This window comes from Callithrix jacchus, chromosome 16 (assembly GCF_049354715.1).
Source record: "Callithrix jacchus isolate 240 chromosome 16, calJac240_pri, whole genome shotgun sequence".
Lineage (NCBI taxonomy): Eukaryota > Metazoa > Chordata > Mammalia > Primates > Cebidae > Callithrix > Callithrix jacchus.
This window is the reverse complement of record NC_133517.1, coordinates 41,538,347-41,682,121: the sequence shown is the minus strand read 5'-3', so window position 1 is coordinate 41,682,121 and position 143,775 is coordinate 41,538,347. Positions and strand designations below refer to the sequence as shown.

At 39.2% G+C, this 143,775-nt stretch overlaps 3 protein-coding genes across 11 annotated transcripts; 2 read left to right on the top strand and 1 right to left on the bottom strand.

Annotated features, from left to right (window-relative positions):
• The first annotated feature begins 22,581 nt into the window (after positions 1–22,581).
• Positions 22,582–65,584, top strand: E2F5 (E2F transcription factor 5). Of its 2 annotated transcripts, none has more exons than XM_054246321.2 (8): positions 22,582–23,114; positions 54,293–54,402; positions 55,242–55,405; positions 58,048–58,089; positions 59,318–59,382; positions 60,658–60,925; positions 63,549–63,596; positions 64,815–65,584. In XM_054246321.2, exons 1-8 carry the CDS (start codon positions 22,881–22,883, stop codon positions 64,922–64,924), a joined length of 1,041 nt encoding a protein of 346 aa, XP_054102296.2. In that variant the 5' UTR covers positions 22,582–22,880; the 3' UTR covers positions 64,925–65,584. The 2 variants fall into 2 exon arrangements, with proteins under 2 accessions (XP_054102296.2, XP_054102297.2); XM_054246322.2 differs by having other exon boundaries at positions 63,552–63,596; positions 64,815–65,060.
• Positions 65,568–72,110, bottom strand: RBIS (ribosomal biogenesis factor). Of its 5 annotated transcripts, XM_054246323.2 has the most exons (5): positions 72,049–72,110; positions 70,419–70,542; positions 68,701–68,817; positions 65,969–66,085; positions 65,568–65,688 (listed from the first exon to the last, which is right to left on the bottom strand). In XM_054246323.2, exons 2-5 carry the CDS (start codon positions 70,419–70,421, stop codon positions 65,617–65,619), a joined length of 309 nt encoding a protein of 102 aa, XP_054102298.1. In that variant the 5' UTR covers positions 70,422–70,542; positions 72,049–72,110; the 3' UTR covers positions 65,568–65,616. The 5 variants fall into 5 exon arrangements, with proteins under 5 accessions (XP_054102298.1, XP_008981102.1, XP_008981101.1 ...); XM_008982854.5 differs by lacking the exon at positions 70,419–70,542 and having other exon boundaries at positions 71,723–72,110; XM_008982853.5 differs by lacking the exon at positions 70,419–70,542.
• A 352-nt stretch (positions 72,111–72,462) lies between these two features.
• On the top strand, positions 72,463–136,510 carry CA13 (carbonic anhydrase 13). 4 transcript variants are annotated; one of them, XM_078352732.1, is made up of 8 exons: positions 72,463–72,595; positions 93,654–93,751; positions 106,974–107,171; positions 115,209–115,327; positions 122,229–122,324; positions 123,518–123,580; positions 124,106–124,261; positions 133,752–136,510. In XM_078352732.1, exons 2-8 carry the CDS (start codon positions 93,670–93,672, stop codon positions 133,869–133,871), a joined length of 834 nt encoding a protein of 277 aa, XP_078208858.1. In that variant the 5' UTR covers positions 72,463–72,595; positions 93,654–93,669; the 3' UTR covers positions 133,872–136,510. The 4 variants fall into 4 exon arrangements, with proteins under 4 accessions (XP_078208858.1, XP_078208859.1, XP_002759085.4 ...); XM_078352733.1 differs by lacking the exon at positions 123,518–123,580; XM_002759039.6 differs by lacking the exons at positions 72,463–72,595; positions 93,654–93,751 and adding an exon at positions 102,118–102,186.
• The last annotated feature ends 7,265 nt before the right edge of the window (positions 136,511–143,775 follow it).

Sequence of the window (143,775 nt, the reverse complement as noted above, 5' to 3'; positions counted from 1 at the left end):
TGCCCAGCTAATTTTTTGTATTTTTAGTAGAGACGGGGTTTCACCATGTTGACCAGGATGGTCTTGATCTCTTGACCTCGTGATTCACCGGCCTCGGCCTCCCAAAGTGCTGGAATTACAGGCGTGAGCCACCGCACCTGGCCGAGGGAAAATATTTTAATCGTTGTTGCCTTATCGTGATGATGAAGAACTAATTATATTTTTTTGTTGTCATTTAGTTAATGTAGCTCAATTCTTTTAAAGTGCTTATCTAGCCAAAAAGCATTTGAAATCTTTATGATAAAAGATGTGGCATTCTTAAGAAACTGTATGTAGCCATCTCCACATCACTCATTATGACCCTTTTTTTAATAATGCATATGACTTTTCGTTAAAAATTACATTTAAGCTTTTATAAATATTGTCTGTACCTGAAGAGGAACACCACTGTTCCACCTTCATTCTCCCTTCTAATCACTGTGTATGAAGAAATTCTGATACTGCAACTGGAAGCAGTAATTCATTTCATTTCATGCCAGGTCATGTGTTACTATTTCATTTTTGTCACATCATATGCTATGTATGCAGAACCAAAATCTTAAGTACTATGCCCCTCTTCTATTTCTACAAGGAAGAAAATGTACATTTTCTTGATATCAGTACTGAACTAAGTTTTTAAAAGTAAATGGAGCAAAAATAATTGCTTCATAAAGAGAAGGCCCCATTTCATTATAGATAATCTGCATGTTGAAACTTGTGAGACATCAAACATACCAACATGTATAATGGGAGTCTTAGAAGGGGGATAAATATTTGAAGAAGTAATGGCTGAAAACTCCCTCAGTTTGATTTAAAATACCCTTACATGGCTGGGTGCAGTGGCTCATGCCTATAATCTCAGCACTTTGAGAAGGTGAGGCAGGAGTATTGTTTGAGCCCAGGAGTTAAGAGAACAGCCTGGCCAACATAGTGAGCCCTGTCTCTTAAAACACACACAAAAAAACTACAAATACAAGGTTTTAGTAAAGCCTGGGATAAACATTGAACTACATCTAGACATGTTTTATAGTGAAACTTAGGGAAGATCTTGAAAGGAGCAAGAAAATTTTCTCATAGAGAGGAAATTAACAGCTGACTTATCAGAAACAATGGAGGCCAGAAGGCAATGGCAATATATTTGACATGCTGGAAGAAAATGAGCTGTCAACCTAGAATTCTACATCTAGCAAAACTGTTCTTCAAAGTAAATGCAAAATAGACATTCTCAGATTAATGAAGACCAAAAAGGTGTATTGATAGCCAGCCTGCCTTAAAAGCTGAAGAAAACCTTAAAGGCTTTAAAGAAATACCAGAAACTGACTCAAATCACTGATAGAAATGAGTATTATAAAAGTAAAATTTGTGGATAAATTTTTACATAAAAGATGAAATGTAGTTTTAGCTAGAACACAAAGCAATAATGGTAACTATTATTGAATTTATAATATATGTAACATGACAAAAAATGGCATAAAGTTGGGAGAAGGAAATAGAGCTATGTTTTAGAAAAGGTTACCAGATGAAATTACTGTTAAAAATGGCTGCATTAAACTAAAATGCACATTGTCATCACTAGAACAGCCACTAAGAAAAATAATACAGTTTAAAAATGAACACTCGCTGGGTGAAGTGGCTCATGCCTGTAATCCCAGCACTTTGGGAGGCTAAGGCAGGTGGATCATTAAGTCAGGAGTTCAAGACCAGTGTGGCCAAGATGGTGAAGCCCATCTCTACTAAAAATATTTTAAAAAAATTAGCCGGGCATGGTGGCACACACCTGTAATCCCAGCTACTCAGGAGGCTGAGGCAGGAGAATCACTTGAACCCAGGAGGCAGAGGTTGCAGTGAGCCGAGATTGTGCCACTGCACTCCAGCCTGGGCAACAGAGCAAGACGCCTTCTCAAAAAAAAAAAAACACTTCTGGAATAACTAAGGAGATTCCACTTCGGTAATAACTAAAGGACTTCTGCAGACATGTTTCCCATCAAAACAACCATAACTGGTGAAAAGTACTTGAAAACAGCTATTTAAAAGCACTGAAAATTGTCCTTAGGGTACACAGCAAAAGACGAAACATTTATACAAGAAAAATTTAAATTCAGTAATAACAGCAAAAACCTGTTTGACTGAACCAAGATCATCTCCCACCCTCAGTTCAGCCTGAGCACACTAGATGGAGCTCCTGGCCAAGAATATTAGGTTTCCTCTCCACTAACAAATAAGGTATCTCACCAGCTGGGTAGGCTGTGAACATTCCTGGTGTCTTAAGGGTTACAGCAAAGGCTAAATTCCTGGTACACGTCACTAAAATGTAGGGGACTCCCTTCCTTCACCCAGCTTCCATGCATAGGGCAGGCCAAGAGTACCTGGAGCCCAATTACCCTTTCCCCAATTCAAAAGGTAAAGATACTTTATAATGATAAAATGTTAATCCATCAAGTTATCATCAGTTATACCTAACAACAGAGCCCCAGTATATATGAAACAAAAACACTTTAATGGAGAAACTGGTTATTCAACAATAATAAAGACCAGTACTCCATTTTCAATAATGGATAGAACAACTAAGCAAAAGATCAACAAGAATATAAAAGACATCAACACTATAAACCAACTAAGCCTAGCAGACATTTATATGACATTCCACTCAACAGCGGAATACTGTTACATCTGTCTCAAATGCACATAGAACATTCTGCAGGGAAGATAATATGCTAGGCCATGAAATAAACCTCTGTATATTTTAAAGCTCTGTAATCATACAAAGCATGTTCTCTGACCACAAAGAACTCAAATTAGAGTAACAACAACAAAAACTGGGAAATTTACAAATATGTGAAAATTTAAAAACACTTCTTAATAAGCAATGGAAATTTAAAAATTGTTTGAGGCTGACACCACTTCCAACAGCGATGGGAAGGTCTGCATCCACAGCTGCTCAGCACCCCACTGCTGTGCTGCCATTGCCACTGGCATGAAGTAACAAGCATGGATCCTGCTGCCCCTACTTGACGAAGTGCTTTGACTAGAACCACCCTAAAGAGTGTTGTGCCCAGCGAGCTGGGAACACCTTGGTATTTCCAGCAGTGAGTTTACAACCTCAAAAGGCCAGAACAAAGTCAGGGCCCGATACCACCCCTCAGACTTAGAGCGTGCAGCCCAGGAATACTCAGCTGAGTCCTGACCTCCCCCTAAAAATCTACTAGAAACAAAGCTAGTTGGCTGAACCCACCTTATACTACAATGAGACGCCCAAGGAAATCAAAGAAAGAAAAAAAAGTCCCATCCAAAGGACAAGAATTTCAAAGATTGAAGGAACATCACCTCACACAGATGAGAAAGAAGCAAGAGAAGAGCTATGGCAGCTCAGAAAGCCAGAAGTCTTCCCTCCGAACAACTGCACTGGCTCCCCAACATGGCTCTTAGCTGAAATGGCTGAAACGACAGAAATAGAGTGCAGAGCAAGAATTGGAATGAAGATCATCAACATTCAAAAGATAGTTGAAATCCAGCCAAGCATTCAAATAAATACAATAAAATGATACAGGAAATAAAAGACAATATCACCATTTTGAGACAGAACTTAGCTGATAGAACCAAAAACCTCACTTCAAGAATTTCAGAATGCAACTGCATATATTAACAGCAGAATCAACCAAGCTGAGGAAAGAATTCAGAGCTCAAAGGCCTGCTCTCCAAAATGAGTCAGTCAGACAAAAAGGAAGAAAACTGATGAAGAACAGAATCTCTAGGAGATATAGGATTATGTAACACAACCAAATCTATGACTCACTGACATCTCTGAAAGCCAGGGCGAGAAACCAAGCAATTTGGAAAACATATTAAGCATACAATCCATGAAAATTTCACCAGCCTTGCTAAAGAAGCCAGTGTTCAATTCAGGAAATGCAGAGAACCCCTGCAGAATACTAAACAGGAACACCATCCCCAATACACATAAGTCATCAGATTCTCCAAAGCCAAAATGAAAAACAAAAAAAATGTTAAAGGCAGCTCAGGGGAAACCCCATCAGGCTAACAGCAGACCTTTCAGCAACAACTTTGCAAGTGAGAAGAGACGTGGGGGAGGGGGGCCTATATTCAGCATTCGTAAAGAAAACAGTTTCCAATCAAGAATTTCATTTCCAACCAAACTAAGCTTCATAAGCAAAGGAGAAATAAGATTATTTTCAGAAAAGCAAGTGCTAAATGATTGTGTTACCAGCAGCCCTGCATTACAAGCAGTCCTGAAGGGAGTACTAAACAAGGACGAGAAAGACCATTACTAGCCACCACAAAACACACTGAAGTACATAGACCAGTGACACCACAAAGCAACCACACAAACAAATATGTATAATAATCAACTAACAAGATGATGACAGGAACACATCCACACATATAAATACAAACTGAATGTAAATAGCTAAATGCCCCCAATTAAAAGGCACTAAGTGGCAACAGTCTCTGGCCAAAAGCTCCTTAATCTGATAATTTTACCAAAGCTTCAGGATACAAAATGTACAAAAATCAGTAGCATTGCTGTACACCAACAACATCCAAGCTGAGAGCCAAATTAAGAATGCAGTCCCATTCACAATAGCCACAGAAACAATGAACTGCCCAGGAATACAGCTAATCAGAGGGGCAAAAGATCTGTAAAATGAGAATTACAAAACACTCTTTAAGAAATCAGAGATGACACAAACAAATGGAAAACATTCCATGTACATGGACGGGAAAAATCAATACTGTTAAATGATTATACTGCCAAAAGCAATTTCTATATTCAATGCTATTCATATTAAAGTACCAATGTATTTTTCACAGAATTTAAAAAGGCTATTTTTAAATTCATATGAAACCAAGAAAGATCCCAAATATCCAAGGCAATCCTAAGCAAAAATAACAAAGCTGGGGGCATCATATTAACTGACTTGAAACTATACTAAAAAGCCATAGTAACCAAAACAGCATGGTACTTATATAAAAACAGACATATAGGCCAATGAAACAGAATATAAAGCCCAGAAATAATTCTATACAATTACAACCATCTGATCTTTGACAAAGTTATCAAAAACAAACAATGGGGAGAGGACTCCCTATTCACTAAATGCATATGACTGGGATAACTAGTTAGCCATATGCGAGTGAAACTGTATCCCTTCCTGACACCATATTAAAAAAATCAACTTGTCTGGGTGTGATGGCTCACACCCGTAATCCCAGCACTTTGGGAGGCCAAGGAGGGCAGATCATTTGAGGTCAGAAGTTCAAGACCAGCCTGGCAAACATGGTGAAACCGCATCTCTACTAAAAATGCAAAAATTAGCTAGGCATGGTGGTTCACACCTGTAGTCCCAGCTACTTGGGAGGCTGAGTAGCTGGGACTACAATAATTGCTTGAACCCAGGAGGCAAATGTTTCAGTGAGCTGATATTGCACTGCTGCACTCTAGCCTGAACAACAGAGTGAGACTCTGTCTCAAAAAACATTAAATAAAGCAAAATTCAAATAAATAAATAAATAAATAAAAGACAGGCAATAGTACGTGTTGACAATGATGTAGTAATCGGAATCCTCATACACTGCTAGTGGGAATGTACAACAGTGCAGCCACTTTGGAAGACATTGTGGCAGTTCTGCAGAAGGTTAAACATAGAGTTATTGTATAATCCAGTAATTCCATCCATAGGTACATGTCCAGGAGAAATAAAAGTTTTGTCCACCCAAAAACCTGTATGCAAATATTAATAACAGCATTATTCAAAAGAACCAAAAGGTAGAAACAATCCAAATATCTATCATGTGATGAATGAATAAATAAAATGTGGCATATCCATACAGTGGAATATTATTTGGCAATAAAAAGAAATGAATACTGATATAGGCTGCAATATGGAAATGTCCAGAATAGGCAAATTTATCGAAACAGAAAGTAGATTGATTAGTTGTTGCCAGTGGCTGGGAGTTTGAGGGAAAATGAACATTTAGCTTTTAGGGGAGGCATTGAATATATTAAAAATCAATAAATTATACATTTAAATGAGTGAATTGTAGTATGTAAATTATATCTCAGTAATTCAACAAGAATTTAGTATTTAATAATACACTAAAACTGTTGATTTCAGACAAAAGAAGGGAATAAAGTAGGAACACAGGAATAAAACCATTTGAGAAATATAGGAAACCAATCATGAAACACCAGCTGTGTATCCAATAATGCTAATATTTACATTAAAGGTGACAGTCTAAAAAAGGATTTGGCAAATGCAAGCTATAAGCCAAATTCTGTCTGCTGCTTGTTTTGGGAACTAAAGTTTCTTTGGAACACACCCATGCCCATCCATTTATATATTCTATTGCTGCTTTTGTGCTGTAATAGCAAAGTTAAATGATTGAAACAGGGACTTCCCCGAAGTCTAAAATATATATTATTTGGCCTCTTATGGAAAAAATTTGCTGATTCCTGATCTAAATAAGCCAGCTAATGAATGAACAGAGATTGTCAGACTAGATGTTTTTTTATTTTTTTTTTGAGACTGAGTCTCACTCTGTCACCCAAGCTGGAGCGCAATGGCACAATCCTGGCTCACTGCAACCTCCACGTCCCAGGTTCAAGCCATTCCCCTGCCTCAGCCTACTGAATAGCTGGGATTACAGGCATGTACCACCATGCCCAGCTATTTTTGCATACTTAGTATAGACAGGATTTTACCATGTTAACCAGGCTGATATCGAACTCCCAACTCTGGTGATTCGCCCTCCTGAGCCTCCCAAAATGCTGGGATTACAGGCTTGAGCCACCACACTTGTCCCAGACTAGATTTTTTTTTTTTTTTTTTTTTTTTTTGAGATGGAGTCTTGCTTTGTTGCTCAGGCTGGAGTACAGTGGCACCATCGCTGTTCACGGCAACCTCCACCTTTCAGATTCAAGTGATTCTCCTGCCTCAGCCTCCCAAGTAGCTGGGAGTACAGACATGCGCCACCACATTCAGCAATTTTTTAATTTTTAGTAGAGATGTGGTTTCATCATGTTGGCCAAGCTGGTCTTGAACTCCTGACCTCAGGTGATCCACCTGCCTTGGCCTCCCAAAGTGCTGATATTACAGACGTGAGCCACTGCACCCAGCCCAGACTAGATTTTTTTTTAAAGTCAAGATTCAGCTATATTTTATCTGTAAGAGACACATTTTAGACCCAAAGACACAAATTGGTTGATAGCCAAAAGATGAAAAAAGGTAGACTAAGCATTCAGTCATTTTAATAATTCAAAATGAATCAATATAAGAGCTAAGACCATAAAACTTTTAGAAGTTTATGGCCCACTTCTTGGTATATATCCAAAGGAAATGAAACTAGTATCTCAAAGACTTATATGCATCCCCATGTTTATTGCAGCATTGTTTACTATAGCAAAAGATGAAAACAATGTAAGTGTCCATGGATGGATGAATGGATTTTAAAAAATGGTAGATTCAAATGAAATATTATTCACCCATAAGAAACAAGGAAATACTTTCATTTGTGACAATGTGGATGAATGTGGAGGACATTATACTGAGTGAAATAAGGCCAGACACAGAAAGACAAAAACTGTATTGACCTCACGTAAATGTGGAAACTAAAAAAGTTGAACTCGTAGAAGCAGAGAACATAATGGTGGCTGCTGGGAGGTAGAGGTTGGGGTAAATTGGAAGATGTTGGTTAACATGTATACACTCTCACTCAAAAGATGAATAAGTTCTGGGGATGTGATGTACAGCATGATTATTTTAGTTGATAATATTGTATTGTTTGATAAGAGAGTAGATTTTAAGCCTCTTCGCTTTTCCTAAAACACACACTCAAAAAAGGTAGCTATGGATGATGAGGATGTGTTCATTTGACTGTGATAATCAACATAGAATGTATATCAAATCAACACATTGTACAATTTGAATAGTACAATTTTATTTGTCAATTAAATATTTGTAAATTTTAAAAGATGACAACATGAAACGAAATCCTTGTGTCCTTGGGTTAGGCAAAGATTATTTGGACATTAGAAAGCATGATCCATAATGTATGGGCTGATCATGTACCCCCAAATTCACATGTTGAAGTCCTAACCCCAAACACCCCTCATAATGTGACTATATTTAAAGACTGGGCCTCTAAAGAGGTCATTAAAGTTCAACAAGGACATATTGATAGACCCTAATCCAATAGTACTGGTATCCTTATAAGAAGGAAAGGAGACACCAAGGATGTGCATGTATGTTGGAAAGGCCACGTGAAAGACAGGGAAGGTGACCATCTGTAAGCCAACAATAGAGGCCTCAGAAAAATCAAACCCATTAATACCTTGATCTTGGACTTCTACCCTCCAGAACTGTGAAAAAAACTAATTTCTCTTGTTTAAGCCACTCAGTCTGTAGAATTATATTATGGTAGCCCTAGAAAACTAATACACATAAAATTGATAAATTAGACCTCATCAAAATTAAAAATCTTTGTGCCTCAAAGCACACCATTAAAAAAGAAAAGATAAACACAGACTTAGAGAAAATATTTATAAATTATGCATATGATAAACATTTGTATCCAAAATATACAAAGACTTGTATAATTCCAAAAAATACTGCATAATATAAAAATGGGCAAAATATCTGAATAAACATTTCACCAAAAAAAAAAAAATATATATATAGCCAATATGCACACAAAAACAGTTATCAACAAATGAAAATTAAAATAAAAGTCAGATGCCATTTCACACCCACTCAAATGGTTTTAATGAAAAACACCAACAATAACAAATGTTAGCAGGGATGTAGAGAAACTGGAATGCACAGGGTGGGAGTGTAAGACAGTATAGTCACTTTGGAAAACAGTTTGGCAGTTTCTTTGTTAAGCAGAAATAGTAATTCCACTCCTTGGACTCTACTCAAGATAAAAACACATACCCACACAAAGACTTGTATGCATGTTCATAGAAGTGTCATTCGTAATAGTCAAAACTGAAAAACAATTCAAATGTCCATCAACTGGTAAATAGCAATATAAAATGTGATATGCTCACACAGTGGAAATCTACTTGGAATTAAAAAGAAACAAAGAACAGATACTGCAACATGGATGAACCTTGTAGTAGTCTGTTTTCACACTGCTATAAAAAATTCCTGAGACTGGGTAATTTATATAGGAAAGAGGTTTAATTGACACTGTTCTGCACAGCTAGGGAGGCCTCAGGAAACTTATAACCATGATAGAAGGCTAAGAGGAAGCAAGGAACGTCTTACATTGAGAGCGAAGAAAGTCACACATTTTAAAATCATCAAATATTGTGAGAATTTACTCACTATCATGAGAACAGCACAGGGAAACCGCCCCCATGATCCAATTACCTCCCACCAGGTCCCTCCCTCGACATGTGGAGATCATAATTAGAGATGAGATTTGACTGGGGACACAAAGACAAACCATATTAAACCTTAAAACCAGTACGTACAGTGAAAGAAGCCAGATGCAACAGGTCACACATTGTATGATCCCGTTTATATAAAATATCTGCAAAAGGCAAGTGTGCAGAGACACAAAGCACATTCATGAGTGACTGTGGCCAGGAATATAAATGGGGAGTGAATGCCTCCAAATCAACTAAAGGGATCTTTTTGGAGTGATGGTAATGTTCTAAAATTGCTTTGTCATGGTGTTTGCACAAATCTGTAAATTTCAGGTCTATAAAAATAATTGAATTTTACACTTAAACTGTGGGTGAACTCTATGGTATGGAAATTATACTGCAATTTGCTGCTCAAAAAGTAGCCATAAGAGCACTGGGTTGGCTATATTAATATTAAACAAAATAAACTTAAAGGCAAGAAATATTACTAGAAATAAAGATGGATATTTCATAATGACAAAAGGTAAGTACATCATGAAGATATAACAATTATATCCATCCGACAACAAAGCTACAAAATACCTGAGCAAAAATTAAAGGGAAAATAGACCATTCAATAACTGTATTTGCCAGTGTCAATATTTCCCTCTCGATGTCTCACGGAGCAACCTGCAGAAGATCAACAAGAATAATGAAGACTTGAACAACATCATAAACTAATCTGACCTGATATTTTATAGAGCTCTCAACTCAAAGATAACAAAATATGCATTCTTTTTAAGTAGACATGTGCCATTATCCGTCATCAATCATATGGTAGACTACAAAACAAATCTCAACAGATTTGAAAAGATTTAAATCATACAAAGTATTATCTGAAACTACAATGTGGTTAAATTAGAAATCAAGCATGGAAAGAAATTTGAGACACACAAAAATACTTGCAAATTAAACAGTAAATGACTAAATAACCTATGAGTCAAGAAATAAAGAGAAAAGTAGAAAATATATTGAATTGAATGAAAATAAAAATAAAACAGCAACATGTATAAGACACAACAGAGCAATGTTTACAGGGAAATGTATAGCTTTAAATGCCCATGTTAAAAAGAATAATGGTTTCAAATCAATAAGTTAATCTTCGCTCTTAAGAAATCAAAAAAAATGAGTCACTTAAACCTAAGAATGGAAATATTGAAGATCAGCACTAAAATCAATGAAAAAGAAAATGAAAAGGCAGTAGAGAAAAGCAATGAAGCCAAAAATTTGTTCTTTGAAAATATAAACAAAACTGATGCACCTTTTGTAACTCTGGGCAATAGAAAAGAGAATAAAAACTACCAAAATCAGCTGGCTTGGCGTGGTGGCTCACGCCTGTAATCCCAGCTGGAAGGCGAAGTTTGCAGTGAGCCAAGATCACAACACTGCACTCTAGCATAGGCAACAGAGTGAGACTCCATCTCAAAAAAACAAAAAAAAAAAGCAACAAAAAATAAAACCCTACCAAAATTAGGAATAAAAAGAGAACAGCATTACCAACTCTAGACTCAACAAAACATATTAATTAGATGGCTTAGATAAAATGAACAAATTCCTAAAAAGATGCAAATTACTGAAACTTAAGAAAGAATAGAAGATCTGAATCAACCTATAACAAGTAAAGAAATTGAATTCCCACAAAGAAAAGCTCAGGTCTAGAAGGCTTTACTGGTGAATTTTATAAACAGTGGTCACCAACCATTTTTTGGCACCAGGGACTGATATTGTGGGAATTTTTCCACAGATGGCACACTGGTTGGGATGGTTTGGGGATGAAAATGTTCCATCTCAGATCATCAGGCATTAGTTGGATTCTCATAAGAAGCATGCAACCTATATCCCTCATGCACAGTTCACAGTTGGGTCCATGCTCCCGTGAGATTCTAATGCATCTGCTGATCGTGGAGCTCAGTTTTGCTGGCTGGTCCACAGCTCACCTCCTGCTGTGCGGCCCAGGTCCTAACAGGCCATGGACCAGTAGTGGTTCATGACCGGGGGCTGGGGACTTCTGCTATAAATGATTTTAAAAAGAAATCAAACTAATCCTAGCTAAACTCTTTCTTTAAAAATTTATTTATATATTTTTAGACAGTGTCTCACTCTGTCACTCAGGCTGGAGTGCAGTGGCTCAGTCATAGTTCACTGCGGTCTTAAACTCCTGGCCTCAAGCAATCCTCCGGCCTTGGCCTCCTGAAGTGCTGGGACTACAGGCATAAGCCATCACATCAGAAACTGGAGAAGGAGGGAACACCTCCAAGCTCATTCTATGTGGTTAGTAGTATGCTGATAATTTCTGGAAGCCATAACTTAAAAATAACACCTGGCATTAAGTATCTCCCCAATATGTACTACCTGAGACACCTGTATCAATGGGATGGGCTGACTTGGATGGCCGGGACCACCTGGATTTCCTCTGTGGACCACTAAGATAAATGAGATATCAAATATCATCTCTGGCCATACTGCTGGTGATAGATGGTTATGGTGCATTTTCTCCTCTTTAATAGCTTTTTGTCCACAATAGGCACTGCCAAGCTAACTGCCAATGAGAACTTGTACCTTTGTGTGCCTTTCTGGATTGAACATGTCAGCGTTGTTATCTTTTAACTCGTTATCCTTTGGTGGCTGACTATATTGGGGTCAAGCTATGTGATTTTTCATCAGCCTCTATATGGTGCTTGGGTAATCCAGGGCAATACTTAGGGTTCAACCATTCTTTGTCCACGTTGACTGCTGACAATCTACAAAGTGATGTTTTAGAGACAATACCAACTTAGAATCTTTATTTCTATATGTTCTACACACAACATTTCTGCCTTACTTAAGCCACCGCTACAGAAAATATAGGCAAATCACGGCACTCCACTTGGAATCTATTTCAAGGTTATGGTGATTTATACCTAGCTGCATTTAAACACTTGACATTTTTGTTGACTAGGAACAAGTACACTACCCAAGAACAAACCTCTGGGGCAAAAGTGGGAAGCACTTTCATGTTAGAAGACCACTGTTTTAGCCCTTCAGAATGATAGCAACACTCAACTTGGTGATTTTATTACTTCATGCTCTCTCATATGTTATTTCAATTATGCAGCACTGCTTCTTGTACTATCGAAGTCTTTAGAGCCGTCCTTGCTTCTTATTATAAATGGTACTGTTTCCTGATGGTGAATTCCTTCCCCTGTGAATATACTTTGCAAATATTTTAGTTTGATGAGTATTTTTTTTTCTTTCTTTCTTTCTCTTTCTCTCTCTCTCTCTTCTTTCTTTTTCTGAGACAGGGTCTTATTCTGTCACCAAGGCTGGAATGTAGTGGCATGATCTTAGCTCACTACGGCCTCAGCTGCCCCAGCTCAATCCTCTCATCTCAGCTTCTTGAGTAGCTGAAATGACAGGCACGTGCCACCATGCCTGACTAATTTTTATTTTTATTATTTGTAGTGATGAAGTTTCACCATGTTTCCCAGGCTGGTCTTGAACTCTGGGACTCAAGCAATCTTCCCTCCTCCCAGCGGAGGCCTCGCAAAGTGCTGGGATTATAGGTGTGAGACATTGTGCCAGGCCTGATGAAATATTGTCTTGGAGTGATTGTTCTCTTGCTACTACAACCACCCTGCAAATGCCTTCAGATGTTGCAGAGGGCAGTAGGCATTCACAAATTTCTTCTGAATTCCACTTTAAAATGGTATTTATAGAATTAGTCAATTCTATTCCACCCTATCCTCCCTGGTCCTCCACAATGTTTATTGTATTGCCAGGTTAAGAGTCCCATTTTTATACACTGTTAGCATTTCAACATTTCAGTATAGTTCCATACCCATGTAAATCCCCAGGGGAGAAAGAAAACAGTGGTATCCAGGAAGATTTTTGCCATTTGAAGGAAGGACACTACTGTCCCAATTGAAATTAAGATCTGTAAGTGTAGGCCGGGCGCGGTGGCTCAAGCCTGTAATCCCAGCACATTGGGAGGCCAAGGCGGGTGGATCACGAGGTCAAGAGATCAAGACCATCCTGGTCAACATGGTGAAACCCTGTCTATACTAAAAAAATACAAAAAATTAGCTGGGCATGGTGGAGCGTGCCTGTAATTTCAGCTACTCAGGAGGCTGAGGCAGGAGAATTGCCTGAACCCAGGAGGCAGAAGTTGCGGTGAGCCGAGAGATCGCGCCATTGCACTCCAGCCTGGGTAACAAGAGTGAAACTCTGTCTCAAAAAAAAAAAAAAATCTGTAAGTGTATTTGATTTAATTCATATTCTACTTCTTATAATATGGGTTGCAATCTTTCCAGTGTCAATTTCTTTTGCTTTTGCTTCATGTGTGTAATATACCATCCCATGATCCCCCTGACAGTAAGTACACATAGTACTGTTATTTGATCACCCATTGATATATGCCTGCTCTTTTAAAAGAGTTTATATTTAGACCAGGAGCAGTATTCTGGTAAAAACAACATAATAGTGTGTTGTAACAGCTTAGATTTTGGCTACTCAAAGTGTGGTCAGAGATTAGGGAAATGCAAATCAAAACCACAACAAGATACCATCTCATGCCAGTCAGAATGACCATTAAAAAGTCAAAAAACAACAGACGCTGGCAAGGTTGTGGAGAAAAAGGAATGCTTTTACACTGCTGGTGGGAACGTAACTTAGTTCAGCCATTGTGGAAACAGTGTGGTGATTCCTCAAAGATCTAGGCAGAAATACCATTTGACCCAGCAATCCCATTACTGGGTATACACCCAAAGGAATATAAAGCATTCTATTATAAAGACTCGTGCATGTGTTATGGTCATTTCGGCACTACTTGCAAAAGCAAAGACATGGAATCAACTTAAATGCCCATCACTGATAGACTGGATAAAGAAAATGTATACATATATACCATGGAATATATGCAGCTAGAAAAATGTCCCTGTTCTTTGCAGGAACATGAATGAAGTTGGAAGCCATTATCCTCAGCAAATTAACGCAGGTACAGAAAACCAAACACTGCATGTACTCACTTATAAGTGGAGCTGAATGATGAGAAAACATAGACACATGGTGGGGAACAACACACACCGGGGCCTGTTGAGGGATAGGACCATCTGGTAGAGGGAGAGCATCAGGAAGAATAGCTAATGGATGCTGGGCTTCATACCTGGGTGATGAGATGATCTGTGCAGCAAACTGACATGGCACATGTTTACCCATGTAACAAACCTGCACATCCTGCACATGTAGTTCTGAACTACAAATAAACGTTGAAGAAAAACAACAAAGTATGATCAGAGAACCAGAGCATTTATATAACTTGAGACCTTCTTAATTATGCAAATTCTCAGGCCCCATCCCAGACTTGCTGAATAATAATCTACACTTTTATTTTTTATTCTTGAGGCAGAGTCTCCCTCTGTCACCCAGGCTGGAGTGCAGTGGCTCCATCTTGGCTCACTGCAGCTTCTGCCTCCTGAGTTCAAGTGATTCTCCCACCTCAGCCTCCCAAGTAGCTGGGATTACAGGCCTGCACCACCACATCCAGCTATTTTTTTGTATTTTTAGTACAGAGGGGGTTTTACCATAGTGACCAGGCTGGATTTGAACTCCTGAGCTCAAGTGATCTGCCCACCTTGGCCTCCCAAAGTGTTGGGATTACAGGCATGAGCCACTGTGCCTGTCCAGAATTTACATTTCTAACAAATGCACTAGGTGATATGGATTTACATTCAAGTTTGAGTAGCAATGGCCTAGAGCTCTCTGCAGTTTGCTTCGGCTGTGACCCTTATCATTGAGTATGAAAACTAAAATTCTCATTAAATATCTACCCAAAATAAGACCTTTAGGCCTCTCTGCTGGCAAGCTCCTATATAGTTTTCTTACCAAATTTTGCCTGTTTTCATCTCTGATATACTTCTTGAGGGTGTGACTTCTTTTGCTGGTAGTTAAAGTGATTTGCCACAACAGTGTCTGTGCCACCTCATTTCACAAACATGCCATGACTAGTGCTGTTTGTATCTGAGTTTTGTTTCATTTGAGGCACATTTTATGGCACCATCATGGTTGGATCAGTCCATGCAACTAGTTCTGGCCAATACGTTTTTCACTGCAGACATGAAAAGAATCCTTTCTACAGCAGGCAGCTTCTCTCTGGTTTATATACATACCGAGAATGAATTATAGGGGCATCAGTCTGTGGTGTCTTATCTGAGGCTCACCCAATCAAAACATTCTTTTCCCATAGCAATACACTATAGCAGTTTCTTTAGACCAAGGGGTTGCTGTGCGGTTTTCCACCATGGCTCCTCCTTTACAAAACCTGGCCCAGGTTTTGTAAAGTCTAAATTTAGAAGAAAAGTTGTTACATCTGCAATTAGACTAAATTTTGCCTTGTCTTCCTTCAAGGAATGTACCAAATGCAGTCATTATACGCATAGATTAAGTAAGCATGTGATTTATAGATGCAAAGCAATTTTTTCCCCCATTTCTTTAAACTCTTGGAATATTTTTTATTTAAACCTACCTAATGAAATAGTTGTTTCTACAGCCTTGAAAAGTTGGGGGTCTAGGTCCAATATCCTAAGAATCTTTGAAATATTTCTAGGATTTCAATCACAGCCTGGCAATATTAACTCTAGTAGATAGTTCTTTCAACATGATTCATGGTTTGATTCCTTCCCTCCTGCGCAGTCCCACCCTGCCATAATCTGCTCTTATAGTGCCATGGTTTGTGTATTCATCCATTTTTGTTGCTATAAAGGAATACCTGAGGCTGGAAAATTTGTAAGGAAAAGAAGGCTTCGTGGCTCATGATCTACAGGCTGTAAAATCAAAGCTCGAGCATTTGCTTCTAATAAGAGCCTCAGGAAGTTTCTGGTCATGGCAGAAGGCAACAGGAGCCAGTGTGTCACACAGTGATTGACAGAGCAAGAGTGTGAGGAGGAAGTTCCAAGCTTTTTAAAATAACCAGCTTTTGAACTCAGAGTGAGAACTCACTCATTACCACTAAGATGGCACCAAGACATTCATGAGGGATCCGCCCCCATGACCCTAACACGTCCTACCAGGTCCCACCTCCAACACTGGAGATCACATTTCAATACGAGATTTGAACAAGACGAAACATACAAACCACATCAGCTCTCAATGGATTATTTTATTTTTGTCAAATTGTTTTTCATTTTCATCTACATACTACTGTATTTGTTGGTAATGTACCTGTCTTGCTTTTAGATTCCGTTTTCTTAGGCTATGGCTCATTGAGAATAGGACATGGTGGGAGACTTTGAGGATCTGTCTATACCACTTATTTCCATTGTCTTTAAACCTCTGGTGATGTGAGGAGGGGCTTCTTGATCGTCATATGTTTTTTTTCCTGAATAATGGTGAAGAGAAGAAAGCACTTCCTAATCTCAGTATTAACAATGCTGGCATGCATGACCTACTGAACTTAAAAAATCCGGGTGCTTGCTCTCTTTAGTGATACAATCGTCATAAAGTTTTACAAAAAGGTAAAGTACAAGTCACTAAATAATACTTAAAATCTCTCTGGTGTGTAATATATTTCTATGTATGCTTGACTGTAATCTGCATTTTCTGTTCCTACTTATAGGGTACAAACTTCTGAAGACAAAGTTTATGCATTTTCTATCATATTGTTGTACCAAGCATATCATGAGTGGGCAAATACTGATGATTTTTATCTTAACAAAAGGATTCATAATCGTTGAAACTTATCTTTTTAACTTTTTCTAACCTAGAAAGTGCAGAAGATGGATGTTTATATGTTGCAAAGTTTTGTGTTGCTGTTGTTGTTTGAGACAGAGTTTCATTCTTGTTGCCCAGTCTGCAGTGCAACATGATTAATAGTTCTGGCACATCTCAGCTCACTGCAACTTCTGCCTCCCGAGTTCAAGTGATTCTCCTGCCTCAGCCTCCCTAGTAGCTGGGATTACAGGTGCGTGCCACCACGCCCGGCTAATTTTTTGTATTTTTAGTAGAGACAAGGTTTCACCATGTTGGCCAGGCTGGTCTTGAACTCATGATCTCAGGTGATCCACCCCCTTCACGCTCCCAAAGTGCTGGGATTACAGGTGTGAGCCACTGTGCCGGGACTGTATGTTGCAAGGTTTTGAAAGGAAAAATAAAAAGCTTTATTTGATTTCTACTAACTTAGATTTCAAGAATGGAGTATTAGGGTTGATGTAGCAGCCTTTTGTTGGAAATTTGTTAGCTCAAAGGGTATCTGAGAGTTGAAAGCTCCAACGGAACGATCACCGAATGGGCCAATGGACTTAAAAAATCAGTCTGCATGTCTGGGCATGGTGACTCATGCCTGTAATCCCAGCACTTTGTGAGGCCGAGGCAGGCAGATCACCTGAGGTCAGGAGTTCGAAACCAGCCTGACCAACATGGTGAAACTCCATCTCTACCAAAAATATAAAATTAGCCAGGCGTGGTGGCACATGCCTGAAATCCCAGCTACTAGGGAGGCTGAGGCAAGAGAATCGTTTGAACCCAGGAGGCAGAGGTTGCAGTGAGCCAATATTCACACCATTGTACTCCAGCCTGGGAATCAAGAGCAAAACTCCATCTCAAAAAAAAAAAAAAAAAAAAAAATCAGTCTGCCATCATCAGTAAACAAATAAAATTATGTTGGATTTTCTTAAATATTTAACTACCAGATTATGGCAAAACTTAAATTAAATTGATCCTGAATTGCTACAAAAATGGCATTTGTGAAATTCCACAAATGTTTGGATACTGTAAGTTTTATGAGCTGTGGACTAATAAATCGCTCTGTTTCAAACTATTTAATCTCTCCCTATTAGTCCCGAACAACCTAAGAAGCTACACTTCCAAAATGCAGCTAAAAAAAGAAAATTTAATCAGGGGCATATAAACAATATTATAATAGATAATAGTATCTACCCAACTAGCCAGTGTAATTTGAATTTAATGAAGGGTTACTGTCATACAATGAAACATAGTTTCGTTCAACTGGATTTTTTTAAGCTTTCTTAAAATATAATGAAATATTTTGTGTGATCTTTTTTCTTTTTTTAATTGCATTTTAGGTTTTGGGGTACATGTGAAGAACATGCAAGACTGTTGCATAGGTACACACGTGGCAGTGTGATTTGCTGCCTTCCTCCCCATCACCTATATCTGGCATTTCTCCCCATGCTATCTCTCCCCAACTCCCCACCCCTTGCTGTCCCTCCCCTGTTTCCCCCCCGACAGACCCCAGTATGTGATGCTCCCCTCCCTGTGTCCATGTGTTCTGAATGTTCAACACCCACCTATGAGTGAGAACATGCGGTGTTTGATTTTTCTGTTCTTCTGTCAGTTTGCTGAGAATGATGGTTTCCATGTTCATCCATGTCCCTACACAGTACACGAACTCATCGTTTTTTATGGCTGCATAGTACTCCACGGTGTATATGTGCCACATTTTCCTGTCCAGTCTATCATCGATGGGCATTTGGGTTGGTTCCAGGTCTTTGCTACTGTAAACTGTGCTGCAATGAACATTCGTATGCATGTGTCCTTATAGTAGAACGATTTATACTCCTTTGGATATATACCCAGTAATGGGATTGCTGGGTCAAATGGAATTTCTATTTCTAAGGCCTTGAGGAATTGCCACACTGTCTTCGACAATGGTTAAACTAATTTACACTCCCACCAGCAGTGTAAAAGTGTTCCTATTTCTCTACATCCTCTCCAGCATCTGTTGTCTCCAGATTATTTAATGATCGCCATTCTAACTAGCGTGAGATGGTATCTCAATGTGGTTTTGATTTGCATTTCTCTAATGACCAGTGACGATGAGCATTTTTTCATATGTTTGTTGGCCTCATGTATGTCTTCTTTTGTAAAATGTCTATTCATATTGGAATTTTTTTTAAGACAGGTTCTCACTCTATCACCCAGGCTGCAGTGCAGTGGCACGATCACAGCTCACTACATCCTTGACCTCCTGGGATCAAATGATCCTCTCACCTCAGCCTCTCTAGTGTCTGGGACTACAAGTGCGCAGCACCACACCCGGCTACTTTTTGTAGTTTTTGTAGAAATGGGGTTTTGCCATGTTGTCCAGGCTGGTCCTGAACTCCTGGACTCAAGCAATCCTCCTGTCTCAGCCCTCCAAAGTGCTGGGATTATAGGCGTAAGGGCCCAGCCAGGCATGAACCCCTGGCCAGCTTTTACGTTTGTTGGAAAAATTTTTTAAGCCTTTGTCAGAAATGGCACAAACAACTGATGTAGGAATTCAGTTTTTTTAGAGATATCTCCTTTATAATCAAAAAAATACAGAAATCAAAGTTAGATTGCAAAACTGACCATTAGCAATATTAAAAAATTTTGCATTATCAATCTCTGATCTTTGTCCATTTTTAGGAAAAATATATATTGCATTATTTTTTATTGTGCTATTTGGTGTTTCGCAAAGAGTGACTATGTTGTGCATGAGAATTATCTGAACTGTGAAAAATACAGACTCAGGTAATATTCTCATATCAAATACTGATTTGATCCCTGGAGTTTGGATCCAAGCACCTGCATTTTTAACAAACATTATAGATGATTTTTCTCCTAAGTTCTGGGAACCCCTGGTATAAGCGATTTTTAGCTCTTCAGACAGAAGATTTTGAAGGCTAATTACAATGGCTGCTAATTTGTCAATAATTTTTATTTGAATACCAGGCAATTTAAAGACATGAAAAATTCACTGTGAAAAACACAAATAACAGCGCAAAATAAATATTTAATTGACCTATTAGAATCACTAATAATATAATTGCTTTGTTGAAAATCTTTTAAGGCTGAAATTTAAAAAAATATATTTTTTCAAAATTACAATATAGCTACTATAAAATATGATTACATGCCATGGGCTGAACTGTATCTCACCAAAATTTGTATGTTGAATCATGCTTCATGGTTATGATTCCTCAACGTGATGGTATTTGCAGGTGGGGCCTTTGGGAGATGATTAGGTTTAGATGAAATCGTGAAGATGTAATTAGTGCCCTTATCAGGTGCGGTGGCTCACGCCTGTAATCCCAGCACTTTGGGAGGCCAAGGCGGGTGGATCATGAGGTCAAGAGATCGAGACCATCCTGGTCAACATGGTGAAACCCCGTCTCTACTAAAAATACAAAAAATTAGCTGGGCACGGTGGCGTGTGCCTGTAATCCCAGCTACTCAGGAGGCTGAGGCAGGAGAATTGCCTGAACCCAGGAGGCGGAGGTTGCGGTGAGCCAAGATCGCGCCATTGCACTCCAGCCTGGGTAACAAGAGCGAAACTGTCTCAAAAAAAAAAAAAAAGAAATCTGAGAGTTTACGCTCTCTCTGTTTCTCTCTCTCTCTCTGCCATGTGAGGACACAGTGAGAAAGCCACAATCTGCTGGCCAAGAAGGGGGCCTCACCAAACCTGGCCATGGTAGCCTTCTGATCTTGGACTTGCAGCCTCCAGAGCTGTGAGAAAATTAATTTCTGTTGTTTAAGCCACCTGGTTGATGGTACTTTCTCAAACTAAGACACCATATAAGTGCAAGTTTTTAAAATATCAATATATTTAGTTTTATTAATTCCTGTCCCTGCTCATATAACAGAATGTTCTGTTTTCAAGTTAAAAACATGTTAGACTCTTCCTCTTTCAGCACGTTCTAAGAAATACTATTTGACAACAATCAACAAAATTAATTTGCAAAACTTGTTAACAATGTGTCCCACGTCAAATCACACAGATGTAACCTTTTTCAGATATGTTGTTTGAAAGTGGTTGTATCAGCTGAATTTTTCATGTTTTACTTCAGATTTTCAATGTTGTTTTGTTTATAGAGTTCTTTGATTAAAGTAAAGGATATAATGAATAAGTTATTAACGAAGGTTATAAATAAAGGCCTGTGCCTATGATGTGTTATAAACGGTGCATTTAGCTTTACTAGTTAATGCTGCTGTTGTATTTGACCTCACTTCAGAGACCCTTTTTTGTTAGTTTATTGTTATTTAAAATTAAACAAAATCTTTCTTGCATGAAATTTTCTTGATTAATTACTGCCATAAGGAATTTTCATTTACCTAATTTTTTTTTTTTTTTTTTGATACAGAGTCTCACTTTGTCACCCAGACTGGAGTACAGTGGCAGATCTTGGCTCACTGAAACCTCCACTCCCGGGTTCAAGTGATTCTCCTGCCTCAGTCTCCGGAGTAGCTGGGACTATGGGCGGGCACCACCAAGCCCAGTTAATTTTTGTATTTTTAGTAAAAATGGGATTTCACTATGTTGGCCAGGCTGGTCTCAAACTCCTGACCTCAAATGATCTGCCTGCCTTGGCCTCCCAAAGTGCTGGGATTACAGACGTAAGCCACTGCGCCTGGTTTCATTCACCTAATCTTTATTGTCTACTATATTCAAAGTGTTGAATGTGACACAAGTCATTTAAAATTTAATGTGAATTCTCAAGAGTTTGTAATATAATGAGGAAAAAACCCCAACAACTTTCTTTTACTCAGATCTGCACGATGTCATTTGCCATCAATGGTTTGGAATATCACTGAAGACCAAGGGCCTCTGACTGCCCAATATTCCAAATACAATACAATTTGGTTCAATAAGATATTAAGAACTTTGGTCAAGCACAGGAGATCTGGGATCTAGCGGCATGTCTTTGGCAATTCACAACCTCTCCCTCTACACTTGTTTCTCCATGTGGAAAGTAAAGGTCTTGGAAAGGATTGACGAAAACCAGCCCTGAAACTCCACGATGCCTTTTCGCGTACAAATATTTGCAAACAATGCTAGAGCTCGAAAAGAGCAAGAAAGCAGAAACCGTCCAGCAAAAGTAAGTAACCGACCGCTGATCTCCTGCAGCTCTGCAAACTGAGCAGCCAACCAACTTCACGACTCAGAAACGTTTGGCCTCCGGGCATTGTGACTTTCTGCCCAGGTAAAGTCTTTTTTCTTTTGTCTCCGTTTTTTTCTTCCTCCTTGCTTTGCCGTGTGGGATCACCATTCCTCGGGGCAGCTCGTGAACGCCCGGGAGGCGAGTGTGAAACACTCGCACCGACGCCCCTCCTCCTCCTCGTGCTCTCCTCCTTCCTACAGAAAAATGCGTTTCTAGGTAACGGCGGGCGGCGCGTCACTTCCTGCCATTTAAACTCAGGTCCCCACCCCTCTCAGCCCTTCTCGCTTCCACCCCCTCCCCTCTTGGTCTTGGGCCTCATTCACGCTTCCCTGGGCTTGGGGAGGGGGCGGAGGCCTGGAGTGACAAGCGGCCCCGGCTCCCGTGGGTGCCGTACACCTGTTGTTTGCAGCAGCCTGCGACCAGCACTGCCGCTCTCGGAGGGCCGGGAAGCAGCAGCGGCGGAGCCGACCCGGCAGGTGGCCGCGGGCGGGGCAGGCGAGCAAAAGTGCGCGGGGGCCCGACCACCGCGGGGCCGGGAAGCGATGGCGGCGGCGGAGCCCGCGAGCTCCGGCCAGCAGGCACCGCCAGGGCAGGGGCAGGACCAGCGGCCGCAGCCGCAGCCTCCGCAGGCGCAAGCTCCCCAGCCGCCGTCGCATCAGCAGCTTGGGGGCGTTGGGGGCGGCAGCAGCAGGCACGAGAAGAGCCTGGGGCTGCTCACCACCAAGTTCGTGTCGCTGTTGCAGGAGGCCAAGGACGGCGTTCTGGATCTCAAAGCGGTGAGCTCGGGAGGCGGGGACGGGGGCGGACTTCGGAACCCGTGGCCCCCGGGGAAGCCCAGCCCCTCGCGGCGTGGGTCTGGCGGCGTGGTTTGGACGCGCCCTGCGGGGATCCGGGACCGAGCGATCCGAGGACCATGTGGCCTGCGCCCGGGTCCTGGACGCCGGGATGGGGGAGGGACGAGGGACCAGGATGGCCCCGAGCGGACGCGTAACCAATGGGGCCCGGCGCCACGCTGGACTCTCGACAAAGAGCCCTGCACCTCGAGCGCGCCCGCGTGGCTTCTGTCTCCGGGCGCAGGGACCTGAGGGCAAACGAGTGTCTGTTGCTCCGCGTCCACCTGTGGCAGAGGCTCAGGGAGTAACGGGCGCTTTGCCCGGAGACACTGTGAAAATCGATTTTGCTGTTAAGAACTGATGGTTTTAATAGGCGATTCCAGTTGGATCCATGTTCCTTTAGTTTAAATAAAAAGGAGGAGAAACAGAACCCAGTCTGCCATCTCTACCGGATGAAAGGGGGAAAAATTACTTCTTTCCATGACCCTCCCCGATAAAATAATGATGCTAATAAAAAAATTTCCTTGTGTACTTCTTTTCAACACCCTGAAAGTTAGGAAGGGTGTTTGATTTGTGACTTCATTTGGCATGTGTCATGAGTTTTCCAAATGTGAGATCTGCTATCACAAGAAAAGGGGGTATTTTACAACTTTTCACTCAAAGAGGAGGAAGTGCTCAGTAAACTCTCTCCCCGCCTCATCCTTTACTGCGTTCAGATTTTTCAAACAGGAACAAGCATCAAAAGCTGTTCTGTCATACAGAATGACAACTGATCTAGGCAGAATTTGGAAGAATTCAACATCGCTCAGAATGAAGAGAATGTGATCACTCTGTGCGCCAAGTTTAAGAGCCAAAGTTTTAGAAACAAACAAAAAATTCTAACTTGCAGTAATCACTGCAAGCCCCCTTTGCTTCCTAAATGTGGTATTACTTGGAGGATTGACCTCAGCATCCGGGGAGTGCCTAGACCACCTTACCTGGCTTCAGAGTGTCACTGCATCCTCCAGGCTCTGCATAAAGCAATGGCACCTCCCTGAATGTAAGGGCCAGCTCTCCCTGTCTTCTGCTAAGGGCCCTCCTTTAGTGTAGCCCAAGGGGAAGTAGATCTTTCAGTGCCTTCTGCTTTCCCTGGATGTAGTTGGTGTTCAGTCAGTGATTGTTGAATTGAATTATCTAAATTGTTAACTTCTTGCAAGTGAGGCATGCTGTATATATTTTGTATTTTGGTAAGTAATTTCTCCTGTTTTCTTTTTGAGATGTTATTCCTGGAATTTTTTCCCACCTCTGGAAGTTCCTTGATCTCTTTTCCACCACAGGCCCTTCTTCCTTTCTCTCCCTGAAAGTGATTTATGGCATATATAGTATTTAAATTTTAGTGAATTAAAATGGACTCTGTTTAAAGAATTTCAGAAAGTCATGAAGTTGTCAGAGAAAGCCAGAGATGTTACAAAGCACAGGTTGCAAACTGCTGTTCAAAATCTAGAAATTCAACTGTACCTTTAACTTTAGTGTAAGAAAATCAGGGAAGTTTGGGGTTTTCCAGATAAAACTGAACTCTGATGGCCAGATTTTGAGGGCTTCTCCCTCAACTTGCCTCAGGGTATGGTGGAACTTTGCCCTTTCTTGACTTGAAATTCTTTAGCTTCCTCCTGTTTCATCTGTGGCCATATAATTGCCCTACAGAAGTCACAGAGGCAGTGAGTAGGATGTACAGTTTGGTATTTCATAACAATAATTGCTTAATTCATTCTGGAACTCTCCTGAAAATTCAAAGGCTTCTACAATAACACTAAGTTTCATTATATTATGACTTTATACTCCTAGAAAGGAGTTTGAATGTTATTAGTTTTCATATATATGAAAAACATATACATTTTATGTATTTTACATATATTATTTACATATATAATCTAATATATGTAAACTTTTACATTGAAATCTTTCCAATGATATTTCTTATTGTATATCATTGTAAAAGATCATTAAGACTTTTATTTTTTGAGACCAAGTCTCACTCTGTAGCCCAAGCTGGAGTGCAGTGGTGTGATCTCTGCTCACTGCAACCTCAGCCTTCCAGGTTCAAGCAGTTCTGTCTCAGCCTCCAAAGTAGCTGGGATTTTAGGTGCCCGCCACCACGCCTGGCTAATTTTTGTATTTTTAGGAGAGATGAGGTTTCACCATATTGGCCAGGCTATTCTCAAACTCCCAACATCAAATGATCTGCCTGCCTCAGGCTCCTAAAGTGCTGGGATTACAGGTGTGAGCCACTGTACCTGGCTCATTAAGACATTTTTGATAATACATATTAAAGATGGACTCACACTAACAATTATAATTTTCCTCTAATTTGAAATTATAAACACACATTTTCTTTTTCTTATATTCTTACTTTGGTGGGGGCATATTTCAGCATAATTTTTTTGAAACTTTTATAGACGACTTTTTAAAAGCAGTTGAAGAAACCATATATATATATATATATATATATATATATATATATATATATATGGTTTTTTGGTTGATTTTGTTTGTTTGTTTTTTTGAGACAGGGTCTCATTCTGTCACCCAGGCTGGAGTGCAGTGGCACAGTCTCAGCTCACTGCAACCTCCGCTTCCCAGGCGCAAACAATTCTGCCTCAGCATCCCAAGTAGCTGGGACTATAGATGTGCATCATTACACCTGACTTATTTTTATATTTTTAGTAGAGACAGGGTTTTGCCATGTTGCCCATGCTGGTCTTGAATTCCTGAGCTCAAAGCTATCTGCCTACCTTGGTCTCCCAAAGTGCTGGGATTACAGGCATGAAACACCACGCTTGGCCTTGAAGAAACAGTTTTTGAATATTCCAAATAATAAAAAATTATGTCAAACTTCAAATAGAATATCCAAATATTTTGGGTATCATAAAGTATCCTAGAACACATAGATGCGATTTGTTTTCTAACTTATACTGTCACTAAGATTAGTGACACATTTCTTCTTAATATAACTAATTGAAAACATGGCTTAACACAGAAAATCAATTTTAATAAAGCTGTTGTAGTATAACGAGATGTCAACCACCACCTGCAGAGGTCTGTCCTGCAGACTTTGACACAGAGACAGATGAATAAATGCACTCTCATACCGGGTTCAGTGATTCAAGTGAGCTAAGGATGGTCATTGACTGCTTTATTATTATTATTATTTTTTGAGATGGGGGTCTCACTCTGTCGCCCCAGCTGGAGTGCAGTAGTACACTCTCAGCACCCAGCTAATTTTTGTATTTTTAGTAGAGACGGGGTTTCACTGTTTTGGCCAGGCTGGTCTTGAACTCCCAACCTCATGATCCACTGGATTTAGCCTCCCAAAGTGCTAGGATTGTAGGTATGAGTCACAGTGCCCGGCCCGTCTTCAGCTGTTTTCACAGGGTGAACTGCAGCCAATTGACCAAGACTCCCTTTTCATCATTACATTTATTCAATCAGATTTTATAATGGAGGTTCTAAGTTAACACACCAGTGGATAATTAACATGGTTAAAAGAGTGGTTTTAGGAATGATAAAAGCTTTAGGTTCCAGGCCCAGAGTAAACACTGTTAACAGGTAATTCCCCTTTGATCTCCCCCAGATGGCCATCCAGCACAACATTTGCACGAGTAAACAGAGTAGAGACAAAGGGATGTGGAGTAAACAGACTTAAACTGGGAAAGACTCTTAATGTCCCTATCTTCTCCCTATTTTAATGGACCAGCTGCCTTCAACCTGTCCCAATAAAACCTTTTGGACTTCCAAACGGTTTGAGACCTTTTGAAATCTATAACTTTCCCTAATATTTTCCATAATATTTTGCCAGCCACCCTGAGTGAATCTCAACAGTATAACCTAATAATTAGGAGGCAATAGAAGTCCAGTAAAAGTGATTTGAGACCACGAGGAAGAGACATCGTATTCTCTCTTTTAAAAAAAAAAAAAAGGAAAGTGATTTGAGAAAAGTTTATTCATTATCTCTGCAGCTTCAGCCACACCATATAGTTTCATTTACAGTAGTGGAGGTGGGATAGTTATTTCTTTACTCCAGTGAGAGAAGAAATTATATCATGGTTATTTCAAGCTATGTGGTTTGCCAGTTTATGCTGTTAATAGGTAATATAGATCAAGAGTTTACTATGGCCAATACATTTTCTGCAGAATAACCCCATTTCACAGCTTAGAAACTGCTAGTTAAGTAGGTCAAGATAGGTTAGATAACTTGCCCAGTGTTATACAGTAGAAAGTGAGAGTTAGTATTTGAAACTAGACCATTTGTTGTTATTCTCTGTTATGCCGCTTTTCAGTAGTCTTCAAAAATAAATGTTCGTAGGTATGTTTCCGTTTGTGTAAAGGCATGGAAAAATGCATGATTATTATTATTCTTCTGCCGATGGTGGAAAAGAGGGAGGTACTGTGCTCCTGCATTGAAAATGAGGGTATTGGTGGCAAATTCTATATTATTGCACAAATTAAGCTAGGATTCCACTTACTCACAGTTAAGAATTTGGACAACTGTTAAGACAGTCATGACTACGTACCTATGTTGTTTTGAAAATTCCTATTAAATGTAAGCTAGAACTAAATTTCTACATTTTAACATTTTGGTGTCACCTTGAACTTTTTTAAGCATGACGAAGATTGCTTATCTCCTTTATTATAATTGTTTAACTTACAAATTACCTGAATGATACCTGAGTTAATGTGATAAAGTATTTATGGTGTTTCTTATCTGACAGGTTCCTGATGCATACCCATTTATGATAGCCTGATTTAGATATATCCTGCAATAAATAAATAATTTAAGACCTTAGTTTGTAATACCAGGCAAACATTTTAAGGTAGAATTAGCCTAAGAAGAGATACGTGGGTAGGACAGCCAGAACTTTAGTGCATGCTTACAAATTCTTGGGACACCTCCACTCCTGGGTGTATAACCAAAGAATTGAAAGTAGGGTCTCTAGGCTGGGCATGTTGGCCCACACTTGTAATCCCAGCACTTTGGGAGGACAAGACGGGTGGATTACTTGAGGTCAGGAGTTTAAGCCCAGCCTGACCATCATGGAGAAACCCCATCTCTACTAAAAATACAAAATTAGCCAGGCGTGGTGGTGCATGCCTGTAATCCCAGCTACTTGGGAGGCTGAGGCAGGAGAATTGCTTGAACCTGGGACATGGAGGTTGCAGTGAGCCAAGATTGTACCATTGAACTCCAGCCTGGGCAACAAGAGCAACTCAATCTCTCTCTCTCTCTCTCTCTCTCTCTCTCTCTCTCTCTCTGTCTCTCTCTCTCTCTCTCTCTCTCTCTCTCTCTCTCTCTCACACACACACACACACACACACACACACACACAGAGCAGGGTCTCAAAAAAAGGTAGGTATACACCTGTGTTCATAAGAGCAGCACTCATAATAGCCAAAATGTGCATGCAATCCCAATGTCCATCAATAGATGAGTAGCTTAATAAAATGTGGTATATATGCAATGGAATATTCTTCAGCGTTAGCAAGGAAGAAGATGCTGGCATATGCTACAAAATGATGAACTTTGAGGACATAAAGCTGGTGAAATAAGCCTGTCACAAAAAGACAAATACTGTATGATTCCACTTCTATGAAGTACCTAGAGTAGTCAGATTCATAGAGGCAGAAAGGAGAAGAGTAGGTGCCAGCTATTGAGAGAAGAGAGAATGGAATTTGTTGCTTAATGGATGTTATACATTGAAATGTGTCCCCCAAAATTCGTATGTTGAAGGTCTTACCTCCATACCTCAGAATGTGATTGTATTTGGAGATAAGGCCTTTGAAAGATAATTAAGCTAAAATTAAGCCATGACCCGATCCAATCTGACTGGGGTCCTTATGAGAAAGGGGAAATTTGTACATACAAAGAGACACTACAGATGGTCCCACCCAGAGGAAAGACCATGTGAAGACCCAGCAAGAAGGCAACCATCTGTAAGCACGGAGCGAGGCCTCTGAAGAAACCGAATGGGCCAATGCCTTGATCTTAGACTTCTGGCTTCCAGACTTGTAAGAAAATAAATTTCTGTTGTTTAAACCACCCAGCCTGTGGCACTTTGTTTGGGCAGCCCTAGCAAACTAATATAATGCATATAAAGTTTCAGATTTGCAGGATGAAGCGTTCTGATGATTGTTTGTACAACATTGAGAATGTATCTAATACTAAACTCTACACTTAAAATGATTAAGATGATAAATTTGATGTTTTATGTATTTTGCCACAAACTATCAACAATGAGATACCATTGCATATTTATTAGAATGGTGAAAATCCAAAAGACTGACAACACTAAAAGCTACCAAGGATGTGGAGCAACAGGAACTCTCATTCATTGATGAAGAAGACGCAAAATGGTATAGCCTCTTGAAAATACAGAGGCTTGACAGTTTCTTAGAAAACTAAATATACTCTTACCATACAATCCAGTAATTGGGTTTCATGGTATTAGCCAAAAGAGTTGAAAACTCATCACTACACAGAAACCTACACATGGATATTCATAGCAGCTTAATTCATAATTGCTAAAACTTGGGAAGCAACCAAGATATTCTTCAGTAGGTAAATGTATAAATGTTGTACATCCAGACAATGTAATATTATTCATGAAAAGATGTGGAGGAACTTTAAATGCATATTACTAAGTGAAAGAAGCCAGTCTGAAGAGGCTGTGAACCATATGATTCCAGCTATATGACATTCTGAAAAAGGCAAAACTAAGAAGACTGTAAAATATCAGTGGTTGCCAGAGGCTAGAGGTAAGGTAGGATGAATAGATGGAACACAGACTATTTTTAGGGTAGTGAAGCTATTCTGTGTGGTACCATAATGATGTGTTGAGATTCCCTTGGGGTGACTGGCAAAATATTAAAGAAAGATTAGGGAAAGTTATAGATTAGTCTCAAAACTTTTGGAAGTCCAAAAGGTTTTATTGGGGCAGACTGAAGGCAGCTGGCTCATTTACATTAGATAGGAAAGAGATAGAGATGATAAAAGGTTTACCAGATTAAGTCTGTTTACCTTACATCACTTTGTTTCTACTCTTTTTACTCATGTAAACTTTGCACTGCATGGTCCTCTTGCAGGGAGGGGGAAGGGATCAAAGGGGAATTACCTGTTAATAGTGTTTACTCTGGGCCCCAGGACCTAAAGCTTTTATCATTCATAAAACCACTCTTTTAACCTTGATAATTATCCACAAGTGTGTTAACTTAGAACCTCTGTTGTAAAATCTGACTGAATAAATGTCAGATTTTGGTCTTGGTCGATTGGTGGCATTTTGCCCTCTGAAAGCAGCCAACGACCTTCCCTAGCCCACTTGAATCATTGTACAGTATGAGAGTGCATTCGTTCATCCGTCATTGGGTCAGGATCTGCTGGCCAGACCTCCAGAGGTGGTCGTTGACGTCTCAATGATGAATACATGTCATTATGCATTTGTCAAAACTCACAGTGTAAAACAGCAAGAGTTAACCCTAATGTAAACTATGGATTTTGGATGATAATCACGTGTAGGTTCATCAGCTGTAACAAATGTACCACTCTGGTGCTGAACATTGATACTGGGGAAGGTTGTACATGAGTGGGGGCCAGGGGCATATGGGAGCATTCTGTACATTTTGGTCAATATCAATGTGAATTTAAAACTGCTTAAAAATACAAAACCTTTGTTACCTGTGGAAATAGAGAAAACTGAACTAAAATATGAAGCCTATCATTAAACATCTATTAATTGCAAGGCATTTGGCTAAATGGAAGAAATAATTCTCAGGAGACAAAAGCTACATGGTAGTAAAAAAATATAATTATTGGCTGGGCGCGGTGGCTCACGCCTGTAATTCCAGGACTTTGGGAGGCCGAGGAGGGCTGATTACAAGGTCAGGAGATCGAGACGATCCTGGCCAACATGGTGAAACTCCATCTCTACTAAAAAATACAAAAATTAGCTGGGCGTAGTAGCTTGTGACTGTAGTCCCAGCTACTCGGAAGGCTGAGACAGGAGAATTGCTTGAACCCAGGAGGTGGAGATTGCAGTGAGCCGAGATTGTGCCACTGCACTCCAGCCTGGCACCTGGCAACAGAGCAAGACTCTGTCTCAAAAAAAAAAAAACCATATATTTTATATATATATATAATTACTATTACTAAGTGACTGGCAATATGCCAGGTACTTTCCTTGTGTTAGGTCATTCAATACTCATAGCAAAACTATAAAGGAGATACTACATCTCCATATTGCTAATTAGGAAATCAAGGTATAATGAGGTTAAATGGCTTATCTAATATCCACAGTAAATGAAATACAAACCCCAGTAGTCTAATGCCAGAATTGATGCCATGAATCAACATGGTAAGCAAATGGTATACCTACTTCTCAAGTTTGGTGCTTTTTTTAAATAAGATGCTGTCTTGCTCTGTCACCCAGGCTGGAGGGCAATGGTGCCATCTTGGCTCACTGCAACTTCTGCCTCCCAGTTCTCACCACCTCAGTTCTCCCACCTCAGCTTCCTGAGTAGCTGGGATTACAGGTGCATGCCACCGCGCCCAGTTAATTTTTGTATTTTTTTTTAGTAGAGATGGTGTTTCACCATGTTGGCCAGGCTGGTCTCAAACCCTTGACCTCAAATGATCTGCCTGCATCGGCCTCCCAAAGTGCTGAGATTACAGGTGTGAACCACTGCTCCCAGCCCTGAAGTTTTGGCATGATTTGAAAAAACAACTCGAACAGAGAAAAAAAAGTCGGCCGTCTCAGTTTTCTAGTTCTGGACAAGATAAATTTTTGTAAACCTTAAGACACCAGTTCTGAGATTTGGTCCTGATCCTGCCACTTCCCATCAATAAGCATGGCCATGATATGTTTGGATGAGATACCTATTGATGTGGTTACATATATATTTGTCTGGGTATGTACACTGTATTATGCCATTTCTTTAGTATGATAAGTATTGGTATTTTAAAAAATACTTATAAATATATTGTTTTCTATTTGTATTTTTAAATTGATAGATAAAATTGTATATATTTATCATATACTATATGATGTGTTGAAGTATATATACACTGGTAAATAACTAAATCTAGCTAATTGACATATGGATTACCTTACATAGTTACGATTTTTGTGGTTAGAACATTTAACATCCAGCATTTTTCTTAGCATAATATAGGCTGGTGCAGAAGTAATTGTGGTTTTTACAATTTAATCACAAAAAAACACAATTATTTTTGCATAAATCTAATACAATATGTTATGAACTACAGTCACCGTGTTTTACAATAAATTGCTTCAACTTCTTCCTTCTGTCTTAATTGAAATTTTGAATCCTTTGACCAATACCTCCCCAGCTACTCCTCCCTGCCCCACCCAGGCCCAGGTAACCATCATTCTACTCTCTACTTCTGTGAGATCAACATTTTTACATTCCACATTTGAGTGAGATTATGGGATGTTTCTCTTTCTGTGCCTGATTTAGTTTGTTTAACATAATGTCCTCTAGGTTTATCCATGTTGTTGCAAATGAATTTTCAGATTTTTTTAAGAGCTTAATAGTAGTCCATTGTGTATACAGGCATACCTTGGAGATAGGGTGGGTTTATTTCCAAACCACCACATAAGACGAATATTGCAATAAAATGAGTCCCACAGATTTTTTTTGTTTCCCAGTGCATAGAAAAGTTACATTTACACTATACTTTAGTCTACTGAGTATGCAATAATAGCATGTCTTAAAAAGAAGTGTACATTAGAAAATCCTTTATTGTTTAAAAATGTTAGCGATCATCTGAGCCTGCATTAAGTCAGAATAATTTTGATGGTAGAGGTCTTGCCTTATTGTTGATGGCTGCTGACCAATCAGGGTATGGTTGCTAAAGACTGGGGTGAAGTTTGCAACATCAGTTGACTCTTCCTTTCACAAAAGATTTCTCTGTAGCACGTTATGCTGTTTTTAGCATTTTATCCACATTAGAACTTCCTTCAAAATTGGAACCTTCTTGTGCTTTATCAACTAAATTCATGAAATATTAAAAATTCTCTGTCGTCATTTCAACAGTGTTCACAGCATCTTCACTAGGAGTAAATTTCATCTCAAAAAACCACTTCCTTTGCCCATCCATAACAGGCAAGTCCTCATCTATCAAAATTTTATCATGAGATTGTAGCAGTTCAGTTACATCTTCAGGCTTCACTTCTAATTCTAGTTCTTTCGCCTTTTTTCTCTTTTAACTGCATCTTTAGTTTCCTTCCCTTCACTGAAGTCCTAAACCCCTCAAAGTCATCCATGAGGGTTGGAATCAACTTCTTCCAAACTTCTATTAATGTGGATATTTTTACCTCCTCCCGTGAATTATGAATGTTCATAATGGTATCTAGAATGGTGAATCCATTCCAGAAAGCTTTATTTTGTCCAGATCCACCAGAGGAATCAGTATCTATGGCAGCTATAGGCTTACAAAATGTGTTTCAAAAGAAGACTTGAAAGTCAGAATTACTCCTTGATTCATGGGCTGCAGAATGGAGGTTGTATTAGCGGCATGAAAACATTAATTTCTTTGTTCATCTCTGTCAAACCTCTTGGGTGACCACGTACATTGTCAAAGAGCGGTAATATTTTGAAAGCAATAGTTTTTTCTGAGTAGGTCTTAACAAGCAGGCTTAAAATATTCAGTAAACCATGCTGTAAAGAGATGTACTGTCATCTAGGATTTGTTGTTCCATTTATAAAGCACAGTCAGAGGAGATTTAATATCAATCTTAAGGGCCATATGACTTTTTGGAATGCTAAATGGACACTGGCATCAACTTAAAGTCACCAACTACATTCAACCCTAACAAGAGACTCAGCCTGTCCTTTGGAGCTTTGAAGCCATGCATTGACTTCTCTCTAGGTATGAAAGTCCTATATGCCATCTTCTTCCAATAGAAGGCTATTTTTTTCTACATTGAAATCTGTGGTTTAGTCTAACCACTTCATCAATAATCTTAGCTAGATTTTCTAGGTAACTTGCTACAGCTTCTACATCAGCACTTGTGGTTTCATTATGTGCATTTATGTTATGGAAATGGCTTCCTTAAACCTCATGAACCAATTTCTGCTAGCTTCCAACTTCTCTTCTTCAGTTTTCTCATCTTTCTCAGACTTCGTAGAATTGAACAGAGTCAGAGCCTCCCTCTGGATTAGGCTTTGGCTTACAGGAATGTTGTAGCTGGTTTTGTCTTCTATTCAGACAACTCAAACTTTCTCCATATCAGCAATAAGCCTTTTTCACATTCTTATCATTTATGTGTTCACTGGAGTAGCACTTTTAAGATTCCTCGAGAACTTTTCCTTTGCATCTACAACTTGGCTAAGTATTTACTTCAGTAGGTCTCGCTGTTGGCCTGCCTTGGCTTCTGACATGCCTTCTTCACTAAGCTTAATCACATCTAGCTTTTGACTTAAAATAGAAGACATATGACTCTCTTTCTTTTACTTGGAAACTTAGAGGCCATTATAGGTTTATTAATCGGCCTATTTCAATATTGTTTTGTCTGAGGGAATAAGGAGGCCCATAGAGACAGAGAGAGACAGGAGAATGGCTGGTCAGTGGAGCAGTCGCAAGATATACAACATTTACTGAATTAGTTCATAGTCTTATGTGGGTGCAGTTTCTGGTACCCCAAAACAGTTACAATAGTAACATCAAAGATCACTAATCAAGATCACAATAACATATATAATGAAAAGGTTTGAGATATTGTAAGAATTAGCAAAATGTGATACAGAGACATGAACACATGCTGTTGGAAAACTGGTGCCAATAAACTTGCTTGATACAGGGTTGCCACAAAGCTTCAATTGGTAAAAAACACAGTACCTATTAGCCCAAAAAAGAGAAGAGTAATAAAAGGAGATATGTCTGTATATCTTTATCTACTCATCCAGTGATGGATATTTTACTCATTTCTTTATCTACTCATCCAGTGATGGATATTTTACGTTGATTCCACATCTTGGCTACTCTGAATAACGCTGCAGTGAACACAGGAGTGCAGCTATCTCCTTGAAATACTGTTTTCATTTTCCTTGGATATATATTCAGCAGTGGGATTGCTGGGTCACATGGTAGTTCTAACTTTAGTTTTTTTAAGAGCCTCCATACTGTTTTCCATAATGGCCCTGCTTATTTCCCTTCCCCTCCAATATTCAAGGGCTCCATTTTCTTCACATCCTTGCCAATACTTGTTATATTTTGTCTTTGATAATAGCCATTCTAACAGGTATGAGGTGATACCTCATTGTGGTTTTAATTTTCATTGCCCTGATTATTAGTGATATTAAGCATTTTTTCATATACATATTGGCTTACTGTATGTCTTCTTTGGAGAAATGTGTAAAACAAGTTCATAAATTCGTAAAACAAGTTCTTTTTTGACCTACAAAAAGACAGGCACACAATAATAGTGGCAGACCTCAACACCCCACTAGCAGTGTTAGATCACTGAAGAAGAAAAATTGAGAAGGGGCTCCTCCCTAACTCATTCTATAAAGCCAGCATCATTCTGATATGAAAATCTGGCAGAGACATAATGAAAAAAGAAAATTTCAGCCCAATATCTCTGATGAACATAAATGCAAAAAATTTTAACAAAATACTAGCAAACCAAATCCAAAAGGACATCAAAAAGCTAATCCACCATCATCAAGTAGGCTCTATTCCTGGAATGCTAGGTTGGTTCGACATATGCAAATTAGTAAATGTGATTCATCACATAAACAATTAAAAGCAGAAACTATCTGATCATCTCAATAGACACAGAAAAAAGCTTTCCAGAAAACCCAACATCCCTTTATGGTAAAAACCATCGACAGATTAGGTATCAAAGAAACATGCCTCAAAATAATAAGAACCATCTATGACAGACTCACAGCCAACATCATACTGAATGGGCAAAAGCTGGAACCATTCCCTTTGAGAACTGGAACAAGACAAGGATGCCAACTGTCACTCCTCCTTTTTAACATAATAGTAGAAGTCCTAGCCAGAGAAATCAGGCAAGGGAAAGAAATACAGGGCATCCAAACAGGAAAAGAAGTCAAAGTATTTCTTTTTGCTGATGATATGATTCTATACCTAGAAAGCCCTAAAGACTCTGCCAAAAGGCTCCTGATACTGATAAATGACTTCAGCAAAGTTTCAGGATTCAAAAATCAATGCAAAATAAATTAGTAGCATTTTTGTACACCAGTAACATTCAAGCTGAGACTCAAGAACACAATCCCGTTTACAATTGCCACAAAAAATTCAAGTTCCTAGGAATACAGTTAATAACGTGAAAGATCTCCACAAGGAGAACTATCAAACACTGGTGAGAGACATCAGAGATGACACAGATGAATGGAAAAACATTTCATGCTCATGGACTGGAACAATCAATATCTTTAAAATAGCTATGCTATCTAAGACAGTTTACAGATTCAACGCTATTCTTATCAAACTACCAATGTCAGAATTACCAAAAACTACTGTAAGATTTATATGGAACCGAGAAAAGAGCCCAAATAGCAATCTTAAGCATCACATTACCTGACTTCAAACTATGCTATACTATAAGGCTACAGTAATCAAAAACAGCATGGTACTGGTACAAAAACAAACACATAAACCAATGGTACAGAATAGAGAACCCAGAAATAAATCTGCATACTACACCCATCTGATTTTCAACAAATCCAACCAAAAAAAGTGACTGGGAAAGGATTCCCTGTTCAATAAATAGTGCTGGGATAACTGGCTTTTCATATGCCAAAGAATGAAACTGGACCCCCCTACCTTTCACCCTATAAAAAATTAACTCAAGATGGATTAAAGACTTAATGTAAGAGGTCAAACTATAAAAAATCTAGAAGAAAACCTAGGAAGTACACCTTCTCAACATTGGTCTCGGCAAAGAATTTTTAGCTACATCTCCAAAAGCAATAGCAACAAAAACAAAAATTGACAAGCGGGACCTAATTAAACTAAAGAGCTTCTGCAGAGCAAAAGAAATATTAGCCTACAGAGTAAACAGACAACCTACAGAATGGGAGAAAATATTTGCAAACTATGCATCTGACGAGGTCAGATCTATAAGGAATATATAAGGAACTCAAATAGCAAGTAAGAAACAATAACCCCATTACAAAATGGGCAAAGGTGGGAGGCGGAGGTTGCAGTGACCCGAGATTGCACCCCAGCCTGGGCAACAGGGCAAGACCATGTCTCAAAAAAAGGAGGGTGGAGAGGATATTAACAGACACTTCTCAAAAGAAGATATACAAGTGGCCAACAAACATGAAAAAAATGCTTATGATCACTTATCATCAGAGAGATGGGAATTAAAACCACAGTGAGACACTGTCTCACACTGGCTAGAATGGCAGTTATTAAAAAGTCAGATAATAACAGATACTGGCAAGGCCGTGGAGAAAATGTAATACTTATACTCTGTTGGTGGGAATGTAAATTAGTTCAGTCACTTTGGAAAGCAGTTTGGGGATTTCGACCCAGCAATCCCATTACTGGGTATGTACCCAAAAGAAAACAAATCTTTTTACCAAAAAGACACATGTACTCACATCTTCATTGCAGTTTTTTCACAGTAGCAGAGACATGGAACCTAGGTGCCCATCAAGGGTGGATTGGATAAAGAAAATGTGGTACGTATATGGCATGGAATACTAGACAGACATAAAAAGAATGAAATTATGTCCTTTGTAGCAACACGAATGCAGCTAGAGGCCATAATCCTAAGTGAATTAATGCAGGAACAGAAAACCAAATATGACATGTTCTCACTTATAAGTGGGAGCTAAACACTGAGTACATATCTTCATAAAGATGGGGCCAATAGACACTATATACTACCTGAGAAGAGAAGCAGGGAAGGGAGTGTGGATTGAAAAAAACCACAAATTGGGTATCATGGTCACTGCATGGTTGACAGGATCTGTACCCCAAACCTCAGCATCACATACCAGTGTCACAAACCTGCACATATATCCCCTCTATCTAAAATAAAGCGTGAAATTCAAACCAAAACAGAAAACAACTCAGTTTTTTGATCTGTTTTTCTAGTGTCTATTTCATTTATTCCTGCCCTGATCATTATTATTTTCTTTTTTCTACTAACTTTGGGCCTAGTTTGTTCTTGTCTTTCTAGTTCCTTGAAGTACGTTAGGTTATTTGAGATCTTTTTTGATGTAGACATTTGTTGCTATAAAATTCCCTCTTAGTTTTCTCTAACAGTCCAAGCATTAAAAAAAAAAAAAATCCCTGTTAGAACTGCTTTTGCAATATTCCATAGATTTTGGTTATGTTTCCATTTTCATTTGTTAAGATATTTTTCAATTTCCCTTTATATTTTTTCATTGACTCATTAGTTGTTTAAGAGCATGTTTTTTGTTTTTAAATTTCCATGTTATTTGTGAATATTCTGTAGTTTCTCTTATTAATGATTGTGGTCAGAAAACATACTTGTAATTATCTCAGTCTTTTATAATTTGATATGATTTTTTTGTCCTCATATATAATCTGTCCTGCAGAATGTTCCTTGTGCAGTTGAGAAGAATGTGTATTCTACTGCCCTTGGATGGATGTTAAGTTCATTTGATCTAGATTATAGTTTAAGTTTGATGTTTTCTTACTGACTTTCTCTACGATCTATCCATTGCTGAAAGTGAGCTGTTCAAATCCCCTACTACCGTTGTATTACTATTTATCTCTCCCTTCAGATTTATTAATGTTTTCTTTATATATTTAGGTGCTGCAATATTGGGTTCACACATATTTACAATTGTTATATCTTCTGTTGCTGAATTGACCCTTTTATTATTATACAGTGACCTTCTTTGTATCTTTTTATAGTTTTTGACTTAAAAATCTATCTTTAATTTGATATATGTATAGCTACTCCTGCTTTCTTTGGTTTCTCTTTGCATGGAGTATCTTTCTCCATTCCTTCATTTTCAGTCTGTGTTCTTACAGATGAAGCAAGCTTCTTACAGTTAGCATAAAGTTGAGTCTTTTTAAAAAATCCATTTAACTACTTATTCTTTTTATTGGAGAACTTAATCCACTTACATTCAAGGTCATCAGTGATAGGTAAGGACTTAAAACTGTCATTTTGTTGTTTTCTAGTTGTTACCTAGATATTTTCTTCCTTTCTTTCTATCTTCTTTTGTGGCTAAATTATGTTGTCTAGTGGTATATTTTGATTCCTTGCTTTTTTATGTATCTGCTGGAGGTTTTTGCTTTGTTGTTACCATGAGGCTTACAAAAAAAATTTTTACAATGGGGTATTTTAAAGCTGATAACAACTTTGAATACAAACAAACAAACAACCAAAAAAAAAAAAAAACAAAAAACTAACAAAAAAGCCTCTACGCTTTTATTCCAGTCAGCTCTCCACATTCTGAATATTTGATGTCATGAGTTTTATCTTTTTATATTGTCTGTTGCTTAACAAATTATTGTGGCTATTGCGATTTTCAATTGTCTTTTAACTTTTACACAAACTCCAGAATACTTTAATTCTGTGTAAATCGCTTAAATCTTTGTCAGTGTACCAACTTTTAACAGTGAGTTTTAGACTTTCAGATTTTTGCGTGTTACTCCTTAGCATCCTTGTTTTTTAAGCTTGAAAACCTTCCTTTACCATTTCTCGTAAAACAATGCTGGTAGTCACGAACTCCCTCATCTTCGTTTTTCTGGAGCAGGCTTTATCTCTTCCTCATTTCTGAAGGGCAGCTTTGTTGGATTTGCTATTCTTGCTTGGCAGGGATACTTTCGGCACTTTGGGCACTGAGGCAGGCCAGAAGGTTGGTGCAGATGTGCCCAGCACAGGAGTGCTGCATATCTGAAGCCAAAGTGCACTGAGATATCCCTGGGGTTGTAGGCTATCCAGAGCCCTAGGCCGATGACATCAGCCTGGCCTTAGTGCAGCCCAGAGATTGAGTTTGCCATGAAAGCCTGAAGCCTGGGGCTATTTGATCCAGTTTGGCATCATGCTGGGTCTAGAGCTTCAGTCCATGGGTACTAGTTTGGAATATGGGGTTGTGGTGGTCTCACCAATGTTGGGTTTTACTTTGGCGGTCCTAGCACTGGAGCCAAAGGGATGGTGTCTCTCTCTTTGCTGTGCTTCCTAGGGTTGAGGGAGGGATGACATGGGTAATATAAAACTACCCTTCTTACCCTCTTCAATGTGACTTTCCTTATTATTGTGCTGCAACCAGATAGTGTAATTTCTCACATGGCTTATTTAGCACTTGTGAAGGTATGTTATAGCATAGACCCTTGTTCCAATTGATGTTTCTGCTGGGGAGAGTCACTGAAGAGTCCTACTCTGACATCTTGCTCCATCCCTTTCTAAATATATCATTGTTTCAATTTTGCCAGTAAAGACCAACTGTCCTCAATTACAAGTCTATAAGTTTCCTTTTATATCTTAGTATTTTTGTGAAAGTGAGGATATATTTTCTTATGTTCCTTTTCCAACCTTAAATATAATTACTGAAGTAACATATAAACAGTAGAAAGCTTGGGATAGGTTAATATAGTCTAGAGTAAAAGTTGCCCACTGTGCAACCACCCACAGAGAACCACTGTCAACAATTTTCAGTATTTCCCATTTCTTACATCTTTTTATACCTGAGATGAAATGCTTATTTTTCCTAATTATTATTACTGTTTGAGACAGAGTCTCTCTCTGTCACCCAAGCTGGAGTGCAGTGGTGAGATTTGGCTCAACGCAACCTTTACCACTCAGGCGCAAGCGATTCTCCTGCCTCAGCCACCCAAGTAGCTGGAATTATAGGCATGCACCTGGCTAACTTTTGTATTTTGGTAGAAACAGGGTTTCATTATGTTGGCCAGGCTGGTTTTGAAGTCATGGCCCCAAGTTATCCACCTGCCTCAGTCTCTGAAAGTGCTAGGATTGTAGGTGTGAGCCAGTGCACCCAAGCTGTTTTTCCAAATTCTCCACATGATTTATAATGTCTTTATAATTTTGATCTGTCATATTACCCAGAATTAACCATCCTTATTAGTAGCTATATGTTTTTATGGGTTTTTTTTCTATTTCATACAACAAATATGTGTTCATTAATGTGTGCCCCATTGTTCTTTATTTTAGTAGCTTCCAGGTTATAGTTATAAGAAAAAGTCAGAGAAATGGGCAATTACACACTTTTCACACAGTGACGGGTGTTTGGAAGCACCTACCTGAGCCTTGAGGTTGGTGATATGAAAGCCATAAAAGGCAACAGGGAGTAGCTGGGAGCTGACCTAGGAACTCCAGGACTCAAAAGTCGAATGTCACCGGTATATATAAAATGTAAGAATTTAAGGTTATATTACACCTCTGCTTAAAACAACATTCAGATACCTACAAGATCCTTCCTCTCCTGCCTCTTCTATGCAATCCCTCTTAGATGACTCCAGTTGCACCGACTCTCTTCAAGCACTCTTGCATGCCCTCTCCTCTCCACCTCATGGTTTCTACACATGTGTTTCCTACTGCCTGAAATGAAGTTCTGCACGTGTGTGTATACACACACACACACACCAGCACCACCACTGCACCACACATACACACAGGCACACATGCACATGCACACACACACACACAACTGGCCACTTCTCTAAACCATCTGAGCTCAGTTTTCCTTCTTTTAGATGTTTTTGTAGGCAGAACAGTGGTCCATCCCTCAAAGATGTTCATTTACATAGGAAAGGGAACTAAGGTCCGAATTGCTAATCAAGTGATTTTAAGGTGGGGAGATTTTTCCTGGGATATCTGGCTGGGCCTCTTGTAATCAAAATGTCCTTAAATGTGGAATAAGGAAGGAGAGAGTGAGAACCAGAGAGGCGGAAGCTTGAAAATGACCTTTCTGTCATTCTGTAGTAAGAAGCGGTCATGACCCAGGAAGTGTGATAGCCTCTAGAAGCTGGAAAGGCAAAGAAATGGATTCTTCCTTAGAGCATCTAGAAGGAGCATAGCCTTGTCAATATTTTGATTTTAGCTCAGTGAGACCCATTTTGGACTTCTGATCTACAGAACTAGAAGATAAGAAATTTGTGCTACTATTCAACCATAAAAAAAGAAGGAAATCCTGTCATTTTTTGACACCATGGATGAACCTGGAGGATATGATGCCAAGCAAATAAGCCAGGCACAGAAAGACACATACCACATCATCTCACTTAGAATCTAAAATAGTCAAATTCACAGAATCCAAAAATGGGATGGTGTTTAATAGGACCTTGGGGAGATGTTGGCCAAAGGGTACAAAATTTCAGTTACATAAGAATAAATTTGAGCAATCTAATGGGCATAATGGTGACTATAGTTAATAACAATGTATTGCATTCTTGAAAATTGCTAAGAGAATAGACTTTGAGTGTTCCCACCACAAAAAAAGATCAGTATGTGAGATAATGCATGTTAGCTGGCTTGATTTTGCATTCTACAATGTATACATATTTCAAACAACATTTTGTAACAATAAATATAAGATTTAATTGCGAATTTAAAAAATTTGTGTTGTCCTAAGCAACTAAATTTTCAGTCATTTGTAACAGCAATGGAAAACTAAGGGAATACAGTGCATACAGACGCTTGTCCTGACTCCTTAGTCTAAAGTGACTAAAGATGGTTCCAGCTTATTCTCCTTCTCAGCAACCTGGGTTTTTCCCTTACTATCCTTTATGACAATATGGAATTATCTGTTCCTTTGTTTGTTTACCCATGTTTCCCTATGTCTTCTGTGTTACCAATGCTGACCCAGCCAGTCCATTATAAGCTTTCAACAAATAGCTATTCATTTTGAGTTAAGTGAGAGGACATTCCTAGTCAGCAAGACAGTATATGTCAGAGCCAAGAAGCAGAGAAAGATGTGGGTACATTTGAGAAGCTATGACTCACATGACAGTTGTATGAAGAGAATATTGGATTGCAGGCAGATTTACAGGCCTAACCTAGGGTAGAGACAGGGACAATAAGAAATGGAGAGATTCTGGTGATTTTACACTGTGGAAGTGACAGAACTTGGTGCTGAGTCTATGGGAATAGGAAAAATTATCAATGACTGCCATATTGCTGGCTTGGTCAACAGAGTAGATAGCGGTGATTTTCATTTAGAAGTTATCAAAAGGGAGAAAGTATTGAGAGGAAAGGTAAATTAAATTCTGGACATGAATGAGACACCTGTGGGACATCCTAGAGTAGGTCTCTGGCAGCCTATGGGAATTATAGGTTTGGAACCAAAGATAAAGTAGAGGGCTTCCAGTTTTACTTGGATATGGTTGATTTATAAAGTTTATGTAAGGAAAATGGTTTTTAGGGGAAAGAGGAATAAGAATGGAACTCTGTGAAACACTACTAGTTCATTAGCAGAGGGCAGAAGAGAGGGAAAATAAGACGAGAAAAACCTGAGGGTATGGTAGTGCCAAGACCGGGGAATGGTGTTTTAGGTAAGAGAGAGTAGCCAACCAGTGTCAAGTGCTACAGAAGATGCAATAGAACTTTATAGTGTCCACTGGTTTTAGTAACAGAAGTCATGTTCCAGAAAACATTTCGGGCTTTTAGACAGTCTGTACTAAAGAATTATTGGAGCAGAGCATAATCATCATTTTTTTTTTCCTAACCAGTGTCATTTTTAAGTCCTTTATTTAATGTCAAATTACAAAAAGATGAAATTAGCTTTCAGTCCAATGGGAGCATATGATTTTGACCAACCATTTCACGGCATCAGAAGTCGTATGGCAGCTCTGAGTTTATGTCCTGACTTTACAATGTCTAGTGCCCTTGGGCAAGTTACTGAGCCTTAGTTTCCTCATTTGCAAAAATGGGACAATAATATTACCTACCTCATGTGGTTATGATTAAACACATTATCAAAATAAGTTTTTACTTTTAAAGCACTTAAACAGTATCTGGCACATAGTAAATGCTACTTACATTGAAGTGTTTGTTGGATAAATGACAGATACATAGGTAGATGGATATATGCACGTATATATACATACATACATAAAATGTTCAGTATTCTAATTTTTTCATATTTTGCAATTTGAAAGGTAATGAATAATACTATTTTTTTCAGTCAATTTTATGGATCTAATTTACATATATTAAAATGCTCCTGCACGGGTGCAGTGGCTCACACCTGTAATCTCAGCACTTTGGAAGGCCTAGTGGGCAAATCACTTGAGGTCAGGAGTTGTAGACCAGCATGGCCAACATGGTGAAACCCCATATCTACTAAAAATAAAAAAATTAGCTGGGCCTGGTGGTAGGTGCCTGTAATCCAGCTACTTGGGAGGCTTAGGCAGGAGAATTGCTTGGATCCAGGAGGTAGAGGTTGCAGTGAGCCCAGATCACGCCACTGCATTCCAGCCTGGGTGACAGAGTCTCAGTCAATCAATCAATAAAATGCTTCTATTTTAAGCGAACAGTTAAGTGAGTTTTGATAGATACTTGTACCTGAATGACCATCACCTCAATCAGATGTAAAACATTCCCATCACCCCAACAGTTCCCTTTTGACTCCTCCCAGTCAGCCCTCAACTTCATCCTCAGTCCCAAGCAACCGTTGCTCTGCTTTCTTTCCTGTGAATTAGAATACTTTTTTCTTGAGTTTCACGTCAGTGGAATCACAGCATATGTACTCTGTGCTTGGCTTCTTTCACTTAGCATCTTTTTGAGATTCATTCACGTTGTTGCATGTACCAGTGGTTCATTCCTTCCTATCCCGGAGTAGTATTTTGTTTTAAGGATGTACCACACTTTGCATATGAAGACATTTCCTCTCCTAACTTTTTGACTGTTATGAATACTGCTTTGAATTCATCTATAAGCCTTTGTATAGACACATTTTTATTGTTTTAGTGTGTACTCCTTTATTAACTCAATAAAAGTTTGAAAACTTTTTCAAGCATGTTAACTTTTTTTCGTTTCTGTGAGCTCTACCTTTTGTCCATGTTTTATTTTGTGATTTTTATGTTTCCTTTTATATGTTTTAATTATTGCATGGTAAAATATTTTTATTTCTTCTATATATGTAACATTTATAAGTTCCCAATGAAGGAAATTTTTGACATTTTGCTGTATATGCATGTATGTTTGTATGTGTTGCCAGTAAGTTTGGGGGGTTTTAATCAGTTTTGAGAATGGTCTGTTGGGCAGTTATGAAGGCAGCTAACATGAAAGTTGGGGTAAACTCAAATCACAGTTCATATTCACTATAATTTCTTCAAGACTCTAGATTATTTTAAAATCCATGTACATTCTAGTAGATTCCATCTAGCACATTTTTCTTGAATATGACTAGTCTAGGTTCCTGACACCATTTGTTATCCTTTAGGCAGTGAGATTTTGTGTATAACTTGAGTTTTCTGATTAGCTTAGGTTTATCTCTTTGGGGTTTTTTGTGTGCTTTTTTTGAGAGTCTTGCTCTGTCTCCCAAGCTGCAGTGCAGTGGCACGATCTCGGCTCACTGCAACCTCCTCTTCCAGTGTTCAAGCAATTATCCTGCCTCAGCATTCTGAGTCACTGGTGTGCCACCACACCCAGCTAATATTTGTATTTTTAGTAGAGATGGGGTTTTATCATGTTGGTCAGGCTGGTCTCGAACTCCTGACCTCATGATCCACCTGCCTTGGCCTCCCAAAGTGCTGGGATTACAGGTATGAGCCACTGCAGCCACCTGTTTTTTTTTTTTTTTTTTTTTTTAATTTTTTAATTTTTGAAATTTTTTGTAGAGACAGGGTCTCTCTATGTTGCCTAAGCTGGTCTCAAACTCCCAGGCTCAAGCAGTTCTCCCACCTCAGCCTCCAAAAGTGCTGAGACTACAGGCATGAGCTACCATGCACAGCCAAAGTTGTCTCTATTAATAACATTTCTAATTTTAAACATTTAGCCATTTTGGGTTGAAAAATTTTTTAAATGCATTATACAGATCCTTGTCTTCTTACACTGATATTACTGTATGTGATTTCACCTTTTTGGTAACTCAAGATAGTCATGATGAATATTGCTTTTTGTATTCTTTGGAAGTGATAGCCTCGAAACTTTTGAAGTACATTGGACTACTGCCATGCCCAGTGGCCTCAACTCTGTATGCTTTGTGAATTTTTTGGTCCTTTTATAGCTTTCCTCTTGTGCTTTGATTGCTGCCCAGGTGCCTCCTAATGGCTCAGTAATTCTTTTACAGACTTAAAATTAGGAGTAAATAAATTCCAACTGGGGCTAACTGTTTTAAGTAGAAAAATATGCCTTTTATATCTAGTTTTGCTCTTCTGAAGCCTTTTTTCCCACCTCTTTGTGCTCGACAGTATTATAAATTGTTAGTGAGTTATACCAGATAGATAAGGGATGTTTGGTTACATTTTGTGATATATCTTTTACGGATTGGTATTTCCTTATTACTTTAGGTGAGAAATTAGATAAAAAATAGTGGTAATAGATAATGCAAATTTGCTTTATCTTGTGCCAGGCACTTTTCTTTATTTTTTATTTTTTGAGATGGAGTTTCACTCTGTTGCCCAGGCTGTAGTGCAGTGGTGCAATCTCGGCTCACTGCAACCTCCACCTCCCAGGTTCAAGCAATTCTCCTGCCTCAGCCTCCCAAGCAGCTGGGATTACAGGCACCTGGCACCACGCCCAACTAACTTTTATATTTTTAGTAGAGACAGGGTTTTGCCATGTTGGCCAGGCTGGTCTGGAACTCCTGATCTCAGGTGATCCACCTGCCTCGGCCTTCCAAAGGGCTGGCATTACAGGCATGAGCCAGCACACCTGGCCATGCCAGGCATGCTTCTGTTTCAGGTATCATACTCATTTAGTCCTCACAGCAACAATATCTTCAGTTATCTTAAAGATGAGGAATTTCAGGCTACGTAGCTTGCCCAGGGCCATACAGCTAATAAGTGGGTCCTACCTCAGGGCCCATATTCCTAAGCTTTATGCTGTGTTGCTGGCAGAGTGAGGTTAAATATGGAGGTGCAAATCTCAGCAGTAAAATAGGAGATGCACACTTAATCTTGCTCCTGTTTTAGGAAGTTAATACTTAAGAGAATTTTTTTTTTCTTTTCTTTTCTTTTTTCAGACAGGGTCTCTCTGTGTCACCCAGAGTAGAGTGCAGTGGTGCAGTCATGATTCACTGTGGCCTCAACCTCCTGGGTTCCAGTGATCCTCCGACTGTAGCCTCCCAAATAGCTGGAAATGCAGGCATTCACCAACATGCCTGGCTAATTTTTTAAATTTTTTTTGTAGAGACGGGGTTGCTCTATGTTACCCAGGCTGGTCTCTAACTACTCTGCTCAAGCGATCCTCCTACCTGGGCCTCTTGTGCTAGGATTACAGGCATGAGCCACTGCATCGGCCAAGAGAATTTTCAAAGTATGCAACTGAAAACATAGGCAAGCAATCTCTGGATCTTAACAATTTATAGATTTCTGAGGTTCACCATTGTTTTTCTAGTTAAATAGGCACTTTGTCAACTATCTTTTTTCATTTAAGTCATCTTTGGTGACTTAAGACCACAGAAATGAATGTCCTTTTTAAAAGCTTATGCAAAGTTTATTAAAAATTAGAAAAAAGACTGGGCATGGTGGCTCATGCCTGTAATTCCCGCACGTTGGGAGGCCGAGGTGGGTGGATCATGAGGTCGGGAGTTCGAGACCAACCTGGCCAATGTGGTGAAACCCCATCTCTACTAAAAATACAAAAATAAGCTGGGCATGGTGGGGCGCACCTGTAGTCCCAGCTGCTGGGGAGGCTGAGGCAGGAGAATCCCTTGAACCCAGAATGTGGAGGTTACAGTGAGCCAAGATTGTGCCACTGCACGACAGCCTGAGTGACAGAGTAAGACTCCATCTCAAAAAAAAGAAAAAGTAAAGCTTATGCATTTCAAAAATATTGATACAGCGCAGTTAGTATGGATTGACGAGATCCCTGAAGATTTTTTAGGACAGATTCCCTTGTGGTAGGGTATTGACTGGGAATTGAAACACACTGCTTCCTGAGAGAGCACTTTGTGTCTTTAAAGTTATTTTTTCATATTTAATTTCCGTATTGATTTGGTAGCCCCTACAGAGCCATTGAAAACACACAGTGGCCTCCTCGAGGAACTGTTTTCTGTTTGCTCCCACCTTAAGAAATCTCTCATTTTTCTACCTCTTATAACTTTTTGTCTACTTTAGGTACTATTTCATTTTTTAAGCCTCATTCTATCAGGTGTCGGTCACAGTCCCTGAGCTTTAGACAAGTATGCAATTTTTTGTTACCATTTATTATTTTTGAATAAAAAAATAAGTGTAAATTAAGATCTTCCTGTCTTTTTTTCAGGCCATTTTATACACTTTATATGAAACTTCCTGTAGACCATTGTTATTTGAAGTGCTTATTCATTGTAGTTTTAGAACTTGGAAATTTTTGGCTGTGCACCAAATTTATTTAAAGTCATTTGAAATTATATAAGTCCATTTGAAAATGTTTTACCACAAATGTATTTTGTGAATATGCAGTTAATGCTAAATTTCACCTGGATCATTCATTAGCTCTGTGAATCTGTTTCCAATATAACAGGGAGAAAACCAAAGCTGCCATAAGCATTAAATTAGATAATGTCTCTGTAAGATTCTATTACACAATCATCCTGTTACTGCCTTAAAAAAGGTTCCTCTTAACTGTGGATTGAAACCAAACATTCTGCATTAACATCTAAAGATACACATTATTTTTAACAGTTTTGAAAATTAGGTAATAATTAGTCCAAACCTCATCATGGAATAGATCGACATAAAGTACCATGTGGCTGAGTTGAAAGCAAGTTCTTTCCATTTTTGCTTTTGTAAAAGTCTCATTAAAATACTATATAGGCAATTTTGGAGCATCATTTGGGGTCCTTCCCATCTTATTTTCAAGTGGAACTGATTGGTTTTATATAGCACTTTCGTTGTACATTTTTTATTTTGGGATTCTAGCCCGCTTCATTGTAGTGTTAGTTTCTGAATCACAGTAGCTAACATGTTGAGTGCACATGTATTGAATTTTGTGATTTTGGAAGACAGCAAATAAAGTACCTGCTTGCAAATGGGGAACCTGAAGGGGACAGCATGTTTCCTATTATTGTTTTGATATTAGCCTTTTTAATACAAAATTGTGCTCCATCAGAAGAACCACCCTGAGCCAGTGAGCCTCTGCTAATCCTGACTCAAATAAAGCTACCATATAATGTCTCTCCCTACCCAGAGTTAATACTGGGTCTTAGTGGACTCATTTCTTCAAATGAAGAGATGTGGCCCCATGATTATTAAAGCCATTTTTAGCACTTATGGACTACCTGTCTCAGCTTTCCTGGTTTATTTGTCTGGAGTACCTCTTAAAAGCGTTGCAAACTTTAATTTTGTTCCACCTGTAGACATTGCTTTGTTCACCTTTGGTCATCATATTTTCAGAAAAGGATTTAATATTTGGAGGGGAGATCTAATTCTTACAGAGGAATATTTTTGTTTGTTTTTTCTGTAAACTGAGTTGATGTGATACAATTAGACGCTTCCTCTATGGCTGTATAGGTAAAATCCTATGAGAGTAAATGTAACCCTTTCAAGTAAATGTGATTAAGACATGCATGTACTTATTCAGCAGTTAGAGTGGCAAGCATGGGATGGTAATGGTGAGTTGCTTGCTCTCCACCTACCCCTTGTCTGTACTCAGTTGTCCAGGGCTGGAGGAAAATGCAAAATAATGCTGATAGGTCTCACTTTAAATTCATGACCACCAACTACAAAGAGGCCAGTACTGCTGTCCAGCATTCCTTCCATGCTACCTATTGTCTTGCTTTTTTATATGAGTATTTCACATTTTCTCCTCTCCTCTCAACTATTCATAGCTCCCTTCCTTTCTCCCCCATCCCAATGCTGATGAGAGAATAAAAAAATAAAAATCAACCAGAAGGAAATGTCTAACCTTTCTCCCTATCTAGTCTACTAATGTACCTACAGCTGTACTCAGGTACTTTGTGGGACTTCAGCAATTAATATGCCCTGTTATTATCTAAGGCCAATCCCTCACTTATTTAATTCAGATTCCCCGCCCCCCCCCCGCCCCCGCCAACCTATGGCCATCTCTTTAGCAGTTGTCCCTTCTTTCTTCTGTATTGTTAATCATTCCTCTTTCTTCTTTACCAGGTAATTCCTATCAGCATACTCACATGTTGAAATAGCTCCCATCTTTAAAAGGAAAAAGGGGGAAAAAAAACAGTTCTTCCTGGAGACCTCTCAGTTCCCTACAAATATTGCCCCATTTCTCTGTACCTCTTTGCAGCAGAAGTCTTCAAGAGTTGTCTACTCTAGCTTCCCATTTTCCCTTGAAATTTCTCCATTAAGGCTTTCAGCCCCACCTCTCTGCCAAAAGAGCTCTGATCAAGGTCATCCATGATCTTTCCAAAGACAAATCACTGATCAGTTCTGACTTGCTCTAACAGCAGTACTTGATATAGTCACACTTTCTTATACTCTGTTCCTTTGGATTCCAAGACCCCACACTTTCTGCTTTTCCTCTGACTTCAGTGGCAGGTTGTTCCTCATTTCCTAGACTTTAAACTTCCCCAGAGTCAGTTCTTTAGCCCCTTCCCTTCTATATTCACCTCCTATGTCAAACTAGTAGATTCTATCTTGTGGTATAAAATACCTGTTCACTAAAGACTACTGAATTTATATCTCTAGCTTGGATCTCTCCCCTAACCCACACACTCTCATGTCCAGTGGTCTCCTTGGTTTCTCCCTGTGGATGTCAGCCCAAGGTCAGTTTCTTTATTTCCAGTGCCCCAAACTGGTTTCTTCTACGGTGTTCCTTATCTCTAATTGCTCTTAGCAAAAACTGAAGTCATTTCTGATTCCTCTCTAGGGACCTGCTGCTTGCCTACCATACCTTCAAAATATACCCAGAATCTTACCATTTTTCACCATCTTCATAGCTACCCACTCTATCCAAGCCACTTCCATCTCCTGCATGGATTATTCCATCGTCTTCTCGTTGGCCTCCTTTCCTGTCTTTATCTCCTTTTTCCATTTCCGATCTCATTAGTCTGGCCACACTGGCCTACCTGCTTCTCCTTGAAGGAGCTAAGCACCCTTCACACTTCAGAGCCTTTGTGCTTGCTGCTTCCTCTGCCCGGAATGTTCTGCCACCAAACATTCACTGGGGCCTCCTGCTCCATTCAAATGTTCAAATGTCACCTTGTCGGAGAGGTCTTTACCCGAAAATCCTATTGATACAGCACCTTCCTCTTGCCTGCATTTTCTCCAAACATAATTATTATTAAATTCCCTCCTTTCTCTGAGGGCAGGGACTTTGTTCTCTCATGACTATATCTTTAAGACCCAGAACCAAGCCTGGAACATTCTGGTGTTAAATGAATGGAGGAAAGTAGTGGTGATGATGGTAGTGATAGAGATTCATGATGATTCTGTTAGGTATTAAATCCCCAAATTACTTAATAAAGCTTTTACAGACTTCACACACAACTTTTTCAAACACTGTGTAAAACAAGTTAGGTCTGTATACACACAGACTTTAACCAGTCTAAAGCACAATCTTACCCACAATCCACTTCAGCCTGTATTTAATGATGAGGCTGACTAGCCAACATTTAAGTAATCACTATGCAGTAGACACTGTGCTAAGATTATCCAGTTTAATTCCCACAATACTTCTTTCATACCATTTTATGAAAAAGGACATGAGGTTTAGTGAGCTTACACTGAGGCCAGCTGAAGGTAGGAAGTGTTGGCCTTGGGATTGGATCTCAGTGTGTCCAGCTTCAGAACTTTTTTTTTTTTTAGGCTAGTCAAGTGAAGCAGTGGGAGTGGAGAAGGAACAAAGAAATCTGTAACTGGTTGTGATCAATCAGAACTTCTTAAGAATGATGGGACTGTCTGGGCATGGTGGCTCACCTGTAGTCACAGCACTTTTGGGAGTTTGAGGCAGGTGCATCAGCTGGAGTCAGGAGTTCGAGACCAGCCTGGCCAACATGGTGAAACTCTGTCTCTTCTAAAAATACAAAAATTAGCCAGGCATGGTGATGTACACCTGTAGTCACAGCTACTTGGGAGGCTGAGGCAGAAGAATCACTTGAACCTGGGTGGCAGTGAGCCAAAATCACACCACTGCACTCCAGCCTGGGCAAGAGAGGGAGATACTGACCAAAAAAAAAAGGGGGGGTGACTTCTAACATAAAAGCCTCCAGGACTTTTACATATGACCTTTACATCTTGGTCATTTACATATTTACATACTTAAATAGTAAAGTATTTGAGAAATAATGTTTAGTTTTAGAAACCAGGAGTTAAATGTTGTGATTGTTAAGCAGTAATAAACATAAATGATAAATGAGATACCTTTTTAAAACTTTGAGCTAAAAAGTTAAATCTCATGGCAGTTTGTCTAGTGACCTAGGTTAGCTTTTGTGGTCTGGTTCATACAAATATGTTCCAATACCAAAACCAGTGTTCTGTTGCTATGGCTGTGAACGCTTTTGTGTGTGAGTACATAGATACCAATAACACAGAGCTGTGGCTTGGAGTTGTCTGAGTTACTTCTCTATAGAGAGGAAAGTGGGAAATGAAACCTCAGCTTCAGATTTGTACAGTTAACTTTGCAGTTGTCTATTACTCTTCATAAAAACAGCCTTGAAGTCAAGAGTAAACATTCTATGAAAGTAGATAAAACAAGAAGAGAATTGCTAAATACAAGGGAAGAAGATATCAGTGAAACAAACCATGGCTAATCCTACTGTTAATATTCTGGTTCTCTAGAAGAGACAGTGCCAACTTAGAGTTGGAGAACAAAGAGACCCACTCGCCAATTTTTCCTTCTTCTGCCACCCCGCTTACTCTCCTGGTCCACAGAGTCATGAATCCCCTTCCTGAGGAAGGCCTGAATGATGGGACAGTAGTAACCTGGGGGTTTTGGTGGCATACACACAAAAATGGTCTGAGAGAACTGACATTTCACTTAAGATCCCAAATGCCTGTACAATGAGTATAGCTGTCAGTGGAACCTGCTCCTAGACAAAGGCAGGTCCAGACTGCAAATACTGTGCTGTGCTGGGCTTTTGTAGAAGCTAGGTTTTTACACAGTCAAGAAAGTAGTGATGCTCTCTGGGAGAGCTGTTAACCAATTATGCTAAGCTAACTCCTGTTTATTTAGGTATTTTAGATAATATGCTGAAAATTGTCAGTAGAGACATACTCATAACTACCATGAATCTTAAAATATGGCTCTACACTCAAAATAGGCTATTGTCTAGTAACTGTGAAAACTTCTTTGAGGTTCTCTTTGTTCTTTTGGGAACAAACATCAAAAATGTGAATTGGAACTATCAGAGGAATTGTACAGTGTTCTTTAATTCATTCATAACATGAGAGCATATATTGTTTTTGTCGATCTTATGTGAATGCAACAACCAAGTTTTGTATAATAGTTGCTAGTATAATCTTGAGCTATTGATTCTGATTTCTTGATTTTATGCTTTGTGTTAGGATGGCATGATTCATTATGAGTTTAAAAAATGTCGATATTCATTTCATGGTATTATGAGTATGCATATAGTTCAGAATATCCCGTTTCTTAATTACAAAAATAAATTGCTGAAATGTAATTCTTTAAAATTTTAGAAAATAAGTAAGGCTGTCTTTAGATGAGACTGTTTATGAACAGAGAAATAAGATAGGAGGTGACATGGATAGACAATTAGTAGCTCCTCCTCAGGATTAGTCCAGAAGGTGACACAAAGTATTCTTATTGTGTTCTTTTATTTTTGCAGGCTTTGTGTCATGACCTTAATTTCTTTTTCTATTCCAACATCTGCTAGCTTTTAAATGGAATAATTTCTTTGGTATTCGCAGTGTTTGGGAGATCCTTTGAACATGCTCAGCTATTGTCCCCAAGTAACTGACTGGGTCAAATTTAGGACTGGACTTGCTGTGGACTTAATAATCAACCCTTTTTGGCTTTAAAATATGACATGTCCTTCATTTCACTGTTCTCTTTGTCTTTCCTAAACAGGCTGCTGATACTCTGGCTGTGAGGCAAAAAAGGAGAATTTATGATATTACCAATGTCTTAGAGGGAATTGACTTGATTGAAAAAAAGTCAAAAAACAGTATCCAGTGGAAGTAAGTTACAAAGCACCCTCTTCTGAAATCTTTATTTTTGTTCTCAGTGTCCGCAAAATTTGACCTTTCCAACATTTATCTCTCCCAAATCCTCTATTTCACTCAGGCCCCCTCAGTTTTCCGAGCACACCTCTCTGGGCCTCTTTGTCACTCCTATGGTGGGGTGTTCCCTTGGATGTTCATCTCTTGGATGTTGGAGTTTCACTCTTAAAGTTCAAATCTTACTTTCTCCCTCAAACTATTACTCATTTGGCACACATTGCATACTGTCTTGTATTAATCTCTCTCTAACTCTTTACTCCTCCTTGAGAGCAAGGACTACTTTCATAGGAATTTGTACTTTGTAAGTAGCAATTGATTGAAATGCCTGTTTTCATTAATTGTGGTCTGGTTATATGTTTGAATTAACCAACAATTTCTGTTCTTCTAATGTGTCCCCTTTGACTATTAATTTTTGTTTTTGTTTTTTAGCCAAAATTCTACCAAAATACTAAACAAGTTGTAATTTATTTTACCAGCACCTCAGTCACATCCTGAGACTGCTGGGTGTGACTGTGGAGCACACTCTTTTGGCACCCAGTCACCAACCAGTCTGGTCTTCCAGACGACGAAAAAAATCACTCTAGAGAAGATTGAGAGTTTTTGTAATTTGGTTGTTCTTGTCAATAAATTTTCTAAGCAAGAGATATGGTGTTTAAAATTCTTAAGGATTTTAGTACTTGATTTTAAGTGTAAAAGACTTTTGTCTTGAATATATTACTGTTAGTTTTATTACAGTAAAAATTAAGTGATATTAACCCAGATCTCATACTGAGGACGTTAATTCTCATGTTTTTAAGAGGTGTAGGTGCTGGCTGTAATACTAAAGAAGTCATAGATAGATTAAGATATCTTAAAACTGAAATTGAAGATCTAGAACTGAAGGAAAGAGAACTTGATCAGCAGAAGTTGTGGCTACAGCAAAGCATCAAAAATGTAATGGATGACTCCATTAATAACAGATATCCTTTAAAATAAGTTATGAATATACATATAGCCTTGGAATATGTATGTGTATGTTATTTCAGTCTGAAGGTCACTTTAACTGTTTTTAGACAATTAAGTTTTATAAGTGAATATAACATTTTAATTTTATAATATTCTTATATACTAATATTTTTTAAATGTTACCTTAAGTTATATAGTACACATCTATCAGCATTATAACTATATAAGTTATATAGTACACATCCATTAGTGTGTTGCACTGAGGGGGAAAAAGAGATTAGTCAACTCTCGGTCTACCTATTCACTGAATGCAGTATGCTAGCCAATGTGCTTAAGGGATCTGTGAAAATTAAGTGCATAAGCATTTTTAAATAATTGTGTTCAGTGTTCAGAATTATAAAATTCAGGCTGGGCGTGGTGGCTCACACCTGTAATCCTAGCACTCTGGGAGGCTGAGGTGGGTGGATCACCTGAGGTCAGGAGTTCAAGACCAGCCTGGCCATCATGGTGAAACCCCATCTTTAAAAAAAATAATAATAATAAAAGTATAAACTTCAGCAGCTCTCAAAGTTTTGAAAAATTTTCATTTAAAGATGAGATATAAGATGCCCACAATCAATCCTTGATACTTTCTGCCTAATATGAACTCCAAAATAGTTCCTACTGGAGAAAAGGGGTCTAAGTCGTATGTGCCTATCATATTATATTGGGGGAAAAACATTATTGACATATCCATGTGTTTCTTACAAACTACTGTCTTCTCTTAGATATCTGTGATTCTCTTAGTTTATGAACTTACCTGTACTCTTAAAGAATGTAACCACATTTTACCTTGTAGCACCTCATGAAATTTTGACTGATGTATACAATATAATTTACTTTTCATGTTTTCATGGCAGACCTCCTCTCTCCCACCCATACATTCTAGGTGGAATATTCCTCTGCCTTAATCATCCCAGGGCCAGGTACCAGACAACTACGGACTACCTGCATAGCTTAGAGCCCACCAAAATTATCCAAACTAGGCCAGGCGCAGTGGCTCACGCCTGTAATCCCAGCACTTTGGGAAGCCAAGGTAGGTGGACCCAGGAGTTCAAAACTGAACTCCTTCAGTCAGGAGTTCGAGACCCACCTGGCCAACATGGTGAAACCCCATCCCTACTAAAAGTACAGACATTAGCCAGGCATGGTAATGCATGCCTGTAAACCCAATTACTAGGGAGGCTAAGACAGGAGAATTGCTTGAACCCAGGAGGCAGAGGCTGCAGTGAGCCAAGATCTCACCACTGCACTCCAGCTTGGGCAACAGAGCAAACTCCATCTCAAAACAAAACAAACCGAAGTTATCCAAACCAGCTAACTGTAAAGTGTTCACCCCACCCTGCATTTCTTCCTCCCACCCCCGCCACCCATGGAGTCTTGCTCTGTCACCCGGGCTGGAGTGCTGAGTGGTGCGATCTCCGCTCACTGCAGCCTTTGTCTCCCACCCCGCCCACCCCAGGGTTTAAGCAATTCTCCTGCCTCAGCCTCTGGAGTATCTGTGATTACATGCACTTGCCATTATGCCCAGCTAATTTTTATGTTTGAGTAAAGACGGGTTTCATCAATTCTAGACTAGACTTTCTAGACTAGACTTCTTTTTTATGTCCATGTGCGGCAATCCCTCTATGCATATGGTCAGGCTGGTCTTGAACTCCTGACCTCAAAGGATCCACCCACCTTGGCCTTCCAAAGTGCTGGGATTACAGGAGTGAGCCACCACACCCGGCCACCCTGCAATTCTTTCCCCAGGGAAACCCCAATTAAGAGCTCTAAGCTTCTGCCTTCCCCTCGCTCCTGTCTTCTGCCTCCTGACAACCTTGGCATCTTAACCACATGGCCCTGAATAGCCTACCTTGTCTCCTGTCACTAGGACCTATGAATATAATAAACTTTGTTTTTCTGAGCTTCTCCTCTTGTGGCTGGACTGGACTCACCATTTCATACAAGAACAAATAACAGTGATCCCAGAAGATTCTTGATGTGGAAGCTGATCTGATGGCTGATGGCCTTCCTTTCCCCATCCATTCCCTTCCCCAAGGAGCACTTGCCTCCATTAAGAATGTGCACTGCTTTCCATCTCTCTCCTTAGGGTCCTCAAATGTCACAAAAATCAGGATGGCTTCTTCTAAGAGCAAAGGATGGGAACTCTTTTTTATTGTCTTTGCCTTTCTAAACTAGACTTTTTTTTTTTTTTTTTAATGTTGTTTTGCTCGTTGCCAAGGCTGGAGTGCAGCGGTACAATCTCGGCTCACCTCAACCTCTGCCTCTGGGTTCAAGTGATTCTCCTGCCTCAGCCTGCTGAGGAGCTGGGACTACAGAAATGTGCCACCAAGCCCAGTTAATTTTGTTTATTTAGTAGAGACGAGGTTTCACCATGTTGGCCAGGCTGGTCTCAAACTCCTGACCTCAGGTGATCTGCCAACTTCAGCCTCCCAAAGTGCTGGGATTACAGGCGTGAGCCTACCTGGCCTAGACTTCTTTTTTAATCTGTCCATGTGTGGCAGTCCTTCTGTGTATATGTTGATTTAGTTATTTTGATCTTCAGATGTACTATCTTTAATTTAAAGGCGTAGGGCTTGATATAAATGTCATTCCTTAACTCCTCCGACAGTACATTTTCCTATGTAACTCATGAAGACATCTGTAATTGCTTTAATGGTAAGTACCATTAGACTTTTCCTTGCATTCTTCCTTTCAGCCTATTTAGTGTAGAGTGATTCAGAATTCCCTGTGTCCTCATCCTGTCATTATTTTCAGAAGTTGTGGACATTGTTCTCACTCCACTGTGCCATGTATTGATAGGCCGCTTTTTTTCTGTTTTCATGAGAATAACTGCTTTTCACAGTGTTCAGTTCATTAGCTCCACTGGTAGGCATCAACTGTGTGGGGGAGGGGAAGGGAGCAGGGGGAGAGGGGAGGCAAAATCAGAGCAGGATTAAGCAACTTTCAGTGTCACACAGTCACAGAGTTAGTGACCAGACTTGAACTAGAACATGGTTCTCATCAGCACTGTTTATGAAATTATATGCAGCAAGTATGCTGATCACAAATGAAACCCAGAGAAACCATGAGGAAAGAATGAGGTGAATCCATCTTATAATCAGGAATTATTCAATTTGCTGCCCTGTGTTTTCTCCTTAAAATAACAATATCATGTTAATAACTATAGTTATTAATGTAACTAAATGGGGGGACATGTGTCCCAAAATGATAGCACAAGTAAAATGAAATTGTACATAAAAGTATGTGTATTATCCACCTGTTAAAAAAATTTCTGCCAAATACCTCATCAAGTAGAATCTGACTTTCTGGGTAAGCTTCTGTTGGTAATATGTATGGGCCTATTGCTCTATTTTGCCACTGTATTTCCGGAGTTGTTTAAGGAAGTTTGGGGAGAGGTCTGTTAATCAGCAACTCAATAGAGATCTGTTGTAGAATTTGGCTTCAAAAATAATACATTCATTTAAGCTCAAGATTTCACTGTCTCCTACCTAATCTCCAGTATCCTTAGATATTTAAATAGTTCTAATAAACAGTGTTATTTCATTGAGGCTAAAGGGTTTTAAGAATCTGAATTTACAGGAGTCTTAGTGAAAGCAAAATCAACTTGAGCTGAATTTGTTAATGAGAATCATACAGCTAACCCTGGTATTTTACCCAGTTCTAAGAGCTACTAATACATGTATTATCTCATTTAATCCTCAGAATCAATCCATGCAGTAGGCTGTGTATCTCTCATTTTATAGAATTAAAAACCAAAGCTCAAGGTCACCTAGTTTGGGATTGAACCAAACCAAACATCCTGATTCCAGAGCCCATACTCTTGCCACTGTATTCCATGATCAACAGTATTTTATGTGACTTTTTATATTTACTTTTTAACCAGGTGATACACTTTTGGCCATTCAGGCACCTTCTGGTACACAACTGGAGGTACCCATTCCAGAAATGGTATGTAGGGTAACTTTTACCTAAGTGGGAAAAATGAATCTACTGTCTCAAGAAGGACAAATATATTTTCTTTAGCTGAAATTGAGCTAATTGTTTTGTAAACACTTGAGTTACTCCTTTCAAGTTTTATATTTGAAAGTATTGATACCTGAATTTGTATGTCTTTAATACCTTGGTAAAATTATAGAACTGACTGAATCATAAATGATTTTTAAAGATTAGTGGGAATATCCTTAGTCATTTGTTGATATTGTTTAGCTCAAATAGATTTTAAAAAGTAATTGGAATGCTTTCACAAGTGATTTTTGTTTCATACAAAAACTAAAACTATTATGTAAAATGATCTTCAGGCTATGTCAATAAGGTGTGTATGAAACAAATGAATATTGCATTTAGTCTTGGGCCCTAACCCCAAGACAATCTATCCCCAAGTAATCAAATAATTTAAAATGATTTAATATTTTGATTAAATAATTATTTAAGTTTGAATATTTTAAGTTAGGAAAAAGTAATGATATGGCCAATAATCTATAAAAGTCAGTTAAAGTGACCACATCTAGAACTGGTATAAAAATCGCCACTGAGGAAAACGTTCAATGTAAATATCAACACTGTCTGGCTTATTAAGTCAAAGACATTTTTCGACTCTATAAATGAGTATCTTGATTTTAGTTTTCAGATTCAGATTTTTAAAAACAAACTAATTTGAAAGTTATCTACTTCCTTCTCTCACCTCCCTTATTCAAAAAGTTTGCATTTAGACATTTGTATTACTGGAGTCAAGCCTCAGGATACAGATTACTTTTTTCAGCTGGAGGATGTTATATTCATTTCTCTGTAGGAGAAATTAGTTTTCTTTATGCTTGCAGATGGGAAAAAAAAAGAGTTTGATTTGTGAAGAATGTTAAAATGACCACATCTATAGTGGCCAACTCCAGGGGATAGAGTTCCTGTATATGGAAAATGCCTGGAGCAGTGCTGGGCCCTGACATATATAATTATACATGGTAACAATGGATGGTTGCCAGAATTCTACAACAGAGAGTTTTTGATGATCAGTATCTATGAAAAGCTTATTTTTTAGAAACCAGTGGTTTAGGGATGTCAAAATTACATTCTACTCTAGGTCTCTACTTTTATGTTTTGACTTAATGACTTTACTGTGTTGTATGAATTTAGTAAGTCCATAATAGCTTTGCCTGTCTTATTTTACTGTCTCAAGTTAGCTAGAAATGTTAATAATTATACATTTGTTTATACCCAATAACTTCAAAGGGTCAGAATGGACAAAAGAAATACCAGATCAATCTAAAGAGTCATTCAGGACCTATCCATGTGCTGCTTATAAATAAAGAGTCGAGTTCATCTAAGCCCGTGGTCTTTCCTGTTCCCCCACCTGATGACCTCACACAGCCTTCCTCGCAGTCCCTGACTCCAGTGACTCCACAGAAATCCAGCACGGCAACTCAAAACCTGCCTGAGCAACATGTCTCTGAAAGAAGCCAGACTCTGCAGCAGACATCTGCTACAGATATATCTTCAGGTGGGTTCAGAGCCTTTCTTTTGTAAATTAGAAAGAAATATAAATACAGGTTGGATATCTCTTATTCTGCCACCAGAAATGTCCCAAGCACTTTGGACATTTTGGAATATTTGCATATACATAACATATCTTGGGGATAGGACCCAAGTCTAAACACAATATTCATTTGTTTCATACACATAGCCTGAAGATAATTTTATACAATAGTTTTAATTTTTGCATGAAACAAAGTGGCTTGACTGCAGTCTATCGCAAAGTCAGGTGCAGAATTTTCCATTTGTGGCACATATAGGGATGTAAGCTTTTATCCGAAGTTTACTTGATAAGGTCCTTTCATCACTTGGTAAGTCTAGGATAAATTAGTGAAATATGTTCCAACTACCTTTAAGAAAAATCAAACTAATATAGACCACAGTGACTTACATCTCCTGCTTCTCCATATTCTTTGTTATACTTTCTATTTGGGAAGCTCAGTTTTATAGAAGTGATAAATGGTCCCAACTCCAATTACATTGGAAATCTTGCTTTCCTCAATTGTTTCATCTATAAAATTATAAAAAGCTAAAGCCCTTCCTTCACACTGCGTATCAGGAGTAGAGAGCACAACTCTTAATTCAGCAATACCTTACTGATTCCAAATAAAGGGAGCATGGTAGGTAATCTCTCAGTGACTACTGAATGAATGAATTGTGCCAATATAAATATCATATTGCAGATAATTTAGAACTATATTGTGTATAATCCAAATTGTTTATTTTACCACTGGGATGTATCTCATTGCTAAAATGGGAGTTCACAAGTTAAAAGAGACGCTAACAAGATCTAACTGGACATCGAATGTTTTTTAGCTTCTTTTTGCCCACATCTACTCCTTTCCTTCCCCTATAAATATATCTATACTATAGGCCATTGGGATGCACAATAGAAAATGTAGTCCTAGCCAGGTGCGGTGGCTCACACCTGTAATCCTAGCACTTACGGAAGCCAAGGCAGGTGGATTACCTGAGGTCAGGGGTTTGAGACCAGCCTGGTCAACATATAGTGAAGTCCCGTCTCTACTAAAAAATTAGCTGGGTATGGTGGTACACGCCTGTAGTTCCAGCTACTTGGGAAGCTGAGGCAGAATTACTTGAACCCAGGAGGTGGAGGTTACTGTGAGCTGAGATAGCATCACTCTACTCCAGCCTGGGCGATAAAGTAAGACTCCATCTCTCAAAAAAAAGAAAGAAAATTTAGTCCTTAAAAGCTTATAATCTAATTAGAATGTAAAGCAGGCAAACTTTACATCATTCAGCTTAGACACAATTAATACATTGGCTTCAACAAGTATTTTTAAAAAGTGAGCATTCAGGTTATATGGTTTCGTATTTGGAAATCTTATGAAGTAATTGGAGGCCACAGTAGAGCGGGCCTTGAATTTCAAGGTAGTTAAGACATTTATCCAATAAACCAGTGAAGATCTGTGACCAAGGAAATAGCACAATTAGCTATAATGGTGTGCACAGTAGTAATATGATTAGGAAAGATGCTTTTTGCCCTGGGAAACACAAAGGCGATGGATATTGTAGATGTTTGCAGTTATGTATTTGAGAGAACATTAGAGCTAAAACAAGGGCCAAGTGTGGTGGGGCTAATGCCTGTAATCGCAACACTTTGGGAAGCCGAAGAAGGTAGACTGTTAGAGCCCAGGAATTTGAGACTAACCTGGGCAACACACCTATCGTTAAAAAATTAAAAATTAGCTAGGCATTGTGACATGTGCCTGTGTTCCCAGCTACTAGGGAGGCCAAGGTGGGAGGACTGACCTGGGAGGTCAAGGCTGCATTAAGCCACAATAGCATTACCGCACTCCAGCCTGACTGACAGAGTGAGATCTTGTCTCAATAAAAAAGAGGCTAAAGCAGTGATTACAGTGGGATTGGGAAGAGAAATAATGAACAGATTAGACAAACAAACACTGTTAGGCAAAATAACATTTGATATGTAAGATCTGGAAATAAAGTTAACGAGGAATGGAAAGTGACGTTTTAAGGTTGAGTAACTGGGAGAATTATGAAACTACTGACTGTAAAACTGAGTCAGTTTTGGTAGAACGATGATGAGTCTTTTTTTTTTTTTTTTTTTGATAAATTCTCACTTTGTCTGCCAGGCTGGAGTGCAATGGTGTGATCTTGGCTCACTACAGCTTCAACCTCCTGGACTCAAGTGATCCTCCCACCTCAGTCCCCCAAGTAGCTGGGACTATAGGCATGTGCCACCATACCCAGCCAATTTTTTTGTATTTTTTGTAAGGATGGGTTTTGTCATATTGCCCAGGCTGGTCTGGAACACCTGAGTTCAAGCGATCGGTCCGCCTCACTCAGCCTCCCTCCCAAAATGCTATGATTATAAGCATGAGCCACCACATCTGGCAGATAATGAGTTTTTTGGTCTTCGTCTTCAGTTTGGAAGTTTCAAAGTAATGCCAGGCACAGAATAGGTAATCATGAAGACAATCTATCCACAAAGAACTTGCAAATGTGCATCTCACTCAAGCTGCTGCTGTGACTATGTATATTTAAATATAAGTACCTTTTACCGTTAACAGAAATGTAACGAAACTTTATCATATTACTGTTTCCAGTAGGATCTATTACTGGAGATATCATTGATGAATTAATGTCTTCTGATGGTAAGTAGGTTAAAATTTTTACTAACTCATTCATCAGTAATGTTTTCGTGGAATTTATAAGAGAAACGTGATTTAAAAGAAATGAACATATATTTGCCAACTGCTTTAGTATGAAGATTCATGAAAATTCTCCCTTAATACTTATAGTAAGTAATAGGCATCCTTTGGAATTTATTTTTCTTTGCTTGCATTTTGAGGAAAAGGAATCCATATGGGGATGCTTCTCACCTTCACTGAAAATAAACTGTTGGTACTGTAGCCCTTTCCACTCCTGAAGGATCTGGCCCAAGAAGAGTAAAATAACTTGTCTAAATCAGCAGGTGATCTGAACACCTGCTTTTGTAAATACCCCTACCCTGGCCAATTTCAAGCTGCCAATGTGAAGTAACAGAATTAGTATTAACATTAACCACGTTGTTTTCTAACCTGAAAAATTCTGAAATATCAGTTAGCTACAATATGCTAATTACTTTAATAATTTCTCTCCTTCTGTAAGTTCTTGGATCAGAGTCCTGATTCCTAACAAACATAGTAGAAACCTACCAAGTGGTAGCAGATAAGTTAGCAAATGTTATAGTAATTAAAGGTGTAGTAAACATATGTGTAGAAGCAGAGAACATCAGCACACTTTGTAAGCCCAGTTTATTCTTCTGTTTGCAAAATGGCAAACAAAACACTTTCATTAGTGTTTTTTGTTTTTTTTTTTTGAGGCGGAGTCTCCTCTGTCACCCAGGCTGCAGTGCAGTGGAATGATCTCAGCTCACTGCAACCTCCACCTCCTGGGTTTAAGTGATTCTCCTGCCTCAGCCTCCCAAGTAGCTGGGATTACAGGCGCCTGCCACCTCACCTGACTACTTTTTGTATTTTTAGTAGAGATGGAGTACCACCATGTTGGCCAGGCTGGTCTCAAACTCCTGGCCTCAAGTGATCCGCCTGACTCGGCCTCCCAAAGTGTTGGGATTACAGGTGTGAGCCTCTGCACCTGGCCTCATTAGTGCTTTTTAGTCACATTATCTTAGTGTTCAACCAATGAAAAATTTGACTTCTATTTCTCAATCTAATATCAATAATCAATGTATCAATTATTACTAAATGAGAATCTTTCAAAATACACATTACACAGTCTTTAATTTGGAATGATGTACTTGATAGTATTTTGTTAAAGATCATTAACCATATGTAGAAACCATCTTTAACACTGAATTTTTTTGTTTGCAGTGTTTCCTCTCTTAAGGCTTTCTCCTACCCCGGCAGATGACTACAACTTTAATTTAGATGATAATGAAGGAGTTTGTGATCTGTTTGATGTCCAGATACTAAATTATTAGATTCCATGGAAACCTGGGACTGTTATCTACCTCTAACTGTATAACATTTTAGACTTCTTAATAACCTAAGTATTTAAAATAATGAATGTAACACCTTTTTAGTTCACTGATTCTGAAGTGTTCTTCCCTAATACTTTCTTTACTTCACAAAACTTCAACCATAAAAACAAAGGGCTCTGATTGCCTTAGGGGATAAGTGATTTAATATCCACAAACCTCCCCACTCCCAAAAGTAACTATATTCTGGATTTCAACTTTTCTTCTAATTGTGAATCCTTCTGTTTTTTCTTCTTACAAGAGGAAAGTTAAAGGACACTATAGGTCATCACAAACAAGTTGGCCCAGGGCTCATTACTTGTTTGTCTTATATTTTTACTGCCGCCAAACTGCCTGTATTTTTGTACGTCCTTCTATCCAAACAGACATTCACTGCCACTTGTAAAGTGAAGGATGTAAACGAGGATATATAACCGTTTCAGTGAACAGATTTTGTGAAGTGCCTTCTGTTTTAGCACTTTAAGTTTATCACGTTTTGTTGACTTCTGACATTCCACTTTCCTAGGTTATAGGAAAGATCTGTTTATGTAGTTTGTTTTTAAAATGTGCCAATGCCTGTACATTAACAAGATTTTTTAAAATAAAATTGTATAAAACATTTAATTTATTGGTCTTTGTGGGGAATCACTACTGTTTTACAACTGAGCCATTAATTTTGTAGCTTCATCAACATTAACTGGTTTGCTTTCATGACGCCGCTGAGGAATCTGAAAGGAGAAAGACTGTATTTAAAAATGCAGACAACAAGCAAAATGACTTACATAATCTGTTATCCAATTTAATTTTTCTAGTCATACCTTTGGAAGCAGAACAATTAATCTGTTTATTCAGATAATATTTTAGAGACTGGATATGCTATTTACACTATAGAGCCAAGTATACTAGAGAGCCAAGTAACACTAAAAATTACACTCAACTTTACAGGCTTTGAAAATTTATTAGATTTCAATTTGCTAGCCATAAAAAAAGCAAATGATTTCTGCTTACCAGTTCTTTCTGCAGAGGGTCAAGCGAAAGGCCTTTTGAGAAATGTGCAAGTTCCTTTTGTACATCTACAAAAGCTTTATTTACTCTGTTGATTTTTTCTTCATTCATAATGTTTATCTTTTAAAAAAGAAAAATAAATTAATCTATGATCTCAAAACATTAAAGATAAGATACATTCAACCTTAACCCTGTTAAATCTAAAATCTAAAGACTCTTACCAACAAATTAGGGATAATTCACTCTAAAATCCTTATAGACTTATTGGGAAATTTTAGACAAAAGGTTTTGGTTTTTAAAAAATGGGATTTAATGTGGATATGCCTTGCACTTTCTGGTACAGAAGGCCAAAATATGTGACTGTGATATTGTGATTCATATTAAGATATATATGTGAGTGTGTGTGTGTGTGTGTCTTCATCCTCATTTTCTGTCAAACAGCTTTTTAAATCATTCTATCAAGAGGAATAAGAGTGTCTTGAATGCTAATGAGACGGATGGTAGCTGGAAGTCTGTAGAATGCTTCAGGATGATGGCTGATCAGATAAAAAACACAGGGTTAGAGGATTAGGACTTTCTGCTCCAGGGAGAGGAGTGGGGATAAAAGTTAAGCCCATCACTAATGGCCAATGATGTAATGAATTATGCCTACATAATGAAGCCTCCGTAAATCTTCACAAAAGAACTGGTACCAAAGAGCTTTTCTCCGTAAAAGAACTGGGTTCAAAGAGCTTCTGGATAGCTGAACACAATGGAGGTTCCTAGACTGGAATGCCCAGAGAGTAGGGAAGCTCCATGCTCCTTCCCATGTACCTTGCCCTCTGCCACTCTTCCATCTGGCTATGCATCTGCCTCCTTTGTAATATCCTTTATAATAAAATAAACTGGTAAAAGTATTTTCCTGGGTTCTGTGAGCTGCGCTAGCAAATTAATTGAACCCAAGGAGGGGGTCACAGGAACCCTTATTTATAGGTGGTTGGTTAGAAGCACAGCAAAACATCTGGGGCTTGTGATTGTCACTAGTAGTCGGGGAGAGGCTTAGGACTCAACTCTCAACCTGTGGAATCTGATGCTATCTCCAGATCTGCAGTGTCAGATTTGAAATAAAGACACCCAGCTGCTGCCTGCTGAAAATTCATCTGCAGAATTGTTAGGTATGGGGGAACCTCCCCACAAATCTAGTATCAGAAGTGTTGAGTGACTGTAGTAGAGTGAGAGTAAGAGAAACTGAGTTTGTTTTTTCCTATATCCTTACAGTGACCAAAATCTTTCTAGGCTAAAGTGATGTCATCCCTCATCTATACAAGAAATCTGGATCAAATACTTTAAGTGCCATCTAACATAAGTATATCTCTGAATCCTTCCTTGACGTTCTCGTCATAATGGAAGTCCTCCTCTTTTTAGTGTAACAGGTAGGGGTGGTGCTCCTGTTCTTCACTGCTGCTGCCAAACAATTTCTCCTTCAAAACTCTTACCTCGGCCAGGCTCAGTGGCTCACGACTGTAATCGCAGCACCTTGAGAAGCCAAGGTGGGTGGATTGCCTGAATTCAGGAGTTTGAGACTAGTATAGCCAACATGGTGAAACCCTGTCTCTACTAAAAATACACAAATATTAGCTGGGCATGGTGGTGTGCACCTGTAATCCCAATTACTTGGGAGGCTGAGGCAGAGGAATTGCTTAAACCAGGGAGGTGGAGGTTGCAGTGAACTGAGATTGCACCACTGCACTCCAGCCTGGGTGAGAGAGACTCCGTCTCAAAAAACAAAATCCTTACTTACCTTTTTATGCTGCCTACCCATAGATCTCTCTCGTACCTCCTGTCCAAATAAAATAACATTCCTCAAATCCACCAAGCTTTTCTCTAGATCAGGGCCTCTGCACTTGCTATTTTCTTTGCCTTGAATACACTACTCCCAATACTTCCTAGCTCTTCGCATTGCTAGCTCTTTACCATTCTAGTCTTGGGTTTCCATGTCAACTATGAAGACCATCCTATATAAAATGTCATCCCCAAAACTCCCATCACTTGATTTTATCCTTAGCATTTATAAAATCATCAAACTGTTCAAATAAAAGCTTAACTCAGCTTATGAAAGTTGAATGATAAAATGTTAGATTTCTATAGACTATTATAATTAAACTGAGTCCTGGAGAGCTGAATCCACCTACTACCGAAACTTGAAAACATTTTCTTAAAAATTTTTCTTAAAAGAATCTAGTTAATCTTGATGAAGTAATTTCTCAAGTATTTTGAAATATAAACAAAGAAAAAAAAGAAAACTTCAAATTGTGCATTTCAAAAAATATTTTAAATCTTCATTTTACAGGTTTTTATCTGAACTGCACATGTCTTCAGAGAGATACGAATTATTGAGGAGAAAAAGAATAGGTGCTCACTGACATCCCATGTCTTGCCTCTATTAATATATTCTTATATTTGAGTTCAAAGATAAGAACTGTTTCCCATACTATGGTTTTTAAATGAGTTACATGCCAGTAAAACTATTAAATTGAAGCTTCACACATTTGTAGTTAAAATGTTTTTTTCAACATTTGTTTTCAAGAAAGGAGATTTTTGTTTTGTTTTGTTTTAGACAAATGCTTGAAACCATCCTTACCTTTCTAGGAAAAACTAAGAACCTTTTTAAAAAGTAATGGCATATAGTTGTTCAGTAGCTTACAATGACACTTTGCTTATAAACAATGCAGTCAGAGTGCTTAACTAATACTCACCTTCTTAAGATTAGTGGTAACTGGTTTTGCTTTGTTTTTAGCCTTAAAGTTTTTTTGGCTTGCTATGTGAAATACATTCCTGGACTTAGGCCCTCTTAATTTGTTTTTGGCCATTGTCTAGAAAAGATAACAAATACAATCAAATTGCCCACATTTATGAACCGTAAGTTAATTTTACGTTTTTAAAGGCACAAATTAATCTGAGAAATTCCATCTTACTATTGATTATTTGTAAAGTTGATGCTTAAGTTATTTCTATGTTTTTCTCTCCTACTAGATTTTCTGCTCTTTGAGTACAGAGTATGTATCTAATTCTTCTCTGTATCCCCAGTACCTGGCCCCTAGGAGGCATCCAATTAATATCCACTGGTTGAATTCATTAATATCATCGACACAATAACTTATTCTCAGCAGTACCTCACCACCCATCCCTCTACATACTAGTATGCTATTCTGGTTCCTATCATTCTTTAGAGACTGATCTGTCTCCTTCTTGACTTCTCTTTTATTTCTTTTTACTCTCCCCACTTTCTCTCCTGTGCATCCCATCAAAATCAGTCCTTAATCCTTCAGTTCCTACCTTCCTCTCTCCCCCTTAAATTATTTTTATGGCTTCCATATTAGCTCTGTGTGAATGGCTCTTGCCTTGAAATGTTGGATATTGTCTTTGCTATGTAGCTAGAGATGCATTAAGCCAGTAAATTCTACCTTAAAACCTCTCTCATATCTGCCTTTAAAAATGTATATGAGGAATAATTTTTAAAAGATAACAGGTATTGAGCTTTTATTATATGTACGAGCACTACACTAATGTGCTTTTAACTCATTTACTCCTTACAACAACCCTTTGTAAGAAGTACTATTATCCCCATCTTAAAGATTCAAATGAAAAAACTCATGCAACGAGAACTTAATTTGCCCAGTGTCACACTGTCAATAACCAGGAGATGCCAGGACTAACAGCCAGACAGACTAGATCAGAGATAATGTTATGTGGTATTGCACCTCATGTATAAATATAAAAGCTATACAAAAACATGGTATACTATTACTTAGTTGAGGACTGGGTTACTGCTGAAGTCCCTAGGTCCATTTGTTCAGACCACTGTCAAACTATGCCCATGGACCAAATCAGGCCAAGCACCTGTCCTTGTAAGTAAAGTTTAACTAGAGGCCAAGCACAGGTGCAGTGGCTCACACCCATAATCCCAGTGAGGAAGGAGACCCAGGCATCTGGGATTACCTCCCGCTCTGTCTTCTGCACTGCATTTCAATAGAAGAAAAGGCTGGCTCGCCGGCACCTCCTAACTTTACCTTCCTGTAAACACGCTTGGTACTGAGGAAACTCTCCGAAAGACACTGTTTTTACTTAAAACAAGATCAAACCCCCACCCACTCCTCCATCCAGAGACCAAACCTTTTCACATGCAATTCCTAAAACTGTAAACCCAAAACACTTTCATATATGATTCATAAAACTGTAAACTTGAAATCTTTTCATTGTAAACCAGAAATCTTTTCGCATGTGATTCCTAAAACTGTAAACCCGAAACCCTTTCGTATATGATTTCTAAGGCTGTAAACCTAAGGTTTTTCCACATGTAATATCTAGAGTATAAGCCTTATATAAAGGCAGAGCCTCCCTTTGTTAGACAAGTTGAGTTTGGACAAATTATCACTGGAGGCTCCCAGCCGTAATAATTAACTCCTTCCTTTACCATTTGGTGTTTGAGGGCTCTGTTTCTTGCAGCTGCTCCTGCAACACCAGCACTTTGGGAGGTGGATTGCTTCAGCTCAGAGGTTCGAGACCAGCCTCGCCATCATGGCAAAACCTTGTCTCTACTAAAAATACAAAAATTAGCTGGCTGTGGTGGCACACACCTGTGATCCCACTTACTTAGGAGGCTGAGGCAGGAGAATTGCTTGAACCTGGAGGGCAGAGGTTACAGGGAGCCGAGATCGCACTACTGAACTCTAGCCTGAGTGACAGAGTGAGACTCTGTCTCAATTAATTAAAAATAAATAAAGTATAATTGGAATACAGTTATGTCCATTCAATCACGTGCTGCTATGGCTGCTTTCCTGCTACAACTATGACCCACGATGTCCAAAATATTTACTGCCTGGCCTTTTACAGAAAGTCTGCCAACCCCTGGCTTAAGCCATCTATCTGCACAGTGGCTATCTGGCACCGAGCTATGCCATCGACCTTCCCAAAGTTAAAAACATTCAACAGCTCTCCCACATAAGGAACAACATTCCTTGGCCTGGCATATTACCGGCACGCTGAATCTACCCTAAATCCGCCAAACATATCTCTTGCTATGCCTCTATAAACACTGCCCTAGCCAGCCTGGTCTAACTATTCTCTTGCACAAACACCTTGAACATTCTTCCTTTTTTTCCTTTGCTCAGTCACAGCCTTGACTGAAATTTCTATCTTCCTTCATACCCTTGCTACATTGTGAATAGTTAAGGAACTAAAGAAACAGCAATGCTTTTGAACCCCAACAGTATTCCTCCTACTTAAAGAATGCAGAAAATACATGATTATTACAGAAGACGCAAAAAACAAAATTCACATAATAAAACTCCTCAAATTAAGTAATCCAAAATTATTCCAGTCCCGGCGCGGTGGCTCATGCCTGTAATCCCAGCACTTTGGAAGGCCAAGGAGGGTGGATCACTTGAGGTCAAGAGTTCGAGACCAGGGTGGTCAACATGAAACCCCGTCTCCACTAAAAAAAATTAAAATTACATGGGAGTGGTGACACGCGCCTGTAATCCCAGCTACTCGGGAGGCTGAGGCACGAGGAGGCAGAGATTGCGGTGAGCTGAGATCGCGCCACTGCATTCCAGCCTGGGCGACAGTGAGGCTCAGTCTCAAAAATAAACAAACATGCTAGGTGTGGTAGAGAACTTATATTTAATACATAAAAAATATATATGAAACATACATAATGACAAGATATATACGGAACATACGCAGACAAGATCAGTATTATATTGAACATGACACTACCTATCATATACACGGACCATGCGCAGGCAGCATACAGTGGAGTTTACTAGAGCTGGAGACCTCAGCAAGTTTCGTGCATAAAGTAACACACCCGTGGGGGTGTGGGAGGGGAGGGAAATTCTCTGACAACCACGTGGAAACTGATCATGAAGGACACAGCCCATAACTGGGACTCCGTCAAGAGGTGAAGGCCCAACAGGCACCCAGGTTTCGGGCCTGCTACCCGGTAGGGCTACCTGAGGCAGAGCGCGACGAAACCGACACAAGGTCTGCCCAAACTAACCCCGACCTCTACAAACTTCCCGCCAGCTTTCCGGAAAACTTACTAAACTCTCACTAGGAATTCAATACTTGCGTGCAGTTTCTTAAGCTCCAGGTGACGCCATCTGGCACGTACGGCGTCCAGGAAGTTCCGGGGAGAATGAACCAGTCAGGATTCCGCTCACGAGCCATATCCCCGCCCACAAAGCGTAGTTCCGAGCGCAGTTTCTGCTCCCCACCCTCCCAGGGGTCCCGCCCACAGAGCGGGTTCCCACCCACCTGGCGTAGTGCCGCCCACAGAGCCACCTCTGCAGAGCAAGGTGAAGTAAAAGAGCGAAGGCCCGCCCATGCTAAGTTCAGTCTCATTAGCATTCCCTGTCTTCCACGGCGTTGCATATCCTCCTCAGCTGAAGCGAGCTTGGAGCCTTATAGACCCAGCCAAGTGTCGCCTTCCCGGCGTGGGTGCTTCTGCAGAAACTTCCCGAGGTGCTTCTGAGACTGCACAGTGAAGACAGTCTCACTGGAGGTCAGCTCTCCGTCCCGGACTCCAGGCTGTCGCTGCCACGCTCCCAGGAGGGGATGCTGGACCTTGAAGTTGGAAAAGGTCTAAAGGTATAATCTCCGAAGGGAAGATTTGTAATGAGCTGCGAGTTAGAAATGCTTTTCTCATTGCAGCATCCTTATTTCAAAAACAGAATTTTTGACAGCACTGCAAAGGCACAGGAAACCAGGCACAGTATAAAATATATAAATAAAACAGGTACCAAGGAACTTAAAACATTCAACCCATAACGTCGTCTAGGTTTTTCTGTTTTAAGAAAATTAACTCAGTTCTTCCAAGAGAATAACCCTATAAAAGCTAAGTTTTCACACGTGTCTCTTTTTGTTGAGGTCATAAGAAAAGCTGGATTTCAAACAAATGTAGATGGTAAGAATTAAAGAGGAGATCCACGAGGTCAACAGATCGAGACCATCCTGGTCAACATGGTGAAACCCCGTCTCTACTAAAAATTACAAAAAATTAGCTGGGCACGGTGGCGCGTGCCTGTAGTCCCAGCTACTTGGGAGGCTGAGGCAGGAGAATTGCCTGAACCCAGGGGGCGGAGGTTGCGGTGAGCCGAGATTGCGCCATTGCACTCCAGCCTGGGTAACAAGAGCAAAACTCCGTCTCAAAAAAAAAAAAAAAAAAAAAAAATTAAAGAGGAGAGAAACACGAAGGGTGACTTTTCAGTCAACAAGGACAGGTTTATTTTAAATAAACGTGAGAGGGGGCGACTGGCCGAGTTAGGTCAGAGCCACACCCTTCCAGACTAAGAGTTTTTAAGGATTCAGGGTGGGAGAGTTCATCAGAGGCTTGGACTGCTTCTGTGCCTCTTCCTTGTGCTTATCTGGGAGAGAGAGTTGCATGTCTGTTCCCATACATCTTTCTGCAGTTGCAGGCATATTCCCTGAGTCTGCTTTTAGCTTCCCTATCTTAGTGTACCTGAAGGGAAAGGAATGTGCTTATTAAGGCCCAAGGTTTTACTGGGGCCCATTGCGTGAGGCTGAAGTTTGGCAGTTTCCCAAGAGACTTTCCCCCCTGCTTTCCTCTGTGCCTAAGCTGTCCTGTTTTACTGTCTGCTCTTTCTGTCTGCTTGTAGTTATAAGAGAAGTGATTTCCTTGAAATGCATGAGGCTAGAAAGGGAGCTGGAACTGTTTGTCTGAGATGACAGTGCTCCTGCTCTGTTAGTAGAACTGACGTTTATATGCCATTTTGTAGCTTACACAAGATTTCAGTCTACACTATGCTCTAGGTACCAAAATAAGGTGATAAAACCACTCCTCTTTTGCAAGTGATGATACTACTAAGGTTCAGAACGAGTTTAAGTGATTTGCTAGCAGCCACAAAACAAACTAGTAATTGACAAAGCCAGACATTTTTGTGAAACGAAGCATTTTTTAAAACAATTTTTTAAAAGTTTTTATAAACTTGGCAATTCACAAATCCACACTGGTTAGTACTTGGTCAAGTCCTCTTTCCAACAAACCAGCTACTTGCTACTTACAGAAAGATAAACAATTTTTGCAATAAATCATTTTATTATGTTTACACTCATCACAAAAAAAAATAAGGAACACAATAGACTAAGGAGAAAGGAATATAAATTGCTTGCCATTGTATGTTTATTCAAACTTTTGTGTTCTTTCTAAAGATTCACCTGTTAAAAACACCTAAAAATGCTGGTATAAAATACTCATAAAGTGTTAGAGTTATTCACAAAACTGAGGCAAATAAGTCAGGTATAATTATTTGGTTATTTGAATGTGAGGTTGTTGATGTATATACAGAAGCCAAAGAAATAGATGTAACAGAATGGCATTACAGTGTTTATGAAAACTGGTAGGTCTCACTTTTATTCTGAAGTGGTGAAATAACATGGTTATTAAGGCAAGAGCAGAGGTCTGAGTGAGGAGGCCTGGGTTTTTGGTTTGCCTCTCCCACCAGCCGACAATATGACCTTGGAAAAATTACTTCATTTCTCTGTGCCACCTTTTCCCATATGCATGTAGATGGTCAGTATATCCACTTGAGAAAACATGGATTATCTGCTCAACATTCCTTTCTGTATAACCATTCTTCTGCCATCAAGTGGTCCTCCTCAAGGATTTTCCAGCTAAAGGCAGTGGAAAATGCTGTCTCTTGCATTTGGTATCTTTGTGCTGGGATGATATAAAATCAAGGTTCCTGATGGCCATCTCCTCCAGCAACTTGGAGGAAGCCTTCCCACAATGAGAGCAACACACACAAGAAAACAGAACTGAACAGAGAAGAAAACTCTGATGTGATCATTTGAGTCCTTGGATGAAGCCATAGACGGAAGAAAGATCCATCCCTCTACTTCCTGAGCTAAAATACTGCTTTATCTGAGCTGAAACTACTTTGGGTTGTTTTTATTTTATTTTTTTATTAGTCACTTTTACCTGAAAGAGTCTTGACTCCTGTCCTACCTACTTAACAGGATTATTATGCAGAATTAGTGAAATATAAAACATGAAAGCGTAAGGTATTATTAAAACAAAAGAGGCCGGGCGCGGTGGCTCACGCCTGTAATCCCAGCACTTTGGGAGGCCGAGGCGGGTGGATCACGAGGTCAAGAGATCGAGACCATCCTGGTCAACAAGCTAAAACCCTGTCTTTACTAAATATACAAAAATTAGCCGGGCATGGTGGTGCGTGCCTGTAGTCTCAGCTACTCGGGAGGCTGAGGCAGGAGAATTGCTTGAACCCAGAAGGCGGAGGTTGCGGTGAGCTGAGATCGTCCCATTGCACTACAGTCTGGGTAACAACAGCAAAACTACGTCTCAAAAAGAAAAAAAAAAAATTAAACAAAAGAAAGGATCCTGTTAATTTCTAAGAACCATGTTTATCCATGTACCAAATGAACCATATATAAAGAAAATAGCTTAAAGATTTTTCATCTTAAAAATATATGCAAAAATTAAATTTCCAGTTTTTATAACAATCTTAAAGATGAGTAAAATTGTAAATAGAAAAAAAATCTTTCAGAAACCTTAGATTTCCTGGGATAGACTCAGCAGTGCAAAGATCTTTATACGAACCTGAACCTCAAACAACTGTCTTGGAAGCGATTCAACAAGTAAAGATAATTAAGGAGAAGAAGAAAATGAGGGCACACATAAATTACAAACCATCTGTAACCAAACTCATAGTCCTCTAAGAGAACAGAGCCAGCCTTGTATAGATGATACTCCATAATAAATTTCTTTCATGTATTTAACCTCTGTTGCTACACAATTTCATTCAGTTAAAATAGTTTGGACACCTAGGCTCTGGGGAAGCTCAAAGGAAGTATATAACACATTTCTATCTTTCAGGGAGGGCACAATTGTCTGGATTGTAAATGCACAGGGAACAATGATTTTTGACAGAAAGTGGTAAGAACAATTGATAAATGCACAAAATATGCTATTTATGGGCAGAGATAATTCTGAATTCTGGAAACATTCATGTTAAAAGCTCTCATTTCATTATCTCAGAGCAGAAATCAGCAGTCTTCAGCCCAAAGGCCGATCCAGTCCACTACTTATTTTTGTATAGCCCATGAGCTAAGAATGAACTTATATCTTAAGATGGGGAGAAACTCAACATAAGAATGATACATAGCAACACATACATATTCTATTAAATTCATGTTTCAGTGTCCACAAGGTGTCACTGCAGCACAGCCATGCTTATTGGTTTACATCCTATCTGGCTGCTGTCGTGGTATAATGGTAGTGCCGAGTACTTGGGAAAGAAACTGCATAGCCCGCAAAGCCTAAAACATTTACTACCTGAGCCTTTACCAATTTAATTTTTTTTTTAACAGAGTCTCACTCTGTCACCTAGGCTGGAGTGCAGTGCTGCAAACACTACTCACTGCAGCCTCCACCTCCTGGGCTCAAATGATCCTCCCACCTCAACCCCCCAAGTAGCTGGGACTACAGGTGCACACCACCATGCTTGGCTAATTTTTATATTTTTTGTAGACATGGTTTTGCCATGTTGCCCCAGGCTGGCCTTGAATTCCTACGCTCATGCGATCCACACCCCTTGGCATCCCAGATTCTGGGGTTACAGGCATAAGCCACTGCACACAGCCACCAATTTAAAACTTTAAACCTTTGCCAATCCCTATATTAGAGTTGAGCAGCATGGTGGTATTATTCAGAATATTGCTGTTTTATACTCAAATACATGGGCAGTTAAAAGAATTTTCCTCCCAGCATTTCAAGAAGGTAGGAAAGCCTTAATGTCATGAGTTTGGGTTCACTTTAATCTAATGGTTATCAATAATTTTCATTCTTCTGGGCTAAAAACAGAAGCTTCCAGTTATATAGAAGATATTTCTACCTGGATCTATCTTAGGAAGTAGAAACGGGAAATGGCTTAACCCTAGGGGAGAGATAACACTGGAGAAATTGCTGAGGAAAGGCAGTTAAGGACTTTCTACAAGTGCTTGAGACTATTCCTGTGGCCCCCCCCGTACCACAGCCCTGGGAGCAGTAGCATAAAATCTTGCACCAATAAATGGCACAGAAGGGATGGAGCTTTCTGCCTTTAAATATAATCTGGACTTTGTCACTGAGCATCTCAGCAGCCACTGTGATGAATTGAAGACCAGAGAAAGTTTCCTATTTTCTGGGCACTGGATAAGCCACTCACTTCCATATACTTGAGACTGAGATCAAATTTTTATGCCAAATTAAGAAGTAAAAGTAGGAGTCAGGTCTAATTTGATCTAAAATTTTAAGTTTTATGATGTTTCTAACACACTTATACTCAAGCACTGAATTGTTATGATGACCCTTTTTTTGGAGACAGGGTCTTCCTCTGTCACACAGGCTTTCTGCAACCTCCGCATCCTGGGCTTAGGTGATCCTCCTACCCCTCATCCTGTGTAGCTTGGATTACAGGCATGTGCTACTATGCCCAGCTAATTTTGTTTATTTTTTGCAGAGATGAGGTCTTACTTTGTTGCTCAGGCTGGCCTGGAACTTCTGGGTTCAAGCAGTCCTCCTGCCTTGACCTCCCAATATGTTGGAATTACAAGCGGAAGCCATCATGCCCCACCATGATGTTTCTTAAACTCAGCATTTTAACTGGCAAAAGTGGAGCTATAAAAGCATTCTAGATATACATACATATATCTGTATACATACACATACATATACATACGGCATAACATAAGAAGGCCTTGACCCACACATGGACATGCTGATTGTGGGAAAGGCCCAATATGGGTGGAGGTTGGGGCTGTGGAGATGCTGTTGAAGATGACACTGTTAAGATAAACTAATAAAGGGCCTTAACAACCAGGAAGTGTTCATTTCACTTTAGTATTTTTAAATACTTCAGTATTTCCTAAAAATAAGGATATTCCCTCTCATAACCAGAATGCAGCCATCAAAACAAAAAATGAATACTGACACATTACTTTTTTTTTTTTTGTGGAGTCAGCAAATCAGAGAAATACACAAAGCCAAGTCTGAAAGAGAGGGAAAGACTGAAGGAGACAGACAGGCAAGGATCAGAGTGGAGAAAGGACAGTGTCAAATGATGGGGCAGGGTGCCCTGAGAAAGGAGAGGCAGTTGCCAATGTGTCACCTAGGCAGTTCTTCAGGCATCAGCCAGACAGAATCTCCTGTGAGCAGGGCTTGTGTATATATATATTTTTAATTGTCCACATATTTTTTTTAAGAAGAGAAAGGGGGAGAGAGAACAGGAGTCTTGCTCTATGGCCCAGGTTGGAATGCAATCCAAAAATAGGTATCAAAAACCTCCTTTATGCCGATAATTGTGCTTAACAGCGGAGACAGGAAGGAATAAGGGAAGAAAATAACAAACAAACAGCCAACCAATATTTCATTTAAGTTTGTGAAATGCTATGCAAATGCTGAAGAGTGATTTACTTCCAATTATGTGGTCACTTTCAAAATAGGTGTAATGTGATACTGAGAAAAATGTATGTTCTGTGGACCTGGGGTGAAGAATTCTATAAATATTCACTGAGTTTACTTGTTCCAGGTCTGAGTTCCAGTCATAGATGTCCCTGTTAATTTTCTATCTCGTTGATCCGTCGAATATTAACAATGTGGTGTCAAAGTCTCCCACTATTATTGTGCGGGAGTCCAAGTCTCTTTATAAGGCATTAAGAACTTGTCTTATGTATCTGGGTGTTCCTATATTGGGTGCATATATATTTATGATCATTGACTCCTGCTGTTGCATTGATCCTTTTACCATTATGTAATGTTCTTCTTTGTTTCTTTTAGTCTTTGTTACTATTAAAGTCTATTTTGTCAGAATGACAAAACTTTTGCAGTTTGACAAAAGTTACAACTCCTGTTTTTTTTGTTTTTTTTTGCTCTCCATTTGATTGATGTCTTCCACCAACCCTTTGTTTTGAGTCTTTGTGTGTCCTTGCTTATGAGATGGATCTGGATACAGTGTACCGATGGGTTTTGACTTTTTATTCAATTTGTCTGTCTGTGTCTTTGATTGGGGTGTTTAATCCATTTAAATTTAGGATTAATATTGATATTTGTCAGTTTAATCTTGTTGTTTAATGCTCGCTGGCCATTTTGCCCATTAGTTGATATAGATTCTTCAATATGGAAATACACTTTACCTTTTGGTAAGTTTTTGGGATGACTGATACTGGTTGTTCCTTTCTGTGTATAGTGCTTCTTTCAGAAGCTCTTGTAAAGCAGGTCTGGTGGTGATGAAATCTCTGAGTGCTTGCTTGTATGCAAAAAATTTTATTTTTCCTTCATTTGTGAAGCTTAGTTTGGCTGGATATGAGATTCTGGGTTGAAAATTGTTTTCTTTGAGAATATTAAATATTGACCCCCACTCTCTTCTAGTTTGTAGGGTTTCTGCTGAGAGATCTGCTGTGAGTCTGATAGGCTTCCCTTTATGGGTAACCTGACCTTTCTCTCTAGCTGCCCTTAGAACTTTCTCCTTTATTTCAACCCTGGTGAATCTAACGATTGTGTGTCTTGAGGTTGCTCTACTTGAGGAATATCTTTGTGGAGTTCTCTGTATTACCTAGAGTTGAGTATTGTCCTGTGTTACTAGGTTAGGAAAGTTTTCCTGAATAATATCCTGAAGAATATTTTCCATCTTGGATTCATTCTCTTCATGACATTCAGGTACACCTATCAAACTTAAGTTGGGTCTTTTCACGTAGTCACATATTTCTTGGAGACTTTGCTCATTCCTTTTTACTCTTTCTTCTCTAATCTTGTCTTCTAGTTTCATTTCATTAAATTGGTCTTTGACCTCTGATATCCTTTCTTCTGCTTGATCAATTCAGCTGTTAAAACCTGTGCATACTTCACAGAGTTCTCTTATTGTATTCTTCAGTTCCATTAATTCACTTATATTCCTCTCTAAATTGTCTATTCTCCTTAGGATTTCGTCAAACCTTTTTTCAAGGTTCTTAGTTTCTTTACATTGGGCTAGAATATGTTCCTTTAACTCACAGAAGTTTCTTATTATCCACCTTCTGAAGCCTAATTCTGTTAATGGAACACACTCATTCTCCATCAGGCCTTGTTCCCTTGTTGATGAGGAACTGTGATCCCCTGTAGAGGGAGAGGCATTCTGATTTTGGGTATTCTCAGCTTTTTTATGCTGCTTTCTTCCCATCATTGTAAATTTATCCACCTCTCATCTTTGTAATTACGGACTTTCAAATTAGGTCTCTGAGTGGACATCCAACTTGTTGATTACCAGCACTGGAATCTGAGCAACCCACTGTGCCAGCTAAAACAGCAGTGTTAAGATTCATGGTGCTTTTCTGCCCAGGAATCTCCGGTCTGGCTTCCTTCTTGAGTCCCTTTTTCAGTCAGCTGAATAGGTGACTCTGCCTTCCTGGAGCTCCAAACATCGACCAAAAGGGGACCCAGTCCCGTTTACTCTGCACCAAGAACTGCGGCGCCGGCCACAAGAGTTGCGCTGGCGACCTGTGGGGCTCCTCCGCTGAGAATCTCCTGGTTCATGAACAACAAAAATTCATCTGAAAGTGTGTTGTCCTCTCGTTCTCTGTGCTTTCCCTGGGAGCTACAATCCTGAGCTGCTAGTAATCAGCCATATTGGATCTCTCTCTCTCCCTTGTGTATATGACACATTACTACTATCTAATCCTTAATTGTCATTCAGATTCCATCAGTTATCCCAATAACATCTTTTATAGCAAAATAATCCTATTCAGGGTAAAGTGTTGCATCAAGTTGTCATGTCTCTTTAGGTACCACTTACCTGGAATAGAACCTCAATCTTTCCTTGACTTTCCTGGCATGACTCTTTTGAAAAATAACCATTCAATAATGTTTTGAAATGTTTTAGAATGTTTATTTTTCTATTGTTTTCTTGTTATTAGATTTAGTATATACTGTTTTGGGTGAAAGGGGAGAAGGAAGGACAAAAATACCACAGAAGTGATGCTGTGCTCTATCATTGCATCCTATTAGTTGATATATGATTTTATTTGTCCCTTTACAGAGAAATGCAAGTTTTGATCACCTCATTAAGACAATATCTATTAGGTTTCTCCACCATAAAGTTGTTCCTTCTCAGGCCAGGTGCCATGGCTCACACCTGTAATGCCAGCACTTTGGGAAGCCGAGGCAGGTAGAACATGAGGTCAGGAATTCGAGACCATCCTGTCCAATACAGTGAAATCCTGTTTCTACTAAAAAAAAAAAAATACAAAAATTAGCCACACATAGTGGTGTGTGCCTTAGTCCCAGCTACTTGGGAGGCTGAGGCAGGAGAATCACTTGAAACTGGGAGGTGGAGATTGCCATGAGCCGAGATTGTGCCACTGCACTCCACTCCAGCCTGGGCTGCAAGAGTGAGACACTGTCTCAAAAAAAAAAATAAATAAATAAAAGAATAAACTAGGTATTGATGGAACCTATCTTAAAATAATAAAAGCTATTTATGACAAACCCACAGCCAATATTATACTGAATGGGCAAAAACTGGAAGCATTCCCTTTGAAAACTGGCACTAGACAAGAGTGCCCTCTCTTACGATTCCTATTCAACATAGTATTGGAAGTTCTAACCAGAGCAATCAGGCAAATAAAAGAAATATAGGGTATTCAATTAGGAAAGAGGAAGTCAAATTGTCTCTATTTGCAGATGACATGATTGTATATTTAGAAGACCCCATCGTCTCAGCCAAAAATCTCCTTAAGATGATAAGCAACTTCAGCAAAGTCTCAACATACAAAATCAATATGCCAAAATCACAAGCATTCCTATACACCAATAACAGACAAACAGAGAGCCAAATCATGAATGAACTCCCATTCACAATTGCTACAAAGAGAGAACACTTAGGAATTCAACTAACAAAGGACATGAAGCAACTCTTCAAGGAAACTACAAAACACTGCTCAAGGAAATAAAAGAGGACACAAACAGATGGAAAAACATTCCATGCTTATAGTTAGGAAGAATCAATATCATGAAAATGGCCATACTGCCCAAAGTAATTTATAGAGTCAATGCTATCGCCGTCAAACTACCATTGACCTTGTTCACTGAACTGGAAAAAATCACCTTAAACAAAATATGTAACCAAAAAAGAGCTCACATAGCCAAGACAATCCTAAGCAAAAAGAACAAAGCTGGAGGCATCATGCTACCTGACTTCAAACTATGCTACAAGTCTACAGTAATCAAAACTGCATGGTACTGGTACCAAAACAGAGATATAGACCAGTGGAACAGAACAGAGGCCTTGGAAGTAATGCCACACATCTACAACAATCTAATCTTTGACAAGCCAGACAAAAATGAGCAATGCGGAAAGGATTCCATTTCTATTTAATAAATAGTGTTGGAAAAACTGGCTAGCTATGTGCAAAAAGCTGAATCTGGACCCCTTCCTGACACCTTACACTAAAATTAACTCCAGATGGATTAAAGATTTAAACATAAGACCTAACACCATAAAAAACCTAGAAGAAATACTAGGCAGTACCATCCAGGACATAGGCATAGGCAAGGACTTCATGACTAAAACGCCAAAAGCAATGGCAACAAAAGCCAAAATAGACAAATGGGATCTAATTAAAATTAAGAGCTTCTGCACAGCAAAAGAAACAATCATTAAAGTGAACTGGCAACCAACAGAATGGGAAAAAATTTTTGCAAGCTACCCATCTGACAAAGGGTTAATATCCAGAATCTACAAAGAACTAAAACAAATATGCAAGAAAAAAACAACCCTATCAAAAAGTGGGCACAGGATATGAAAAAACACTTTTCAAAAGAAGATATTTATGTGGCCAAGAAACAAATGAAAAAATGCTCATCATCACTGGTCATTAGAGAAATGCAAATCAAAACCACAGTGAGATACCATCTCACGCCAGTTAGAATGGCGATTATTAAAAAATTTGGAGACAACAGATGCTGGAGAGGATGTGGAGAAATAGGAACGCTTTTACACTATTGGTGGGAGTGTAAATTAGTTCAACCATTGTGGAAGACAGTGTGGCGATTCCTCAAGGACCTAGAAATAGAAATACTATTTGACCCAGCAATCACATTACTGGGTAAATACCCAAAGGATTATAAATCATTCTGTTATAAAGAGACATGCACACAAATGTTCATTGTGGCACTGTTTACAATAGCAAAGACTTGGAATCAACTCTAATGCCCATCAAAAATAGACTGGATTGGGAAAATGTGGCACATATACACCATGGAATACTATGCAGCAATAAAAAGGATGAGTTCATGTTCTTTGTAGGGACACGGATGAATCTGGAAATGATAATTCTCAGCAAACTAACACAAGAACAGAAAACCAAACACCGCATGTTCTCACTCATAAGTGGGTATTGAACATTGATAACACGTGGACACAGGGAGGGGAACATCACATATTGGGGTCTGTTGGGGGTGGGGGTTAGGGGAGAGATAGCAGGGGGTGGGGAGGTACAACAGGAAAAATACCTAATGCAGATGATGGGGAGATGGAGGCAGCAAACCACATTGCATGTGTATACCTATGTAACAATCCTGCAAGATCTGCACATGTACCCCAGAATTTAAAGTAAAATTAAAAAAAAAATTTTTCTGCATATAAATCTTGTTCAAAATTTGTTAGATTTATACCCAAGTAATTTCATTTTGGGCATGCTATTTTAATTTGTATCACTTTAAATTTCAATTGTAATTATTTGTTGCTGGTATTGATGAAAACAATTAAATCTACAAGATTAATTGTATATGTAAAAAAAGAAAAAAGTTAATCATTCTTTTTTAATAAGTTTTTTTCTAAGGAGCCAATTTAAACTGTGTAAATAGCCCATTACTAATCAAACTTGTATATACTAGTTTTAGCACACATTGATGTTTCTTGGCTGAATTGTTACTATGATGATTGCCAGTTGGTAATTTTTGTATTTCCATCTTTTCTGCAGTCATCAGTTGACATTTTGTTGCAAGTAAAAGGTTTCTCCTCCACCTATGTATTTATTGAGATCAGTATGAGCTCATAGGTTGATATCTTACTCAACAGATTATAGTCTTTTTTTTTTTTTTTTTTTTTGAGACAGACTCTAGCTCTGTCACCCAGGCTGGAATGCAGTGGCTCAATCTCTGTTCACTGCAATCTCTGCAGCCCAGGCTCAAGTGATTCACCTGCCTCAGCCTTCTGAGTAGCTGGGACTACAGGCATATACCACCGTGCCTGCTAATTTTTGTATTTTTAGTAGAGACAGGGTTTTACCATATTGGCCAGGTTGGTCTCAAACTCCTGACCTCAAGTGATCCACCAACCTCAGCCTCCCAAACTGCTGGGATTACAGAGGTGAGCCACCATGCCTGACCTCAGATTATATTCTTTTATTATCATAATTTATTTTGATTTTCACATTACCCAGATTTGGCCAGTGAGCACTTCTTCACCTGTCGCACTATTTTGATCCATCCCTACCCTGCTTTGACCTCTTACTTTCTGGGACAACAAAGCATTCTAGGCTCATTTTGGACCTATGCTTTGCTAATCTTAGAATCAGTCATTTCTCCTCAGAGCTCCACAGAGTTCTTTTAGGTAACAAATGATACTTAGAGACCAAGATCTGGGATGAGGCATGGTGGCTCATGCCTGTAATCCCATTGTGGAAGATAGTAGGCCAAGGCAGGTGGATCACTTGAGGCCAGGAGTTCAAGACCAGGCTGGCCAACATAGCAAAATCCTAAATATATGAAAATTAGCCAGGTGTGGTAGTACACACCTATAATCCCAGTTATTTTGGAGGCTGAGGCATGAGAATCACTTGAACCTGGAAGGTGGAGGTTGCAGTGTGCTGAGGTCACGCCACTGCACTCCAGCCTATGTGAGAGAGTAAGACTCTGTCTAAAGAAAAGAAAAAGCAAGATCTAGGAAGTTGATGTTTGCATGTCTTTTCAGTGAGCATGGTTAGGAAATACATGCATGTATGTACATACTATTTGTCTGTCTACCTATCTATCAATATTCACACAGCACACCAACTGTATTTATTTCTATACGTACAAACCATGAGTTCATACTGATATCTCTAATTCCAGTTGAATACCATAGGTTTTATTTTAGTTTTCTGCCTTTTCATGCTTGTCATTTTTTCCTGTCTCCCTTATTTGAAAGATATGTACTCATTAGGTTCATCTTCCTGTATGTAACCAGTCTTCCTTCACTGTTGCCATCACTTCCCCTACCTCTACACAATGCCGGTGTCCTGGGCTGCATCATCTTCATGTACTGCCCCATGTACCCCTATGCACCCCCATGGGCGCCCTTGGAGGTGCATGGGGCAGCACATGAAGATGTGGGGCATCCTACATGGGCTCCCATCATCCACCTGGGCTGCTGCCATCTTCATGTGCTGCCACCTGAATAGTTGGTTTCCACACCCTGTTCAGGCTCTGGCTTTTCCTGGGCTGATGCCGTCTCTCTCCTCCTCATAAGACCTAATGTTAGCCAGACATGGTGGCTCATGCCTGTAATCCCAGCACTTTGGGAGGCCAAGGTAGGCAGATCACCTGAGGTTGGGCGTTTGAGACCAGCCTGACCAACATGGAGAAATCCCGTCTCTATTAAAAATACAAAATTAGCTGGGCATGGTGGTGGATGCCTGTAATCCTAGCTACTTGGGATGCTGAGGCAGGAGAATCTCTTGAACCAAGGAGGCGGAGGTTGCAGCGAGCCAGATTGGGCCATTGCACTCCAACCGGGCAATAAAAGTGAAACTGCATCTCAAAAACAAAAATGAAAACACAAAAAAACCCCAATGTCTTTTAGACTGAAGAAGGAAGGAAGGAGGGAAGGAAGGAAGGAGGGAAGGAGGAGGGAGGGAAGGAAGGAAGGAAGGAAGGAAGGAAGGAAGGAAGGAAGGAAGGAAGGAAGGAAGGAAGGAAGGAAGGAAGGAAAGGGGAAGGGGAAAGGGAAAGGGAAAGGGGGTAGAGCGGGGAAGGAGGCAGACAAGCAGATAGTAGAGTTTCAGATTTTATTCTATAGGCAATGAAAGACTTGTCCTTCTCTTTACCCCGCCCTCCTGACACACATGAGATTGCTTATTGTAGAGAATAATTTTGTTAACTGCATGAAAGTAGCTTAGAAGAAAGAATGGTTACAAGGCAGGGAAGCAGTGGTTCAGTAAATAAGTGATGAAGCCTAATGAGGCGGTAGAGATTCTTAGATGACTATGCACCCACTGTGGCTCCTCTGAGTAGCCAATGCATATTTCTGTGTAATTTCTTCACAGGTCAAATAAATATTAGAGCTACTTTCCAATGAAATTTTTTTCTTGGCCAAGTGCAGTGGTTCATGCCTATAATCCCATCACTTTAGGAGGCCAAGGCAAGAGGATCACTTGAGCCCAGGAGTTTGAGACCAGCCTGGGCAACATATCAACACCTTGTTTCTACAAAAAATACAGATTAGTTGGACATGATTGTATATGTCCTGTATACAATCATGTCCAACTAATTGTATACCTGTAGTCTCAGCTCCTCAGGAAGCTGAGGTAGGAGGAAGCTAAGCTTGTGAGGTCAAGGCAGCAGCAAGCCATGATTGTGTCACTGCACTCTAACCTGGGTGACAGAGCAAGACCCTGCCTCAAAATAATGAAAGAAATGGAAGGAAGGAAGGAAGGAAGGAAGGAAGGAAGGAAGGAAGGAAGGAAGGAAGGAAGGAAGGAAGGAGGGAAGGAGGGAGGGAGGGAGGGAGGGAGGGAAGGAAGGAAGGAAAAGAAATCTATATTTCTCATGAGCAACCAATCAGATGAACATTTTCATGATTGATTGTAAACAGGGGAATCTTTTTTTAGCCCCGCAGTGACAGAGCAGGAGAGCACCTGGCATGACTGATAAACAGTCAGAAAACAGCAAGGCTGAAGGGGGTCACATCTAGAGTATAAATGAACATTTATAATATAGCCTATATAAGAAAATGCAGCAGAATAATCTAGGTCAAATTCCTGGAAATATCTGGAGAAGGGAAACGGTTAATGAAAAGAGATGGTTAAATCTTTGTAGTGAAGGAAAAGTGACTCAGTAGATCACTATGAAGCTGCAAGAGATGAGTCACAGGCATTAGCTTTTCATGGTATGGTTTCTGTATTCAAATACCATGTTATTTTTATGCATGTTTTTCTCTCATGCTCTTTTCAGGGCCCAGAAAAAAAAACTCACCTTGGATTTCCATTCATGAATATATATTTCCATGACATGGGAGGTGTGAAAGAAGCATTTGCTGAATGAAATAAAACTTCCTGAAATGTAAAAATGAGGCAAGGGTTTGTAGCCATACACTAAAAATGATCATAAAGCACTATCACTGATAGCAATGGCCAAGATATACCTAGAAGAAACACTTTTTTCTTCTTGTAGCACTGCTTCTTGGATGTGATAGGTGCTCCACAAATATGCTATTAATTTAATTAAGCAAATTTTATTTAGCATAATTGGCCAAATGCCTAGGGATCTTGAACCTGAACTAATTATAGTCACAAACAAGAGCTTACATTTGAAATATTTGAAGGTTATGAATGGTCAAATATGTGTCACAAAGACAATAAAAATATTCAAAGGACTGGCCGGGCACTGTGGGTCACTCCTATAATCCCAGCATTTTGGGAGGCCGAGGTGGGCAGATCACTTGAGGTTGGGAGTTTGAGACCAGCCTGACCAACATGGAGAAACCCCGTCTCTACTAATAATACAAAAATTAGCCAGGCGTGGTGGCACATGCCTATAATACCAGCTACTTGGGAGGCTGAGGCATGAGAATCGCTTGAACCTGGGAGGCAGAGGTGGCAGTGAGCCAAGATCGTGCCATTGCACCCCAACACTCCAGCCTGGGCAACAAGAGTGAAACTCTATCTCAAAAAAAACATATTTAAAGGATGTGTAGTCCTTTTTCACTTTTTTAAATACTTGGTTAAAATGCAAGTAATGGTTAAAAATTAGAGAAACTGAAATATTTAGCAGGTGCATCTTTAAAACTCAAAGTTGGCAAAGACAAAGAAGGCAGTGTGCTATTAAATTTTAAAAAGTGAAGGGATGCAGTGCTTTGCAATTATCGAGTTTAATTGATAATATAAACTCTCAGCTATCTAAGTCTCAAGTATGATTTTGTGTTTCAGTTGAAACTGTTACTTTCAGAATTTACATAGACCAAAGCAGACAGTCAAAAACTGAGAGAATACCTGAAGGAGGTGAGCGAGTGGGTCTTACAGATATTTAGGGGGAGGGTGTGCCAGATAGAAAGGCCAAGAGCAGGAGAGCACCTGGCATGACTGACAAACAGTCAGAAAACAGCAAGGCTGAAGGGGGTCACATTAGGTTCTGCAGGTCATTGCAAGTACTTTGCTTTCATTCATTCATCTTTTCTTTCTTTAATTATTATTATTATTAATTTTTGAGACACAGTCTCACTCTGTTGCCCCAGCTGGAGCACAGTGGTGCCATCTCAACTCACTGTGACCTCCGCCTGCCAAGTTCAAGCAATTCTCCTGCTTCAGCCTCCTATGTAGCAGGGACTACAGGTATGCACCATCACGTCCTACTAATTTTTGTATTTTTAGTAGAGACAGAATTTCTTATGTTGGCCAGGCTGGTCTCAAACTCCTGACCTCAGGTGATCCTCCTGCCTCAGCCTCCCAAAGTGCTGGGATTATAGGTGTGAGCCACTGTGCCCAACTTTTTTGATCTATTTCTTTACAATCTTTTTTTTTCTAGGCATATATGCTATATTGCTTATTCAAATTAAAATTTCTCTGTAGATACAATTTTGTGATGTATATATCTATATATACACGTTAATAAGTAGTTTGGAAATACAGTAACATCTTTCAAAAATTATATCATCTTGATATATATGTTATTTCAATCCTTATCATTATCACTTTTGTTGTTTCTAGATCTTTTTTCTGTTATAAATACACTGTAGTGAACATCCTTTTGCATAAATCTTTGACAGAACCTCTTAATATTTTCTCAGGCACCATGTCTATGAATAGGATTTAAAGATATGAACACTTAAAATTCTTGATTTAAATTACTAAATTTTTTCCTAAAGATCACATATTCTACATTTCTACTAATAGTGGAAGAGCATGCCTGTTTTGCTGTATTCTCATTAACACAAATTGTTGATACATTTTTGTTTGTTTGTTTGTTTTTTGAGACAGAGTCTTTCTCCATCATCCAGGCTGGAGTGCAGTGGTGCAATCTTGGCTTACTGCAACCTTCTCCTCCTGGTTTCAAGCGATTTTCCTGCCTCAGCCTTCCAAGTAGCTGGGACCACAGGCATGTACTGGCATGCCCAGCTAATTTTTGTGTTTTTAGTAGAGACAGGGTTTCACCATGTTGGACAGGCTAGTCTCAAATGCCTGACCTCAGGTGATCCACTTACCTTGGCCTCCCAAAGTGCTGGGATTACAGGTGTGAGCCACATGGCCAGCCACTCTTTTTTTAAGGCAGGGTCTTACTATCTTAATTCAGCAGATCTAGAGCTGTGCCACCAGCATAGTGGCCCCTAGCCTCATGTGGCTATTGAGCTCTTCTAATGTGGCTACCCTGAATTGAGATGTGCTGTAAGAGTAAAATATATACCAGATTTGGAACGCTTTATAAGAAAAAGAAAGGTAAAAGATATGATAGTATCAATTAAGATCTAATTAGGGGACAGATTGCACAGTAATTTGAACAGGGAAAGTTTACTGTAAAGAATTATTAAGTATAATGAGACAATTGTAAAGATTAAAAGAAAACTCTAGAGAATATCCTCAGTCTAAGGAAGTTTCTAATGAAGGACAAACTTGGATGCCAGCCTCCACTCCAAAGGGATTCAGGTCACTGGAGAAGATATGGTTGCAGCCCAGTTGATGACAGAAGTTTGCTGGGTTGTCCAGGTCAGAGCTGGTCCACGGTTACTAGGCAAGCAAGAAACAGGGTAAGGTGGGCTAAGACCAGTGTACAAGAATGTAGGTGTGCAGAGGGACTCAAAGCATTGGGAACAACTGGCAGACAGATGCATAGCCTACAGTGCACAGTGTCCATGTCAGGAGCCAATGGGAAACACTCTTTGGGGTGCAGGCAGATTAAGGCTGGTGGGCAGGAGTGCAGAGGGAGTCAGGGCATCTGCTTGCCAATAGGGTGGCGTGAAGCCTGGGAGTATGTGGAGTTTGTTTTGAGAGGGGCAGTGAGGTGGTCACTGGGTTGGGCTGGGGTTGTCAGGTTGCTAAGAGACGGCATACTCTGGATGTGCTGCTGGGCCAGAGTGCTAGGATGTCTCTATACACAGCCACATATGGGCTACTGAGAGCAGCCCAGCAGGAGCAAGAAGAAAACAAAAGATACAGCACTCAGGAACCAGGAAGAGAAGTTCCTTTCTCCAGCAATGACCTTCCACTGAAGGAAGCTTAACATCATGCTTGCTGCAAAAAAGGAATGCTTAAAGCTTCATTATCACAGAGCTGGTAATACGTGAACAATAATAAATTGATAACTGAAACACTCATTAATTTTTTTATATTGACTAATGTTGAAATGATATTTTGGATGTATTATGTTAAATAATATATATCATTAAGAATAATTTCACTTTTCTTTTTAGTTTTTAAAGTGTACCTAGTCAAAAATTTAAGTTACATATATGCTTAGCACTTGGACAGTGCTGTAATAGATGTCTAAGCTAAATAGATTCCTTCCATAAAAATTGATGGTGGCTGGGCACAGTGGCTCACACCTGTAATCTCAGCACTTTGGGAGGCTGAGGCTGACAGATCATGAGGTCAGGAGATTAAGATTACCCTGGCCAACATGGTGAAACCCCATCTCTACTAAAAATACACACACACACACACACACAAAATAGCTGGTGTGGATGGCATGCGCTTGTAGTCCCAGCTACTTGGGAGACTGAGGCAGGAGAATCCCTTGAACCTGGGAGACTGAGGTTGCAGTAAGCTGAGATCTTGCCACTGCACTGCAGCAGGGTGACAGATCGAGACTCTGACTCAAAAAAAAAAAGAATTGATAGAGAGTGTAGAGAGAAGAGAGATTCTACTAGAAAGCCCCTAATCCCCTAAATTTAAAGGTTGGTGTGATGGTTAACTGCATGTGTCAGTTTGGGCCATGAGGTGCTCAGCTATTTGGTAAAACAGTATTCTGGGTGTTTACATAGGGTGTTTTTGGATATTAACGTTTCAACCAGTAGACAGACTAAGGCAGACTGCCTCCTTAAAGAGCTGGGCCTCATTTAATCAATTGAAGGCCTGAATAGAGAAGAACAGCTGACCCTCTTCCAAGTAAGAGAAAATTCCTTCTTCTTGATTGTCTTTGGGATAGGGCATTGGCTTTTTCCTACTTGAATTCTAACTGAAACAATGGCTTTACCTGGGGTCTTGAGTCTGCTGGCCTCTGGACTGAAACTACACTATCAGCTCTCCTGGGTCTCCAGCCTCCAGCTCCCCTACACACTCTGTAGATCTTGGGACTTGTCAGACTTCATAATGAAGTTTGCCATTTTTAATCATAAGTCTCGCTTTCTCTCTCAATACATATACATGTTTTTGGAGAATGCTAACTAATACATAATGCAATTGAGTATAGAAAGAAAAATTTAAGGAATGCCAGAGAGGATGGGTGGGTAGCAAATGGGAAATATAAATTCAGGAAGAAATTTTCCTCCTAATGAGAAAATTCCAGAACATGTTAGTATGCTGATGGCAATAATGAAGAAGAGTGAAGGGAGTTGGCAATGGAGGCTATAAAGAAGAAAATATGTTTGGCAAGAGTGCAAGGTTTCGCTAGGCACATAGGGCTAGTGCAGCAAGCTTTCAGTAGTGAAATGATGGCATCCAGGTTAGAACTTCTTGGAATGAGGGTAAATCACACCTTCCTCACAGTGGTGAGACGGGGATATGGGTACTGTTCTTCATAGAACAAACTGTCAGGCTGGGCATGGTGGGTGGCTCACGCCTGTAATCCCAGCACTTTGGGAGGCCGAGGCTGGTGGATCAGCTGAGGTCAGTAGTTCAAGACTAGCCTGGCCAATGTGGTAAAACCCTGTCTCTACTAAAAATACAAAAATTAGCCAGGCGTGGTGGCATGTGCCTTTAGTTCCAGCAACTTGGGAGGCTGAGACAGAAGAATTGCTTGAACCCATAAGGCAGAGGTTGTGGTGAGCTGAGTTTTGTATTAAAAAATTCTGCACTACAGCCTGGGCAACAGAGTGAGACTCTGTCTCAAAAAAAAAAAAAAAGAACAAACTTTCCTTTTCTACAGGACAGAAAGGAAAAGATAAACCTTACAAAAGCTGATGACAGAATGCCTGTTGTACCCCTAATATCTCTCTGTGGTTATATTTCAAAGAGTTGACAGCAATAGAGCGACATTGAGTTATTCATTCTAGGCCAAGGAACTACTAAATTCTTTAACAGATGAATTACTTTGGCATGAATTATCTGGACTTTTCAACACTGATCTGATGTTTATACCAAGTGTATTTCCTTTTAAATAGTCTTGATACTTTCTTTTCCACTTTCACACCTTACCTACTTTTATAATATGCAAATAAGATATGAAACACTACAAAATAGGGTGTGGATAAATTTTGATTCAAAAACTGTATAAAATTAAACAAACAAAAATGTAGAAACTGGGTTTTAGCAATGTGTTCTTATCTGACAATATAGTACAAAGAAATGTTTGGCTCTAGTTTCTGAAAGCTGTCATTGAGAGGTGACTTGAGAAGAGAGTTATTGAAGTTACCTTTTCAATTTTGGTCTAAGAATCCTCATTTTTGCTTGAAACTTAGGTCACCTGAGCAAGTCCTTTAACCCTTTTGAGTCTCAAATTCCTCTTTGGAAGATTACATGATGCAAGCCTAACCTCAGGAATAAGAAAATAAGGAAATCGAAACCCCATATAGTATCAGCTCCATAAAGTCAATAATCTTCACAAGATATCAAATGATAAGACATTCTTGTGGGTAATAAGTTCTCATTGCACAAATCATGGGGCTTAATGAATAAAGGAAGCTGGGCACAGATTGGAGAGCACCTTGGACTTGGGACTTCGCAGACTGGGGCTATGTCCCTGACTGTGTGGCTTGCCTCTCTAGGTACTGGGGAAACGTGCTCATCTCAGTTTCATGCTTGGTAAAAATCAGATGATAATAGCTACTTTGGTTTACATTTAGAATTTTAAAAACGAATACCTGGAAAAATTTGCATCTTAGGGATAGTCTGTATACATGCCCTAATAAAATGACATGAGCTGATACTTTGATATTTCCTTAATATATTACTGTTAATTAAATATTTTATGGCTAGATTTGTAACTTACAAGTGCTGCTTTATTATGACACACAGTGTCATTGAAGAGGAGAGTGGACTTAGGGACATTGTGTTGTTTAAGGAAGATTAAAACTGGATCTAACCAGTTCAAAAGTGTAATGAAAAAACCTCCACCCACCAAAAAAAAGAATGAGGGTGGAGATGAGGAGATGATGACCATATAGTAGGCCAGCATTTCTGGGTTATTTCCTAAGTGTTGGTCTTTTACTTTTTGTTTTTTGTTTGAGACAGGTTTTGCTCTGTCTTCCAGGCTGGAGTACAGTGGCATGATCACGGCTCACTGCAGCCTCCACCTCCCAGACTCAAGTGATTCTTCTACCTCAGCTTCCCAAGTAGCTGGGACAACAGGTGGGTACTACCACATTTGGCTAATTTTTGTTTGTTTGGTTTTTTGCAGAAATGGGGTCTCACTCTGATGCCCAGGCTGGTCTAAGACCCCTGGGCTCAGGCAATCCTCCTGCCTTGGCCTCCGAAAGTGCTGGGATCAGGGGCCTACCCAACTGGTGTTAGTCTTCTTTTACTTGATTACATTTAATGGTTGTCAGCCTGAAGACAGAGGCTCTTTGTTAAGGAGAAACCACACAAGTAGTTATGAAAGGTTATTTAGCAAGTTAATGGATTCATTGATTTGAAGAAGTAAAAGGTTTTTGTTTCCTCATTTTTGTTCTTTTTAAATTTCAAACCTACAGAAAAATGGTAAGAATAGTATCATGAGCTTCCAAATATCCTTCAACTAGATTAATCAATTATTGACTTAGACATGTGGAAGTCAGTTTCAGACATCAAGATATTCAGTCTCAGCACTTTGGGAGGCCGAAGTGGGTGGATCACCTAAAGTCAAGAGTTCAAGGCCAGGTGCAGTGGCTCACACCTGTAATCCTAGCACTTTGGGAGGCTGAGGTGGCTGGATCACCTGAGGTTAGGAGTTCAAGACCAGCCTGGCCATCATGGTGAAACCCCATCTTAAAAAAAAAAAAAAAAAAAAAGAGTTTAAGACCAATAGTTCAAGACCAGCCTGACCAATACGGTGAAACCGTCTCTACTAAAAATACAAAATGTAGCTGGACATGGTGGCATGTGCCTACAGTTCCAGCTACTCGGGAGGCTGAGCCAGGAGAATTGTTTGAACCCTGGTTCAAACAGGTTGCAGTGAGCCAAGATTGCACCACTGCACTCCAGCCTGGGCAACAGAGTGAGACTCCATCTCGGAAAGAAAAAAAAAAAAAGATACTTCAGCCCTATAGATTTAGTGATGAACTCTTAAATCATTCTCAGTACCATTATCACACCTAAGAGAATTAGCATCAATTAATAATATCACAAAGATGCTGTCCATATTTAAATTTCTCCAAATGTCCCCCAAGCATTGATTACAGCTTTTATGTACCTAGAATCTAATTAAATATCATACATTGCATTTAATTGTTACATATCTTTTGTCTTTTTTAATCCTAGACTGTGTGAATATCCTATTCCCCAATAACCTTTCATCCAGAAGTTTTAGTACCCATTACTGATCCTTGCCTGAACCAGAGATTATACAAAGCTTATACAGGCCTTGTAAAATGGTGGCTTTAATATTTTATCATTTCATCTGTAGTTACTAGTGGACATAATAAAGAAGATCTCTCATTCTCTCTCTCTTCCCACATACTGATGGATATTTGGTGGGTGGGGAGTTATAATCTATTACTATCATTATTTTTTTGTGTGGTCAAATTGTCCCAAATTTGTCAGCACGTCCTTCAAGCTAGCTTATTTGTGTGTGTCTGTGTATGTGTGTGTGCATGCGTGTGTCTCTGTGTGTGTATGTGTGTGTTTGAATGCTTTCTAGCTTTCTGGCATAAGAAATATGTTCTAGGCTCACTGGGCGCAGTGGCTCAAGCCTGTAATCCCAGCACATTGGGAGGCCAAGGTGGGTGGATCACGAAGTCAAGAGATCGAGACCATCCTGGTCAACAAGGTGAAACCCCGTCTCTACTAAAAATACAAAAAATTAGCTGGGCATGGTGGCATGTGCCTGTTATTTCAGCTACTCAGGAAGCTGAGGCAGAAGAATTGCCTGAACCCAGGAGGCTGAGGTTGTGGTGAGCCGAGATCACGCCATTGCACTCCAGATTGGGTAACAAGAGCGAAAACTCTGTCTCAAAAAAAAGAAAAAGAAATATGTTCTAGGCTCATCTTGGTCATTCTCTGCTCTAGACCTGAAACTGTTACATAGGTAGTCAGACAGACATAATAAGAGCAGGAGAGCCCCTACTGTCCCCAGCCAAGAATGTTAGCAAAACCGTCAGGTGATAGTCAGGTGGTTATTAAACTACCCCTCTAAAATAATAATTGGTTGCAACTGGCATCGGGGAAACGCAGTCTCCCAATAGATAGAAACACTTAAAGTTGGTGATGAGCAGCTTCCTAACAGGATCTCAGGAGTTGGATGAGTGGTCTCAAGCATGCACACTAAGAGGCAAATGGAAGAGTTTAACTGGTATATGACCTTCCTCTAGGAACACTTGACTGGTAAGGGAAAAACACCTCAAGTGAGCATGTGCACAATTTTGGTAAACACATTGCACATGCAGCCCCTTTCAAGTGCTGGCAGGCCATTCTGCCTGCTGACAGCCCACCCCAATGAAGAATCAGGGAAGAAGGAATGCAAGACCCCAGAAGCATATCAATGCACAAAATCCCACCCAAGTCAAAAGTCAAACAATGCACTTGAATCTCTCAAGTTGGTGGCATGGCCCTCTTCCAGGTGTACTTTACTTCTTTTAGTTCCTCTCTACTTTAATTGCTGCTCTAAAACTTGCCTTGGTCTCTCCTTCTGCCCTATGCCCCTTGGTCAAATTCTTTCTGAGGAGGCAAGAATTGAGGTTGCTATAGACCTCTACAGATTCACAGCTGTTAGTAAAATCAGTCACTTCTCCAAGTAGCTCTGGTTCCTTCCAGTGGGGAATAGTATTTCGGAACCAAGATCTGGGTGCTAGTGTTTAATAACCTTTGCAAAAATCGTAATAGTAAGAATTATAACAGTGAAAGAGGTCTGACCTAACCAACTTTATCTTGCCTTTCACCTCCAAACTGCCCTTGATCATTTCTGGGTGTGAACCAAGCTAACTTTGGGAGAAATTTAGTTTATAATTTAAATGGCAATAATCCTTCCCAAAACCAAACTATCTTTATAAAGCAAATGAAAAGCCATTAGGTTATGAGGATAAGAGGTTAAGCAAATAAGCCATTGTTCTGGAGCTCACAAGATTTGTGACTTCCCCAATTACTCCTGTAAATAACATCACTATTGTAGAACCTGAAATTGACCTTTTGAGATGTCTTTTCAGGCTTTTGCATTTATGATAACAAGATGGCCCTGACCAGACCAGCAACTCCTCTGTGGCCCCTACCTAGAAGTAGACTCATCTCATGAGGATCATTTTCTATACCCCTATAATTGCATTTCCAACCAATCAGCATCACCCATTCCCTAGCCCCTTCACTGCCAAACTCTCCTTGAAAAACTCCAACCTTGGAATTTGATGGGAGGTTGATTGGAGTGATAAAAAAACTTTGAAGAGGATGAGGTGGCTCACACCTGTAATTTCAGCACTTTGGGAGGAGGCTAGGGCAGGAGGATTGCTTGAGCCCAGGAGTTTGAAACCAGCCTGGGCAACATAGTGAGACTCTGTCTCTCCCCCAACCAAAAAAAAATTAAGTTACCCATGCACGGTGGCACATGCTTGCAATCTTAGCTACTTGGGAGGGTAAGGCAGGAGGACTCTTGAGCCTGGAGTGAGCCATGATTGCACCACTGCACTCCAGCCTAGGTGGCACAGTGAGACCCTGTCTCAAAAAAAACCAACCAAACAAAAAAGCTCCAGTCTCCTATTTAGCTGCATCTATTGCAATTCCCCTGTCTTGATCAATAATTGGTTCTACCTAGGAAGTGGGCAAGATGAACCCATTGGGCAGTTTCAGTGTCTGGTAGCAAGGGGTAGGTCCAGATTTATAGAGCTTGAGCTACTATAATTTGGGAACTTTTTTTTTTTAAAGAATAGTAATGAAAATTACAAATACAAAATTAGTATATGGTTTTAGAAATGGTTCCTCAGTGAAGGGCTATAGATTTTAAGGTTTATGAGCTTCAATATTATTGGGATATTATTGTTTTTAGGATCTTTCAGTGAACAGAATTTTCAAATGCAGCACCACAGGTTTATTTCTTAGCTTCTGTCATTTTGTATTTTTGCATAAACCAGAATGAAAATCATGTTCCAGAGATTATCAATATTATTTGTTCATTTGTTCTATCTTAAAATATATACAAAAATGGTTTCCAGCTGGGTGCAATGGTTCATAATCACTTTAAGAGGCCGAGGTGGGTGGATCACTTGTCAGGAGTTCCAGACCAGCCTGACCATCATGGTGAAACCCCATCTCCACTAAAAACACAAAATTACCTGGGCGTGGTGGTGGGTGCCTGCAATCCCAGCTACTTGATAGTCTGAGGCAGGAGAATCGCTTGAACCTGGGAGGTGGGGTTGCAGTGAGCTGAGATTGCACCACTGCACTCCAGCCTGGATGACAGAGAGAGATTCTGTCTCAAAAAACAAACAAACAAATAAACAAACAAAAAATGGTTTCAGAAGCATAACACCAATATCCTACCAAAAACAAACCTACTAGTAATGTTCAAGATTTTCTTGTATTTCTTCTTAATATGTAATATGTCCTACTAAGGATATATATATATATATATATATATATATATATATGGCCAAAGTACTATATTCAAATGCTATTTAACTTTTTCTTTATGGTTACATTATCAATTCAGTATACAAATAATTTTAATTGTTTCTGTTTGAATTCAATTTCAGGGTTTGCTTTTTATTCTCTTTGATTTAATTTTATTTTTTTAAAAATGCAGAATAGTGTTAAAAGAAAAATCTTAGACAAGTTAAATTGAAGAGAGTTTAATTGTGCAAAGAACAATTTGCAAATTGGGCAGTATTCCAACTCAGAATAGGTTCAGAAAGACTCTGGCCTTACCCTGTGGGTAGGTTGATGGACAGAGAAAGGAAAGTAACAGACAGAAAATGGAAGTCAGATACAGAAACAGCGGGTGTGATTGCAGCTCAAAGTTTGCCTTAGTTGAACAGGGTTTGAACAGTTGGCTGCCTTTGATTGGCCAACACTCAATGATTGGCACAAGAGTGGGCTACAGTCTATTTACACATCTAGTTACGTTATAGTTCACTATATACAGAGAAACCTTTAACCTGAACTTAAAATATGCAAGGAGGCAGCTTTAGGCTGAAGTTAATTTAAAGATATTATGATTAAAAGTCAAAAAGATACACTGAGAAGTTTCACTCATTCCTATCCCTCTGTTATTGAAAAGAGGTCCCAATCCAGATTCCAAGAGAGGGTTCTTGGATCTCATGCAATAAAGAATTTGGGGTGAGTCCACAGAATAAAGTAAAGGCAGTTTATTAGAAAAGTAAAGAAACAAAAGATTGTCTACTCCATAAGACAGATCAGCCCCAAAGGCTACTCGTCGGCCACTTTTATGGTTATTTCTTGACTACATGCTAAACAAGGGATGGATTATTCATGAGTTTTTCTGGGAAAAGTGTGGGAATTTCCTAGAACTGAGGGATCCTTTGCTTTTAGACCATATAGGGTAATTTCCAGATGTTGACATGGTATTTGTAAACTGTGGGGCTGGTTGGAGAGTCTTTTAGCATGTGAATGCATTATAATTAGCATATATCCAGCTGTGTGGATGACCAGAGATCGCTTTCGAAGCCATCATGGATTTGGTGGGTTTTGGCCAGCTTCTTTACTGCATCCTGTTTTATGTCTTAACTGCATCCATAAAGCAGAGTCTTTATGACCCGTCCCTTTTGATACCCTTCCTGCCAACCTCCTATGTCATGCTGTGACTAAGAATGCCTAACCTCCTAGGAATGGAGCCCCCCAAAAGATCCCAGTCTTATTATATCCAGCTTGAATTCAAGATGGAGTTGCTGTGGTTCCATTGGCTCTGACACTTCCACCCCATTCACACTCATCCTCAATAAGGAACCATTTTTAATAATTTATTGCTTATCCTCTATACCTTTTTGGTAAAAATCTGAAAACATATATGCAGTTTCTTATTTCTCTTTTTTTCTTAAACATGTAGGCTATTATATACACTCTTTTGCACCTTTGCTTCTCCCACTCCCTATCATCAATATATCCCAGGACTCACTTTACATCTGGTCTGCTCATAGAGCTCTTCATTCTTTTTATAACTGGATGGAAGTCCATTGAATGGCAGCTGGGCACGGTGGCTCACGTCTGTAATCCCAGCACTTTGAGAGGCTGAGGCAAGTGGATCACCTGAGGTGAGGAGTTCAAGACCAGTCTACTCAACATGGTAAAACCCCATCTTTACTAAACATACAAAAATTAGCCAGGCGTGGTGGCACATATCTGTAATCCCAGCTACTTCAGAGCCTGAAGCAGGAGAATCGCTTGAACCTGGGAGGCAGAGGTTGCAGTGAGCCGAGATCACACCATCGCACTCCAGCCTGGGCAACAAGAGGGAAACTCAATCTCAAAAAAAAAAAAAAGTCCATTGAAGGATGGATGCTCTACAGATGATCTAACCAGTTTCTTATGAATGATAATTTGATTGTTTCCAAGATTTAGATTGCTGTTTTAGAAAATTATATAGACTATGCACTATGATTTTAAACAAGAGGGAACTTGAAACTGCTACTGCAAAATTATAATGGACATGAAAAGACCAGACCTAAGCAACTCCTTCTTATTTGTAACTTCTAAGCTGTCCTTATTCTTTCCTATGCATTGGCTGAACTAACTTTGAGGAGGAACATAGTTTATAGTTTAGAACAAAGGTGATAACAGCCCTTGCCCAAAACAAACGCTCTTCTTGCCTGGGGACTAGACTGCCTTTGTAGGACTAACAAATTGGCCAAAAGATTAGAAATTATGGTTTAGGTGTTATGCAGCTGGAGGCTACAAGATTCTGACCCTCTCCAAACTGCTGCTGGGAATAACATCACTATTGTAAAGCCCAAGATCAGAGCTTGAGATATTTTGCAGACCTTGCAGTTGATGGATCAGCAGGCACCACCCAGATTGATAAACTGGCTCATCTGACCCTATGACCCTACCCAAGAACTGTCTTAGTGCAAGACAGCTTTGACTTCCTATGATTTCATCTCTGACCCAAACAATCAGCACTCCTGACTCATTAGCTCTTCCCCCACCCACCAAATTGTCCTTAAAACCTTTGATCCCCAAATGCTGGGGGAGACTGGTTTGAGTAATAATAAAACTCCAGTCTCCTGCACAGCTGGTGCTACCAGAATTACTCTTTCTATATTGCAATTCCCCTGTCTTGATAAATAAGCTCTGTCTAGACAGCGGGCAAGGTGAACCCATTGGGTGGCTACAAATTGCGTACCCAAGCAACAAAAGTAACAATTTGGGAAGTATTTGAAGCTCACTGACCAGAATTTCTTTAACAATTTTGGTCTATTCATTTATTAATCCATTTATGTAACCACTATTATTGTGTATCAGGAACTGATATTTACTCAGAACGTTAAGAACATTATTCATCTTGACATGCTAAATCATCTCAGTTACTGAAAATGGGTATACTAGGTTTCTTACAAAGAAGTTGCTTGGATTTATAAAATATGAGGCAGTTTACCTGAGACAAGGCAGTAGAAAGTGGTTCATGTACACAATTTTTATTTTTCACTTTGAACCCAGAACACCTGCTCCTCCAGGCTAGAAATTCAAGCTCTGCGCAGCTAGTTCTGCCGCCAGTCGTAGGGTAGCTAGCCCACCAAGCACCCAGGAAAGATGGTCTGAAAACCTTCTTGCTTGCGATGTCAGGAGGGCAGCAGACTTTGGGGACCAAATCTCAGCAACTGAGTTTGGTTTCCTCACGAACCAAGCCACAGCCTTCAGGGTGAGAGGAAGAGGTAAGGAAAGGATGAATGGGCAATGAAGCCAGCCCAGGGCGGAGAGCTCGCCCTCTCCAAAAGCGATTCCGCCGGCTTTAGCTGTGCGACCTGGGGTGGGTTACCTAGCGCCTCTTAAGCCTGACCTCCTAATTAGGGGGCACAAGTCTTTCTCGAGGGAATGCTGAAAGGCTCTAATGGGAAAACGAGGGTAAACATCTTAACTTAGCTAAGAATCTGGCCCACGGTAAGCCCTTAATATGTAGTTATTTTTCAATGGTGGTGATTACCATCGTCATTATTGTTTTCTATTTGTAATCACCACTGCCGGGACCATCACTGACCTCTTTTACGCCTCCACGGGGATCCCCACCTCCTAGCTTGGCAGCTCCAGGCTCTGGTGACTCATTCATTTCCTGGAAGCCCTCTAGGCAGCACTTTCCTCTCTAGAGTGACTCCTTCTCAGAAGGCAAGGATCCCCCCGGAAACCTTTCTCTCTCCTTCTCGCTTTCTAACTCAAGCTCTCATTCCCGAGTCCAAACTAAGAGACTCGAGCCTCACACTCAGCCAGCGGCTCCGGCGCCTTCCCCGCACGCCTCTGCCGCCTGGAGGACGCGGGCGGCAGCGCCCCGGCGGGCCGCGTAAACGGGCTCCCACTTGGCCGCCCGCGCCCTGACAGGCCCCCCCTGCCCTCGCCCCGCCCAGCTCCCGCCACGCTCTAGCTGCCCAGCCACATCTTCCTCTGCCTTCCACCCCACGGGACCATGTCGAGACTCAGCTGGGGATACGGCGAGCACAACGGTGAGCGCCTTTTCAATCCGAGGGGGACTTTGCGCGGGGTTGGCGGAGAGGGGGCAAGAGGGCGCAAGAGGGCTGGCGCCACGTCCTGGCGCCCGCCGACCACACACTCGGCTCGCACTTTGAGAAACTTTTCGGTTCCTCTTTAAACTGAGCAGCACTCCCCGGAGCCCAAGGCAGGAAGCGGAGAGCAGGCTTGTCGGGGTAGACAGGGTGTTGGTAGTGGATCGGAGCGTTGGTGTGTGTTGTCTCTGTCAGGATTCCCCAGATTCCCAAATGTTCAAGTTCGTTCACCTTCATCTGAAAAGCCAAGGACTTTGCCTAGTAACAGCCACTTATCGATTAAACGCTTGGAGATTACAAGTCTGATGACACACTTTAATGAAATAAAGACAACTTCGCTTTCAGTCTTGGAAGCTCACTATTATTCACTTAGGAGAAACAAATCATAGCAAATCTTTGAAAGTGTATTTAGGAAATCTTAACTTGCATTGTGACACTGAAGATTAAGTTGGCTTCTTGGCAAACAAAATACTGCATGTCTCCTAATAGCTATTACTGTTAATATTCCCACAGCAATTTGCAGTTGGTTGACTAGTACTGGGGACTTTAGTAAGGCTTCAGGTTCTTGCTGGGAAATGAAGTTATATTGTGAGTTACTTCTCCACTCATCCTCTCTTTCCACGCTTGTCAAATGATGAGCAAACTTACTAAAATTATAATTCTTTGAAAGAAATGTATCAATAGGATGAACAATAATGAGACACACACTTTTCTTCTTGTATATTTCACATTATCATAAGTAAAACATTTTTCTTGTTTTTACAAGGTTAAACTGAACTGATTGTTTTAAATGATAATTATTTGAAATAATTGCAGTGACACCAAAAAGCCTTATAATGAATAACTGTCAAAATTAAGGCTTGATTTAGCCATTCCTCAATGTGCATATATTTCAGAACATCATGTTGTAGACATAAATATATATATTTTTTGTCAATTTAAGAAGTAAATACACAATAATTAGAGAAAAAATTAAGACTGTGAATAATAATACTTTTCTTCTCTGAGCATGTACATGATTGAACAGTATAGTATGGCCAAGTTTTATAGCAAGTTTCATTTCACAAACTAATAGAAAAGTTCCATTTCTAATTGTAGCCTGTTTAATTTCTAATTGTAGCCTGTTTTCAAACATGCTAGTTTAAAAATGGCAGCAGATGAAATTTAAAACTTTAATAATAAAAGATATATAGGCAGATTTCTTCTTGATTAAGGCCATAATTATGATCTTACATTTTTCTAATTTCCAGTGTATGTTTGGGGGGGAAATGACAAAACAAATCTCTTTTAATTTTCCTCTCTGCTGAAGTCGTTTTTCTTATGGTTATTTAATCGTCATTGAATCCCAACTGTGCCCTTATGATAGGAAGAAGAAGGGTATTTTAATCAATGGATATTGATTACTCTTGAGTAGGTTAGAAATTATTGGCCAGAATGAAGCTTATCTTCAGGAATTTTAAAAATTCTTCTTAGAAAAGCCATTAATAAGAAGTGATTTTGTATGTCTGTTAGGAATTGTAGAGCCATTCCCTTCTTTTAGATGCAATGTGTCTCTGAAGACCACATCTTTAAGTAAGGATGTGGTCTTCAGAGAAAGATTGGCAAAATCCGATTGGAAATGTATTATATACTAACTAGGCAAGTTTTTATTTGTTTGTTTGTTTGTTTGTTTTTGAGATGAGTCTTGCTCTGTCACCCAAGGTGGAGTGCCATGGTGCAATCTCTCAGCTTACCTCTGCTTCCCGGGTTCAAGTGATTCTCCTGCCTCAGGCTCCTGAGTAGCTGGGATTACAGGTGCATGCCACCACATCTGGCTAATTTTTTGTATTTTTAGTAGGGATGGGCTTTCACTGCGTTAGCCAGGATGGTTTCGATCTCCTGACCTGGTGATCTGCCCTCCTCGGCCTCCCAAAGTGCTGGGATTACAGGTGTGATCCACCACGCCAGGCTACTAGACAAGTTTTGTTGTTGTTTTTTTCTCTGTTTAAACATTGGTAAAGCCAGTGACTGAGCAGATAAAAAGAGACGTAAGCTGGGGATAGCAACACTGATAAAATGGAACATCAAGACCTGAAGCCCTGAAAGGGTACTATCTTCACAAATAACTTACAGTGACTTCCTCTAACCTTTGATTACCTTATTAGTTTAGTTTAGGGAATGTGACATCACTGAAAAGTGTATGTCACTATGGATATTTAAAATTTCCTAAATCAATTGAGCAACCACCATATATCTATAATTATGAATTATGTTGGCCAGGCACAGTGGCTCATGCCTGTAATCCAGCACTTTGGGAGGCCGAGGTGGGCAGATCACCTGAGGTCGAGAGTTCGACCAGCCTGATCAACATGGAGAAACCTCATCTCTACTAACAATATAAAATTAGCTGGGTGTGGACTTGGGAGGCTGAGGCAGGAGAACCCCTTAAACCTGGGAGGGAAGGTGAAGGTTGCCATGAGCTGAGATGGTGCCATTGTACAAGAATTATGTAAGGCCAATTATAATGGCTTGCACCTGTAATCCTAGCTACTCAAAAACAGAGATGGGAGGATGGGGGTTAGGGAGGAGGAGGAGGAATTTTTTTTGGAAAAATTGATAAAGTGTATCTTTTTAAGAGGCGGTGTACTGAACTGACTATGGTAGTTAATAGATAATATTGGAAATGTGATATGAAGTATTATTACTTTTATTTTATTTTGGTTTGACTCTTCTTTTAAAAATAGTTCTGATTATAAAGGACTGGAAATAGGAGAGCAAAGAAATTAGGAGAAGAAAGCAAGTCTTTATTAATTGGAAGACCGTCACCAGCACGTTGTGACACATGCATTGCATGTTTGAAATTTAATTTTCTTTAGATTAACTCTTATTTGGTGGCAGTGAAATAGAAGACATTTTCATAATTAAGGGGAAAAAAAGGTCTAAGTTATGTATAGAAAGAGTACTTGGGAAGATGGTAAAAGTACTAAATAAACAAGGTTTTTTTCTGTAATAGGTTCTAAGTAAGGACTTTTGATGCTCAAGTGACTTTGAAGTCCAGTTTGTCAGGACACCTCATAAGTGGAGTATGTAGTTATATATTTATACTATGTACTTTGTGTGCCTGAAGGATATATGAAAGAAAGAATGTATGTATGTGTGCACTCTCTTTTGCAAAAATGAGGCACAGTGTGCAGCATTAGATTTAGAGTTTGGGCCAGGCATGGTGGCTCATGCCTGTAATCCCAACACTTTGGGAAGCCGAGACATGTGGATCACTTGAGCCCATGAGTTTGAGACCAGCCTATAGTAAGCAATATAGTGAGAATTTCTCTCTACAAAAAAAAAAAAAAAGTTTTTTTAAAAAATTAGCTGGGTGTGGTGGTGCACACCTGTGCTCCTAGCTACTTGGGAGGCTGAGGGGGAAGAATCATTTGAGTTTGGGAAGATGAGGTTGTAGTGAGCTGAGCTCCCAACTCTGCATTCCAGCCTGGAAAACAGAGCAAGACCCTGTCTCAAAAAAAAAAGATTTAGAGTTTGAAGCTGTTGATGATTGTGATATATTGCATTTATTTAAATATGACTCTAAATTTTATCATTTAAAAATGTTTTTTAGTTGTTGTTAGTAACATGCTTAATTAATTGTCATGCTGTGATGTTTTAATTAGTACTTGATTTTTAGTTAAAGATTGGTTAGCAAAGTAGGTGGGGAAACCTTAGTCAGTAGCCAGTGCCCTGCTCACCTGGTGATAGCCATTTAAATTTCACAAATAATAGAGAGAAGAGAATAAGAACCTATAACCTACAAAGTGATTCACATCTGTAGAATGACATGGAGCTTACATGAAACTACAACTTTGCGGCTGATTCTGAGAGGCAAGACTTTATATAGAGTCTTCCAAAGAAATGAAGAGGATTGAAAAGGGAACCGTCAGCTGATTGGCTCATTTCAATTTCTCTTGTCTGATTTGTGAACTTGATGTGCTTTTGACTCTTTCAATAGAGGACCAGAATGACACTTGTCTCATGTGTTGAAATTCAAGTGTAACATTGGCAAAATTACCATGGAAGAACCTTCTGAAATGAAGAAAGAGAAAAATAAATTACATCCCGACTCCACTTCAGATAATCAACAATATTACATTTCCTGACATGGTGCAGCCATTTTATTTGGATTATCCTAGGTGAAAAATTTGTATGTTTTCTTGGTATGCCTGTTGTACAGCACAGGTAGTTGAGTGGAGGCCTGAGTGACACCATAAGGTGGCACTAAGTGATAGAAGGATGAATAAAGGACACCATCTTTAGGAATGACACCTTCCTTTGCTTCACAGCTTTCTCGGCTTTTTTGACTCTCTCAATCTGCAAACTTGACCTCTGGAGCAACCACAGCTCATTCTTAGACCTGAGACTGAATGTCGTTGTTTTCAATGATGAATTGTATGATTGTTTTTAGTTTGGTAGAAGGTTACCTTTGGAGACTACTTTATAAAATTTACAGACTCTGTTGTCTATAAGGGTTATTTTAATTCTGAAAATGACTTAAGGCACACCAAGAGTTTCCTACCTCTGTAATAACAACAACTAATCTTGTAAAAGATAAATATTGGACTTAAAGTTCCTGAGGCTGAGAATCTCATTTTATTATCTTTGCATTTTCTTCAATTTCAAGTACAGTGCATTATACTCAATGAATGATTGTTGAAAGAAAAGCTTATTTAATCGTTTTCTTTTGGTCCTATATATTTAAGGTCCTATTCATTGGAATGAATTTTTCCCTATTGCTGATGGTGATCGGCAATCTCCAATTGAGATTAAAACCAAAGAAGTGAAATATGATTCTTCCCTCCGACCACTTAGTATCAAGTATGACCCAAGCTCAGCTAAAATCATCAGCAACAGCGGCCATTCCTTCAACGTTGACTTTGATGACACAGAGGACAAATCAGGTTGGCTTGTGTGTGTGGTCATGAGTGAAGCATTTGGATGATTAGATGACACTCTCTTATCTTTCATATTTTGTTTTTGCTAGACCTGGAATTTGTGAAACTGAAGTATATTTTTTCTTCATGTGAATTGAGATATCTTGTTATATATTTGAGCCTTCAGATAATCTTACCTTAAAATAATAAAAAGGAGTATTTAGAAAAGGATATGTTGCATGATAACTTAAAATTGACCTTAGCTTGCTATTATAACTTCCCTTAGCCTTTACCACTATAAAAATACTGAAGTTTAATAGTTTTTATAAATATTTCATGATTTGTTTCTGCAAAGTTTTAGCCATAATTATTTTAGCATTATTTGCAAACCTATAATGCCATTTACTACATGCTTGAATAGAAAAAGGTTAGTTTTTTTTTTTTTAAAAAAATCTTATTTTCTTATTTAATTGCAAAAGTTATATCCATATATAGTAAATAAAACAATATGGAAACATATGACAAATATTAAATTCTCTTTCTTCTCACAATCTCTCCTGGAGTAACTAATGTTATATTCTTTTTTTTTTTCCTGAGGCAGAGTTTTGCTCTGTTGCCCAGGCTTGAGTGCAGTGGTATGATCTTGGCTCACTGTAACCTCTGCCTCCCGGGTTCAAGCGATTCTCCTGTCTCAGCCTCCTGAGTAGCTGGGATTATAGGCATCCACCACCACACCCAGCTAATTTTTTCTATTTTTAATAGAGATGGAGTTTCGCCATGTTGGCCAGTCTGGTCTCAAACTCCTAACCTCAGTTGATCTGCCTGCCTTGGCCTCCCAAAGTGTTGGGATTATAGGCGTGAGCCCCTGCGTCCAGCCTGATGTTATATTTGTCCATAATATTTGAGTGCTTAGTTATGTATACATACATGTGTATCATCCTTGTTTTGCATTTTCTTATTAAAAATACATTTGGAATAATGCTATATAACTCTAAAAATTTTTCCTATTTAAAAATATTTTATAGACATTTTTCCAGATTAAAATATATCTTGTTAAAAAGCTAAACTGTAGCCAGGTGTGGTGGCTCACACCTATAATTCCAGCACTTTTGGGAGGCTGAGGTGGAAGGATTGCTTATGTTTAGGAGTATGAGACCAGCTTGGGCAACATGGTGAGACCTGTTTCTACAAAAAATAAAAAATTAATTAGGCACAGTGGGGCATGCCTGTAGTCCCAGCTACTGTGGCAGCTGAGGCAGGAGGATTTCTTGACCTCAGGAGGTCAAGGCTGCAGTGAGCCATGATAGCACTTCTGTACTCAACCTGGGTCACAGAGAAAGATCTTGTCTCAAAAAATAAAAATAAAATAAAATAATTTAAAAAGTTGAATTGTATTAGCTATGCTTACATCATAATTTATGTACCATTCTCCTAATAATGGACATTAAAGGGAGGGAAAGTAGAAGTTACAAATTTTTAAAATAAATATTTGAAACACATTTTTTTTAAACTGCACATTCCCTATTAGTACTGTTTTCTAGAACACATGATAAAAGTTTCATTTAATGATGAGTTCTTGGGATAGTGTCTTTCACGCTGTGTAAATAATGGACCCACAGATTATCCGTTGGTTTATTAAGTAAGTGATGAGAATTCTTGAAAATAATGTTTAATGTCTTTTCAGGCATATCTGCTGCCCAAGCATAGATTCTGTCCAAGGTATCAGGTATCAAGTTTAAATGTAGATGAGATAAAAGATTAGAGAGAATCATATATGGAAACACTTTTTAGGGCTTCTGACAGATTGATTTTATTTTGAGTCTAAGATTAGGATGATGGTGTATTTGCTTTATTAATGAAAATATATAGTTAAATTTAAAAAATCCCCAATTGAAAGGAAGTTTTTACTTATCAGTTGGGCCCAGATTTAGGTTAGTTGTAGTATCTTATATTTATGTAAAGCTTTATTCTCAAAAATTATAAGCCCACACACACTTTGTCCTCATATCTGTCAAATTCATTAAAGTGGTAAGGTTTTTTTTTTTGAGATAAAATCTCGCTCTGTTGCCTAGGCTGGAGTGCAGTGGTGTGATCATGGCTCACTTAGCCTAGACTTTCTGGGCTCAAGCAATCCTCCTACCTCAGCCTTCTGAGTAGCTGGGACCACAGGCATGTGCTAATTTTTGTATTTTTTGTAGAGACAAGGTTTTACCATGTTGCCTAGGCTAATCTTGAACTCCTGGGCTCAAGGGATCTGCCTGCCTCAGTCTCCCAAAGTGCTGGGAGCCACCACACTGGCCTAAGTAGTACGTTTTCATCAAAGCATTGTAAAAAATGCATAAAGAAAAATTAGTACCTGGCATTTTCAACTTTTTGGAGGAAGTGCAAGTGAGGAGGAACCTGGCCTTTTATATATATATGTTCAACTATATTTCCTTCAAACCCCCAGTTTTGTGAATCTATGTTAATGAAAGTGGTTATGCCAGGCATGGTGTCACACACTGGTAGACCCAGCCTGACTGGTAGTCACACACTGGGGAAGGAGGATGATTAGTTAGGCCCAGGAATTTGAGGGCAGCCTGGGCAATAGTGAGATCCCATTGCTTGTGGTTAATGTAATATATATAGTAAAATTGTCCAGGTGTTCTAAATACGTAGTTTAAACCACTCATAATTGTAGTTTGATACTGTTTATGTCAAACATTTAAAAGGTGAAACTGTATCAAAAATAAAAATAAATAAGTAAGGCCGAACATGGTGGCTCCCACTTGCAATCCCCACACTTTGGGAGGCTGAGGGCAGGTGCATCACCTGAGGTCAAGAGCTTGAGACCAGCCTGGTCAACATGGTAAAATCCCATCTCTACTAAAGTACAAAAATTAGCCAGATGTGGTGACACATCCCTGTTATCTCAGCTACTTAGAAGGCTGAGGCAGGAGAATGGTTTGAACCTGGGAGGCACAGGCTGCAGTGAGCCAAGATAATGCCACTGCACTCCAGCCTGGGCAGCAGAGCGAGACTCCATCTCAAAACAAAACCAAAAAAAAGTGAAGCTACTCATTCCTCAGTTTAAAATGAAAAATGATTATGTTTTACTTCATCTAAAACTTCGAGTCTTTTCTTTATAAACGAAGACATTCATAGTGTAAAAATTTCTACTCTAAGTTGCTCTATGAGAACCCAGGTTTCTCTCTCTTCTTTTTTTCTTTTCCTCTCATTTTCCCTGTACTTCAGGTTAATCCGTGAAATCAATTTATGTTTCTGGATTTGACACTTTGTCATCAGTAGTATGTGCTCTTTCTTTTAAATGAAGATCCTTTTCCTATCTAGTTCACAATAAAATTACCAGGACTAATTGAAAATATCCATAAAGTACTTTGTATTCATCAGAGACAGAAGCTATGTAAATATGGGTCATGATTCTTATTCTTTTTTTCTCAAGATAAACCAAAAGGATTGTTTCATGGTGATTTGGGGGCTTAAATCAGTTAAAAAGAAGACACCACAATAGTTAAGCAAAATAAGTTTTTGCTGTTTTTTTGCTTTTTGGTAAACTATTAAAAACACGAAGATACTTTCTGTAGCAAACCACATTAATTTGAGTAAAACAGTTTCCATTTTTTGAAGAAGTCTTTCTTGACCAAGATTAACCCTGAATCCCAACTCAGGCATGTCAATAAACCACAGGCATGAAATCCTCCTCATAGTTCTTAGAGGGTGTTTTTTGGTGGACATATCCATGTTCCATAGTTAAACTTGAGAGAACTACTCAGAGATATCATAGTCCTTTAAAGAGGGAGCAGAAGAGAGCAGATGGCTGTTAATTTTTTTCTTTCTTGTTTTTTTTTTTAAACTTTAAACAAAAATTTTTTTAAGAGAGAGACACTTGCTTTGTCCCCAGCTGGAGTGCAGTGGCCCAGCCACAGCTCACTGTAACCCCAAACTCCTGGGCTCAAGTGATTCTCCCGCCTCAGTCACATGTTACCTACACCTGGCTGATGATTTTTTTTTTTTTTTTTTAAGATAGGGTCTCACTTTGTCACCCAGGCTGGAGTGCAGTGATACAATCTCAGTTTACTGCAATCTCTGCCTCCCAGGTTCAAGTGATTATCCCATCTCAGCCTCCTGAATAGCTGGGATTACAGGTACATGTCACCATGTCTGGCTAATTTTTTGTATTTTTAGTAGAGATGAGGTCTCACTATGTTGGTCAAGTTGGTCTTGAACTCCTGGCCTCAAGTATCCACTTGCCTTGGCCTCCCACAGTGCTGCGATTATAGGCATGTGGCATGTGCCACCATGCCATTCCTGGCTCATGAAATTCTTTAAGAGGACTTCCTGTTGGCTCTTATATACAGCTGAAATAGTAATCTGATGAAGAAAGACAAGGCTGTTCTCACCTCAGCTTCTGGTCTTTCTGAACTCAAACAGGATCTCGCTTCTTTGGGAACCTCACCTGAGGTCCTGCCACCCTTACTGTGGCTCCCAGGGCATCCTGGGATTTTCGTAATGCAGAGCTCTCCACACTATGTTGTAACTGCTAATTGGCTTCTCTGTCTTTCCATTGAGCTAAAACTCTCTATGAGTAACAACTATGCCTTACCTACCTACCTAGCATGGTACCTGGCATATGGTAGGTTCTTAATACCTGTGAGTTTAAGTTACAAAAAATATTTTTGTGTGTGTGATGGAAGGACATGGAAAATACTATGACATAGCATTAGGGTACACAAGCATACATAGATTAACTCCCAATAAAATTATAAACCACAAGAAATCAATTAATATTTACCATTCAACCCTTGAATAAACATTATTTATTGTTGGAACCTTTATTTTTAAAAATATGTGGTACCAATTTTTGTATTTTATAAATGAAATAGTTCTTGGATTATAGTAAGCACTCAATAACTATTAGTAACTACTACTACTAACACTAATGGTATATATTCTTTTTGTAGATAAAATATGTGTGCCAAAATTTTAAACAGATGTTCAAAGGAAAGTTGTCTTCTGATTAAGAAAGTCCTGCTAGGAAGAGCAGTAACTTGATGAATTCGGTGATGGTTCTTTAATTTCATCTCTAGAAAATGTCAATTTCTCAGTTATGCTTCCATTATCTAATTCTAGGTAACTGCCTGAAGTCAAATTATTCACAAGATCTTACACTATATATTCCTTAAAACACACCCAACAAACAGAAAAAGATTTAGTAGGTGGACATGCCATAGATGTGTAATCCCGAGGAGCTAAGATAGCTAGGAAAATGAATTGGTAACCTATGACGATGTAGCAATTATATAAAGTTCTATTATGCTTATCTGTTTTCTTCACTACTAAATTTCTTGAGAATAAGGACAACTTTGCTTATCATTGCATATTTGGTATTGAATAGTTGCTAGCCCATAGTAAGCTCTTAATAATTGTTGAATGAGAGAGTAGCTTGGTGTGTATATGCTCTGAATAAAATAAGCCAGATTTAATGAAGGTTCTTCTGGCTCCCTAAATAATACAAGGTCCTACTGAGTAGGAACATCTATGTTCTTTGGTCTCTCTGTTTTTCTCGTGGTATAATCCTGGCAACTCTATGCTCTTGGCTCTTGTTTCTCTAGATTCCAAGCAAATTGCAGATGTGCTGTTCTTGTAGCTTTACCACAAAGCAAGTTTACCATAAAGTGATTATTTTCAGGTTCACTAGTCCTAAGAACTTAGTTTTTAGTGATTCATAGATAACTTCAGTAGCATCCTTACAAACTAAAGTTTGTGGAGGAGTACTTTAACAGGTGAGGCCTCTTATCTTGGTAATGTTAATTGATTCAAGTACGTTCTGGGCACTGGAGATACAGGGGACCAAAATAGTTTCTGCATTAAAGGAATTTGTATCCTAGTTGTCAGACAGTAAATGCGTGAGCAAACAGATTTTGTTGCCAGGTTGCTTCTCATTCAAGACAGCTGACTATAGTGCAGTTTAAGAAAATGGCTAGGGTTAGCAAATTACCAACAGTTTTTAAAAAGTCAAATTCAAGGCCGGAATGGTGGCTCACACCTGTAATCCCAGCACTTTGTGAGGCTGAGGCAGGAGGATCACTTGCGCTCTGGAGTTTCAGACCAGCCTGAGCAATATGGTGAAACCCTATCACTACAAAAAAAATACAACTAGCTGGGTATAGCCAGGTGTGCCTGTAGTCCTAGCCACTAGGGATGCTGATGTGGGAGGATTGACTGAGGCTGGGAGTTTGAGCCCCACTGCACTCCAGCCTGGGCAACAGAAAGACACCTTGTCTCAAAAAAAAAAAAAAAAAAAAACCCAAAACACTGCAACCTCCACTTCCTGGGTTCAAGCGAGCACTTCTGGCTAATTTCTTGTTTGTTTGCTTTGTTTTTGTAGAGACATGTTGGCCAGGCTGATCTCGAACTCCTGACCTCAAGCGTTGCCTGCCTCAGCCTCCTAAAGTGCTGGGATTACAGGTGTGAACCACCACACCCAGCCAAAAAATATATATTTTCTATCTGTGTATACACGGTAAATATGCAAATATATAAAAATTTATATTAAATGTATATATATTGAATTTACATAAATATAAATATATATTTAAATAATAAGATGGGGGTCTTGCAGTATTGCCCAGGCTGGTCTTGAACTCCTGGGCTCAAGCGATCCTCACTCCTTGGCTTCCCAAAGTACTGGGATTACTGGTGTGAGCCACTGTGCCAGGCCTGTTAATGGAAATTTAATAATACTTATGTATATTTAGCATCCAATGCTTCCTGATTCTCCCAGATGCTTTAAACATGCCCACTAAAGATTAATTAGGATGAGACAATTTAGTACTATGTTTTCTATTAAGAAACTTTTTCATATACTTAAGATATGATTTATTGTCATAGTTTTAGAGATCGTATTTATTGAGTAAAAGTACTCACTCAAATGTACTTTGTCAAAGTGACGAAGATATGACAGATTTTTGAAAAATTATTTTTGTCCTGTATTTCACATTTCCCCAAGAATATAGAATTTAAGTACAAAAAGTGTACTTGCTTTGCCTAGTTTTACAGTAAAAAACTGTGTTGATTGTGTTGACTCTGTATCAGGTAGTGATAAGTGCTTTGTGTTTAATTTTTCTTCTCTTTTAATGATAGTATTAGGAGGAGGTTCTATTACTATCTTGTTTTTACACATGGAGGATAAAGCTTAGATGTTAGGGTCTGTGACCAGGTGTGGTACCTCATGCCTATAATCCTAGCACTTTGGGAGGCATAGGTGGGAAGATAGTTTGAGTCTAGGAGTTTGAGACCAGCCTGGCCAGGTGTGGTAGCTCATGCCTGTAATCCTAACACTTTGGGAGGTTTAGGTGGGAGGATCACTTGAGGCCAGGAGTTTGAGACCAGCCTAGTGAAACCCTGTCTCTACCAAAAAAAAAAAAATTAGTTAGGTGTAGTGGTGCACTCCTGCACTTCTAGCTACTAGGGACGCTGAGGTGGGAGGATGACTTGAGCCCAGTAGTTAGAGGTTGCAGTGAGCCATTATTGTGCCAGCTTGGGCAACAAGGAGAGACTTTGTTGTCTTGAGAGAAAAAAAAAAGTTAGAGTTTGTTCAAGATCACATAATTAGGAAAAGATAGCATGAATGTAGGCCTTCTAATTGCTGAAGGCTGCGCCCTAACCACAATGCTGCCCTGCTCTACCAAGCTCAAACTGGACCTCTTTCTCTGCATGTCACATCCTTATTAGGAGAGGCTGACTTTTCCTCAGTTAAACACAACAATTCCTTACCTTTCAGAATTCCTCATTTCTACACCTTTCTAACCAGTATGTCTGTTATGATTTCCCAGGTGTTCCATACAGATCTGTATTGTGGACTCTTTAGGCTTTTAAAAATGGTCTATTTTCACTCTATACATATTTAAAAGTGGTATTCTTGATGGCAAAGCAAACGACACATTTGTAAAAAATTTCTTGGAGAACATGGATGTATGGAGTAGTTCAGGGAGATGTTGTGAGTTGGGCAGCTTATGTACATACTTTTTTCTTGCTAACAATATAAAACATGTTGGTGTTTAGTTCTGCATGGTGGTCCTCTGACTGGAAGTTACAGGTTACGGCAGTTTCATCTTCATTGGGGATCCGCTGATGACCATGGCTCTGAGCACGTAGTAGACGGAGTGAGATATGCTGCGGAGGTAAGGCATCAGGCACACCTTTTTGATACATGGTTTTACTACATAGTGGGATTTAAGGGGTACAGGGACACAAATAGGTCCTGAGCCAATTAGGTTTCTTAGTGTCTGAAATTACTTTATTCATTCAATATGAGAGTTTATCAATATGAGAGCTTCAAATATTGCCCTGCTAAGCCTTAAACCAACCCTGAGAGCTTGGAGTTTTACATTCCCATTTGAGAAATGAATAAACTGGTTGCTGGAGAGATTAAGTAATTTATCCAGCTAGGAAGCATTGAGACATGTTTAAACCTAGATCTGTCTGATACCAAATTACAAATTGTTTCTAGCCACTGAAAGGCCAGTGAGAAGAGAGAGAAAGAAACTTTTTTTTGTCTTAGGTCCAAATGTGGTCATTCTTCATTCAGATACCAATATCTACTAACATGTAAAGACCACATTAAATAGGTGATATTTAAATAGGTAAATGGCAAAATTTCACTTAGAAAAAAAAAAGACAGACTCTTCTAAACTCTATGTTTACAGGCATAAAATAAAAATGTCTGTTAATTATTCAGCTTATTGGTAAATCATAACACAACAAAGCGTTCATTGACTTGTTTTTGCTCCCTTTTCCTTATAATTATATTCATCAAAAATACTCTTTGTGGATGATCTGGATTAAAAAATTATTCTACTTTTTTTAATCTTCTGGTTAAAGAACAAAGCAAAATAAGCTTAAAGTTTAATATGATTAAATATTGCTAACACCTAATATTGCCATGAGATGAAAGTGAATTAGATGACTCAATCGATACTATTCAAGTGAAAATAATTTGGCTTCTGAGTCGCCTAGGCAAGACAGAGCAATGTTATCAGGAAAGCACAATTTTTCATCATGTTCTCATGGTTACTGAGCTGTCGAGTTTAGATGCCCCGAATAGCCCTACTGTTCAGAGAAATCCAACAATCAGAACTTTTTTCCACTTTCACTCTTCCATTGACATGTATCTCTGCCCTTTGAGGCTATGGTCCAAAATGTTTGCTTTGCAACTAAATCACTTGTGTGTGAAGCCAAATAGCTTTAGGGTATGGAACCTGCTCTGTCCTCAGGGTAGAGAAAGAAAAAATATACATATGAAGTGTTTTATGATCATGGACAAAATATGTCAAGAAGGTAGAAAATGGGACTCCTGAATATGTATGGTGTCTCAGTTTGGATAATTTACTGAATAGTTTTCATGTTTGCTTTCTGAAGTTTTATGTTCTGAATATAACATGTTCTAAATCTCCAAAGCACCCTCGGGACTAATTGCTGGTTGCTTTGGATCACTGGTCTCTCATTTTCCTTAGCAACTCTGGAAAGTTGGTCAAAATGCTTTGTGTGGCTGCACCTTATACTTTAATAAACTTGAAAGTACTGCATACTCTCAGACAGGCTTAGGTTTAGTGCCAGCTGGCGGGTAGTTTCCTGAAAAGGATCCTCCTGACTGATGTCAGAGGCTCAGAGTCCTGCCCTGCAGATCACGGTGCAGTTTTGTAGATGAAGATTTGTTGTTGTTGTTGTTGTTCTGGAATAAATCATTATTTATTTATTTAGCAAACCAGTGAAGGAAAGGACAAAACCTTTGGTTCACTTATGTATTTATGAATGGAAAAAATTATAATGCAAATTTCACTTATTAAAAAACCTAGGTACAAATTACAACATTACAGATAATTCTTTTGTTGTCCTTCTTTTGTTTCACATGGAGACCTCGGAGACTCAATTCATGTTAAGTCTCCCAAGTATGAGTCCTCAGGTAAATATTACACAAATTGGAAGCATCTTGGAATTTTTAAGTGTATTTTAAGACATACATTTCTATGCATGCTTTAAACAAACAGTATTTTTATTTACTTTTTTGAGACAGAGTTTCGCTCTTGTTGCCCAGACTGGAATGCAATGGTGCAAGCTCAGCTCACCACAACCTCTGCCTCCCGGGTTTAAGTGATTCTCCTGCCTCAGCCTCCCGAGTAGCTGAGATTACATGCACCCACCATCATGCCCGGCTAATTTTGCATTTTTAGTAGAGATGGAATTTCTCCATGTTGGTCAGGCTGGTCTCGAACTTCTGACCTCAGGTGATCTGCCCACCTTGGCCTTCCAAAGAGTTGGGATTACAGGTGTGAGCCACCACATGCGGTTGATACTATTTTTATTTTTTTAAATAAGAGAATCTAATAAAAAAAACTATGACCAGCACCAGAATTTAAAGAGAAAGCTTTGTGAATAAAGCTTTGAATGGATTTTTCTTTTTTTCTTTCTCTTTGAGATAGACTCTCGATCTGTTGCCCAGGCTAGAGTGCCATGGTACAAACATGACTTACTGTAGCTTTGACCTCCTGGGTTCAAGGGATCCTCCCACCTTAGCCTCCAGAGCAACTGGACCACAGGTGGGCACCTTAAAACCTGATGGATGAAGGGGTTTTAAGTTAAACCTGGCTTAACTTAAAACCTGATAGATGAAGGGGAGGGAACCAGGTCAAGTGGGGAGACAGCAGTGGTTTTGCATAAAGTCATGAGTGAGGATTTAGGTTGAGAAGAGGGCTTACACATGTGAAAAACAGTATGGCCTTCAACAGTGTAGTTAGAGCATGGAGAATAAAGGGGAGAGTTGTAAGAGGCAGAGCTGGAGAGGCTGGAAAGGGCCTGATCTTACTGAGGTTAAGTCCTGGTAAGGACTATTAACATGATTCCAAGTGCAATGGGAAGCCACTGAATGGCTTTGAATTGGGAAGTTGTGTTATTGCATTTCAGAAATAATTCAACTACTGATTGAGAATAGATTGGATGGAAGCAGGAGTGGCTAAGGGGAGCTTTGAAGGAAACTTTTGGGGAAGGTTCCAGGCAATAAATGAGAGTGCAGGTTGAGGCTGGCTGGCTGGAAGATGCAGCTTTAGTGGGATTTGTCGATTGGTGGGTTGGAGAGTGAGGGAGGGCAGGATCTATGTTTCTAGGTCAAGATAGAAAATGCAGATAGAAAAAGTCTGGGTTAAACTTCAGGGTTGGTAGGGTGGGAGAGGTAGACAATAAACAAATCAATAAATGGTGCGTGGTAAGTTCTTTGATGGGAATAATACCATGTGATCTGGTAGAGTGGCTGAGGGCTTAGGAAAAACCACTTTGAGGTGATACATGAATTGGGACTGCATGATAAGAAGAAAGCACTATGAGAAAAATCTAGAGGGAATATTCCAGGAAGTGGGAGCAGCAAGCATGAGTGATCTAAGGCAGGAGTGAGGCTGGCATGCTCAAGAGGAGAAAGTCATTGGCCTATAGGATTGAAATTAATGAGAAAGGAAAAGTTACGTGCTCCATCCCAGAGAGGCAGGCAGGGACCATGGCACATCCAGAGCTGTTGCGCATGGTAAGCAATCTGAAGTTTGTCTATGATGCAGTGGGAAGAAGACAATGGAAAGTTTTGGTCAAGGGAATTACATATTCTCCTTTGTGTTTTATAAAATATAACTAGCTGCTGTGTGGAGAGGAGGCTGTTATCAGGCAAAAGGGCTTAACATCTTTCTCAGTCCTTCCCTGACAGTGACAGTGAATTAGAAGGTTATGGAAGTCATTCAAGTATGGGGGTGGTGGAGACGAAGAGAGCTGGACAAATCTATGATGTTTGGGAAATAAAGTCAATAGGGTTTGCTGATGAAAAGGATGTTGTGATTGAAGGACGGAAAAAGAGGAGTTTAGAAACACTCTCAAGATTTTGGTGTGAACATATCGGAGGGTGGTGGTACCATTTAATGAAACGTGCAAGTCTGGGAAGGAGCAGGTTGCAGAGAGGAATTCACTCTGTTTTAGGCAGGTTACATTTGAGATGCCTGTTAGACATTCTAGGCTCATGTTCAAGTAAGCCGTTGGATAAAAACTTCATTTAAGAAGAGGTCAAGGCTAGAGATGGGGGCACTTGGGAGTCCTTGCATTTGGTTTCACGTTCAAAAGAACCTCTTGGTGCTCAGTTCCACGATTCCAAGGAGTTGATTAGTTTTCCAGCTACTTTTGTACTGAGTTCATGACTATCATCATGTTATGTTCCCTTGTGAGTAAAAAGAAGTAAAAAAGTAAAATAAAATAAAATAAAATAAAAAACATTTAAAGTTGCAACATATACAACTTTAATTTTAGGCCTAATAGGAGGGTTTGTGATATTACAGAGGGATTAAAGTGATCTAAATCAAGAAACATTTTATCCTAAAGTTAGGCATCTACAAAACTAGGCTAATTGTCCATTTTGTGTTTAGAACTTTTTCTAATGACAGTTTAGACCGAATATCTAATATGCATTTTAAATATGTAGCTAATAGTGAAACTACGATTTCAACATTCATCATGGATTTTTGGCGTAGTGCTTGGCAGTATGTTTTGCATGTCACTAATAGGCAGTTTGAAACTACTTAATTTTAATATTATTATTTAGAAACTAGTTGCCAGTAGGGAAGAATCTGATTTTCATTTTTGTAGTGGTTACAACAATTTCTTGTCATTCAGCTCAGATCACTGCTCTTGTCATTGTTAGGAAATGTGAGTTTGCTATTTTGTTTTTCTATGTTTTAATTCAAATATAATGCTAATAGAAATAGTATCAGTTCCTAGTATTGCTGCCAGTTAAGCAAGTTGTATAGGAGAGAAAAAAAAAGATTTTCTTGGCCTAGTTTCCCATCATATTTTAAGCAATTGTATTTTTAACTAGCAAAAGAATGGTTATATATAAGATATATGTGTGTGTGTGTCCATTGATCTCTCTTTAGTTATACATTTATTTTTTAATCAGTTCTCATTGTGACCCTAAAGAAGTCCTTTTCCATCTTTCTCTCGGGTGTCATCTGGTGTACTAAGAGATCTGGTACACTGTACTAAGAGATCTGGTACACTGGCATGGAGCCACTTGAAACAGTCTTAACATCCTTATCAGCCCTTCCCTGACAGTGAATGTCATTTGTCTCATGTGAGCCAAATGAATTATGTTTCATCATCCAGTGTTTTCAGATTCTTTCCTCCCCCAACTGTCTCACACCAACTTGGAACATGGCACTACGGGGATCCACTTTTATATTACTTGCCTGATACCACACAGTCTTCCTTGATTGTGAATGGTGCACCGTTTTATCGTTTTATAGTTGACCGTTTATGATAATTGTTATCTATCCAGAAATTATCTCCTATAAATTGCCTGTAAGACATAGAGTTATACTTAAAGGCTGAGATAAACATATATTTGAATATGCTATATTATCTCTGTAACATTCAACTAGAAAGATGATTTGGGCATGAAGGCCCACATAAGTATTTCCTCTCTGATAAACAAAAGGGATTCATTAGAAGAGATATTGTCTGAAGTCAGTCCCTTATATCGGGTCCTTGGACACCATGTCCTGATCACCATTTATTATTGTAGCTAAATCTTTGGGCGTGTCACATTACCCTTTGGCTTCTGTCTCAGTTTGTCCTTCCCTTAACAGGGCTGGAGACTCCTCAAAAGTGGTTTTCTCCTTTGTTGTTATTCTGAAATCTTTCACGAATGTGGGTGTGTTTGAGATGCTGTATTGCTTGCAATGGTAGAACATTTAGGATACCTTTAGGTGTTGCATAAGGCTGCTTGCATCATATGGGTAGAGTTATGAGGTGGGTTTTCCAGAGTTCCAGGCCCCTCCACCTCCTTCACTTCCAGTTTTTCTACTTATCCTCCACCTTAGTACCACCAGCTACCCTCCCATTTTCTTCCTCTGATTCCTAGACTACTGAAGCTTCTTTTTCCCCCATTGAAACTTGCTCTCAGCAAAGTATCTAAACATATTCATAGAAGGTGGTAAATGTATCAAAATGATAAGCATTTTTATGTGTGAGATGATGAATATGTTAACTAGCTTGATTTAATCATTCCACATTTAAACAGATATTAAAACATTACATTGTGCCCCATAAATGTATACAATTATGATTTGCCAATTAAAAATCATCTTAATAATAAAAAAGTTTGAATGCTGCTTAACATGATTACTCATAAGGAGACTTTGTATTTTCAAGCCATAAAAAGTCTTAAAACAACAGGTAGTAAACATTTAACTGGGCAGTTTTAGAAACAGCCTCACTGTCCTTGGTAGCGGGATTGTCCTTGAAAATCTACTGGGTAGGAGATTGACTTCTCTACCCATCTGTGAGCTCAGGCCCCTTGCCTGGACTTTACTTTCAGCCAGGATCTGATCTGAGGCTACTCCATTGCAGTCTCATCTGTGGAAGACATGGAGGAGCCTCCAGTTACTTGGGAGCAGTAGCTTGAGTTTGTTAGGGATACAGGGGCTGTTCACAGGCTTTTTTTTCCCCGTTCACAGACATTTTTTCTGTTCACAGGCATTTTCCCATTCATAGGCATTTTTTTTTCCTGTTCACAGGCATTTTTTTCCTAACATAGGCATTTGTTAGGGATACAGGGGCTTGTTTAAGGCATTTTTTTCCCTTTTATTTCGAGATGAAGTCTTCCTCTGTCAGTCAGGCTGGAGTGCTGGAGTGCAGTGGCGCGATCTCAGCTCACTGTCACCTCCACCTCCTGGGTTCAAGCAATTCTCTTGCCTCAGTCTCCCAAGTAGCTGGGACTACAGGCATGCACCACCATGTCTGGCTGGGATGCTTAAGTCATTCTATATAGTCTTTAATATAGTGCACCACAGGCTAGTTAAGTGACCATGATTCTTCACTACTTGAACTTTCACTTTTGGACAAAAGTAAATGAGAGGATTCTGTCCAAGATTCTTGTGATAACTACATTATACATATGAGTATACCAGCACTGGAAAGTCTGTAAATGTTTTATTTGCATTTACGTTTTTCGGGATATCTAACAAAACATTCCAACCATGTTGTCTGTCTCCCTTTCAGCTCCATGTTGTTCATTGGAATTCAGAAAAATACCCCAGCTTTGTTGAGGCAGCTCATGAACCAGATGGACTGGCTGTCTTGGGAGTGTTTTTACAGGTGAGAATCCATTGATTTCATTTTCAATGATCAGCCTTGTTGAAGAGAGAGCTTCAGTCATGAAGCAGACATTCAACCATCCTGTAATAGTAAACTCCTTTTAGGTATAGCATTTTCCTTTTGAAATGAATATTAAAAATTATATATTCATTTAGGAGCATTGTCTTATAAGTCTTCTTATTGTCCATTGATCATTTTTATGTGAATAACAACAAGATCAAGAATAGCATCAACATCAAGAATAGCAGCAGAAATAACAACTGAGATACTGGAAGAAAACATTCATTCTGGGCTCTTCCTAACTGCATACTATTTAGGACAGAATAAAGTTCAAGCTCCTGATTCTTGAAACACTGGTCTCACCACAATGACGTATTGTCCCAGTGTACTCACTGGTTTTTAAAAAAATTTTGTTGTGTTTCCTTTAATATTCACATGTGGTTAGACAACTATTGTCATCATACCTGGGAACAGGTTGGGCCTTTCGCCTCCCACTGCCTCCACATTCTTGTAGGTGTGCACCTTTGTCACACCCCATACTCTCTATGTGTTGTAACTCATGAGCAGAGATTGCCATGGATGGCAACAATCCCTTGCCTTTAAGGACACCAAATAGGGGTGATTACAGCAGGATCCAAGTGCTTTAAAACCTTCAGGTAGATTCAGAACACCTGTAGTGATGAAAAGAGGATCATTTATGTATCTACAATTTATGATGAATTTGCTTATGATGATATATTCCCTTTGGGATCCCAAATCATTTTAGGCTGCATGTGTGAGATGTTTGCATCTAGTATTTTGATGCCACCATTGTCTAAATTTGGGGTTTGACTGTCACATCTAGCTTAGTAGTGCAGGTTATTTGTTAGACTGTCTTAAGCAAAGTTTCTCTCAAGTGAACCTACATTTTAAACAGTGACAAAACTTAGCAAATATTAAGCTGTTGTTACTGTTAGTTTTGTAGCCAAACTGAAAGTTCAGTACAGGAACTCTGTAATATTATCTTGTTGTTCAGATTCTTCTGGCATGATAAGGCTGGCAGGTAAAAGAGAAGCTTTGTTACAGAACAATCACTGTATGTTCTGTGCTGTGTAAGGTTTTTTAAAAAATAATTTTAAAATAATGAGTGAAATTGAGTGATTCAGACTTGATGTGCTACAGTAACCATTTCTTTTGAAATTTTATGTTTTTAGATTGGTGAACCTAATTCCCAACTGCAAAAGATTATTGATATTTTGGATTCCATTAAAGAAAAGGTAAAATGAATTACTGTCTGTTAATAATTAACATATTTCTTGTTCTCTCCTACATTCTCTTATCTTCCTTTAAAGACTTAGACCTTAGACATATGCTGCCTGCTTTGAAGCAAGTTTGAAACATACTTGATGAAAAGAGCAGAAGTAACATATTACCACTTGTATTTTGAATGGTAGGGTATTACATTACCTAAAATAAACAGAATAAATATATGTACGCATAATAAGTCTCTGGTATTATATTACAGAGTAAGCCTTTAATTGTAACACATTAAGGGACCGCTTATACTAAAACAAAACTTGTGCTTTTTAAATAAATTTATATGAGATGTTAGTTTATCTAAAAATTATAAGATGAAGATAGATGCTTTTTAAAAGATACTAAAGGAAGATAATAGATAATTCTAGATACAGATATTCCATATTGTTCATGGAATTATAATGGATGTACATGGAGGTATGTTTTTTGAGGTCTATGTAAAGCTATCCCATTCTAATATTTGGGAATTCTTTTCATTCCTCCAGGGTAAACAAATTCAATTCACAAATTTTGACCCATTATCTCTATTTCCACCATCCTGGGACTACTGGACATATTCTGGTTCTCTTACCGTTCCACCTCTTCTTGAGAGTGTCACATGGATTCTTTTAAAGCAACCTATAAACATCAGCTCTCAACAGGTACACAATCTCTTCCAGGTTGATACTGATTCCCTCAGAGAAAACTGGGCTTCCTTTTTAAAACCATGCCCTTGATTTCTGCTGCATTTTGAAGATGTTTTCTCGCTATTAATCAGATGGGTGATTGGGCTAGAGGAGATCTATGATCCTTTCTTATTTGACCTTTTATGATTAGACGATTTCTTTGCCACAACTTAGAAATGTACCTAGTGACACTGATGAAAGTGAAGCATTATTTTGAGCACTACAATTGTTTGCTTTTGTTTTGTTGCTGTTTGTTTCATATGTTTGTTTGATACAGGCTGAGATACAAACAAAAAATCAGAGAGAGGCTACTTATAGAAGGTGACATTTTTCTTTCTGACCTTAGTCTCCACACCTGCTTCTACAAATTTCCAAGTGAAACTTGAGGACAGTGATTGGTGCACTGCCCTAAGAAATGTTTGCCTGCTAAGTGTAAGAAGTTGTTACTTTGTACACTTAAAAACTTGTAAAGTGGGTAGACTGAGCACAGTGGATCCTGCCTGTAATCTCAGCACTTTGGGAGGCTGAGCTGGGTGGGTTGCTTGAGTCCTGGAGTTCAAGACTAGCCTGGGCAACATGGGAAAACCCTGTCTCTACAAAAAATACAAAAATTAGCCGGGCGTGGTGGTGTGTGCCTGTAGTCCCAGCTACTCAAGTGGCTGAGGTAGTAGGATCGCTTGGACCTGAGAGGTTGATGCTATAGTGAGCCATGATTGTGCCACTGCATTCTAGCCTGGGCAACAGAGGAAGACCCTGTCTAAAAAAAATTTTGTTAAGATAGTAGATCTCATTTAGTGTTCTTACTACAATTATAAGAAGAGGAAGGAGAGAGAAAGAGGAGGAGAGTGATATGGAGAGGAGGAGTTGTTGATCTTTTGGCATTTGTTAGCAAAACTTTTGTTGAGCTGTCTGAGGGTCTTAATGCTTAAGCATTTGTGGAGAGGCTATGGGATACCTCTTTTTGTGTAGATATCTACTCACACATTCTTATGTTAAATGCTTATTGAGCTGCCCCTATAGGCCAATAGTCTGCTAGACTCAGGATATCTAGTCTGTCGCCCAGGCTGGTGTGGAGGTGGTGTAATCATAGCTCACCCCAGCCTTGAACTCCTAGGCTCAAGCCATTGGTCTTCCTGCCTTGGCCTCTCAGGTAGCTGGAACTACAGGTGTATGCTACCATGCCTAGCTTATTTAAAAAAAATTACTGTAAACAGGGTTTCACATTATTGCCCTGGCTGGTCTTGAAGTGAACCACTTCTGGCCTCAAATGATCCTCCTGCCTCGGCCTCCCAAGGATTACAGTGCTAGGATCATGTTCAGTGTATTCAACTTGGAGCTTGGAGCACTGAACAATGGGGCTGACCAATCTGGCAGGTGGATGCTGTGTTTTTGGATGCTGTGCTTCTTCGTTGGCTTTGGTTTTGTTGTTCTTTTTGAATTCGTGCAATATCTTAGCATGAATAGTCTAGTAATTTTTGCAGCTAATAAAGTACAAATGTACTGGGCTTGCCCACCTGCCTAGCTGTTTATTTTTTCTCCTAATGATACCAGAGCTGGTCCTCCTTTACAAATCATTTCAGGCAGCATTTCCCCTTGGGGCATTGAACACATCCTTCTTTCTATTGGGTATTTGTTCTTATTGACCTTGTCTTTAGTATCAAAGACAAATAATAACCTGGTGTATAGTTTTTAAAACATTTTACAAAAGTCTGCTTAGAAATCCAGAGCTTGACTGACATGAAAACTCCTGTGAATTTTTTCTATCATTGTGTCTAGAGAAAAATGACCTGTAACTGATTCAGAGTCCTTATTAAGGGAATTCATTTTCTCCTTGTCAATGCGATGAGGAGAAATGGTTTACTTTTCTCCTCGTCATGGTTTACTTTTATATATCTTTATTATATTTGAACTGAATAATATTAAGAATGAATAAACTATAACATCAAGGTAGTTAATAAGGGTTCATGTTTTCCCTCATATTTCAAGGGCATTGTTATTTCTTAAAGCCACTTGGAAAATAACTTCTTGTTTAGTTTTGTTTTTTGTTCTCAATCCACCAGTGATTTGGAAGAGAATATGTCAAAATATATAGTTTAGTTCCTTAAAAATAATAAAGTTAACCTTATTAAAAATATCTCCCTGCAAGTTTAGGAGTTATGATTCCCTAACTGTGGATTCACTACTTTGTCTTATTTGAGGCTCGATGATTAATATGATTAATGTAGTTTTTATGCAGAGCAATATATAAAAGAATAGCTGTATTTTAGAGCTCTGAAGTGATTGTTAATTCACTTTGGAGCATTCACTTAAATCTGCTATAGTAGGAACACTTTCACTTATTTTAGAAGGAACACTTTCACATATTTTAGTTTTTAACCAAATTGAGAAAGTTATTTGAGTAACAATTCAATATATTAAAATATGATATTATGGTGGTTTTAAAAGTTAAAGAATAAAGCCAAAGCAAAAAAAATTTAGTCCCAGTCAAACCATGAAAAAATATCAGGCAAAACCCAATTAGGGGATATTCTACAAAATATCCAGTCAGTACTCTCAAGGTCATTAAGACTGTCAAGGTCATAAAAAAATGGTGAGTCTGAGACACTGTCACATTTCAGAAATGCCTAAGGAAATATGAATACTAAATATAGTGTTTCCTGGGTGGGATCTTGGAAAAGAAAAAGACATTAGGTAAAAACAAGAACATCTAAATAAAGGAAGGACTTTAGTTAATTCTAACATTTTAATATTGATTCATTAATCATGGAAAATGTTCCATACTAATATAATATATTGATAATAGGAGAAACAGAGTTTGGGGTGTATGAGAAATATATGTAGTATCTTTGCAATAATTCTATAAATTGAAAACTATACCAAAATAAAAAGTTTACTTAAAATATCGAAAACAAGCTGGGTGCGGTGGCTCATGCCTGTAATCTCAGCACTTTGGGAGGCTGAGGCTGGTGGATCACAAGGTCAGGAGTTCAAGACCAGCCTGGCCAATATGGTTAATCCCCATCTCTACTAAAAATAATAATAATAATAAAATAGCTGGGCATCGTGGCGGGTGCCTGTAGTCCCAGCTACTCAGGAGGCTGAGGCAGGAGAATCGCTGGAATCCGGGAGGTGGAGGTTGCACTGAGCCAAGATCGTGCCACTGCACTCCATTATGGGTGTCAGAGCAAGGATCCATCTCAATAAAAAAAAAAAGAAAAAAAATTGAAAACATAGTTAGGCACGGTGGCTTACATTTGTAATCCCAGCACTCTGGGAGGCCAAGGCAGGAGGATCATTTGAGGTCAAGAGTTCTAGACCAGTAAGGCCAAGATAGCAAAATTCTGTCTTTACCAAAAATATATAAATTAACTGGGTTTGGTGGCATGCACCTGCAGTGCCAGCTGCTGCAGAGGCTGAGGCAGGAGAATCACTTGAAACTGGGAGGTAGAGGTTGCAGTGAGCAGAGATGAAGCCACTGCACTCCAGCCTGGGTGACAGAGCAAGATTCCATCTCAAAAAAAAAAAAAAAAAATCTAAAACATAAACTGGTCTATAGAATTAATCCATCACTTAACTCTTTTATGTAAAATAAAATGAATGTCTTTTCTATATATCATTGACTTAAAGACTTTCCTTCCTTCCTTTCTTCCTTCCTTCCCTCCCCCCCTCCTTCCCCTTCCTTCCTTCCTTCCTTCCTTCCTTCCTTCCTTCCTTCCTTCCTTCCTTCCTTCTTTTCTTTTCTCTTCTTTCTTTTTTTCTTTCTCTCTCTCTCTTCCTTCATTCCTCTCTCTCTCTCCTTCTTTCTTCAGGATCTTACTCTGTCATCCAGCTCAAGCTGCAGTGGCACAATCTCGGCTCACTGTAACCACTGCCTCCTGAGTTCAAGCTATTCTCTTGCCTCAGGCTCCTGAGTAACTGGGATCACAAGCACCTACCACCAGACATGGCTAGTTTTGGTACTTTTACTAGAGATGGGGTTTTGCCATTTTAGCCAGACTGGTCTTGAACTCTTGACCTCAGGTGATCCACCTGCCTTGGCCTCCCAAAGTGCTGCGTGATTACAGGTGTGAGCCACACCGCCCAGCCAAGAGTTACTTTTCAAAAGATAAATTTTTGTCTCAATTTTGGATGGTCTTTATCTTTTTTAGGTCAATGAAAAATACTGTTTATATTCATTTTCCAGTTCCATCATATAATGTCACTGGCTGTAAAGACTAAATCCTTTTTTTTAGTGAGTTGGCACCAGATTATTTTCTCAGAGTTTCTCCGCAATTTCATGCCAAGTCATAGTTTGACCTAAGGGGCAAATCAGATATTTTTCATTTTTAAAAAAATTTAAATCCATTTTTCTCTCTCAGAGTCACTCCTCAAAGACTAAATTCTTAACTGCCATGCCAGTGAGCAGATAAATGTACTATCTTCTGATCCTTTTGAAGACAAATCTGTCATTTTCTCTGGAGGGCCAACTTTTCTTGCCAAGTCTCTTTGGGTTATCCTAAATTATGAACATTGGGTTACTTAGCTGAAATTCAATGTGCAAAATACTTGGCTTAGTTTCTACTCTCCTTAAACAAACAAACAAACAAACAAATACCTCTTTTTGTTTATTATATATTATTTGCATGCAATAAAACTCATGAATTTTAAGTGTGTGGTTGCTGATTATGGTAACTGTATATAGGCATGCTACAACTACTATAATTATGATATAGCTCTCAACCAGTGCATTGGCTCACACCTCTAATCCCAGCACTTTGGGAGGTCAAGGCAGGTGGATCATCTAAGGTCTGGAGTTTGAGACCAGCCTGGTCAACATGGTAAAACCCAGTCTCTACTAAAAATATAAAAATTAGCCACGCGTGGTGGTACACGCCTGTAGTCCCAGCTACTCAGGAGGCTGAGGCAGGAGAATTGTTTGAACCTGGGAGGTGAGGTTGCAGTGAGCCCAGATCATGCCACTGTACTCCAGCCTGGGTGACAGAGTAAGACTTCATCTCAAAATAAATAAATAAATAAATAAAGGTATAGATCTCAGCCAAAAATTTTCTGGTGCTCTTTTTCAGTCCTTCACCTTCTCCACCATAGTCCTAGGGAATAACTGGTGTGCTGTCACTAGAATTTTACTTTTCTTAGAATTTTATTTAAATGAGTCATACACTAGATTTTTGTGTTTGAGTTCTTTTACTGGTATAATTTTTTAAAATTCACCCATTTCATTATTTATTTATTTATTTTCCTGAGACAGAGTCTTGCTCTGTTGCCCAGACTGGAGTGGAGTGTTATGATCTTGGCTCACTGCAACCTCTGCCTCCCAGGTGCAAGCAATTCTCCTGCCTCAGCCTCCTGAGTAGCTGGGACTATAAGCACTTACCACCACACATGGCTAATTTTTGTATTTTTGAAGGGATTCTCCTGCCTCAGCCTCCTGAGTAGTTGGAACTATAGGCACCCATCACCATGCCTAGCCAATTTTTATATTTTTAGTAGAGAAGGGGTTTCACTATGTTGGCCAAGCTGGTCTTGAACTCCTGGCCGTGATCCACCCATCTTGGCTTTCCAAAATGCTGAGATTACAAGTGTGATTCACCATTCCTGACTCATTTCATTAATTTTTATTACTGTGTAATATGCCATGGTGTGGATATATTTTTAAAAATATATTTCACAATTGATGGATATTTGGCTTGCTTTTAATTTTGGCCATTATGAATAATAGCAATCCATATTTGGATATTAGGAGTAATTTGCATACACACTTTTGTGTGTATACATTTTTATATGTCTTGTGTCAATACTTAGAACTGGAATTACTAGGTCATGTTTGTTTAATTTTGCAAAGTGCTCTTATATTGTTTTCTTTCTTTCCTTTTTTTTTTTTCCTGAGGAGTCTCACTCACTGCAACCTCCCAACTCCTGGGTTCAAGCGATTCTCCTGCCTCAGCCTCTCAAGTAGCTGGGATTACAGGTGTTCGCCATTATGCCCAGCTAATTTTTGTATTTTTAGTAGAGACAAGGTTTCACCATGTTGGCCGGGTTGGTCTCAAACTGCTGACCTCAAGTGATTTGCTTACCTTGGCCTCCAAAAGTGCTGGGATTACAGGCATGTGCCACTGCATCCAGCTGAGTGAAGTACTACTATATTGTTTTCTAAAGTGTCTGTGTCATCTTACATTCCCAGCAGCAATGTATAAGATTTCTAGTTGCTTCAGACCCCTGCAAGTATTTGGCATTGTCAGTTTTTCTAACTTTAGATATTCTAGTGGGTATGTGTGTATGTGTGATTTTAATTTGCATTTATCTAATGACCAATGATTTTGAACATTTTTTATACGCTTATTGGCTATGATTGTATCTCCTTTTGTTAAGTATCTGTTCAGATCATCTGTCCATTTTTACATTGGGTTGTTTGCAAGAGTTCTTTATATACTCTGGATAACAGCTCTTCCTCAGATGGCGCAGTGGCTCACTCCTATAATCCCAGCATTTTGAAAGGCTGAGGCGGGCAGATCACTTGAGGCCAGGAGTTGAAGACCAGTGTCGCCAACATGGTAAATCCTGTCTCCATTAATTAAAAAAAAAAATTAGTTGGGCATGGTGGCACTTGCCTATAACCTTAGCTACTCTGAAGGCTGAGGCATGAGAATCGCTTCAATCCAGGAGGTGGAGGTTGCATGAGTTGAGATTGTGCCACTGTAATCCAGGTTGGATAACAGAGCAAGACTATCTTAAAAAACAACAACAAAAAAAGTGAATCCTTGGGACTTAGAAATTCTGATTCACAAGTTTGGGGTAGGGTCCAGGAATCTAAATTTTTAAGAATTAACTCAAAGTATTTTCATTCAGATGCTTTGGGACCATCCCTCCCCAAACTGACTTAGAGTGATGAGACATGTGTGTGGACGTAATAGATCAATCTCGGAAGGTTAGTTAGAGCTGAGTGGTCAAGGAGCTTGGAAGCCACACTGACACGTTTGTTTTGGGTACCTATAAAAATGTTAGAAATGTAATGTATTACAGGGATGTATTTGGAGATGTTTAAAATGATATGATGTTTGGTATTTGCTTAAAAATAGCCTAGTGTGGGTAGCATGGCCAATGGAAAGAGAGCTTAGGTGGGAGAATGGTTGGAAAAATTGGCTGCGTGTTGATGATTGTTGATGTTGCTTTTTCTACCTTTGTGTACTTTTTAACATTTCCATAATAAAAAGTAACTTAAAAGGATAGGGAAAAATGCGAAAACAGAAAACAAGTTAGAGATAGTGTATAGTCCGTGGTTAGTGCATGGCTTGTTTGTCAAGATGGCTTATTTATTGAAACTTCTCAGCTACCCCTCAAGTTTCTCATCTGTGAAATGGGATAATTATATATTGATTGGGGCATTTTGGGGATTAACTAAGGTAATGTAAAGCACTTAACACAGTGCCTAGTCCATCATGCTTCATAACAGAAATTATTTTTATTATTACTCAATTTTGACAGGCAGTGGAATGCTATTAAAGAGGTTTGAAGGCTGGGCGTGGTGGCTTACACCTGTAATCCTAGCACTTTGAGAGGCTGAGGCGGGAGGATCACATGACATCAGCAGTTCAAAACCGGCCCGGCCAACATGGTGAAACCCCTTCTCTATTAAAAAAAAAAAAAGGTTTGAGTATGAGAGTGACATAAAGCTGTTTACAGAACCATAGAAGAAGTGTATTTCAGCTTATCAGAGTTGCTACACAATGAAATTAAAATTTCAGTATTAGAGTCAAGGAAACCAGCAAAACAGGTCATACCTGCTTCAGCCTCAAAGCTGAACTGGGGACATTCCTACTGGGAACCTGTAGGTGCTGAGTCAGCCTTAGTGACAGAGGGGCAGATTAGCTGCCTGAATAAAGCCTGGAACCACATAAGGGGGTGAGACTGGTGAAGAATCAGCCAGGGATGTGCATTTTAAGGCCAGGACAGTGCTGGAGGACACCAGAGCCAATCTGAGTGGAGACTGGCAAATACAGGGTCAATCTAGCTGGGCCTAATGATTGTGACACCCAGAGTTATAAGGGGAAGCGGTTTGGCAAGACATCAGAACAGGTCTAGGGACTCTTTCCAAAATGCACAGGCTGGTCAGAGAAAGAGCTGAAGTTAGATCCAGTTCTAGACTGGTGAGCTGAATGTGCTGCTGGGGCAGGGAGCCATGATCAACTTCAGAGAAGTTGAACAGGGGCAGGAGCTGGGGCTCTGGGAGGAAAATCAAGCCAATGTCTTCAGAGGAATCAGCAGTATCACTGTGGAGGCAGGTTGCTTGATGAGGCCTGTGGACCTGTGCTTTGATTCAGGACTCAGAATTCCTGCATAGATACTCAGAATGGCCATGCAGGCAGACCTGGATTGTCATGATCTGCAGAAGGCTAGGTGTCTTTCCTATGGTCCCAGAGGTTACATTTTATTAGCCTCTGCTACTTGACCAGAGATTCTCTTAAGTCTCATGTGGTTATAGCTATAATGATCTGGTCTAATGAAACATGAGTAATAGTACATTGTAAACATTTGTCTCCTTCCCGTATCTGTACTTAAAAAAAACCCTCAAAATATTACACGTGGAAAACATGGTTGCTTGTATATATGATGGTTTATCCTATCTGCCACAGAGCATGGTTATAAACTGCTGCCTGTTTATAAAGGACTTCTCTCCCCTCTGCCCCCATCTGGTTAGTACTATACAAGAAACATTTTAGGCACAGGTATTTGATGAAAACCTGAAGGATGTGTCCTAGTCTGAATTTGCTTGACTCTGAGATTAGGTGGTTGACAAAGTTTAGAGAACAGAGGTTCTCATTCCTAATAGTGTGTCTTCATCAAAATAAAACAAAACAACAAGCACCAAAGATTTGCTTTTATTAATTGACAATATAATTTTGAAATTTCTTTAATTTTTTCAGCTTCACTTTAGACCTGTACTAAATATTAACAAATAATATTAAAACACTAAGGGATTGTTAAAAATTTATAAGACATATTTATAATAGAAAAGTTTTCAGCAATAGACAATAATGATGTAGGTTGATATTTATTGACATGCAAAGATGGCTAGGATATATACTAAGTGAAAAAATTAGACGTCAAAACAGCATGTATAGTTGAGTTCATTTTGTCATAAAACATATGTGTGTGTGTCTATATGCTGAAAAACATTCTCTAATTTCTAAATAGTTACTCTGTAAGCCACACTCTAGATGTTTCCTCTTGTTACTTTGATCATCAAATTAAAAATGCTTATATATTTAATTTTGGAATGTGCAGGTATTTGTACAGTGATGAGAATTCAGCAGAAGAGTTGCTTTATTTTATATATGACATGTAATAGAAAATTTTCATTGCAATTTTTTTGTTCCTGGTTGTAAACATATCTTAATTCTTTATGCAGGGTAATTCATTAATATTGGTGCGGATTTCTATTGCTGAAGCTAACTCCTTTCTTCGTCTACAGCTGGCCAAATTCCGCAGTCTCCTGTGCACAGCGGAGGGTGAAGCAGCAGCTTTTCTGTTGAGCAATTACCGCCCACCACAGCCTCTGAAGGGCCGCAAAGTGAGAGCCTCTTTCCGTTAAAACTTGTCACCAGTGAACTCCCGAAAACATGGCTGTGGAGAGGCAGTGAAACAAAACAAAACACAAAAGTCTCTGCCAGCAGCTTCTTTGTAGAATTCTAATTTATGGGAAACATTTTACTGTCAGCTTCAGTGTCACAAAGAAACACAAAGTAAACTAGATCTCTCTCTCCTTTTTGGTTTTTTTAGTGATAGGTTCTCACTCTCTCACCCAGGCTGAAGTGCAGTGGTACGATCTTGGCTAACTGCAGCCTCCAGCTCCTGGACTCAAGTGATCTTCATACCTCAGCCTCCAGAGTAGGCAGAACCACAGGCATGCACCAGCACACCTGGCTAATTTTTTTTTTTTTTTTTTTTTTTTAGAAATGGGGTCTTGCTATGTTGCCCAGGCTGGTCTCAAGCTCCTGGCCTCAAGTGAGCCTCCTGCCTTGGCCTCTCAAAGTGTTGGGATTTCAAGTATGGTCCATCATGCCCAGCTGACCTAGATCTCTTTACTAACTTAACTTGTCTGTCTCATATTTGCATTAATGGATATTCACAGTTAAGCATTGTTTGACATATACTAAAACCCATGAAATATGTCTACTTCAACCTGGATGAAAATATGGTCAACATTGCAAACTTCAGCCTGTATTAAAAATTTTATCTTGCTATAGAGACTGGAGTAGTCACAGCTCTCAGTGATGTTAGGTGGAAATTTAAATTTATATCTCAGATGATAGGATTGTGATGCTTTTTTCAAAACAAGTGATTCTGCTTAATATTTTGTTATTCCAATTCATAAAAAGTAGATTATGTTTTCTTTTAAGGTGAATTTTTGCAATGATTATGTTGCTAACTCTCATTGCATGATACCTTTAATAAAGAGTTATGGGCAATGGGACAAAGCTACTTAAGGTGTCTCCTCCACTGATCAAAAATATTCCATATAGTCTTGGTGAGGAATTCCTCAGGATATAAATGCCTATTTTTACACTGTAATGAATGATACCATATGTAATATTCACTCAGTAATGTTAATAATGAACTGGCTAGAAATTGACAAGATGCAATGCCTACCAGTTTATAACATTAACATGGTTTGAAACTAACATATTATTTAGTACCAGTGGAGTCAGAGCTGCTCTCAGGCATGATGAACACGTTGCCCGTTTTTGCCTGGTGTTTTGGCAGCAAAGCAGGAAGCAATCTTGTTTGGGTCATTGTTCTGTCAATTTCTGGAAAAAATTACTTGAGTCTCATATAAATATACAATGGGTCCATGAATCCTTCAACCCATTTCCATGTCAAAACTCATTTTTCCTTTTATACATGTCCCTCAGTCTCTTAATTTTGTCAGGTGGGGCTTGATCTTAATTTTTATTTTTGTTTGTTTTTGGTGAAGGAGGATAAGAGTGGTGTTTCTTTTGTCCTTTTTCTGGTACAAATGGAGGGACTTAATTAACTTAATAACCACATTTAAGACTTGAACACATATAACACTTTTGTCATCTTCTAACATAAGTTTGCCTATATTTCCTTGATTTTGATGATTTGTTTCATATAGCTCTCTTCCTCTGGATGTAGATTTTTTTCTTCTTTTAGACAGACTCTAACTCTGTTACTGAGGCTGGAGTGCAGTGGCATAACCTTGGCTCACTGCAACCTCTGCCTCCCAGGATGATTCTCCTCCCTCAGTCCCTTGAGTTACTGGGATTACAGGCACACACCACCACACTTGGCTACTTTTTGTATTTTTAGTAAAGATGGGGTTTTGCTATATTGGCCAGGCTGGTCTCAAACTCCTGACCTCAAGTGATCTGCCCATCCCAGCATCTCAAGTTGCTGAGATTACAAGCATGAGCCACCATGCCTGGCCTGAATGTAAATTTTAATTATTGAACTTATTCTTCAGTGTTCTTCTTGATAGAATAACTGAGTATCAGTAAATTGGGTAACGATGATGTATACTGTTGTATAAGGTGAGCTCCTGAAGAGTGAAGCTGATATTTTAGTCAATATTCTTTTCACCTCAGTGTCTACTTTGAGGCCTTTTAGAAGACTGATCTGCAGCAATTATTTAATGAATTGAATCTTTAAAAATTTTTTATTTGCTATCTTTGGTAATTATCTCTCTGAAATAAAATGCACTACAAGTTAATATAACAAGTAAAATACATCATCTTTTGAAAATGGTTTCTTTTTGAAGGAATACTTATTAATTGTAACTTGTAAAACCAAAAGTTCTAATGGTTTTTAAAAACCAGTGTTGAGTGGAAAAGTGTTTCTTTGGTTTGGTAAGACCTGTGGAGAATCCTAGTCGGGGGAAAAAGCCTGTTTTCTCAAAGAATGTAAGTTGCTATATCTGGAGGGGCAAGGGTTCTAATTACTGTCTGTGAGAGTTATCACTTTGTAACTTATGGTTTCTGCTGCAGTATTGTGTCGGTTCCGTCCTATAAATTGCACCTTAATAGACCAAAAATATTTATATAGCACTGATTTCCTTGAATATTGTCTGTTAATTGATATATCTCCTAGAGGCAGAAGGTTTAAATGTGTGTTAAAATTGTTATATTGTCTCCTTTTTAAGAGTTGTAAATACTAGTGTAGATCTCTTTTGTTTCCTGCAGCAAATACAAAATACATTTGTATGGTTGTTAAGCATTTTGTATTTTAATTTAAATTGGATTCAACCACAATGAAGAAAGCTTTCAACTGTATCAGGGCCGTGTACATACAAGACATAGAATGAGATTGCATTTTACATTTCTTCTTTACTTTTCTTTCTGAGATAGAGTTTCCCTCTGTCACTCAGGCTGGAATGCACCAGTGTGATCTCAGCTCACTGCAGCCTTGATCCCCTAGGCTCAAGCAATCCTCCCAACTGAGCCTCCTGAGTTGCTGGGACTATAGGTGTGAGCCACCACACCTGGCTAATTTTTATATTTTTTATAGAGACAATGTCTCTCACTATGTTGCTCAGGCTGGCATTGAACTTCTGGGCTCAAGTGATTCTCCTGCCCCAGCCTCCCAAAATGTGGGAAGACAGGTGTAAGCCACCACACCCAGCCACGTTTTACACTTTTAATTTAGAAAATAATTTCATACCCAGAGAAAAAATACACAGTACAAAAAAACTGTTTCCTCCCTGAAATGTTTGAAAGTAATTTGCCAGTCTGATTCCTCATCATTTCACAAACTTCAGTATGAATTTCCTACAAGCTGGGACATTGTCCTACATAATTATAATGTAACTAAATACAACTAAAACAACTGTAGGATTAGCATGGCTTTATTATTAACCACCCAATCCATTCAAGAAATAACTTGTCCATTTAGTTTTTATGTTTCCTTCAGTTAGGACCTGTTTCCCAGTCTTTCCTTGGTTTTTGTGAGCTTGATACTTTTGAAGATTTATAGGTCCGCTATTTTATAGAATGTTTCCATTTGAGTTTGTTCAGTGTTTTGTGATAGATTCAGATTATGTATTGTTGGCAGGAATATCACAAAAGTGATGCAGTGCTCTTCTCCTTGCATCCAATCAGGCACCCAACTTTGATTTGGCTCTTATACAGTATGTTCATTTCATCACTTGATTAAGATGGTGCATTAGTCTGTTTTCACACACTTCTGATGAAGACATATCTGAGACTGGGTAATTTACAAAGAAAAAGAGGTTTAATGTACTCACAGTTCTACGTGGCTGGAGAGGCCTAACAATCATGGCAGAAGGCAAAAGGCACATCTTACGTGGTGGTAGGTAAGAGAGAGAATGAAAAATCAAGTGAAAGGGTTTCCCTTTATAAAACTATCAGATCTCATGAGACTTATTCACTACTATAAGAACAGTTTCGGGGAACCACCCTTGTGATTCAGTTACCTCCCACTGGGTCCTTCCCATAACATGTGGGAATTATGGGAGCTGCAATCCAAGATGAGATTTGGGTAGAGACACAGCCAAACTATATCAGATGGTGTCTGCTAGATGTCTTTGTTGCAAAGTTGTTTTGTTCTTTGTGAATATTTATTGGGAAGGGATTCTTTTAAGAACATGTAAATATTCTGTTCCTCATTAAACCTGTAATTTATTCATTTATTTCTAGCATAGATTTAGAGATACCTGTTTTATTTAACAGGCTGTAATCTGTTATTATCATTATTTATTCTGCTGCTCAATTCTTTTGTTGATTTACCCAGCAGGAGCACCTTCAAGTTGACTTGTGTGTCCTTTTAACATGTCCCCGTGTCCTTACTTTCAGGCAGCTATCCTGTGTTCCTGGCTCATCTTACACTTTTCTTCCCCCAGCCCTAGAACCAAAAAGCCCTAGTTTTCTTTTAGTAGAAAATAGTATTGAGGAAACCAAGATCTAGGTGAGCTCACTGCTGTTGGAACGTTGCTACTCTGAGGCCCTTCTGATAAACAGTGGTTGACAATGTATACACACATATGTGACACACACACGTACACATATAAACATCTACATGTCTATACATATCTATATTAAAACGTGATTTCACACTCAAATCTCCAATTCTAATGCAGCACTACAGTGTTCATTCTAGTTTTCTCCATTTCTATATTTGTAATTTCCTTCTCCAATGGTGAGAAATCTGGCTTCCATTATCCCCAATGTAGTTTCTGAGTTGGCTCATTCTTCTGTGTGTAGCGAATACCCCATTACTACCTCACCTCTCACCCTCACACTGCACAGATGCCTGTGTCACTCAGCTTGGGTTCTGGCATCCTGGGCCTGGACCTTGTCCCTCCTGTCATCATGCAGTGTCTGCCTTGCCTGGCTCTATCTAATAGACATTGAACTAAATTTTCAAAAAGGGAAGAGGAAGGGGAAGGAGAAGGGAAAGTTGGGGTAAGAGTCAGATTATGCTTTGAAATATTTGCTGAGCTGTTCATAGGGAAGTCCTTTTTTGTTTTTCTAACATGTTTACTGAGGATGTAGCTTTACTTATATGCATTCTATAAAAAAATGGTATTGGAATGGGATGTTTTGTAAAAGGCTTTCAGTACCTTCTGGGTGGGGCAAGAAAGTATAGGGCAAGAAATAGTGGTCTTATTTCAGAGGCTGGGAAAGCATCCTGGCCCTCAGATTACTACCTCACCAAGCTCTTTCACATTTTACTGAAGAAGACTAAATCCTTTATGTTAAGGTTTCAATACTCATTGAAATGCAAACTCCACTCAGGATAATTTTCCAAATTACCAGCAGTGATTTTCACTTTAATGTAACCAATCTTCATATGTCAAGTTGTGGTTGGACTGAAGACTGACAGAAGAAAAGTTAACATGATATAAGAGTGAATGATCTGAGTGTTTGGATTACCAAGGTGAACTTGAACCACTTCACAATTTAGCCTACATGTGTACTGTAACCTAATGCCCTGCACCGTGACTGATCTATAGTAAATACTCAATTTTGGTGAATACAGATCACTCTTTATTTAGTCGAATTAATTGGTTATTTCTCTGGTATTGCTGGAAACCTGGCTTTCCCTTCCTAAAGAGAAGTTATAACAACCAAGGACCTTTATCTCTGTCATTGGCTGGTAGCAGTCTTCCTGCCTGAAGATCATCAACATTTTCTTGCTTCACCACTCCTGCCAGAATAAGTTACCCAGCAGAAGAAAGTGGGTACATTAAGCTTTCTTGTTTCAAATGAGTTTGCTTCCAATATAGCTCTTCTGGGTGAAGAGGATGGTCAGTTTATCTTAGCTGTGCTCAGAGAGTGAGAGTTGCAGAAACTGTGTGGGTTTGTGTCTCAGTGAGGTCAAATGAACCATAACTCAGCTCTAAGTTATTTATGGAAGGTGTGACTTAGGAAAAATATGTTACACAAAGATTTTGTATTTTAACAAGGACTCCTGGAAATAACTACATTATAGAGGTCATTGTAGGCATCTGTAATTGGCTGACAATGGAGGGAGTTACAGGTATAGAGTCTTTCTAAATGCTCCAGACACAAACATATAAGTAAATGCTCTTGGCATTAGAAAAAAAAAAAAAAAAACAAATAGATGGGAGTCAGGTTCCAACAGGAAGACAGAAATGACTCAGTATTCCAAACAGAGGGTGTAAATACTTGGGATTAATTATACAAGTGATGAAAGATGCTGAGAAGCGAGAGGACAGTGAGGCAACCAAGGGATTAGCAAGAGCAGGAGGCTCCCACCTTCCACAGGAGGCGGCAGAGTTCCTGGAGACCAGGAGCTGTGGAACAGCTAAGTGGAAATGAAACTATGCCAGTGTAGTAGGATTTGGTGATTTTTTTTAAAAGACACAGTTATCTAAGATCTTACTTGAGGCAGAGAGAAGGGGAGAAACACTCTGGGTTCTCCATTCTTTGTATCCACTAAATTCCCACTAGTGCCTGTGGATGGACCCTCACCAGAAGCCAGACACATGAAAGGCCATCCCCTTTGTGATACAGAACAGATTAGTGGAACAGTCTAGGACTGAATCTAAGAACATATGGGCTTAAGACCAGCCAAGACACCATGGCTGGGAACCTCCATTACTAGGTCAGACAAAATCTATGATGTGGTGGTATAAGTCTCCAGAGAGAGAAAACCATTGTTATACTTCTCTCCCACTCTGTAAATTTAATTTGACCACTATTTATTGGACATATTAGTTGCTAAATGTAATGCTAGGGGATAGAGATATAAAGAAAATTAAGATGTTATGTCTGTTCTTAAATAGCTCAAAATTTCCAAGGCAAGTGTAAAAACAAATGCCTCCATACAAAATATTAATTCTTAGTTTTATGCATCTATAGACAACTGCGGGAACATGGAAAAAATGAAGAAATTATTAGTTCTGGAAAAATTAACAAAGGCATGAAGATTTCCAAGTGTGGTATATTTGGAAATTGAGTTCTTTGGTTCCATGTACCTAGTGTCTGAAGACCGGGAGATGTGTCAGTGAGGACTCTTTTGTTAGATAATAATAGGAACTTAGCTCAAAATAACTAAGGCAAATAATATAATTCATTTATTTACTCATTTAGAGACAGGTGTCTTTCTCTGTTACCCAGGCTGGAGCACAGTGACTCAAACATGGCTCCCTGCAGCCTCAAATTTTTGGGCTCAAGTGATCCTCCCACTCAGCCTCTTAAGTAGCTGGAACTACACGCATGTACCACCATGCCTGGCTAATTTTTTTTCTGATAGAGATGGGTTCTTGCTATGTTATCCAGACTGCTTCTGAACTCCTGGCCTCAAGCAAGCCTCCTGAATTGGCCTCCTAAAATGCTGAGATTACAGGCATGAACCACCACGCCCGACCAATAATGGAATTTACTGATTTACAAAATTGAAAAGTCCAGAGGTAAAGCTGGCTTTCATTGTGGCAAAGCCAGGGCCTACAATCAGAGTCTCTCTACTTCTTGGCTGCCCCCCACTTCTGTGGGCTCAATTAGCAGTGAGACTTTCCCCTCATGTTGGCAGATAGATGCCTGCACCTCTGTACCTATACCACTTTCTATAAGCCACACCAGTGGTAAAGGAGAGCTTTTATGTTTGAAAACTTCAAAAAATGTCTGGCTTGAATTCTCACTGGCCTGGATGGAGTCACACGTCCATTGTCCATCCTTCATTAAGTCCTCATGGCCAGTGGAGAGAACATTGTGTCAGGGCAGCAGAGGGAGTCAGATTATTTCAAAACAGAGCAGACTACGTATACACCACGGAATACTATGCAACCATAAAAAAGGATGAGTTCTTGTCCTTTGCAGGGACATAGATGAAGCTGGAAACCATCATCCTCAGCAAACTAACACAAGAATAGGAAACCAAACACCGCATGTTCTCACTCACAGGTGGGAGTTGAACAATGCAAACTCATGGACAAAGGAAGGGGCACATCACACAAGGGGCCTGTCAGGGGGTGGGGGATTAGGGGAGGGATAGCATTAGGAGAAATACGTAATGTAGATGACAGGTTGATGAGTGCAGCAAACCACCATGGCACATATATACCTGTGTAACAAACCTGCATGTTCTGCACATGTACTCCAGAATGTAAAGTATAATAAAATTAATAAAATACCTCCTTGAAAACAAACAAACAAACAAAAACTGAGCAGACTAAGAGTGGTGGGGTTGAGAGGGACACTGCAGTGAAAGAAAATGAGGGCTAGGACCTAAAGATTGAGAAAATATTCTGCACAGCAAAAGCAACAAATATCTATTTAGGCCTGAAAAAGTGGCTTGAAATAGGCCAGAAAATAATAAAATTTGTAATTCAGAGTTTCCAGGAAATAACTCATTCAATTAAGAAAGTGATGTTTCTCAAGCCAAAAGTAGAGTCAGCATTTCAATAAGGCATAAGATTAAAATTTTTTTTTCTGTGAATGCTTTCATAAAGTGATTAACTGGCATGCGGAAGAATAGGGATGGTCGAACTCAACCCGGAATTGGCAAACCTGGCATTTCAGCAGGACAGAGCTACTGGATGACCCAGTCCTGTTGCTGCCCCATGTGGGATTCACATGTAGACACTGGGTTCTGAGCATTGCGGCATGTCTCTTGCTGGCCTCTCTCAGGTTCCAAGAAGGCAGAGACATGTCTGTTAGATTTCATCCTCATCTCTCTTAGCCTTCTTTGAACTTGCCTAGCAGCCAGCCTAGAATGATCATAGCTCCTCTTCACAGTGCCTTGTTTCTGCAGGTGGTTCAAGAAGTATTTGTTGATAACCCTGATGAATGAACACATGGATAAGCACTCTGATTATGTGTAAAATTATCATATCTTGTAACCTATTCTGCCTCAATAAAATAGCAAGTGTCCATAGATTATTTACCTAAAACCTCAAGCAATTCATTCCCTCAGGACATGCCAGTTTATCAATTGTGAAATTACTCCAGGATGTGGCGGGGTAGATTGCACTGTGACAAAATAGGTAACCTCTCTACCAGGATGATCTCCATGTTTTTTGTTTGTTTGTTCTCTGAGATGGAGTCTTGCTCTGTCACCCAGGTTGGAGTGCAGTGGTGATCTCGGCTCACTGCAACCTCTGCCTCCTAGGTTCAAGCAATTCTCCTGCTTCAGCCTCCCAAGTAGCTGGGACTACAGGCACACATGGCCATGCCCAGCTAATTCTTTGTATTTTAGTAGAGACAGGGTTTCACTGTGTTGCCCAAGCTGGTTGTGAACTCCTGAGCTTAGGCAATCCATCTGCCTCAGCCTCCCAAAGTACTAGGATTGCAGGCATGAGCCACTACACTGGCCTCTCCCCGAGGATTTCAACCAAGGGTTGCTGTTTTTTGTTCTGACCAAGGTTCTTGCATCTCTCCTTTGAGTAAAACCTTCTGCTGCCATCATCTGGACAACCAGGACGATTTTTTCACAGCCAGTGCCAGAGACCAGCAGTTCTGAGTAGGACTGGCAAACCCCTGAGCATCTTGAGACACTTTCAGGAAGTCAGTGAGGTCAAAACTATTTTATAATAGTGCCAAATGTTATTTTCATTATTGTTTTTACTGTTTTGGTATTTGAACTACTGGTACAAAAGCGTTGATGGATAAAACCGCTGGTTTCTTACATAAATCAAGGCTGTGGCAGTAAACAGGACTAGTAGTCATTATTGTCTTCACCACTGTGCAACTGCAGTTTTAAAATGCTAGTTTCTCTCAAGAATGGTCTTGTTCCTAAGCAAAAATTACCAATTTTATTAAATCCCAAGCCTGGGTCTACATTCTTTTAATTTTTGGTGTCACGAAATGGAAAACCCAAATGAAGAACTTCTGCTGCATATTGAAGTATGATGGTTACCTTTAGGGAAAGCACTTCTGTGATTGTCTGACCTGCAAACTGAATTAGCCATTTTCTTTTCTTTTCTTTTCTTTTTTTTTTTTTTTTTTTGTAGAGCACCATTTTTATTTGACAGAAAAACTGACAACTATGGATATTTA

Coding starts and splice junctions, on each gene's coding strand:
- E2F5 (XM_054246321.2), top strand. CDS start 22,881: ATGGCGGCGGCGGAGCCCGCGAGCTCCGGCCAGCAGGCACCGCCAGGG. Junction 54,403..55,241: donor AAAAACAGTATCCAGTGGAA/GTAAGTTACAAA, acceptor CATGTTTTTAAG/AGGTGTAGGTGCTGGCTGTA. Junction 58,090..59,317: donor CATCTGTAATTGCTTTAATG/GTAAGTACCATT, acceptor CTTTTTAACCAG/GTGATACACTTTTGGCCATT.
- CA13 (XM_078352732.1), top strand. CDS start 93,670: ATGATCACGGCTCACTGCAGCCTCCACCTCCCAGACTCAAGTGATTCT. Junction 115,328..122,228: donor GAGTGAGATATGCTGCGGAG/GTAAGGCATCAG, acceptor TCTCCCTTTCAG/CTCCATGTTGTTCATTGGAA. Junction 123,581..124,105: donor TGGATTCCATTAAAGAAAAG/GTAAAATGAATT, acceptor TCATTCCTCCAG/GGTAAACAAATTCAATTCAC.
- RBIS (XM_054246323.2), bottom strand. Junction 66,086..68,700: donor TTACCACTAATCTTAAGAAG/GTGAGTATTAGT, acceptor CTTTTTTAAAAG/ATAAACATTATGAATGAAGA. Junction 65,689..65,968: donor ACCCTCTGCAGAAAGAACTG/GTAAGCAGAAAT, acceptor TTCTCCTTTCAG/ATTCCTCAGCGGCGTCATGA.